Source organism: Lotus japonicus, chromosome 3, assembly GCF_012489685.1.
Source record: "Lotus japonicus ecotype B-129 chromosome 3, LjGifu_v1.2".
Classification (NCBI taxonomy): domain Eukaryota; kingdom Viridiplantae; phylum Streptophyta; class Magnoliopsida; order Fabales; family Fabaceae; genus Lotus; species Lotus japonicus.
The window spans coordinates 15,042,113-15,164,008 of NC_080043.1; the positions used below are offsets into that span (position 1 = coordinate 15,042,113).

Genomic DNA, 121,896 nt, shown 5'->3' on the forward strand with positions numbered 1-121,896 from the left:
TCTCAAGAGGAACAAATGTGTAATGATGAAAAAACAATGAAGACTCGGACACAACAACAATGCTTGATGACAAAACAACAAAGCTCTTAAAGAAGATCAACGTGAAGAATGAGAATGACTAAAAAAATACAAGAAGCGTCAAACTACAAAGAGAAAAGCAAATTGAAGCACTCAAAACCAACTCAACAAATGTTTTAATATGGCATCGTCTAATGGCATCGCCTATACTACTATGGTCTCATCCTACTAGTCTAAGATGCAATTGATTACGGTTTGGATTGTCTAGAAGCCTCATCGTGTCACAACTACAATGATCCAAAAAGAAAGAGAAAGATGATCAGTGAAGAGACATGGGATAAAGTCTTATAAGATTGTAACGTATAAGTTACTTGAAAATATTTAATCCATTGCCACAACCACCTCCTCTACCACCACTACTTTCTACCACTACTACCACTGTCATCATCACTGCCACTACCACCTCCATCATTACCACCACCCTCCACCAAACATACGATTGTACTAATTTATATGATATGATAAGTTATACAATGTATTACCAAACGATGTATAATACTCCCTTCATTTCTAATTATAAGGCCCCTTAGAGAAACTTCAATGTTCTTTTATATAAGACCCCAACTTTATTTTAGAAACACTTATTAATCTTTTCCATATATACCCTTGCATTTATTAAACTCTTGTAATTTCAAAGTTGTGATTATTACTAGTAACTAATTCTCTTTAAAACTACCCAATACATTAATTAAGGTGGATGTAGAATATTGTATAAACTTCTTAAAAGCCAATACATTATTAATCTCACTACTTATTTTCTTAACATGAAATTGTCTCAATGAGGGCTTATAATTAGGTTGATGGCGTGTATTAAAATTTTATTAGGTGATCATATCCTAACCTCACGCCTAATACTACCAGACCTTACACTATACAACATATGAAACGGAATATTCTTAGGGCTCGTTTGGTATGACGTGTTAGAGATTATAGTATAAGCTTATACAATACATTATAAACTTATTCATTGTTGATGTTAATATTGTATTCTATAAGTTTATCTATCAATTCACTCTTATACATTAAAAGGATGAATTATTAATCCACCCTATATATAAGGCTTGATAAGAGTGTAATGTATATATAAGTTACATGAAAATATTTATCCACCACCACCCTCCACCATCGCCAGATTAAAAAAAAGACCTACACCATTGCCACCACCGCCTCCATCGCCACCACTAACGCCGCCTCCACCACTGCCACCACCATTGTTTCCGCCAGCACCATTACACTTTGCCACCAATCCCATCATCACCAACACCACTACTGTCGCAGCCAACCCGAACCACCACCGCCCTACATCACTGCCACCACCTCTCTCCATTGATGCCACCACTGCAATCGCCACAACCACCGCCCTCCATCTTCACCACCATCACCACGACCGTTGCTGCCACCTAAGCTGCCACCAACATCTTTGCCACTACTATCCTTATTTTTATACTATATCTATCATTACTTAATATTTCCAAAAACTTATAAGTATATTAATTTGAACGAATTGAAGTGCATGACCAAACACTATATCATATTAAGTTTTTATCAGATCTCATACTATCAGATCTAATACCATCATGTTTTATACTATCAGACTTTATACTATATAATATACAAAACGAGTCTTTAGACTAAGTAGTCAGTTAGTTAGTTCGTTAGCATGCGATTGTTGGTTAGAGCAAGTCATTAACAGTTACATTAACTAGTTTCATATACAGAGAATAATTAATTGAACTAATCAGAAATTCAATACAGACCATTCCTCAAGCAAACTTGCTCTCATGCATTTTCTCTTGAGTTGGCTCTCTTATGCTGCAAAGAATAAGTACCAATGCACCCACAAGAAAAATAAATTCACACAATGCCGAAACGAAAAGATTACAAAAAATGAATGAACGTCCAAAACATGTACATGTATAATACCCTCCACCGGTATGAAAATTATATTCCTTCTTCTTTAATCGTGTCTGCAGGACTTGTTCTTCGTCCCCATGATAGTTTACAGCAAATGGAAATGGAAGATAAAGCAGTGCATAGAAAGTGCTGTCATCTACATTAAGCACGATGAGACCACTCCACTTTCAGAAATCCATTTACAGTGTGGGATAGCTTCATGCCTGTCGTAATGGTGCCGGCAACGTCCCACTGGATATGACACATAACAACTTCTTATTCATATGACTGATGAACCTCTTATGGAAAGGATATAATATTTTTTCAAATGCGTGAGGGTGTTTGGGATTGGATTGTTTCGGCTTTAACGTAAAATAAAATTCAAGCTGATCAAATTTAGTTTGTTTAATTTATTTTGAAACATAGTTTATTTAATTAATTTTACTCAATTTTAATTTTTTTTTAATAAATTTAAATTAACCCCATCCGATTAAAGTCAAAATAACTTGGTTAGGGCCATTGAAAATTGCTATATAAAATTTCTATATTTATTTTTTACCTGCATATATTATTATATTTTATGTGTACAATTTTGAATTTTATGTTAACATAAGTAAAAAAGAGTCATACGTTCTTCAATTATTTTATATAGTAGTTGATTTTATTTTGATGTTGAAATAATATAATAGTTGATCGAATAAAATTGTTCTGAACTAATGAATATATACTCATACTTTCTGGCTCTCACGTTGTTGGTCATTGTTTTGACTGATCATTAAGTCATAAAGCCTAATAACATCTCATATGACCCAACGAATTTGCATTTAAGCAACTGTAATGAGGGCGGATTGGATGATGAGTTAACAAATAAACATATTATCTTAACCAGAGTTTAAGTGGCCGCACGACGATCGAGATATAGCGAGTAAAGTAAGGTGGCTCAGAGCTAACTGTGCGCTCAGAAGCACCTTTATAAGGACATCTCTTGGACCTGCAGATGCAACAACAACACACCCTGAGTCTAAAAGTACAGGTGTGGTCATTCATTTCCGCAAATCCTAAATTTTTCTAAGACTCTGAGATTCTCTCATTGTTCTCTCACTGACTTGAGCATTTGAGTGTCTTCAGCAGATACCACACGTCGTGGCCCAACAATTCCATCGTGCACCTAACGCCACTCTAGGATGTGCTCCGCCGGAGAGACTAAAGGGAAATTCCAACTCTTGCACTAGGAAGAATAGTCATCTCGGCCGCATATGGCCATCGCGACACATATATGTAAGCGATCACTTTAACTCGACCTCAGTTTGGCATGCAAAATTTACAGCTTCAAACAACAATACACCTCAAACATTTAGCACTCCATTGCTATAAATACAGGTTTAATCACTTTGTAACAAATATAACTCATTTTCTCACGTATTTTCCTCTCCTTGCTTCGCTTGGACATTCAAAACACCATTGTGGTTGTCGCCTAGCACCAACACATCTAGAATCTGAGGTAGTTTCTACTAGGGTTGTCCAAGGTGAATCGGCCCGAACCAGACCCACCAAAAGAGCTTTGAAATCGGGTCGGTCGGGCCGAAAAACAGTTTTAGGGTGAAAAACAATTTCAGGTGCTTTGAACCGGTCGGTTTCAGTTTGAGTTCCAGACCAACCGAACCAGTTTTTCTCAACAAAAAAAAAGTCTAGCCCAGGGCCAATCTGCACTCAGCCCCAGTGACCGTGGTAATATGGTCGTCTAATACAACGGTTAACATTAAGAACCATGGTAATAGTTCACATCTTTAACTGTGGTAATAGGCATCCATTATTAATTTTTATTGATTTCCTCTATTCCACGGTTCAACCACGAACAGTGGTAATAGATCTTTGTTTTTTTCTTCTCTGCTCATAATGCAGAACAACAATTCCTTAACAAAATTCCTATTTGTAATTAGTTGATTGTTTTTAAATTGAAACAACCATAGTAAGGAATGCAACCTAGTTCAAAACCGTTAAAAGCTACTATTCTAAATTACAGATCAAATACAACCAAAATACACTTAACATAATCAAAAAATAAATAAATAAAAAGAGCTAATAATGTTATGATGATACAAATTCATAATAGGCTAAATCTACCAAATTAATATCCATATAGATATGAAGCCTACTCATCCTCCTCCTTCTCCAAGGAGCTTCTTTAACTTCATTCAATTAATTTTGATTGTACAACTCGAATTGACAATCAGAGAAATACTAATACTGTAGAATAATAAAAATAACATAAGTTAGAACTAGATTAGCAAACACGAATGAATTAAGGACAAAAGATATACCTAAATTAAAGGGATAAAGGAAATTGATGAACTAGGCACACTCTTGAAATTGGTAATCAATAAATTTAGCCAATACCTTAAAGAAAAGACGACACATGACATGTAACCAAAAAATATAATTGAAATAAAAAGTAATCCGCAAGTGTATGTTTGGAAACATAGGTAGAACAATTCTCATGGATTGAACTGGTTAAAACCAATGGATATTTCATATTTGCATTGGAGCCAACTTGTATTCAAATTTCAAAGAGAAAGAGAAAAAAACATTATAGCACATCACTAAGTGAGTTCCTAATTGACAGAAGGTAAATAGAACTATAAAATGCATTGAGTTCTTATATTTTACTAATTAGAAAATGTATAGTGAAACAAAAGTATAGCCTACAAAACAAAAAAAATTGTGAATTATATATTTGTGATCGTTACTTATGTGTTATGTCTTCCAATAACTCAGACAAGCAAAGCGTGAGTATATAATAATCCAAGAGCTCAAGGACCCAAGCCATGGAAAGCTGCACACATCACTGCTACTAAATCACTTGGATCTTAAAAAATGACGTCGTGGAACTATAAGAAAACAGGTTATTAGATGCATGAATTTGTCTCAAGTATCTTCCAAAAAGAAATGCTCAAGTTCCTTCCTAAAGAGAGATGCACTAAAATTGACCATTGAATAGCTACATGCAGGATAAAGAGTTCTTTAAATCTGCATTTTGCACCATGAATTTCATCCTAAAGAGTTCTTTTTGTGCAAATCATTTGGGTTCAACGAATTCTTACATACATTTCTCTTTTTAATTTCAATAATACTGAACTGAACACACATTTGATCATCCAGCTAGCTCATAACATGGAACAAGCAACATATTAATTTAAATCCAAATATTCATATGTTCATTGAAACCAGCAAATTCAATAGACCAACATATGATTGCGTTCTCATTTCCTCTGTTTCTTTCCGCATGGTTGGAAATTCTTCACAATCATTTTCCTCTATTTAAGTATAATAGGGATATGAGAACCCTCTGTTTAATCATTTTCCTCTGTTTAATTCCCTCTATTTAGTACTTCCCAGTCATTTTCCTCTACTAAGGTTTGTTAAAAATAATCCTCTGTTGAGTATTTTTTTTCCGATGGTTTGGAATTTTTTGTTACTTTTTATTTTCTCTTCCCCAATAACTCGCATGTATAACTCAGGGCCAGTCCAACACTAAATGACGCATAAAGTCATTTTCTTTTTTGTATATCGGAAAAATAATTTGCACCCGCCAGAGATTAATCACTGGACCTCCCCCACCCAACCTACATGTCCCCTAGCTCTTATCACTTGAGCTTAAAGCCAATTTTAAAGTGAAGCATTTTTTAGTTAGTATTAATGCTTAATTTTTGGGGGCCTTTTTTACTTAGTAAAAAAATAGTTTTTGAGGTTTTTTTCCTTAGTAAAAACTAAATTTTGTGAGGCCTAAATCCCTTGCTTCGGTGGCTTTATCCTTAGGCTGGCATGACTCATGAGTATTTTCTTCCTCTCTAACTTGCATGTTTGTACCTAAAGATATGCCATAATTAAGCTCGACACAACATTGGAGAATAACAAAACCATCTCGGTGTGGCTAACATTACTGAGATCCTACATATCGTTCAAGCTAGCCACATTTCATATGAACACAGCAAGCTAAGGGTTATCTTTTGATAATTTGTGTTTTTATTAAGATACATTTGGCTTCCCAGAATGGATTTCATTGATCTGTCTAAATATAAAACGGATTGTACAAATGATCTGTGTGTCTGGTGAGTTAATAAATTTTTTGGTGGGTGTATGAACAAATAATGATCTGTCTAAATATATATTTTGAGAAGGAGAAACTAGTACACTACATTCTGTTTTATATATTTTCTTTTTGTTGCTTACAAAGTTCCAAATGGGTACCGGAAAATTCTGCATAACTTTGGTTGAGCCTAGTCCTTAAACAGCTAAATTATAGGTTCTGTTTTACAAGTTACGTACATATTCTTATATAGATCTATTTGACAATTTCAAACACTCCTATTTAACAGCTAACAATCTATTTTTTCCCGTCAAAAAAAATCTATTTATACTTCGATTTCATCTCCCAACAGCTAACATTCCAATTTCTGATTGATGATGCCTCTGGGGTCTCTACCCCAAGGATTGTGTAGTTTTCTTGGGCTTTAAGCCCTCCACATTATCAAAAAAAAAAAAAACATTCCAATTGATTCTCTCTCCCCTCTCACACTTTCCCAGAATATTATTAGCATTGAGGGAGTGAAAGAGAGAGAGGGATCAAACCAAAAATTCATCAATGAATTTACCACCGACGTATCACACCGGAAACAGAGGCAACGCGGCTTCATAATGTGCACGTGCCTAATTTTCACAACCTTCTTTCCACGTCGTGATGACCTTAGTGATACACCCCCAGCCCACCTCTTCAACGTGACCTTCTGTACCGGGAACCCCAATAACCCCCTTTGGTAATGTCACCCTCAAGCTCATGCTTCACTAATCAGTGAACCAGACCTGGGGAACTACTGTTCTAGGAAACCCTAAGTATGGACGACCAGCGTGGCAGTAGGACGGTTGCCTAACAAGACGATCACCGCCATTATTGGGGGACGGTTACCTAACAGGACGATCACCCCCGTCCCCTTACCTCCACTGGAGCTGACAACCGGACCTACCCTGCAGTACAAGATAACAGTCGGTCCCACTACGTAGGGGTTGACCTAGGCCAACCACCCTAGGGAGCTAGTGGTTGGGCATGTATCACAAGGTACCCTGGGCCTTTAGATTACTGCTTTGCGGAAGTGATAGCAGAGAATCTAACGGTCGTGGATGAACCAAGTACTAGCCATGCATGACGTAGCATGACTTTAACCCTAGTTCCTCCACGAGTATATAAGGAGGACTTCTCCTCCTTGTTAAGGTAACGTATTCTCTTCAACTCTTCGTCATAAACCCTTCACCCTCCATTACTGACTTAGGCATCAGAGTCCCTTGCAGGAGCCCCTCCCTGGAACGTCCAGCTCGAAGGCTCACCACCTCCCCTCTCCACTCTCCTACCCCTTGTCACCGGGTAGTTTGATCGCTCCCTGATCACTTTCCTATCAGTGGCGAATTTCAACACGACGCTGATTCTTTGCGGTGAGTATGGTGCCGAATTTCGAGATAGATAAGAAGGACAAGATGCAGATTGATGTGAGAGTGTCGTCACGATCACTATGTTGATGTTCCAATTGCCGGTTAGCATCGGCGTCGTGCTAAACTTCGCCACCGATAGGAAGGTCACGTTGAAGAGGGGGGCTGGGGGTGTATCGCTAAGGTCATCACGACAATGGAAACAAAGAAGGTTGTGAGAATTAGGTATGTGCACATTATGATGACGTCTTTGCGGTGAGTCTGGTGCCGAATTTCGAGATGGATAAGAAGGAGAAGATGCAGATTGATGTGAGAGTGTCGCCAAACGCGGCGAACAGCGTGTCGTTTCATAAACGGGACATGGATTTGATGGCCAAGGAGCGAGAAAGTAGGTCCTTCATGTTTTGGTTGAGGGTGGATTCTAGTTCGGTGTTTAAGTCTAGCTTGTTTTTCATTGGAAACACGTTGTTGCTTGTGGTTTGTGAAAGGTTGAAGGTCGTGTTTTAAAATAACACTAGGTCTGGCACGTTGGATAACGGGGGCAAGCCCGTTAACTGCCAATTTTTTTTTCTTTCTTTATGGGTTCTACTTCATCACTTTTTTATCCTCCAGTGATTATGTAAATTGGTTTTTTTTTGTGCATTCAGATTCTCACAATCTTTTGTGTGCAAATGCTATCCTTAGTCTACCAAATATCAAAAGAGGGCTTGTGCCTTTGTAACAATATCATTTGCCAACTGTGCTAGAGATAGAGATAGAGCTAGAAGATGCTTACCTAAGATGACTTCAAAATGAAGGACGGTAACGGCACGGCGGTGCGACAGAGAATGGTAGCAACGGAGGACGACAACTTCGACATAGAACGACGACTTCAACGAAAGCAATCCCTAGGGTGAGGTATAAAATTGTGATATTTATCTAAAAAAATGTTGCAGTGGAGGTTTGAACACAAGACCTTGAGAAAATGTGAAGAAATATTAACCACTACACCATCATGCTATTTCTTGATACATCAGAAAACTACACCATCATGCAATTTAATGTTTTGAAACCTCTTGTATTATTTATATATTAACTTTATATTATATTGGACTATTTTATAATTTTTTAATATACACCGAATCAAGCATTTAAACCAGTGATCCAGTGGTCAAACCAGTGACCCAATGATTAAATACCCTGACCAAATTGATCACCGAACTGATTTTAATAACACTGCTTGAGAGGATCCCACCCATATATAGATAGGGGACATATATAGGGATATATAGAGAGAGAGGGATAATTAGCTCCACCTCCAACTTTTTTTTTTTGGTCGAAGTTTCCTAATATATTGAAAGATAGAAAGGGCCAGGCCCATACAAATAGCTAGAAAAGCAGCCCCGGATTACACTATAAGAGATACACAAACAAGATGAAGATACGGGTCCTAGCAGAATAGTAGAAGAAACATACAAGTGGTCAAATAAATATGACACCTACTAACCACTAATAGCTTTAAAGCTCACAAAAAACAAAAGGAGGAAAGACAGAGTATCTGCTCCCAAAGAGAGATCGAATCTAGACAGTTTGTCTCCCACTAGCAGAGAGGGGACAATAATTCAATTGTAACCATTCTCCCAAGCTCTCATAGCGTCATGGGCCAGAGCTCTTCTTACTGAAGGTGGAGGTTGGAGTAGCCAGTTGGGGGGCAGAAGCCTTCTTTTACAGAGGTCAACAATATTATGGGCCATCTCGTTGCACCGCCTGGGGGTCCAGCTAAAGCTCATGAATTGGAGATTCTTGGTCAGTTCCTTGATGTCCATAAGAATATTGTAGATGATCCCAATTCTCTTTTTTCCTTTGCATGCCTCAATCAACATCTGATTGTCTGATTCAAAAATCACATGTGTCCATTGAAGGTTGTGGGTAAGGAGGGCTGCTTCACGGAGAGCTAAGGCTTCTACAACCAGAGGGGAGGAAGCATTGATGCATTTTGCAGTCCCAGAGAGAGGCTGTCCTTGATCATCCCTTGCGATAACTGCAATACTCTGGCTCTGTCCCTCACGATCCCACCCTGCATCTGTGTTAATTTTGATTGTATCATGTTGGGGGGGCTTCCAGAAGGTGCTTCTCTGTTCTCTGATTCTTTCACTGTTGAGGTTCAAAATACTCTGTTCTTCATCCTTTTTCATGCTCTGGTACTCTGCGTGGAAGGTTTGTGCCTTACTCAGAGTGGTCATGGGGTTAAGTTGTGTCCCTTGGTAAATCCACTCGTTCCTTCCTTTCCATATGTACCAGAGGATGGCACTTAGGTGGGAGAGAGTCTGCTGCATAAGATCTGGACTATCTTGGATGGGGATAAGCTTTCCCAGTAGCCAAGCATCAAAACGTGATGTACAATCAATACCAGGATCCCATTGCAATTGCGAACCAAACCAAATTGGTCTGGTCCAAGGGCAAGTGAGGAAGGCGTGTTCAGTGGACTCTGGCTCTAGAAGGCAGATTGGGCAGAGGGGGTTGTGAGCGATCTTTCTTTGATAGAGATTTCCCTTTAGAGGGAGGGCATTATGACACATCTTCCACATAAACATCTTGACCTTCTGAGCCGTGTTGATATTCCATATCCAGTTCCAGAATTCCTTTGGCAAAGAGAAGGATGAGGAGGGTCCCTGGGAGTTGTGTAGTAATTCTCCTCTAGCTCTATGATAACCTGTCTTGATTGTATAAGACCCATTGCTAGAGAAGGGCCAAAAAAGCCTATCACTGCCTTGCATAATGCTCAAAGGCGTTTGTAGGATGTCTCTCACCACCTCGTCTGGGAACAGGGTCTAAATTCTTTGGAGGTTCCAGCAGCTTGACGAGTTATCTATTAATTCCTCCACTTTATCAAACGAATTGTTCTGGTAAGGTTTGAGAGATGTACCTGAGGATACCCAGTTGTGGTTCCATATGCTTGCAGCCCTCCCATTTCCTACTGACCATCTCATATTCCTTAGCAGGAAGTCCCTTCCCTGTAGGATACTGGACCAAATCCATGATGACTTCTTCTTGTGTTGCACTTCCAGGAACTCAGAGTTGGGGAAGTAGACAACCTTAAGGATTTTCCCCCATAGTGAATCGGGTTCTTCATATAATCTCCAGGCCTGTTTACCCAAATAGGATATGTTTTGAGGTGAGAATTCCCTGAACCCGAGGCCACCCTAACACTTACTGGTAGTAATTTTTGCCCAGCTACGCCAGTGAATGTCTCGCTCCTTGGCCTGGCTCTTCCACCAAAATTTAGCAACCGCAGAATTAAGGGTTTTACAAAAGCTTTTAGGAAACAAAACCACAGCCATGGCATAGGAAGGGATGGTTTGGATGACTGCTTTGATGAGAATTTCCTTGCCGGCTTGGTTTAGGTAAGATTCCTTCCAACCTTCCATTTTACCTTTAACTTTGTCTAGGATCCATTCCAACTTCCAAGGCTTTTGTTTTAGACCTCCCCCAAATGGATGGAAGGCCTAGGTATTTTCCAGGATCATTCCAGTGGCTCATGTCGAGTGCCCTGCCAAGTTGATCCTTTACTAGTTGAGTGGTGCCCTTGCTGCAAGTGAATCCTGATTTTCCGTTGTTGATGCGCTGCCCGGAAGATTTGGAGAAGGAATTTCCATCTCCAGCTTTAAGTGGATTGCTTAGAGCCATGTGTTTTTTTATATGGGCTGTTTTGTCTCTTCTTTTTGCAGAATCTGGTTAGACCTCAATTATTCGCTGCTGGATTTTTTGTTGGTAAAGTGGGCTGAGCATGGACTTTGATGGCTTATTGCTACTATTTTCTAGTGATGTGCTGGAGTGCTGGCTTGAGAAGGAACTTCATCCACACAACCAATTTGTGTTTGTCACGTGATGGAGGGAATGGCTACATTTTAAGAGATTTTGTGTTTCTGCATGAGGAGGGAGTATAAGTATTTGGGAGTAAAGCTCTAATTTGTTTATCTCTTTGGGTTTATATAGTCTTCCTTGGAATTACCTCTTGTCTATAGAAAAGGGTACTCTTTTTTCTTCTTTAGGTTTTCACAATGAGGTTTTTCTTAGGAATGTTTTAATGAGGCCTTTTTTCTAAAGACTTATTCCAAGGGGGTTGGGTCAACATGGGTAGTAGGTGGATCATTGTAAATGTATATGATTTTACACTTTTTTCTTTTATTATTTCTTACTTGTATTGGGTTGAAGTACCCCTTATACTTCTATTCAATATAATTTTTATTGCCTATAAAAAAATAGAGAGAGAGAGAGAGGGATTCTCTTGGCTTGCATCATGATTGTACTAGGAGGAACGATTCATAATGTCTTTGTATCGAAAAGAAAAAAAGATATACTTTTATTAATCTATTGAATATCGCTCAATGCTCTCATTTACCTCACAATCATTGCAATATATGGCCATCTCGGAAACAATCTAGCTATCTTCTCGATCTCTTCAAAATCAAGAAATATTCAATTAAAATGAACCTCTACTTCACTATTATTCTTATGTCCTCTTACATCTCACATATATACACTCCGATCCTTTTAATTGAAAGATCACCCAATATGAAATAAGCTTTATTAGCAGCAATATTCTCTACATTTCTATTTAATTTGAAATAGAAAGAAACGAATATGAAAAAAACAAGTCTTATAACTGTCAGCCGTAGTAGAGATACCTTAAGAAACTAAAATTAAAGCTGGAAAAGATGGACGAAGTTGGAACTCTAGAAAATGGCATGTTTAATCATAATCAGATTAAATGAAAATAGAAACAATAAAAAATATGTATTGGGTTAGATTGCAGGAGTGTAGGCCATTTTAGATGCATTAAAGTAATAGAGGTGTGTTGTATCCTTTTTTGGTTTGGATCTGAATCTTTACATTGACATTCAATTGGGGTAAAGCGTGCTTACTTTGCTATCATTTCTTGGAGGTGGAAAGAGAAACAATTCGGTGTAAAGCAAATTAATTAATGTCGTTATATATTGGAGGTGAAATATACAGGATGGTGCACAATTAATGGCTTCCCCTATTAATAAACGGATTTGTTTAACTACATGTATTTTTCCCCCTATCTAGAGACACAGGCTAAGAATAGTTTCTTACAGAGAATTTAGTAGAGTATTGGTCTTTCCTAGGGTTGCTAATGCGTTAGTTTCAGAGAGTTCCTGAATCCAAATCAATTAAACAATGTCGAGTTGAGTTGGATCAGATTTCTTATTATTGGATACAACTCGCACCAAACCAAATTGATGAGGTTGAAGACTTGAAGTTGGATCATTTTGGCTTGGTAAGAACGTAATTCATATATTAAAAAAATGATGAATTTGTTGGCTCTGTTTTAGCCTAAATCATTCCATAAATGTAAAGCCATAAAATATGAATCCTCAATCCACAAAATCTGCTACACCATGAAAATGAAAATTAATGAAAATGAAATGTGAGTTTGTAATGCTCCCAAACTAAATGAAAAACAACTGCGACATAGGAATTCACTTTGTTAATTGGTTATGAGAACCTCATTAACGGAGGTGCTACGACGTGAGGTAATGCGACACATCAAGTTAAAAATGTACGTATAATCCTTTCATATTTCTGAGTTAATATGAGAAATCATACCTTAATACAATTTTATTAAATCAGACCAGAAAAAAAAAATCCTTGAAAAGCAAAGAGAGTATAATACACGAAATGGGTGTGCATTTTGATGGAAGCATTAATTATGTTACTTGCACTCATGTCCCTTAATGAACACCCAAAGCAATGCTATTATGAACAAAATAGTTTTGATTAAACCATGCTTTAGACAAATGAAAAAAATGCCATCTACTTTACCATACCCCTCATAATGCCATTCCTTCTTTTAATCCATTTAAAACCCACTCCCTCCAAAGCCCCTTTCACCATGTCAAAGAATAACACAAGCTAGCACACAATAATGCCCAACCATAATGCTATGCATCACAACAACACTACTGTTGAAGATCACCATGATGCTCTGATATACCAAACCTACCCGTGTGGTTACTACGTCCAAAGCCCCTCCACACTCTCCCATGCCAACAGCGCCGCCACTGACATACGCAGCAACATCCAAAACGATGCCGGATCCACATTCCACTCCCCAGTCCGATCCGAGACTCACCCGTTAAACCCGGCCCACGAAGATGACCCTTCCCGTTTTGCTCTCTGCCGATACTCTTCCTCTAGGGGCTCCAGTCACTCCTTCTTACACCACAAGAAGATCTCCTACGACGGCACTGATGCCACCGAGAATGGTGACATCAACCGTCCGGTGATAGTAGACGGTTGTGGTGGTGATGAGGACAATGATAATGATGAGGAAGATGATGAAAAGTTATTTTTTGACTATTACTATGGGAATGGAAAAGGAGGGTGGAAGAGGTACTTCTCTTATAGTTACGCTGATTCATGTGGTTGGATTTGTTTGCAAATGAGTTGGAGACTTATGGTGAGTTTTGGAATTGCATTGTTGGTGTTCTACATTGCTACAAAACCTCCGCCACCCAATTTCTCCCTTGAGGTAAGTACTCTAGCTAGCTAGCTATAACATTCTATGATCATTCAATTCGAATATAACTTTGAACGAGAAATAGCGTGATTAACTCCGGGTGGGGCATCTCACTTTTTTTTTTATAAGCCAAATAAAATTAATGAGGAGCAAGGTGTCTCAACCCAATATAAAGAAATCGTAAAGAAAAAGAAATTATGTAATGGAAGAACATAGGGCATGCCATCCCACTTCTTTGTGTCATGCATGAGTTAATTATCGCAAAAACTGATTTGATAAATGAAACATCAATAATTATATTTCTAATAACCCTCACATAAAATCTTACTTAAACTTGAAGTGTAGATAATGCACATCTTTACCTACTATATATGTGCTAAAATTCAACATTATATTAGAAGAATTGAACAAGAGGTCATTAGGTCAAGCTCTATATTACTTAATCATAGAGACTCTCACACCTGTGCTTGTATGCCATTTTTCTTCCCTAGTGTAGTAATGATGGTCGCAGGTTGTTATATAGGCGCAATCATTGTGGAAAACTAGATATGGGTTTATCTGTTTAACTTTTTTTGCTATAACTTCATCATGCTTCTATCTTACATTTAATTATAAATTCAGATATGTCATGATAAAGTCATTTATCTGTGTGGCCCATAATTCATTCTTTCTTGGAAGAATTTCCTTCAACTATTGATTTATGTATGTTAAAAAAAGAGTTACTTTATAAAATATAGAATTATTATAAAAATAAGGCAAAAATTATGAATTTTTTTAACTCATTTTTATTAATAAATATGTGTTTACTTTATAAATTTGCAGATCTCAAAGATTCCAGAATTTAAACTAGGGGAAGGGGTGGATAGAACTGGTGTGACAACAAAGATCCTGACCTGCAATTGTTCCATGAATTTAATCATAGAGAATAAATCCAGGTTCTTTGGTCTTCACATTCGTCCTCCCTTAATGGACATGAAATTTTCCGTCTTACCCTTTGCATCTTCAAATGTAAGTGACCTTAATACCTACCTTATTCATATACTTTTTTAAATGCCTTACATTTGTGAACTAAATTAAATTCAATATTGCAGGGGCCTAAACTCTATGCAGAAAGTGGCTTAACAATCTTTACATTGCAACTAGGAGTGAAGAATAAGCCAATGTATGGCGCAGGAAGAAGCATGCAGGATATGCTAGATTCTGGAAAAGGATTACCAATAGCTATAAGAGTAATCCTGAGCTCTAGTTTTGAAGTGGTCCCTAATCTTATAAAGCCCAGGTTCCATCACCGAGTTGAATGTATAGTGGTTCTCAAGAAGGATTATGATAGAAAGCATCGAACCCAAGCATTTAATAGCACCTGCAAAGTAACTTCTTAGTTAAAGGTGGCTTCAAAGTTCTTAATTATACAAGGTGAAGAAGTGACATAAACAAGAGGAAGTTTAAGAAATGAGAAGTTTCGGTTGTATCATCTGCTTCAAACCTTCAAGTAAAAGCTTGAAGAGCTTTCCTATGTAATTTTTTTTGAAAGATATTTTATTTTATGAGAATTCAAATAAGATTTAATTTGGAAGCTACCGTAAAAAAAAAGATTTGGAAGCTTTGTACTGTCCATTGGGGCGTGCACCATAGGTAGGAAGTGAGTGTCAAGGAAGTAAATGAACATGATGTTCATCGCATGAGTAGAGAATTTGTTTTCATTAGCCCAGCCCAAACAAAAAACTCAAGGTCTGTTATCATTAGTAACTGCGAAAGTGGGCCTGGAGGGGGAAACAGTGGACTGATATCCTACAAAGAAAGTGAACGGTAAAGTGAGGAAATAATAAGGAGCCGAGCACTAAATATTTTTATGAGCAGAAAAAAAAGAGGGTGGAAAAGTAAAAAGGGAGCTAGGAAGAAAAGGTACAATGGTGATGATTTAACTAACTAGATCCAGAATTCAGTGAGATAGGAAGGGTTGGATGAAGAGGAGGATGATCTAGTTCATCACGAAAATAAAGTGATGAGAGAGGAGGGCAGTTTCGAAGAGAATGTTGTGGTAAGAGACCAAAGAATTTGGAGCTTAAGGGAATCGTTGGGGATGTTCTTCAACGGGTAGGATGAAGAAGCAATTAACGAGCTGACATTGCAACTCTTGGGGTACTGAACCTGATACGTGAGAGGCATGTCAAAAAGTGGATATCGTAGAATAATGTCAGGGATTTGGACGTAGCAAAAAGAGAAGAGTATTATGAAATTTTGTCAAATATTTGTGCACTACCCTGGAAATGAAATTTTTTTTGGGGGGGGGGGACAAGACCTACAAGATGTCGTGGTCAAGGTTTCAAGCACATAGCGAGATCATCTTCCTTCAACATCTTAGATTTCATCGTTGATCTTGGAGTTGACGTTGCAACAGATTCATCTTCTCCTTCATCTTCATCTTGTTCTACTACGGAGCAAGCATCATTTGTGAAGGCAGAAGATATAAATTCTATCATGCACTCTTCGACTCCTTCCCTTGCATCCAGGGACTGATGTACCTTATACGGTATGGGGTCAAGTGCCCCCACAAACTTTTTGATATTTCCTGAATACTATGTTGTTTGTATTATTTGTCTTATAAAAATTTTATTTTCTTACTACTATATGTATTATTTGTCACACTACTTATTTATATATATGTGTGTATGTATATTGCTCTCACAACTCAAATTTTCTAGATTCGTCACTGCTTGCATCCTCTAAAGAAACATGTCTCCTGAGAATATTCTTGATGATTTGTCTCTTTCATTCTTTGCCAATATAAAAGCCAAATCTCTTGCATGGAAACCGGCGATCGGTCCTTTCACTTTTAATTTAGAACTTTTGGGTCTTCTTCAATTTCTACATCTTCACTGATTTTGCGCGCACTATCCAATTGCACATAGATCCTTCACATACATCTCGACCTCTGCCGCTCATTGTCTCCATTGTTCGCGCCTGTATCCGCCAAATGTTGCAGTCACTTAAACATGCGTGAGCCTTTTAATTTGTTGTGGTCGTTCAACTTTTTCCATCGTTGTGCCGCTTGTTTCCATTGTTGTTCGCACGAACGTCTCTGTCTGACGCACACTCGTCATAGCTAGAGGTAACAATTTCAAACAAAGAAAAACCAATTTCTATCAAACAAAATCATTGGTTCAAGGAATAATCTTTGCTTGGACTAAGGATTTTTTATTTTAATTGGGTAAATGATTTGATAATTATATTTGATCGTGGAGGATCATATCGTAGTGTTTTCTTAAGAATAAACAAGTTCTTCTCTTTTTATATGGGTTGAAACCCCTCTGTATTTCCTTTAATTTATCTTTAGTTTTCAAAAAAAAAATCAACCCAATATTAATACAAATTACAAATTTCTCGTATCCTTTCCATTATTTTACTATCATTTATTTTTGGGTCTTTTACTTACGTTTCAGTCTTTATCACTTTGCCTTATTTGCTTATAAGCATATATCACTTTACCTTAGCTTTTTAACTCATTTTTTCTGGTTTAATTTATCCTTTGTATGTAGTTGATTATATTGAGTTAAAACTACCACTTATACTTCATTCTCAATAAAAGTTTTGGCTTATAAAAAACCTTATTTATTTACATATTTCTATAACCGTTTTCCTTACACCTTAATTGTTTCCAAGTTGTTCACCTTTCATTTTTTAATAGTGGCTAACTAAGAGCTCTTCAAAGAACATAATCTCTTTCTCAAGAAATATCTTTGATTAGAAAATCGTTACGTTGGTTTAACTCATCCCGACTAATCCCTAATTAATTTATTTGTGTTGGCACCCAAAAATGCGTAACAGCTAGAAACTAATTGAGTCGTCTCGCATGCCAGTGTGGCAAACTAGCCGAGAAAAGTTTTGGCCGAAGAAAGCAAGCGATCGATTAAAGGAAGCAAGGATCGGCTAAATGTTTGAACTTTGACAAAATTGAGGAAAGGTACATAAGCCTCAAGCCCATGAAATAAATATTTTCAAGAGGTTCTAGAAGACCTGCACGTGCAGAAAATTACCCCGTGGTTCATCCCTTGAAAATTGGAAAAGCGGCTAAAGCTTGAAGATCCAGCCGAAGCAAGGAGCTCGGCTTAACCAAAACCTTTTAGGCTGATCAGAGCAAATAACTTCCAACATCACCACAAAGTGTAATTATCCCAGGAAACGCGTGTAGTGGCTGAAGTTGTTAACCGATGTAGGTTGGCCGAATTTGCCTCTATAAATAGAAGAAGGGTCATGACTTGTAAAACACATAACTCATCAATCAATTAAACTGCAAATTTTCCACATTTACCTTTCTTTTACTTTTCAATGTCATTACATTCCGGCCTTTAAGTTTCATTTACAGTTTTTCTAACCATTTACCTTTCAAGCATTTTATTTATTCAGCTTTATGCACTTTATTTTCAATCGATTTAAGCTTTTTCTTTATCCACTTTCATCTAGCCTTTGTTAGTAGTCACCCAGCTGGTACAAATTATTCAACAGCGAACTTTAAGAATTTTTTAGAATGTCCTAGGAACCTGCATTGAGGAACAAAGTCTCTTCCTCAAGCAATCGCTTGATTAGGGAATTATTATGTTAGTTTCCCAGCAAACCTAGACAGTTACTTAATCCCTAAAAAACTGTCTGTCAACCAACAATTTGAACCAAAAATAAGTAATTAATCTTCTAATAGCTCACTAACTATATATAATTTATGATTGATTTTCCTTATTTACAGTTTCCTTTGTAAACAAAAGGAGAAATATAACCAGAGATAGTCAGATACGGTTAAGAGAGAAAGTAAGAGAGATATCGATGTTAATGAACTTCAAAGTCGTTGATACTTATTGTCATGTGTTTACATCTTGTACATCTATATTTCCTAGCACTAAAGAACAACTTACAACTCCACATTATTCCTTGTGTTATACAAATGCTACATACAATTTCAACTACTAAAACATTATTCTGCTCTTTTGACATTCTAAATTATCACTATTCACATTTCTCTTGACGATAGGAACTTCAATTGATTATTTGCAACAACCTATTCCCGAAAAAATGACAAGCTGAAGTGCTTCACAAGGGCACAAACAATGTATGAAAATCCCAGGCCACCCTATACACATACTGCAATTTTCATTGCAGAACTAAAACTTACAATTGTTTTACAAATTTTGTAAACAAGAAAGGAAACAATGAGTATAACAACAAGATATAACAAGCAAAAGGGTTTTGTCCTTTGTTTATAATGGAAAGAATGGGTGCCCAAAATTCCCTAAAGTGTGGTTTGGGTCATAAGGGCATGTGTGTATGTATATGAAAGGGAATTTTAATTTGAAAAGAAAAAGGTTTAAACTTGGAAATCAAGGGAAGGAAAAAAGGACATGTCTTGCATCAAACCCTCCAAGTCCCATTCCCCCATTCTTAAGTTTTCCCCTGCTTGCCCATTATGATTTCCAAACCCAAACAAGTCCTCTACTACTATGTTGGAGTTTTGAATCTGATCATCAGTGTTATTGAAGCAACTATTATTGAAGTGGTTGTTGTTGTTATGACTTTTCACATTACTATTATTATTAATTGGGACTTCAATATTATTATTGCTTCGACTAATCTCTAGTGGAGGAAGGGAAAAGTCACTCTCTAACCCCATTTTACCATAATCACAATGAAGTCCATCACCATCATCATCACCAACCATGCCAAATTGTGTGAAGCATGCAGCAGACATTAAGTCAGGGAAACCGGTGGGTGCACTGGTCATGGCGAAAAAGGGATCAAAGTGTTGATGATCAGGTAGAACCATGGAAGGTGGCATATTGCGCATGGATTGCATGGATGATGATGATGTGGATGAGGATGAATCCATGCACATTGTCATGAGGTCATGTTGCTCATTCATATTAGGCATGATAATGTTGTTGTTGCCCCCAGAAACATGATCTCTGGGTTCAGATGAGTCACTGTTGTTTGGTGATGGGGTGGACAAGTTGTTGTTGATCTTGAATCTCTTCTTCAGAGTGGAGTTCCAGAAATTCTTGATCTCATTGTCTGTGCGACCAGGGAGACGTGCAGCAATCTGAGACCATCTGAGATTTTCAAATGGAAATGATTAGAAGAGAAAACAAAATGTCAATAACATCAAAAATATGTTAAGTTCCACTGTACCATCCAACTCTTGACTCAAAATCTTAAGTTAATAAGGTTTTGTGTTATTCACACTTCACTTTGTTACAATACATGGAGAAAAATATGGTTTACAAAGTTATAAGAGTTTCTCTTTAAATTAATTTTAACACATAAAGACTATGTTCTATATAATATATACTAAATGTTAGTAATTAAGATATAATTCATATGTGGACTAGAATATTAACATGGTTCATCATAGAATTGTCCTTTACACTTATTTTATTCTTTGACATTATTGACCAATTTGGAATTTCGTCACCCACACTTGAATTTTAAGCACATTCAACAGATCAATTATGGCATGACATGAACAATGTCCATTGTACAACTAATAATTGAAATATATAAACTAAAGTAATGACGAAAAAGACAACAATGCCCTTGCTGAGATTTTATCAGTCTTGATTCTTGAATATATTGGGTTTGTGTCTACCAGTGCTGTCCTCGATCAATTAAGAAAAGCTGTATATGACATGAATGCATCCATTTGATGGAAGAAGAGGCTCTAATATTTAACAATTGAGATATTAGCAAAGATTTGCAGTGCTTGCAATTATAGTTATTAATCAATAATGGGTTAGGTCATCCTTAAGTAGGAAGCTATAGTCCTTGATAGCTAGCTCAAAAACCCTGACAAACTTCAAGGCTACGTCATTTTATACTTACGCTTCCTCTTGGTGGCCTGGTCTAAACCCTATTTTCAAAGATAAAACATGCCAAATTATTCTATATATCTGCCAATCTCAGAATTTAAAATTAGAAGTTCTCAAAATTATCATTGAATAGTTCTCCCTGCATAATTTATTTTGGACTAGACTAAATATTCTGTAACTGAATTGCAAAAGTGAACTTTTTTTTATAAGCCAAAAGAGTTCTATTAAAAGAATTGCAAAAGTGAACTTGTAGCTGGAGAATCACTGAATCAAGTGTTAAGACTTAAGATAGATTTAGAAATAATTTTAAAATGTTTCAAGGTTGAACTTGTTATTCAGCTCGTTTGCATGTGAACTGAAAAGCATTTATTAGAATTTATTCCATGTCTTTTTTTAGTAGATAAATTCTAATAAGTGTTATCATATTGTGTGAACTATAGCAATGGGAGGAAGAAGGTACCTGTTTCCAAGAATGGAGTGTAAATGAACGATGAGATCTTCCTCCTGTGGCGAAAATGCGCCGCGCTTGAGATCAGGTCTCAAGTAATTAATCCAACGGAGACGACAGCTTTTACCACATCTCTGAAGACCAGCATTCCTAGCAATGTCACTCCAGCACCCTTGTCCCTTAGTTATCATGTACCTCAGAAGCTTTTCATCTTCCTCAGGTGACCATAACCCCTTCCTAAGCTTGCTCTTAACAACATTGTTGTTATTGCTACTGTTGTTGTTGTTGTTCATAACTCTGTCTTTTGCCATGACCAGATCAGGTTTCCTCATTTGTTTCAATTTCAGAACTATATATGAAATTGAAACCTATGAGGCTGGCCTAGCTTTCTTCTTTTAAGTGGGTTGGGTTGTGATAGAGATCTACTATATATGAGAAAGCTATATAGCTAACTAGGTGATGAATGATGTTTTTGAGAGGCACACACACAAGGCAAATGGTAATCATGATACTCATGGTTTTGGGGTTTGCTTAAAATATGAATATGCAATTTACAGAGAGAGAAGAGGGATTGTGTTTGTTGGTTGATAGGTAGAGTGGAAAACGGATTGGAGGGGGACCGAGAGGGATGGTTGGTCTTCTTGTCTTTGACTCAATTCTTGTCTTTTTCGATGCATTTTACTTCACTCACAAGGTAATCATCATATATCTTTTATTCTATGGAACAGAAATTATATATTTTGCTTCCACTTCACATAATATATACTCTCTTTCTCACTATTGGTTTTAAACTTCAAATTCACGTGTGTTGAGACTAGAGAGAGAGCCTATGTAACCTATTGAAATTAATTTTTTGTTTGGGATCACATCCACCGTTAACAGCAGTGACTAATTTTTTTGTTGCGAGTGCTCAAACAAAGTAAAAAACGGTCGGCTACAAAATGTGTTTTATTCTTGTGAGCGAAGATATCTACAAATGGCCTAACATCATGGTTAAAAGATGAAGTGAGCAACTAATATATCACATATTGTGATTGCATATGTATTTTAATTTAATGGCAAAGGTGCGGCACGCTTGACAGTTGTCTGTTAATTTTCAAATTCTTTTTTAGTTGTGTGAAGATTACATTTTTGCATGAGTTTCATTAGGGGGGCTTAACCACTTATTGGCATACTTCTGAAGCAAACAATGTACACCCCCAACAAAGCAATGCCCTTTTTTTTTCTGTTCATGCCATAATTTTTTAGTTGCTATATATGCATTGGAGATTAAGGCTCTCATTTTGTAAAGATGAAAATGACATATGAGATTTTAATTGAGTTTAATGGATATGCACTGACAGTGTAAAATAGTTTTACACAGTCATCCAATTGAATTCCGCCAAATCAGAAAATATATTATTCTTTTAATTAAAATTAAAGTCAAATGTAATTATCTCTCCTATGTGGCATGCTTTGATTGGATGACTGTGTAAAACTATTTTACACTGTCAGTGCATATCCATTAAACTCATTTTAATTATTACTTTGAGCAGTAAAGTACATACAAAAATTACTTTTAATCTGCTAATTTACTTTAACCTGCAGATTTTACTTCTTAATGGCCATAATTGCAATTAGTTGTCAAAAGTTAGTTGCAAGTTGCAACACAAAAGATAACATGAATAGGATTAACTATATCAATTAGAAGAGGTTACCCTTATCTACTGCAGATTGAAATCTTCAGCCCAAAATCTTTACGTCTCATTCTTTATTTCGCTAATAAAATTTTAACATGTCAATTAAAAACCATCATGTAAGTTCTAAGGGTTCGCAGTCTTTGTTAATTAATGGAACAATCAATTGAAACACCAGATCGAAAATCTTGATCTATCTACTGCTTACCATAAAAAATGAAAAGGTGAAAGATTACTGTGGACTCTGGAGTTCCAGTGCAATATTAAGATAACTTAAATGTATGGTTAAACTTTGGGGTTTCTTACTTCATGCTCCATAGCTGATAGGGACTTCTGCTTGCCATTGAAGGACTATACGTGTACATATTATCCATAGTATAACTACCAGACCACGTCTCTCTTCCTACCCCTTTATTTTATCTCAAAGATTTTATTTCTGTTTTTGCCAATCTAATTTCAGATTTTTGTGTTACTATACCAAGGACTCTTAATATGCATGATAAACCAGTGAACATTTGGTTTTGTACAACATACCACCAGAACCTCTCTTTAAAAGAAAGTATCGATCTATTATAGGCTTACTGCTCTTGTGGTACATTGACATTGTTTTCTTTTTTAAAATCACCTCACCCTTTACAACATACCAACTATTCTAGATTCAAGAATTTAATCACAGTTATGGTTTTTCATTTCTCTCCTCATGGGTTTGATATGTAGGGATCTAACTCAAGAGTTTTTCGTGCACACTCAGTCTGTGTTGTCAACTGAGCTAACACTTGTTGGTATATTAACAAGTTTTTGCCAAATAAAAATTCTGACCTGAAAATTAAACCAAAAGTAACAATAAATCCATTTCATAAGATTTTTCAACTGTGCAGACAAAACTATGGGCAAATTATATGATCCAGTCTTTTTCTTCCTAGCTGTCAAAGTATATCTCTCTGATTGATTCCCTTTCCATTACCTAATTTCCCTACATGAGACATGTCAATTATGTTTTACAAAAAAAAATTCATAAAGCTAAAATATCAGTCCCTGTCCAATTGAAGATCAGATACACATGGGAGAGTCTTTGTCAATTCCTATTACAAGGGCAATTTAGTTATTCAATCCCCCAACTTCTGTCCTGACAGAGACTTCCACAATGTTCTGATAAAAAGTGAAGCAGAAACCTCTCAATCTACTCAAATGTTTCTAAAGCATCAATTTTCCTATCTAGAGGTGTCATATAAAGAAGAGGAAAGAAACCAATATGAATCCCCTTAATGCTTATGAGGGTATCCCAAGCAACATTCAGCTTTGTTACAAAGACAAGAAAAAACAACTCATATGGAGATTATGTGTTACACCTTGTACTAAATAGGAAATAGGAAGAATCTGTTACTAGAATGAAGAGGCCTGAAAAGCTATTGTACTTTAGAAAACAAAATCACGAGCTAAAAAGTATAAAGTACTCAGAAAGAAGAAACATGGAAGTACAAGGTTGAAGATCACCTGTTTTAATTCAGAGTAAAAAGGACAAAAAGATACATAATGTTCCTTTAGTCCCTTGATATCTTTTAGGTTTCAAAAATGATTTGTAAACACATCGACGGTGTCAAACACCCAAACACTCCTGGTTTGTATGTGGCGGTTTCTTACTCCCACAAACTAGAGGTGTTTTGGTATCTAACACTTTTGATGTGTTCATCAATCATTATTTGTAGATTTATGGATTGAATCGTCACCAAATAATTAAAACATTAATGATACACTAAACCCACCATTTCTCGACATATATGAGGACATATGTGTTTAGCGGCTGTCTAAATGCGAAGAGCGGAAAATAAAAAGACATACGGGAGTTTTTAAACCTTCACAAAATAAATACCTCAATTTTATGGCGGACAATATAGTGTCAGTAACCGCTAGATTCATTTTCTAAAACACTGCAGATTTGTGGAGGTCACTAAATGTGTGTGACAAATATTTTTTTACACTTCATGTTTAGTGGCACTCAGAAACTACAACTAAATGTGTATGTGGGTTGTATGCCGGAAATCCCAAGTATGTACACTAAATATTATGTAATTAAAATATCGCATAGAAAAAGTGATTCATTACTAATTTCAGCCTCCACCATTTCGCCATTCCTCTTGTAAAAAAAAAAATTTCAGTTGATGCATGTAAACTTCCCTTCTCTTTTTAGTTTGAAGGTTCCAATTGAAGAGAACTTAAAAGTTATAACATAGCACCGAAAAGACCCGTAATTTTTTCTTATATTATGTCATAGCAACTTATTTTCATAAGTTTCCCCATTTTCCTTCACACTCAAGATAAAATAGTTCGATACTCAAGATTTAGGTGGTAAAATTCCATGGACTATAATTCAGTAATCTAATGATCTTTTCTCTCTTTCTCTCTTCCTATTTCTTTTCTAAAGCTATCATTGGTATCAAAGCACCACCGATCTAGGTGCTTTTATATCACACAGAAAACCAATGGAAGCCCTAGCAAAAACTATGGAAAGAATTATCGAAACAATTGATCGATTCTTGGAGGAGAATCACAGAAAAATGGATGATTATCGTAGAAAATGCGCTTCTAAAAAGTAGCAGTATGAGACAACGCAAGCAGCAGCAGCGGAGGCAGAATGAGCTGCAACGGAGGCAGAACTACCAAGTGCCGAGTTCAATTTCTGCCCTAGCTTCCCAGTAACTACCGAGTTCCGAGTTCCCTCATTGTACAAGCACAATTCCTTTAGTTTGATTTTTATTATGACAACCATTCACAGCATGCAATTATGAATTTCGTTTTAAATTTTAATTGAAACAAAATTTCTAATGTGACGGAATTCAATTGGATGACTGTGTACATTTAATCATTTATTTCATGTCCAGATGTTTAAAAATATGATACTTAATCTTTGGTAAACAAGGTGATATTTTTGTAATAATGAAAGAGAAAAAAATCTCAAACTATACAGACCCTAAAGTCAAAGAGCATGTGGTAAACAAACTAGAACAGAACAAAATAGAGCAGCTGAATTCTGATATGTTTGGTGTATACTAAAAACAAAACAAACAAGATATAAGGTAGGAAAAAGAATACATTTTTTTGGTGAAAGAAAATAGAACATAACAAGTCAGACTATTCATTCTATCTACATACCAATAACTGAATCTTCATTGATCGTAACTGAATTGTCTCTTATGCATGCAGGTCTAACCATGCTAAATTTGTGAAAATAGATTATTGAATAATTTTTCACTTGGAATGAAAAATGTTTGCAGTTATTTAACTTAAGTACTCACTTTTGCTATAATCTTTTTTCTCAAAGAATGATCAAATTCGGCACTAGGTACAAAATATTTCTATATCCCCCAGCATGTGGGAGAGGGAATGTAATAACTTTTTAAACTAAAGTTATCACTTTTGCTATAAGTTCAATCATCATCAGAACTAACCTTTTGGAACTAATATTTTATGTCCCATACCAAAGAAGAATTTTCAGCATTTGTTGCATACTGCAGTTCAGGTGACACTCCCTCGGACATCCTATGTGATGACAACATTGACCTCAGAACTGCCAGCAACTGCCGATGACGCGATTGCTTCCGCCTCAGTACTTGTACGAAAGCATGTAACCCGAGCCATTCCACTTCTTCCTTCTCCAACTTGAGAATTGGCCGGATACCGGATTGACGATGCACAGATCGTATCCTTTTCTTAATCAGCCGGTACATGTATCTGGCAGTTGATCGTGAAAGAAAACATGTTTGACTAATGGTTGTAATGCCCAGAGTCTTAGAGCCCGTTAATTTATTATTGGAAAGTATGAAAATGGGAAAATAGCACATGTCGAGGCACTTGGGATGTGTTATTTTCCCATTTTTTCATACTTTCTAGCAGTAAATCAAACAGACTCTTAGTAATCAGAAAGAAACACATAATCATTTGATACATATAGCATTGGTTCATTGAGAAAAGTCAATCAAATCAACAATATACTAGAACTGATTCAACTGCATGAATCTTGTATCCGTACCTCAGAGAACTCTGAATAATTTCTGAACAAAATCTTTTGTCAAATTTGCAGACGAATGATAGGTCACAAATGTAACAATGAAACTTCATTGCAGATATCAAAAAAATTTGATAAATGTTCAGTCTAACAACAGCATCTGAATTGATATTCGAATCGAAGAATATTGGATGGCACTTGGGTCTTAGAAAGAGTCGCAGCTTCTCCTTCAGATGAATGCCTGGTTTACCTTGCCAGCAAACAGTAAGCGTTGAGCTTAAATGGTTATTCAAGTACCTGTTCAGCATAGTTAACTAATCATTAGAGAACAAAAACAGATTCACATGGTGCATAATACTTAACTCTAAAATAGCCTTCAGAGTAGTAAATCAGATTGAGATGACATGACAACATTAAATGTTAAGTTCCATTTATCACTACATTGAACCTGTTTATACATTTTCATAACAAAATCCTGAAAATATCGTCAAACTCCACAGACAACAATCAACAAATACAGGAGAAATGTGTCTTCTGAACATGCTCATAACAGTTAAACACATTATATTCTAATAGGATAAATAAATAAAAAATTAAATCAAGATTAACCTTGTGTAGTCAGCCAGAATTTCCAAAGTGGAGCAATTGATGAGAAGGCCACTCCATCGAACAAATGAAGTAGCGCCATCTTTGCCCGCATAAACCCGGTTCATTGCGGAACCAGACATCTGTTCTATATCAAAGTTTGCACCAAACTTCGTCTCATTCATGTAGCAATTGTAACCACGAAATCCTCTTTGCACCCGGGAGAAAAAGCTAGCTGCCTGCTTCTTTGAGGTAGATATAAAAAGAAAATCATCAACAAATCGCATTAGCAGGTAACCAGGCGATGAGAATTTGCCATCGCGATTGGTCTGCGCATTATCCTCCTCGCAACTTCGAGATTCAAGTGTTTTTTCAAGGAATGGAAATATCACATGGCTCTCCAAATGTCCATAAAAGAAAGAGCAAAGCAAAGATGACAAAACCCCTCCTTGGGGAATACCAACACCTTGCAAGTAAAATTTTCCATCAAACCGTAACACATTGTGCTTCATGTGCTCTGTAAGATTTGAAAACAATTCTTCCTTTTTCACACGCTGCCTCCGCTCCTAGGACATAATAAAAGATAAATTGAGCTTAGAATTGGAGTTTTTTTTCACTATAACTGTTTAATTCTAAATAATCATCTAGTTAGAGAATTTACCCCAATATCTTCTTAGAAAGTAAAGCACGGATAAAATATTGTAGCTTGAGTGACATTCATAGTTAGGAAATTAAGCAGGTTTACCCCCTTAGATATATCAACTATATTCTTCCAATGATGTTACTTGTTAAAACTTTCAGGGTTTTAACCCATGAACATGTGCAAGTTGTCATTACAACACTAGACTCTTAACTACCCTTTTTAAAACATACCTCCAAGCAGCTCAGATTTTAGACCTGCTCCATATTTTGGAAACATATGTACATAGAAGAAGGATGAAGCTCCAACAATGTTACCAAGAATTAGAATTTCTTGGGGCTGGTGTTGTTTATTTCATGTATAAGGGTTTGCTACTTGTATCAAGCATAAAAAAGTTAGAGGATATCAGGGTTAATCGTACCATATATGAGGTTAGGAATCAACAAAAGAAAGTGAATGGAAATTATCAATGTCAATAGGAGTTAATATGAATTGAACTAGTGAAGTATCCGCAACAAAACTTTCTAGGCAAAAAGGCACCAAAACGTATACCACTACCAGGCCTAGATGAGGCATAAGGCATACTAAGGAAAAATAGTGCTTTTATTTTAATTCTTTCTATCAATCTTCTGGGTTCCCAACATAATGCATCACTAAATGGTGACACTTGAACAATGTTAACAAAATATACAAGGATACTTCAAATCCAAAACTGGATTTCTAAAAGGTCTCTGTCACGGCCTGGGCCAACGAAACTTGAATTCATTGAATTAAACTAACAAAAAAAAAAACAAAACTTCAGATTGAAAGAGGTGGCATAGTGTTTTAGTCAGCTAAAATCTGGGTACAAAGATATAATCATCAAAATTTCAATTGAGATACATTACATGTTACCCACTCAATGGAAAATACAAATTTCAAACAATATAGGTCATAGATAGGACAAGAAATATCATAATTGGCAGTACAAGGCACTTAGATTTGAATAGCTAAACATACTACAAGACATAATAAAACAAAACTGAGGATGATAGAGGGTGCAAAAGATACTTTCTCATATGCCAATTAGAAAAAAAAAAGAGAAATGATACCTGATTAACAAAGACACCGTGCTGGGAATGAAAGGAAGCAAAAGGAGTGAATTGTGAATAGTTTTCATCCCACATTGTAAATTTCTGTTGAACCCACAAAGATTTCTTCGTGCAAATAATTTGATCATACTGTTTAATAATAAAACATTCATTTTTCGGAAGAACATCTTTCATAATTTCAAGGAGCTTGTCCTGGTCAACAGAATCAAAGGCTTTTAGTACATCAGATGTGACAATGAATAAACCAGAAGTAGATGCCAATCCCTTCTGGCTAACCAAAAATGGGCATAGTTTCCGATAGACATCATTGTAGTCAAATACTGAAGAACCTAGCTTCTGAGGCTCCTTGAACTGAATGCTTTTAAGAACCGTGTGGGCATCCCGTAAAACAGAATTCACAGGTTGAAAATTTTCAAACTTGATTTCCCGCTGTCCCGATTTCCTTTTTGTTCTACGATGCTTAAGTCTCACAGTGGACACGGGCAATGGGAATATGGATGAACGTTTTAAATTTGCTACCATCCTCACTCCATTTTCTTTTGGTTGAAGTCTGAGCTTTGAAAATCCAAATGGTCTATCTTTAATAATTTCACGTACAGCCACATCATCCAGGTAACTGTATTTCCAGTAGCCGAAGCAAGCAATAGTGCTTTTAGTCAACTTTTCCCAAACTGATTTCCGATAGTAGTAAATATCTTGTTTCCCATGCTCACTTTCAGTAACATAAAAGTTTGCTTGCACCAAAGGCACAACCAAACATGAGAAATACCAGAAGATCCACTTCTCCAGAAGCTTACGTTTGACAACATGAACAGTATCATTCCAACTTCTGAATTCTTTATGAAGAACTTTATTATGTTCTTCTAAATACTTCAGAATCCAAGAATTTCGACTACTCAAGAAATATTTATTAGATAGGAACGGAAACCTTGACATTTTCAGTTCATGCATACATAATTTCAAAGGGAATTTCTCAAATCTCCGTAAGTGTATGAACTTGGAAATATTTCTCCTCATTATTCTCCAATTAGGAGGCGTACCTAATAATTCAGAAGGAAGTAAACTTCTAGAAACAGCCCATATGAAAGATACCACTTGACTTTTTGAACAGTATGACTTAACTGCCTCACGCTGTGAATATATTGCTTCCATGGTATCTGCACAAAGTTTATTACCAAACTCCTGAGATGTCTTGTGCACATTTGACCCTGATGCATTGTCCTGTAGTAAGAATTTATCTTTGATAAGGACCACATATTTATTTGAAGATGAATAAGTAATTGAATTATATTTCGTAGGAAAAAATAAAATTCTTTAAACTATGTATGTGTCCAATAATCACCCTGAACGTAAAATGTACATATGCACTTTAAAAGAGAATTCTAGGTATCGCTTATTATAACCTCATCAATGTAGTAGAAACTTTTTGAACCAGCCAATTGTGAAAACTTAATATAATAAAGGAAAGAAAATACCTTAAGTTTGGAGCTAGACTTTCCAATTTTATGTTGATCCAATGATGGAACAGCACAATGCTTATCCAAGAACTTTTCATGCTTGCAAGACTGTGTCCTAGGAATGACATCCTTAAACCACTTAAGTAGGGAATGATACCTACAAAAAGCATTGCAAAAATTACAAGTTGCAAGAAATATAGGCTTTATCATTGAATTTGAATGTGAACACTTACAAAAGCTTATTATCTGTCTTAGAGAATTGAGCTGTTTCATGAATTCGACTAATAAGAATTTGGATAATTTTGGGCTTGTTTGTTAATTCCTCCAAGGCTCCAACTGCTTCTAGACCAAGTCCATACATATTTCATTTCATTTTATATTCAAGGAACCACATCAGGAATTCATCAGAATTTCATAGAAATAATCATGTGACAACATTTCTCTTTTTCATTTCTTCCCTGACTAGGGTAATTCAGGAGTTACAGTAGGCAGTAATCAAGAACCCTCTAAAACCTTATTTTTTTCAGAAACCCTTCGAATGAAGTAATAAATAATTAAATATTCAACTTCCAGGTACTAGATACTCCTTTCACATGAACCACTGGTTTTCAAATCCCTCTAAAAGGAACCTCAAAGCAAAGTGAAGAACAATTGTGGGGAAATTTTACACGATTACATCAGTCTTGCAACATAAGTCCAAATTCCAAAGCAGAAAGATGACTGGGGAGACTGCAAAGCAAAAGGCACTTCACATGCACTCGGAGCACAAAATACGGGGCATAAACTGGGGACCTTGTAAGTAATTAACTCAAAGTGTCGTAAAAATTCATACCCACGAATGCACTATAATAAAAAGGGCCTGAGTGAACTTACAAGCATGCAGAGTCAATTAGACATGAACCACAGTTGTGGGAACATGGCACTGACTGAGTAATAGCATTTACATCTGAGAAGCCAAAAATATGGCTAATGAGATTCTTCGAGCAAGCCAAATTTGGCCTTAAGGAATATAAAATATCTGAAGATAATTCGTGAAGGAAATCTATATGCACTTTAACATAGCAGAAGGAGAAACAGACCTTTATAATATTATAATACTGTCTCTCAAGAATGTGAAGAAGTGCAAGTGATTCTGGAAGAGCTCCTAAAACTTCTCTTGTGCTTGAAAACATGAAGAGTATTTCCATAGAAAGCACCAAAGATGGGAATAAAAAAAAGTATCGCATTTCAAGGAGGGACACGACGACACATACACAATGACAAATTAAAAACTCTTTGGTGGATACGTTTCTTTGGAAGCACTGAGAGTGAAGACTCCAAGTTATAAAAGATGGATTGCCTTTTGATATCAGTCCTCCTAGGAACAGCTGAGGGAGATTGCAAGATTGAACAGCAAGAGCATTGCCCCAACTTCTGCAACTAAACAACATATAAAGGATATGTGATTATAAGACAAAATTGTATCTGCAAGACAATTTATGCCCACTGAAACAAAATTGAAAAGGTATAAATTGCAGCTGATAAAAATTGACATGAACCCTACACTTTCCTCTTGTACTTCAGCATTAGTATTTTTGGGTAACATAACTTACCATCAACATGACAGTATGCCACTACCACTACTCCTCCCCCTTTATCACAAACACATTTCATAACTTCAAAAAAAATGTTATTCTTTTTATTGTAGAGAAAATAATATCTAAAAATGATAATTATCTCTGTTGTGACTGGGTAGTTTTCTTGCTTCTCTGTGAGCTCTGCACATGAGATCTTAAAGGGTGTTTCTAGGGCATCCTTGCAAAAGGATTGAGTAGATCTTTTCAGTTGATGCCTTTTCCTCTTCCCTTTTCTGATGTCACTTTGTAAGATTGGGAAGATCATTATCCAGTTTTGAATTACTTTCTATCTAAATGGATTTCCTTTATAAAAAACAAACAAAACAAAATGCAGCACCTAATTACGCCAGTCATAGATAATTTTAACTTTCTAGACATTTATTGCATGTTTATGTCTTGCAAGTTACTTGGAGCTACTGGCTTCAACCAGATGCTACAATACATTCCAAATTCTGGATCTTGAGAATCACTATTTCAATAACAAGCCCCACTTAGCTGGAGAGGAACTGATTCCATGAGGTGGAGACATGTTGTTAATGTTGCAAATGGTAACAGCAAGCAGGCAAATATGCATTATTCTAACATTTTATAACAACATTACGTGATTCAATTGACAATTAACATATTAAAACAAAAAGTATAAAGGGAGAAAAAATGTGATCAAATATAATGGAAATAGATGAGATAGTATAAATTATAATACAAAATTACAATAACATGTCTCTAGTGATTTAAATTTTTGTATATGTCTACATTATATCACTTGGCTGTAATTTGAAAATACCTGTATGGTTAAAACAATTATTAACTAATATAATTCCACAGTGCATTAAACTACAGTGAAACAACAGCTTATCAATTTCGTTCACAACTATCAATTAGTATGAAGGCTATCAAATCAAACGCTAAGTAGTATTTAGAAATGATGATAGTTAAAGTTAATAAATGAGTAGATCAAATGATGAATACAACTTAAATGTTTGATACAGAAAAGCATCTTATATGTACGAAAATTTCAAGACAAAAGTTTGTAAGTGGCTTTCACAAAATTTCACAGAAATAATTTATTACCTTTTCATGATAGCTTAAGCTGGTGTTGTGATGCTTTAAACAAGCATGCAAGCAATCTGTATTTGTAGGAAGCAAATTGCAATGTGTATTGGCACTGTTTTCCTCAGAGGTTATCTGCTTCTTCTTTTTGCGTCTAAGCCTCTGCCAACAAAATGGCCTAGAATGCTTTCCGAGCCTGGTAACACAATTCAAGTCTGGCTTTCCATTTTGTGTTGACGTAGGAGCTTCAGAGACACTGACATCATAACAACTGCTCTCTTGATGCATGTTCAGTTGCATTGAAGGCTTGCCTCTAAATCCAAGATTACTTGTAAGGCCAACAACAGGAGCATTGGTACTATAAGAAACATGGCACTTTTGTTTTTTCACTGTTGCATCATCAACATGAGTTCTTTTTCTCTTTTGCACACCTGTTGCAAACAGAACCATTATTCAGAAGGATGTTCTGTATTCTTCATAAGTAATGTTGCTCACACACTCATGACACATAATTTGTTAGGAAAGAAACCACAAAACAGCCATAACATTAAAAAAGAATAAGAGGAGAAACATGAAGAAGAAAATGATTCAAGGCTCAGTGATTCATGAGTTTATCCAGTTACTAATGTACAATGGATATGGTAAACAACTTGCCTTTAAACTAATAATTTAAGTGACTAGACATGTAATTTTAATCAATGATTATACTATTAACCAAGTGTTTGAAATTACAACAAATTGAACATAGGAATACAAGTCTAAATGAACAACAAAACCGTACAAGCTTTAAGAAACAAGATGAATTTAAACATGCTGGATGCATATACTTAATAGCAATAACAAAAACCATAGAGAGGGGGTGTGAAGCACATATGCTTCTCCTTCTTTACGTGTTGATGTGTCAGACATAACTGACACTTCTATGACATGTGTCGAACACTTCTCATTAGGAGACTGATATTAAAATTGTTTTTTATTGGGTTGGATACAAGCCACATAAAATTGGGATACATCTTAGAAACTTAACCGGCCAAGCTCGCAACTAAAAATATATATTGTCCTCTGATATCCTATTTTTTAGACATTACTTGAGGAAGTGTGTCTGTGACAGTTTCATCTCTCACCCTCCATTGTATTTTAACTTATATTTTGATTTACATTCTATTGCATTGCAAAAAATAATCTATGGTTATTGGTTAATAACATCTGCAGTTGGAAACCAAACTGCAGAGAATTGTGATCCGTCAAGTGCCTAGGTTTGCATCTTTGGCTACAGATAGTATGTTCACTGAAATCACAATATGTAGACAGACACTTTTTATTACCGCGGTCATGAAGCGAACGATGCTGACAGTCAAACTCTGATGAACTCTTGAGCATATCAAAGCATCGACGATTGATCGGAGGACCTCCAACCTGGTGGTGTTTCCTTTGGGGAGCTGGCAAGAATATTGACGTATTCTTCAGTAGGTAAACCATAAAATCATCTCCAACCTGCAGGGATGCAAAAAAGAAAATTTTCCAAATTTTGGTAAAAAATAAATAAAAAAATAAAATAGCTTCAAATAAAGAAATTATTATTAAGAAAAACTTAACATCACATACCCTACTTAACAGAAGGCACCAAGATGCACTGGATAAAAGCTCCACAATAGGGCTTGAACATTTACTCTGCAAATAAACAACATTGTGAAATCAACAAATTAAGACGCACACATGTACCTATAGACATGCTGGGATGCATAAAATAGTTGAGAGACTGAGGAACAAAGAGATAAAAAATATAGATGTACGTATAACCAGTAACCGCCCTCTAAAATGAAAACATAGAGTAAATCAAATTAGTGTTTTAATAAGAATTTATTACTCTAACATCATTTCATCCTTAGATCATCAACGGACTAAAAGGAACTCTCAATTCGCAGGTTATTTAACAAATTATATGTCAAACTCGAAACTCATTAGTCAACTAAAGTCAGTGAAGTGAATTAGTGTGCACGATAAATAAATCCGGAATATCCGTGAATCACATCACAGAGTAATGGGAAGCTGGAGATTGTAAACACTTTGACATCCTTACCTATCAATTCAAAAAAGACAGGCTAATAATGATATAACAGTACGCAGTCTCACAGCATTTAAGGGTTCATAAACTTAGTCAAATATTTCAGGATCAACAGGTCAAGAAATAATAAAACAAATCACTCTAGGATTCTAGGGAGAACTTAATGAAACCCTGCTGCATCACAACCTCTACAAGTATCTAACGCAACATTAATACTCTGTTGAATGTAGGTGAAAATGAAAGGAAAGAATAAAGCGGAAAGAATATAGCAGAGAATGAAGTGATTATAAAATTGTTTGGATTAAAAAAAAAGAGAATGAAAAAAGTGAAAATAATGTTTGCACAATTACTATTTTACCCTTTTAAAATAAATTTTCAAAAATAATTTGTAATTCACGTTTAAAATTTTAAAGCATACTAAATTAAGGTATTTAAAATTAATTTTTAAATTTTTTTTAGTTTTTAAATATTTATTTAATCTTTAAGTTTTACTCAATGATATTGATTAAAATTTAAAAACAGGCTGTGGAAATAATTTCAATTTTATTCATCAGTACAAAAAAAGAGTACCAACAGAATAGCAAATCATTGGTTTTGGTCCCTCGACAATATTTTCTCTGAAATATATCCTAAATTTTGGAAGTACATGTTTGAGTCCCAAAGAGGGACTAAAACCAAAATTCAAGGATTGAAAATTACTAAAGAAGTAGTCCTTCAAAATAATTTTTTCTTTAGGTATTGATCCTCCCAGGACCATGGGTATTTTCATAAATTGGAGATATATTTAAAATAAACATTTTTAGACCAAAATCAATATTTCCTTATTTTGTAGGGACCAAAAACATATAACCCTAAATAAAATGAAAAAAACTACTTCCCACCAGACTTTAATAGGAAAACTAGAATGTGAGGGTGAGATAGTATGAAATCTCTTATATACCCTTCAATAATGCATATTGAATATGATTTTAATATTCTTAAATTAAATTAATTTTACATCTTAAAATGAAAATAATAATAATGTATCCTTAATTAATTAGTAATGATATATTATTATTAAATATTAATAATGAGATGTGAATCTGTGAAGATTTATATGTGAAGGATAAAAAAAGCAATTATCTATCACATTCATTTTCATTACTTTCATTTCACTTTCTTTTTCTCTCAATCCAAACTACTTAAAAATTGGCCCATTTTTCTCTTATATTCTTTTATTTCATTTTCACAGCTGCATTCAAACAAAGCATAAAAATAATCCCTCCCCCCCTCCCCTCATTTCCTGTCTACAAAACAATAATAGATTCCTTCTTCCATCACTTTTCCCTTGCACCCATTATCATTCCTTCTATTTTCGTTAGAAACAAATACAGCATAAGAATACCCTTATAACTGAAAAAAAGCATCTGAAACAACTGGAGAACAAAAAGAAGTACTAACACAACACAAATAAAAAGCTGTATAGCACTAAACGGAGAAAAGAAGAGAAGCAGCTTCTTACATTATCATAATAACCAGCGCACAACACATTAGACTTGGCTGCACCTTTTTGATACAACATTTCAATGGTGCTCTTTACAACCTGAAAATCAAAATCATAAATTCCTAAAGTATAACTACATACAGTATTCAACAATAAAACCAATCCCCAATACTGAAGGAAAATAGAACTTCTATAATTCTACAAATCAATGAACTACTTCAAACACATATCTTAAGCAAAAAGGAACTCTTGCCAAAGGAAGTTTTCATTAAATCTCCAAATATATAAATAAACAAAACCCTTATTAGAAAGCATCAGAAATGATAAAGTGTTTCATCTTTCTAATAAATTAAAAAATATAAAAAACAAAAAAATTGAATAAAGGTAAATGGTCAAATTGTTAAAAGGCTCTTTCATCTTCTACAAGCTCCTTGTATAAACAAAAAAGATTATTCTATTCTAGGGAGATAAATTTATTTAAAAGCTTTGTCACACACACTCTTTTCTTTTAGTTTCTAATGTATCCACATCCTTCATGAGACTAATCTCCTCAAGGTTAGGAGATCACGGGTACGCCTCTCTCGCTTTATACACACCGCCCAGGGATCAAACTCTGGACTAGATGCTTAAGGAGCCGAAACCTTGTTGGTATGTCAAACACACACTCTCCTAGTATTTGATAGCAGGTGTGATAAACAAACCTCCAAAAATACTTCATTCCAAATAGTTCATTCCAGAATCTTTTTTTCCAAAAAAAAATCACTTTTTTCCATAACGTGAAAACGTGCAAGTTTCAAAACACATTATAAACACATCTCTTAAAATGCGAAATGGGAATCAAAAAAGGGGAAAAAGGTACTTTTTTTTCCAAACAATACCTCAATTTGGGGGCAAAGAAACTGAGCAATGAAAAACCGAACAGGAGGAGCATTTTCCGAAACGACGACGTAGCACTTGGTGAGCAGTTTGCGGTAATCGGCGGGATCATCAGGTCTGATAAGGAAGGCTCTGGCATCGGCGGCGCAGCCAAGGCAGCGACGGCGGTTGCAGAAGCAAAGCTCCGGCGAAGGACGAGGAGAAGGGAGCAGGGAAATGATGGTGTCGAAGAGGGTTCGTGCTCGATCCCGGAACAAGCGGTGGAGCACGGCGGGAGCTTGAGATTTGCGTTTCCGATGATGCATTTTTTCCCCCGGGAAAGGTAGAGGAAGAAGAAGAAGAGGGGATTTTTTTCAAACTAGAGTGGAGTGGAGTCTTCAAAGTGGACAGTTTTTGTTTTATGGATGAACCGCCAGCACTTGCCCAATGGGTAAAAGGGTGACATTTATTAAATTGACTTTGAACTTCTGGAACAAATTGTAAAATCTTGTAGCTGAATGATAGTTCAAGTGGTAAGAGCTACGAGACATTTGGGTTGGGTTGGATTGGGTGGGGAGGTTCAAGGATCCATCATTGGCGGGTGCAATTTAACTTTTCGATGTAGTAAAAAAAAATCTAAAATCCTTATAAAAACTTGATTTCGGCCAAACTTTTTACTCACTATTTCACTTGTCATGAGACTAAAACTCTCGAGACTCAAAGACCATGTTAACTGGAGAGACATTTTTTAACAAATTATTTTTCATATACACCACTCAAAGATCAAATCATGAAATAAATGCTAAAGAAACTCAATTATCTAGTTATTAGTTATTAGTGGCGGAGACAAGTTTTTTTTTTTTATCTAGGGGACCAACTTTAAGTATAGCATATAAAGAAAGTTAAGTATCAATGATACATATATGGGAAGGGAGAGAGATTCACTTATATTAATAACTTTTAGCTAAGTTACCAAACATGTTGAGTAATGTATATGTGAAAGAGTGAGTATAGCAGCATTAAGTCGATTCTTCCTACTGCCACCATCTTCTGCTGTAAGGACACACCACGACAATTGCGACGAATGTTCGGCACAACTATTGTAACTTCATTAGAGTCCACCTCAGCCACTCTGCCCATACCCTCCTCCAACCTCGCCATCACAATTGTCACCGGCATCCTCAACGTGATTGGAGTGGAGAGGACTCAGAGACCGAAGGGTATATAGAATTGAAATCAGTGTTAAAAAATTGGCTTAATCCTCAAATTGGTCCTTGTCTTTGTCTCGCTGTCTGAACTAGGTCTCTCACCGGAAAAATTTGTGCAAAAGATCCTCTTTTTTATAAATCGTTTGGAGCAAGTCCTCGCCGGAGCCCGGGGCTCCGGCGAGTGATGAAGTGTCACGCTGACTGTGTCAATAGTGCCTACGTGGAATTTAAAAAAAATTAAAATAACATATATGACATTTTAATTTAATTAACAAAAATAATTTGAAGTTTTCCGATGGAACGAAAAAAAACAAAAATAATTTGACCCAATTTCCCCAATGCTCCACGATCTGATTATTTTTCCCCAATTCCCCAACGCTCCACGATATGAATTTTGACACAAAACATCAATTTCCCCAATTTCCCCATCTGCTTCCTCTCCTCCTCCTCCTCCATCTTCTTCTTCTTCATCTTCTCCTTTCATAAACCCTTTCAACATCACCATCACAAAGAACCCTAATTCTATTTCCTTTCATCCCAAAAGAAGAAAAAACCCACGCCCAGATTTTCCAGATTTCACAAAGAGAACGATTCAAGAGTTACTGTAAACACCATTTGGGATTAATTGAAGTTACTGAAGGTGGTGGGTGTGGTTCTAGGGCTCTCGAACGAGATTCTTGGCCACCACCACCACTTATGGGTCTCAATCTTCTGGGTTTCTTCTTCCATGGCCACCGCCGCCACCACCACTCACGGCTTGGCCACCACCACCCCTCCCGAAAGCACGATGGGTCTTCTCTCGAACTAGGACAGAGCAGATCGATGGAGATCTGAGTTGGGGATCTCCTCCGAGCCCATCACCATCGCACGCACTGCTTCTACCAATGTTATTTGGCTGGTTATGCTCATTTGAGATTGTTAGGTTTTAGAGATGAAAATGATGAAACATATGCTCTGAAATTGGGGTTCTGTTCAGGTTCTTTCTTTGGTTGATTTTCTGAATTTTGAAGAATATGTATGGGAATCTGGAATGTTATTTGGCGTTTGATTTTTAAGATTGAGTTGTTAGTAAAAATTTTAAGATTGAGGTTCTAGATCTTGGTTTTTTAATTTGGGTATTGAAAAAATGAGATGAAGATGATGGGATGGAGAAGATGAAGATGTTGGTGAGATGATAAAGATAATGAAGAAGGAGATGATATTTTGATTTTCTGGAAATAGAAAAAAAATTATGATGTGTAATTGAATTTAATTTAGTTTGGGTTTTTGATTTAATTTATTTTTCTTAATTAAATTTAATTTTCTGATGTGTAATTTTCTTTTTTATTTTTTAAATCCATGTCACCTCATTTAGCCCGGTCAGCGTTCCACTTCATCACTCGCGGAGCTCCGCGCTCCGGCGAGGACTTACTCCAAACGATTTACAAAAAAGAGGATCTTTTGCACAAATTTTTCCGGTGAGGAACTTAGATCAGACGGCAAGACAAAGACAGGGACTAATTTGAGGATTAAGCCTAAAAAATTTATTTTTTTTATATTTGGTTTGTCATTGATTTATAAAACATTGGTTGAATAGTACATTGATATTTCCTTGAAGGACCATCTTGTGATCAATGGATATCGGAAATCACATGGTAGAGGCAATATACACATACAAATTTTTAGCAGTAAAAATATAGCATTTACTATTAAAAGTTGTAATTGTTCGCTATTAGAAAACACTAGTATCCGAACCCGTGCGTCGCACGGATGAAATAATATGGAAAAAGAAATTAAAATGAAGTTAAGAGCAATAAATAAAGTTTTTTATATGGTCTTTTTGTTTTAACCGAGTCGAGTTACATTTAGGTATGTTTTGGTTATGTTTACTTTTTACTTTGGTTTTAGAGAAGACACTGTCATACACAGAATCATGTGTGTATTATATTCATAGGTATAATCTTGCATCCGTTGATCATCATGAGTTAAAAACAAAGTAATAAAATATAAGATAAATTTCATCCAAATTGACGTAACGTTGAAATCTGAAATAACCCACATCTAAAATAGTATTTTAATTAGAGATATAATGAACCAAATTACATAACAAATAGATTTGGAAAGATCCTTAAAATGTGAAAATCACTTGAACTGGAAAATTCATTATAAAATAAATAATAGCAATGTAAAAATGCCTTTGATTTTTTTTTTTTTTGATGAAGTGACATTTTTTCTTTTTCTTTTTCATAAGTCTTCACCTGCAAAGAATGAGACACCATAAAAATTACATCACTAACTGGTTAGGACTAAAACTATTTATTTAAGAGAAAAAAAAATATATTACTAAAATAATAACATATTTGTAGTCAGATGACAGATTAGTGCATATTTAAGTAGCTTGAAATTTCATGTATGTAGTGATAAACAATTGTATTCCCACACGTAATAGCTTAAGCATCATATGAACATATAATATCATAACATTTGACTAATATGATTCCAAAATAGGATGAAAGCAATATGCACTTCAAATAAATTATCAGAATCAATAGTAGAAATCATCTAACAGCTTTTAAGTAAAACTATTATTACCAACACAGTTATTTGTCGGGCTGAAAGACTCCATGAGTATTTTGCCACACAATATCTCTTGCAAACCTTCAATCATAATATTCAACAACAAAAATAAAAGGAATCACACAATTGAATTGGAATCTCATCATTCAAGTACCAAATAGAAATAGCAACATATTATATGATATATTGAAAGTACAAAGTAATTTCAATTGACTAAAAATATTAGATAAAGAACAAACCTCAAATATTTTCAAAGACCTCCCTGTAGACAACATTTGTTGCTGAAGTGGTAATTTTTCCTTCATCATCCAGTATTAGGATTCTTAACACTTTTCTACTTTTGACTCTTGATACTGCTACGTAGAACTGACCATGAGTGAATACTGGTCTAGGAAGGTATGGCTCAAAGACTGCCCTTGACTCTTGTTGATGGTCATTGCGTAACAAACAGCCAATGGAAACTGTCGTCTTTCAAATTTGAATGGAAGACCAGAGTCTTGGGGAATCAAACTCATTCTACCAATGTAAATTTTTTGCCAGAATTTGTTCCAGTTACAACAGTCGCACCGATCACATTTGGGCACAAATCCTCTATTAAAAGTCTAGTTCCATTACATAATCCAGAGGATTGGTCTAAGTTTCTTAGAAGCATGACAAGCACCCATTTCTTTAACACAAATTTGTGATTTGGAATTCCATAACATTTTACTTCATGTAGAAACTCCGGGGTTAACCATGAAACTTCAACATCGTTGTCCTCATAAGATCTGCAAGTAGAATCACAACTCAGATATTCTTTTCTTCCCCTTCAATGCAAGATAAAATATATTGATTGACTTTTTCAACTGATTCTAATGTGAGGGCTAATATAGCTCTTTCTTGATAAAAGGTTGGATCTGTAAGATGAGAAACCATATCTGGATAAAAAAACTGTATAAGTTGGAGCAACGGTTCAGATGGATCAGTAATAAAAATATCATGAGGAACATCAATAAGCATTTTGCCGTCATCATTGGGTGTTGATTCACCGTTTCCCAATTTAAGAATCTACTCAGAAAATTATTTGACATCATCATTATCTTGATGTCCATTTGTATTGAGTAACCTCATATTTTTTGTCAAGGAAAGAACTTTGCAGTTTTCCCATAAATATGAAGAATTTACAGTTGCTGTAACTATATCTTGTCTAGACCCCTTTTGAATAACATGGAGTATTTGTTTGAAATCCCCTCCTAATACAACTACCTTACCTCCAAACGGTTTATTGGCATTTGCTCGATTCTCAGATGACATTATATCCTTGAGTGTCCTATCAAGAGCTTCAAAGCAAAATATGTTCAACATAGGCGCTTCATCCCATATGATCAAAGAAGATTGCTGCAACAACTTAGCCTTCAAGCTACCCTTGCTAACTTTACAGGTTAAGGTTTCATTGATATTAAGGGGAATTGAGAATCTTGAATGTGCCGTTTTGCCCCCGGGAATCTTGAATGTGTCGTTCTGCCTACCGTTGATGCAATTCCACTTGAGGCGACATTCAATACAATTTTACCAATTGCTCGTAGGCCAGCTGATAAAGTCTTCCAGATGTAAGTTTTTCTCGTTCCTCCATAGCCGTAGACAAAGTAAAAAATACCTGAATATTTGGTTACTGCACCCATGATTTCATCATGCACCTTTTCTTTGTTCATCAGTTAAGGATGACACCAGGTTTGCATGCATGTCTTGCATTTCTTCACTATTGTATGTCATCTCATCCACACCAAATTTATTCTGGTAGTGTTCCACCCCAGATAAGTCATAATTTGAGAAGCATGTAAAATCTGCCAAAGACTTCCCATTAGATTGCAAAATGTTGTCAATTTTTAGAAGACATTGTTTCTTCAGTTATGTTTCTTCAATTATCAAATCTGCAAAAAAAAAAGTATTATGCATATTAATACACATTAGAAGAATTTTTAATATAGTTAGCATGTTATCTGGTCTATCAAGGGACATGCGTAATGAGTATTCAATGCCTTCAGCCAATAACTGCCAAGTACTTTCCCATACATGGTCTGGCCTGCTCATAGAATTTGTTATGATCAAGGAAACAAATAACCCTCTTAACTGGTTACCTGATCCAAGCTCACTGGCCTCTCTGATAGCACCAATGTACTGTTTATCGTCAGACAACAACCCAAGAGCATAACATGCTTTTTGGTAAGTACTGTGAATTTCCCCTTTTACGGTCCTTATGCTCTCAAAGCTAATGCATCCTCTTTGAACAGCCAATAACATCCTCATGTAATATAATTCTCCGGTACCTGGTGGAATATATGTTAGTCTTCTAATTGAGTATCCTTGTTTCCTCAACTCCCATATTATGAACTTTTCATTATACACAAATTTACTTGGAAACTCAGAGTAGGTCAAATCCACGCCAAAAACATTGTGGTATAGTCCTTTTTTATCCAGTACATCCGTAATGTCTTCATGATCTCCAAAAAGAACGGATTGTTGATTCTCAAGGTGGAATTTTAATCCTTTTACCGGAGGCCACCTGAGATGAATGTCAAATGCAAAAGAAATAATTAGTAATTTTATGAGGCCATCAAAGATAACCTATGTAAAGTTGAATACAATACTACAATTAAAAGTAACCATGAAAGTATAAGTAGAATCAAAGACTTATTAGGTCTGCGTGTTTTGATGAAATAATCACCTTTCATGGATCTCAAACTTAAAAGTTCTCCAAACTGCTTCACACGGTGAAAGGTAGCGACAATCATAGTACTGCTCTATTTCGTCAACAACACGTTTATTTCCAGATGATTCAGCAGTTGTTGTAATCTCAGCAGTGACCCTGTCTGATCCTTTGTTAACATATTTGAACAGATACTTGATGGAATTTGACTTGTTGCAATACTCGACATTAATATGCGCATGATACCTCATTAGCAATTTTGGGTTATAAGGTACAACATTCCTGCTATCAAGTTCAATTCCATTCTTCAGAACTTTAATGCCAGACTGTCTTCTACGATAATGTGGATACCCATTGTCATCAATAGTTGTAGAATTCTGGAATTTCTTTGGGAAGTACTTAGTACACTTCCCATTCTTCATGCATGCACATGTTGGATTAGCTTTACCACATGGTCCATGCATTATTTAGGTGGAAACAACATCATACAATTTGGGGCATAATTGTGGATCTGGCAATTCTGCTGATATCTTTTTGTCAATATCATGATGTGAGGTAAGCTTGCTTTCACCATGTAACCATAATAGTATATGAGCATGCGGAAGACCTCGCTTCTGGAACTCAATTGTGTACATTCCTATTTTAATCAAGGAAATTATTTTGTAGGTGTTAGTAGCATAAATACTTGAAATAGATATAGCTAAAATTAACTAACATAATTGTAAGTTAATGAAACTTGTAAGTAATCTGACCTGCATCAACTTCTCCAAAAATATTTTCCTTCTTAAGATCTGCAATGAGATTATCAACCTTCATCTTGAACACTCGACATACTATATATGGTCGCTCATCTGGTTTTAGGTTTATGGAACACACAAAATCTGCGATTTCTTTCCAATTAGAATTGCAAGTGATTGTAATAAAAAGGTATGGAATGTAGGATCACGCGCTTACCACTACGCCAAAACCAATTGGTGTTAGTGAGGGCGCAACGTTATTTCTTGTTTTGGCGTAGTGGTAAGCGCGTGATCCTACAAGTGGTATCAGAGCCAGGTCCCGTGTTCGAATCCCACGGAAGGCATGCTGTGCAGCTAGTTTGGCTGGCAGGTGCTGGGGGGGGATTGTTGGGTCCAGGTGGGCCAGCATCCTGCCTGCAGGTAGCATTCGAAACGGGGCGCTGTCTGCTACGCTATAAGAAATAACGTTGCGCCCTCACTAACACCAATTGGTTTTGGCGTAGTGGTAAGCGCGTGATCCTACATGGAAAGCCCATCTTCTTACATATCGCCATAGCATCCTGGCAATTATTGAACATATCAATACTTAGGTTGATTAGTTGAGAATATGGAATGAATGAGAATCCAAACATCGGGATGTTTGTTTCCTTAATCACAACAGCTGTAGTTTTTTCTTGGAAGTTTAGACGACAAGAGTGATATGTTGATTTGTACTTTCCGATAATACCCGAAACAACTAAACCACTAAATTGGTAGACCACACCTTCCATGAGTTTGTCATTAAAGATCTCAATGACAGTCAAGCCTTTTATTGATGCTTGTATTTTAGAACTCTGTAAATTATAAAAAAAAATATGCTGAAATATTTGAAAATTTTTCAAGAAAAAAATTGTAAAGTTCGTAAATATACCTGATGATCCATCAATACCATGTCAATACTACCTATGTCTGATGGATTGTCAAAGGAAGGTAGAGTCCATAGACGTAATATCCTTGCAGCGAAGGAACTTGTTGCTTTTGAAAGACAAACATCTGATATGAGGTCTGTCATGGCTGAGGGGAAGTAGAGATAGTTGTTTGAGAATTTTTGAGATGGAGAACGTGAATTCTGAAATGTGTGATAATGATTTTTTTTATAATGAAGTTTTTATTTTTAAATTATTTTAAATTTTGTATTTTAAATTTGCCTCTTTTTTTATGAGTTAAAGATGATGAATATAAGATCAGGTGCATTGTTAACCTCAAGTACTTCTACTTGATTAAATCTAAACTAATCCACGAATTTAGAGTTAGTTAAAAAATCAAAATTCAATTCTGAGTTTTTAAAGCATTGATATGTGACCAGGTGCCAGGATGTTTCAAGTTTCTTTTTCACCTTAAATTGTGGGATTTTTAATTCAAAATATAATATTATATTATCAGAATTTTTATTCAAAATTCAAAACTTTTGACTACCGAAGTTAAAAAAATCATTCGAAATTTTTTTAGCTGGTTGTTACGTTTGTTTTTTCTTTTCTTTTATATTTTGAATTTCAAATAGTATATAGGTTTATTAGATGAATATTATGAAGCTTGACTATATAATATTTCATGAGTTTTAATAGCTTGACACATGTCCCTACAATTGTGGAAGTTGTAGATTGTTGACACCTAAGCTTTCAATGACTCTCAAACTATATATTATTAGATTAGATTACGATGAGACTATGAGAGGATGCTTCAAGTTTTTTTTTTCCACGTTAGTATATATTCTAGAATATTGTAATGAAGTTTTTTGTAATGAAGTTTTTATTTTTAAATTTTGTATTTTAAATTTGCCTCTTTTAACCTCAAATACTTCCACTTGACTAAATCTAAACTAATCCACAAATTCAGTGTTAGTTAAAAAATCAAAATCCAATTCGGAGTTTTTAAAGCATTGACAGGTGCGAGGATGCTTCAAGTTTCTTTTTCACCTTAAACGGTGGGATTTTTAATTCAAAATATAATATTATATTATTATATTTCTTATTCAAAATTCAAAACTTTTGACCACCGAAGTTAAAAAAATCATTCGAATTTTTTTTAGCTGGTTGTTACGTTTGTTTTTTCTTTTCTTTTATATTTTGTATTTTAAATTGTATATTGTATATAGGTTTATTATATGAAGATTAAGAAGCTTGACTATATAATATTTCATGAGTTTTAATAACTTGACACATGTCCCTATTATTGTGGAAGTAGTAGATTGTTGACACCTAAGCTTTCAATAACTCCCAAACTATATATTATTAGATTATACAATTTTTTTCACTCTAAACACTCTTAAATATCTTCCACTTTGTATGAATAAATAAAAAATCATTCAACTATTTTATCAAGTGCTTGAAATTGAGGAGAAAATGATTGCCTTGAATGTTAATTTCATTTTGATAAATTATTCCATTGCTAAAATATAGTAAAAATCAACATAACCATGACTAATTTCATACTCATAAACAATATAAAAGACATAAAATAAAAATATCAAAACTTGAAATCTAATACATTGTCACGGACCAACGGTTCAATGGAAAAAGTAAAATGTAGATAAAAGAAGTTAACTTTTTAGTGGCACTAAAGGTAAAATTGTCAAGCTATGGGGGCATATTTGAACTTTGAAGAGTGCGGGGCAAGATAATATTTTATAATATATAGTATAGTATTGTATGAAGCAAAAGTAAAAATGATGTGGGGGCACTTGACCCACCTTCTCTTAACGTGGGTCCGTCCCTAGGTATAGTTGACAGGTGTAGTCTATGGTTGAATTGAACCTTGATAGTAGGAACCATTTAAACTATGTCATAAAATGGTATGATTTGAGAACATTGTGACTCCTCATGTAGGGATATATTTGAGCTATTGTAACCCTACATGAAATGGTAGGCTCCTACCAACTTTCTCTATTAATATGTGACTTGAGTCGCATGATAAATGATGATGATATTCTATTATCTTAAATGTCATCAAAGTTGATAAAGAAGGGGAAGAAAATTATATCCTTCCTACTAACAGAACCAAGAAAGCCAAATAGAACAAGAAGACTTCCAACATCAAGTCAAGAGACAATGGATACAAATATCATCATCATCCCAGAAATGTGTAAGACCAAGTTATATGCTGTAAAAGTTCAAGAGGATGCGGATCGAACATTGAATCATCAGTTTCAGATTCTTACATCAATGGTACAAGGATATGGAAGCATGAAAGAATAAAGAATTGCTACAATGATAAAGAATGATTTCAATCTTAAAAAAAAATAGTTTTGCTTTATGAGGACAGCATAACATAGAAAACAAATGAAAGAATGAATCTATAATCACTTTGCACCAGGTTCAGCTTGACAGTGTGCAAGGCTTTAAGAACCAAAACATGTCCAAGGTCTTTGTTTCTCTTTCATCAATTACTGCAATGCTTCTGCAGTTGTATGAAGGTGATGACTCCTTTGCGATTTCCTTGTTTGGCTCAACCTCTTTAAGTATTCCTTTCTCCTGCACGATAAGGCTCATCAGTACTTCTTGAGTAATACTCCTCAAATGTGAAACACTTGGATTTAAAATTTAACATTTTAACAAAGCCTGTGTCTTAAGCACATTAGGGCCTGGAAGAAATTTGTAAAAGCCTAAGAGTTAGTAAAGCCTAAAATGTGATATTGTTTCATTCAAGATGAACTGCATTTGATTGGCAGAAGTAAATCAAAGTCATTTAAAAGTATACTATAATGTAAGGAGTGCATTTCAAAAGGTAAAGTACGGATTTCAGACACAATCACTTCATGCATGTTAGGATTGCGGTTGAGGATATATCTATCTGCAAAAAAAAAACCTAAAACCTCATCGAGTAGAGTTTTAAATTGCGGTTGAGGTTGCGGTTATGCTGCGGAAAAATGCAGTTTCACGCAGCCACATTGTGGAAAAGTGCGGTTTCACGCAGCCACATTGTGGTCGCAATGCCGTTGCAGGCACTCAAAATCCCTTCACATAGCGGACTACAATTTAAAAGCCTGCCATCAAGTATATCTTACATCATTCTATCTATAGACTATCAATTGTGTGAGTCCCGACTAAGAGAGAAACTGAGAGCCTCATAATGATTATTATACCCTACTAAATTTCCACATGTTGATTATGTTTTTCTCTCTTGATATGGAACAATTACCTGAATCAAGATTGATATGTATTCTATCAACGAACTTCTGCATTACCTGATTATGGTATACTCTGAAATAATATAGTCTAATGTTACCGTTGTCTTGTCAGTCAACTATTGGGTCTAGTAACGTACCATTAGCCGGGATTTCAAAGTCGTTGAAGGAGTAGTTTTATTGAGTCCATGAGCAGCAGAGAAGCACTGAGGAGAGGGAGGATTTACTCGAATTTGTTGTAAGTTCTCCTCCCTCTTGTTTTTTATACACTCCAGGTCAAGAGTTATAGGCCTGTTTTCTGCCTCGTCAGGTCTTCTGCAGATAAGAGTAATGCACATTTGATTAGATCAGAAATGCTAGAATGTGATAACATTCAAATTGAACAACGGTTTTAAATCACAGAACTATAGATATTGTAAGGTTGTTCAATAATTGCAAAATTCTTATCATTTAACTGGATGAAAGCGGCTAGGCCATAGGAAAAAGGTGTTCCTATTCCAATTTTTCTATGTGAATCTCTACTTTATTTGCATTTTTCCATTGCGTTTCAGATGTCTTCTCTTTCTTCTTCTCAAATCATCAATGCAAGGTTTAGTAAATTATTTAGTAAGGCTGTCTAATACCCCAGAAAAAATATTTCAGCACTGTTTTGTGTACTAAGGATCACATTACTGAAATCTCCATCTAATATTTAAAATTCGAATAGGGACAATGGATTTTACACTACAGTTACCAACTATAAAAAGAAAGGCATAGGTTCTGAGGGAGAGTATTCTTACTTCTTCCTCTGCTGCTTCACTTCAACCAGTGGCTTCCTTTCTTTCTCTCTTATATCAGACTTTCCCAAAGGTTGAAAAGGACATAATGGAGTCTTCTCCTGCACAACGCTTTCACTCCCTGTGGTGCTCAAATTTTCAGCATCTTCTCTCTCTCTGGCTCTCAGGGTCAATTTCTTCAGCTCATTATAGAATTCTGTGATGTGATTCAGAATAGGCCGCGGGGCAAACAAATTCTTCGTGGAGAGAACTGATCTCAACGGAGGCACCTTACTGTCCTCGATTGCATCATCAAATAGCTTCCTCTTCTCTTCACTTGACTTGATTGCAGCCTTCATGGTCTTGGTCTTGGTGGGTTGAATTGAAGGAGTACACATATTCGGGTCTTGGTTTTCGCTATCTAGGTTGAATCTGAAGTTATCATCAGGAGGAGAAGCCGATGATAAGGCCGGCACCCTTCTCTTGATTCTCCCATCTCTGTACCAAAAATTTCAACCTCAGTACACATATAAATGACTAAACTTCAATCTCTTAGCAGAACCTTGAAATGCATGGAAACAGAAATGGTATACTATTGCTTACAAGTAGTACCTTCTATTTTGGTCACCAAATGGAGAATTTTCCAAACCATAAGCTGGACTTTTAGACTTCTAGAGAAGGATAAAAAGAGTTAATCAGTGAACAGTGAACACAAACATGCAAAGTAGGGTTTTGAGTTTTGACTTTTGAAGCTCAAGATTGAGTCTTTATGTGTTAGGAAGACACCCAAATGACCCAATATAGAGAATCTCAATTTTCTGACAAATTCTCAGCTGCAAACATCAAATTGAACAAAAGGGTATCTGAAAAAGAGGGCAAGAATGGAAAACCTTGAAAGGACTTGGTGATCTGAGAAAATCTTCTGCTGTCTTGGGATGTTTACAATCTGCAACAACAACAACAAGAAAAACCAACAATAAGCAACAGATTAACAAAGAAAGAGTGAGAATCAGGAATTGGGAAAAGGAAGAATGAGGTTAGGTTACCAGGTTTGCAGAACCAGGCTTCATCATCTTTGTCGTGGTCAGGGGACAAGAAGTCAACCCATTTGGGTGCGTTGATGTGCTCGTAGAGTTCGTCTTCCACGAAATTCCACTCCACTCTCTTCCAATCGATTTTCGCGGGTTCCATTGATGATCATTCACACCAGAGAGAGAGAGAGAGAGAGTGAAATGGGCGTGGTGGGTAAGAGAGAGAGAGTGAGTGAGCGGGTGTGGGATAGTTGTGAAGGGTGCAAATGTGACCGTTACTGGGTTGGAGGGGGTGAACGTTACCCTTTGACCGTTGGACATCTCTTTAATGCATCCATGATCCATCATAAAAATAATCTAATTTATAATAATAATAATAATAAAATGTTCTCCCTAACATGCACCACACCACTTATTTTGACCGGTTATAACAAGTTAATACATTTTTTTATAAAAAAATATCATTAAAAAATTATCACTATATTAATTTTTTTTTTAAAGATGCCTTGACCTGTTATAGCAGGTTAAAGCAAGTGGTGTATTTTTACACCACTTAAAAAGTAGTGCATATTATGGGTCACAATAATAAAATCCTTAATTTAATGAATCTAATGAGTTTTGATACACACGCTTGTCTTATCACTTATTTCACTTTTCTTTCTTCTTATATGATATATGTGGATGTGAATTAGAAGCGTGATAATTTATTTTCAATCTAATTATAAGTGTTTTTTCTTTAATCAGAAAGATAAATTACACCATCTATTGATTGATCCTTAGATTTCTCCAACTCATATGTCTCGTAATTCTTACCAATTGAGCTATCAATAATTAATATAGTGCTTTGATCTCTTTAATTTTTTTTAGTTAATTTAATTTTATGTAAAACTTATTTACGCTATTAATGTATAACTTGATTCACAAAAATAAAAGTAATAATACAATGTGTCAAAATGTGATGTATTGCCAATCATAGAAATGTCTTATATTTTGTGAAGATATTTTCCCATATCTTCTCTTCATTCCAATTTATAAATCAAACATTTGTCCTTGAAACTTGAATGATAACTCAAGCGGTAAGAGTTAGGGAACATATGAATTGAGTGGGGAAAGTCAATGGATCAATCTTTACGTGCAATTTATCTTTTTGATGTAATAAAAAATTTATTAAATAAAACAAACATTTTATTCCAACTTTAAATATTTATGTAAAATATATCAAATATTTCCTAATATAATAATAATAATAATAATATTAAATAATAAATTAATTAATAAAGCTGAAATAATACGAAGAAGAAAAAGAATTTTGAGGGAGTTAAACAACTGCGGAGATGTTGACTATGGGTTCTGATTTGTGGCCATAACCCTCTACTGAAAGTTTCAAAGGGTATTGTGGTGATAGCGATGAGGCTACCGAGTGTTTAAAGGGGGGGGAGGCTCTGTTGAAAAATAGTTAACTATCGTATAATAAAAAAAATTGTCCTCTCTTCAGCTAGTGGAAACCAACTGCAGAGGCAGCATATCATCGATTGTCTCATTTCATTACAAAAGTAAGTTGAGCTAGTTGTCAACCATTGTGATCGATCGAAACAGAGCATTCTTCTCAACTCGTCAATGATTGGTGAAGAGCAAGGTGTGACTTGTGAGAGCACAACAATGGGGTCACAAAAGAAAACGTAAGGAATTTGGAACATAATGAGACATGTCTTATCTCTATTCTCAAGAGGCACGTCGAGATCAGTCTTCAGTTCAGGGTCACTTCTATAATTGGAACTTCATTTAATTGGTTCAATTTGTTCACCCAAATTTCAAATATACCACAAGATTCCTTACGAAGATTTCTTAAGAAGTCACATTATCTACACTCAACTGTGGTTCAAAGTTCAAACACACTAATGCAGCTTTTAGTCTCACATCAAAATATCAAATGAGACGTTATATCTAATTCTATAAATGTCTCACCTATTTCAATCTAATTAAGGCATATGAAGAGTGAGGTAAACATAATGTCAACTAGAGAAAATTTCCACATGCATAACCCTCCCAACCCTCACATTTGAGTAGCAAGAAAAACTACGGATACCTTATCATACAGGTATAATTAAAGAACAAGGATCATTCCAGTTCCTTTTCACCAACAAGAATCATCATGAAATCAAATTCATCGGCATTTATTATGGAGATAAGACAATCAGGACCAATATAAGTGATATATTTTAATCTCAAACAAAAAATGTAATTCTAAGTGACAGTTGCTTATCCTGCCACTCCAATAAATCATACCTTTGAAGTGAATCTTTCAGCCAAAATAAACGGGTCTTAGGGACAGAGTCCCCCTGAGTGAACTTATTAAACAAAATTTGCTGAAGCAATTAGTCTAACTCTCAGAAAATGATTTTCATCGCCATCTAAAACAATAAAATGACTCAGAAGCTAAAACACTTAAGCGCCACCAGATCCATATTTCTTGCCGAACACAATGACCTGCAACTTGTCGTAACCAGCAAGCACACCAGCACCAGCAACAGCACGGAGGATGTTAGCACCAGCTCCCTTAAACAGCGACTTGGCTCCCTCATTCTTGAGGATTTGTTGGAATGCATCCAAGGAGCTCTTGTACTTGACAGCTTCACCAGATGTCATCATCATTCTTCTCCTAACGGTGTCAATGGGGTATGATGCAAGACCTGCACCATTGGTGATGAGCCATCCAAGCCCAAAGCTTGCAAAGAAACTATCCTGCAATGACCAAATGAGAAAGGGAAATGTCAATAAGGCTTAAATTTATCAACAGAAATCCATCTATCACAGTGAATGTCAATAAGGCTTGAATGTTATTGAAAGGTTTAGTGAACTAAAAACTTAATCACAGTCAACACAAATCTGAAGAACCTTTCAAGTTTTTTGCTTCAAAACACCAGGCATTAACATGATTAAAAAGACACATTGGCAAAATCACAACCAAAAAAATTAGCAAAAATGAATATCTCATATAAATGGGGGCAGAAACAAACCTGCAATTTTCCAGTAAGGAGTACTGGTTTCAGGGAATCATACATTCCAAAGTAGAGACCACGATACACAATGATTCCAACACAGGAGATGTTGAACCCACGGTAAAGCCCAGCAACACCATCAGATGCCAATGTCTTCCTGTAGACATCAACAAGACCATTGAATTGCCTTTCTCCACCTTTCTTTGCAGCCTTTGCATCGTTAGCAAGACGGGTACGGGCATAGTCAAGAGAGTAAACAAACAAGAGGGATGAGGCACCGGCAGCACCTCCAGAAGCCAAGTTGCCAGCAAACCATTTCCAGTAACCATCCCTGTCCTTCTTGAAGTTGAAAAGCCTCTTGAAGTAGTCCTTGAATGCAAAGTTCAGAGCCTGGTGGAATTTGAAAAGAAAAATTAGCATCCAATAATAAATAAACCACAACAGTGCAAGGATTAAGGTAGTAAAAATCAAAATTTACACAAAACCAACCTGAGTGGGGAAATAACGGATGACATTTGCAGTGTTACCTCTCCATAGGGCAACGATACCCTCATCCTTTGTGGTTCTAGCAAAACAATCACCAATACCCTTGTAGGGCTCGGATAGCCTGCCAGTCTTAATCATCTCATCCTGGTTCTGGATCAAAAGCTTAACCCTCTCGATGGGAGCAGCAGCAGTTTTGGAGACAGCAGCAGAAACACCACCCATGAGAAAGTCAATAAAGAAATGGCTTTTCTCAGCTGGAGCTCCGACAAAGACAGGGGAGGCAGTTGCAGCAGCTGCAGATAAATCAACAGAGGCTCTGCAAGAGGGCATCACCGGGTACTGCAATCCAGCATTTGAGTAGTTCCCGAATGAGCGCCTTTGGTAGAGGGCAGGATGACGGTAAGCACCATCATAACTCTTGATACCAGATGACAGACCAAACTGAGAGTGGAGCTTCCCAGTAGCCTTCTCCACGATTGTAGGGTGCTGAACCTGATCAACCATGGTGCCTTTCCTAAAGAACACAACAAGTAAACAATGTCAAATAAACATCATAAATTTCGCAAATCCAATCATAACAACATTCATATAGGAATTCACAACCACCAAAAAAGTACAACTAATAACCAACATACCATCAATATAAATCAAGCAAAACCCTAAAATTTAATCTGACTTCCCAAAATGCTAACAAAAGGAAAAAAAAACAAAAAACAGGACAACATCAATCCACACATGAGACAAGATGCTGCCAAGCAAATCAAAATCAAAGACAGGCAATCAAGGGAAAAATCAGATCTAAAAAATTAACATAATTGTAAATAACAACATTGCTTCTTCATACATACCACAATTATTTGTGATACAAATATTCAGCTACCCAAGTATACTTTTGAACATGTATAATCAGTAAATCGCAAACCAGCAAGAAAAAATCAAATAAAACCAAAATTCTGAACCACCCTTTAACGCCATAAAGCTTTTAAAAACAGTAATAATACAGAGTGATGAATATCGAAGCTTTTCAAAAGAAAAACAGCAAAAAATACAACGATTACACAGAACAATTGGGAAAAGAAGAGAGAAACACGAAGAACAAGTAAGATCTAAAAACAAGTGACCAATATAAACCAAAAAATTTCATTCTGTTAAAAAGTTGAACCAAAGATTCGTTGATTGATAAAGGAAGGAACATTTTTTTTGTGAGAATCAAATCAAAAACATATTCAGCTTACAGATGAAGCCAATCTGGATCAGATCACAGAATAACAAACAGACACAGATCTACAATTTCCGCGGATTAAACAATGAAAAAAAAAAAAAAACATCGGATCAAACAGTAAACAACAGTACAGACCAAACAAAATCGAAACAGAACTGAAATTGAAGACAGATAGCATCGTACAGCGTAAAATGAGAAGAGAGCGAATCGAAGAGAAAAAAGAGAGTGTTACAAAATTTTGAGATCTGAGAAGGTTGAAATGGAGATAGGTTAGCGTTGATTTTACCTTTTTCGGAATCAAAAAGAAAGGGTGGGCTGGGCGTGAAGGAAGGAGAGGAACACGAGGAGATATGAACGGAGTTGAGGTGTGCTGCGTGCTTTGAACGGAGTGAGATTGGAGGTGGTTTTATATGTGACTGCAGTCTCAAGGGGTTGTTGGGTTGCAATTTGCATGTGGGTACCACGATTCTACTAGGCCACTCAAAATGGGCTCGTATTCTCGGCTCAACCCATCTTATGGGAATTTGATTCACAAATAGAATTCATATTTTATTTTAAGTGTGTTTTTTTTTTATTAATAAAAATATAGGGTTAAAGGTTAATGATCAAATTAGTCTCTGATTTATAAGTGATTTTGATATTAGTCACTCATCCGAAAAATGACGTTTAGTAGCGGTCACTTTTATAATTACTGACTGATTTTTATTGTCACAAACTCGCTTATAAAATTAAAAACTCATTTTACCATTAACCCAAAATATAGTTAACTAGTATTGATTATGCGTCATGCACTCATGGAATAAGAGTACTTTGTCGCCATACATCAAGTTTTTTCATATTTCCTCTCTTTTTTTCTTTTTTGAATACGTATATCACTTATTTAAGTTTTTTTTGTATTCCTAGTTACATTCTAATTCCCTTTTTTTTGTATTTTGTTATGCTTTGAATCAATATACTAATAACATTTTAATCTTCCAGATGTATATACGAAAACATAAAATACAAATTTTTTGAGTTAATTTTCAAATCAATCCTTTAAAACTATTTGATATCAACTTTTTATGACATATTTGATATCATTTTGAACATAAGATATTACATTCAATTTTTTTTATTTTGTTATATAAAAAATAACAATAACCATTAAAAAAATATTTTTCCAGCATATATCTTAATGGAAGAAAAGTCACAATTAACTTTTATTAATTATTTTAATGTCATTAAAAACCATTAAATGTCCGATTAATACAGTAGTTATTTTTGAAAAAAAAACACAATTGACTTTTGTTAATTATTTTAATGTCATTAATAGCTATTAAATGAAATATAAATACATTAAATTTTTTCAAAAATTTGGAATTATTTAATATTTAAATTACTAAAAAATCAAAAAATATAAATATAACATCATCTACCTAATAATTATAGTATGAGAGAGAAAGCTTATGAAGAAATACATATATAGAATGAGATGACGACTCTTGTCGGAGTTGCCACTTTTTGATTTCGAAAATAGTATGTAGTATAGGATTGGAAGTTTGTAACGCGGGATAAATCACAAGGTGTGGGAGTGCATGAGTGACTTTAACACAGCTTTGTTAGGAAAGGTAGTGTGGCAGTTGATGTATAGTCTGATTAAGCTTTGGGTGCAAGCTTTTCAGCACAAATACATGTAGAACTCCTTCGTCCTCAGTGTATTGAGGAGGTCTAATGTATCATCTATTTCGAGAGGAATATTGAAGGCCGGAGAAAAACTTCAAGATGGGTTTCGTTTCAGGTTGGGTTCTGAGGGGTCATCGGTTTGGTATAGCGATCGGACAAGTCTAGGGAATTTGGCTTAGCAGCTATTGTGTAACGCCCCAATTTCTCAACTGAGGAATCACATTAAGTAACCTAACAAAGTCTAAGGACTATTCTGCAATCCCTAAAATCCAAGGGTATTTTTTTTTTGACAATGAAAAGACTAAATACCATAGGGTTGGAAACGTTACATAACTTTATTTAAATAACCTGTTTCCCGACATAATAATATACATCACATAGAGTAGTTCACAACACCATAAACGGGGTTCCAAAATAAGTACGCTCACTTAGACAAGTGGCGAAAATAAGGTTTAAACAGCAGAGTTTTCAGATGGAGGAAGAAACTCAGACATAGTCCACCAAAAAGGGAGAAGCAACTGCTTCATCCACCTTTACTCGACCACCCACAGTCACGGTCTCCAACTCGAACAGCTAAGCTTCAGCGGAAGGCTCTCCATCGCCTAATAGCGTTAAGCGCCCAAACAACAAGTAGCAAATAGAAAGGGTTAACTCCATGCAATTACCACATAATAAAGAAAAAAGCATGTTATTCAAATCTAATACATGCCATGGTAAGTAAGCTACCAATTTAACTCAGGATAGATGACAACTCATCCTATCGATCATGAAATTGAATCATATATTTAATAGAATTAAACATATCAGCAAAATCAACGATATGGTTTTAAAACAGATACCAACAATCCTCAACAATATCACGACAAATCAGATAACAATAATCCTCAACAATATAACATCAAATCAGGTATCGACAATCCTCAACAATATCACGACAAATCAGATAACAATAATCCTCAACAATATAACATCAAATCAGGTATCGACAAACCTCAACAATATCAATCAAACAATAACGTCTCGCAAGACGGGACAATCACGCGGGACAAACCCACCTCATCACCACTTTAGCGTCTCAAAGGACGGGACAATCACGCGGGACAAACACGCGGGACAAACCCACCTCATCGCCACTTTATAACGTCTCGACAGACGGGACAATCCCGTGGGACAAACCCACCTCATCGCCACTTTAGCGTCTCAAAAGACGGGACAATCGTGTGGGACAAATCCACCTCATTGCCACTTTATAACGCCTCAAAAGACGGGACAATCCCGTGGGACAAACCCACCTCATCGCCACTTCAAGCAAACCAAAACATCTCATCCAACTCAGTGGTCACTCAAGCAACAATCTCAAATTCAATAATCAAATCAACATAATCACATGTTATTCATATTATCAACAAACATACGTCTCATTGAAATGCATACTAACCCCACCTCACTATTTCAACATAACAACAATCAAGGTATCAACAATAACCATGTCTTATCCACTAGAAAGCAGTAATGACAGAAACCAGTAAACGACCGAAGCCTCTCAGAAAATGGAGACACACGTCTCAATAAGTTCACTCGGCCGAAGCCTCCAGAAAACATTTTTCCAGTTCAGCATAATAATCATAATCCAATGCCAATCAATATAAACATCTTCATCTCAAACGCAGACAGTGCGATAAAAGCAGGCAAGACTCAAAGACGCTCTAAAACTGAGTTACCCTTACCTTCGTGAGTAGAAGTTGCGCATGGAAATTGCGAACCTAGAACAAGGAAACACAATCGTCAACACAAGCCCTACTAGAAACAACACTATCTAATAACACTAATCGAAACCGGAAAGAAAGCTTTTAAAGCTTCAGAGTTCACATTTAAGCACGAATGGACAACGAAGACTTCGTTCGCTAAAACGAGCATAACTCGAGCTACATAACTCGGAATGACACGAAACCAACGCCAAAATTTCGACAATTGAAAGAGCTACGCTATAGCTCAGGTCATAGAGACCCAAAAATTATTTTTGGACACGGTACCCTAACAAACAGGTTTCTGCCACTCACAAAAATAGGGTTTCCGAACTTTTTCTTCGATCTAATTTAATTCCTAGGTATTCTTAGGCGATATCTAGGCCAGGGAAACTCTCAGAAAAATTATCGGATCGAAAACTAGAACAGGGGTATTTTGGTCAAGATTTTTAGCTCGGAAACTCAATATCATAATTTCGAAAAATAAATTGGATGAGGTCGATACTAACGACGATTATGACGACTAATCCTACTGACGCTAAGCTCAGTCGAGAGTTTTTGACTCAAAAAGTGGAACCTCAGCATAAAATGGGTATTTTGAGCAGAATTGAAGTTCTGCGGTGATTCGACGAGATTCGGCGAAATGTAATCCGCTAAACATGCTCTTGGGCATGCAGGGAATAAGTTTAGACAGAGAAATCAAGTTATTTGGACAGTTTTACAAAAAGCTCAAAACTTTGAGCACAGAAAGACATAGAGAAAAGCGACAGAATTTACGATCAGAGGTAAGGAAAAGCATCAGTACCTCGAGGCCTACGCGTAGCAACGAACAGAGCGACGATCAGACAAGAATCGGTGAAAATCTTTTTCCCCTCCTTCCTCCTTGAAGCTCACGGCCGTGTGTGTGTGTTGGTGGTGATGTTTTTGTTTTTTTTTTCATTTTTCAAGCTATTTATAGAAAATGGAAAACGCGGGAAAAAGAATATTTCGCGATTCCAATTTTTCCTGCACATTCCTCCGTGAATTCTAAGATAGGTTATGGCGACAGAATTCCAGAACTCAAAACATGTTTGTCAGAATCAAAGCAAACGATCCAAAGTCGGTGTAAATCTATTTTACCCGAAAAACTACTTTTTGCAGTTGATGTCGGATGAGAAAACTTATTTCTGAAGAAAGATTAGAAACATCGAAAGAAATGGGTGTAAGCGTGTGGAATCTTCGTTTGAAGCTCCGAATAGAAAAAGTCTTCATCAACAGTTTACTTTAAGGTTCTTGAGCTATCAGAGATTCATTTTCGGCAACTTCCGAGAATCGAAATCGATCGTTCATACAGTCCAGGGTTTCTTGTCGAAACACTCGTCGTGGAAAGGAATAAGAGGAGTTCTTATATTCCTCTGAATATTTTTGAATCCGTTTCTACAATGCTTTAAGAGCAAATTAGCCTTTTACTAACGTTTTCGCCCTAAGGCGGAAGTGAATAAAACTCGTGCTATAACCTATAGCGACTATAAAATTATTCTTAGTCATTCCCTGAACTTTCTTTCTCATAATACTAATCCAAACATCAAACATAAGTCAAGTTCCTCTCACGCTTACACAGAATCCTATGCGTGAGGTGGAAATTAATTAATTTATTTTAATTCTAAAATCCTGGGTCTTACATATTGTTTGTGCATGTTTCCGATACAGAGTTGTGCTTGAGGGACCTCGTTGAGGATGGGCAATGGAAGTCAAATAGGCTCTACACAGTGCTTCCCGATAATGTGGTGGGTCAGTTCTTCTTGTTGCCCCCTCGGGTGGTGACTAACAGTGAGGATCTTTGGACCTGGAGTGGTTCAGAAGCAGGCCGGTACAAAGTTAGGGATGGCTATTCGTGGCTCAGGGATCAAGTCTTGATCCAGAACGGTGAGTTTGATAGGAGATGGGTCTGGAAATTAGATGTTCCTGAAAAAGTCTGTATGTTTGTGTCGCTTGCTCTCCATAGTGCTCTTCCGATTAATCAGAATCGATTCCAATGTCTGATGGCTATCTTTGAGGCTTGCTCGTGTTGTTCGGCAGTGAGGGAGGATGGTATTCATTACTTGAGGGATTGCCCTCATTCTCGTGAATTATGGCGGGGGGGGGGGGAACTTGGGGCGTGGAATTGGCCAAATTTATGGAATCTTGAGTTGTACGAGTGGATCAAGTTGCATGCTCGCGACGGTCATGTGGTGAAATTTATGGCTGGGCTTTGGGGCGTGTGGAAATAAAGATGCAACATGATCTTGGACCAACACCCTTGGGTAACACATGCATCATGGAATAAGCTTAAGAACCCATGCTTAGTGGAGGAGGTTCGTGCTCTATCACGTGTTTGGCATCCCCCACCGGTGAACTTAATTAAGCTAAACGTTGACGAGAGCTTTCGTGAGATTGTTGGGAATGGGGTGGTTTGCTCTGTGAACGGTGCTAGGAATTGGTTAGGGGGTTTTATGGTGTATGGGGTGAGTGGTTCTTTGTTCCTTGCAGAAGTTGAAGCCTTGAAGGGGGTCTTTGGTTAGCCTAGAATCGCGGTTGTCAGGAAGTGATGTGTGAGACCGATTGTTCAGACTTGGTTGCAAATTTGGGGGACGTCAACAAGATTCGTTTTCATAGCCAAGCTCGTGTGCTTAAGGATATTCGTGAGCATGGAAGGTCACGCTCACTTGGATCCAGCGTGAAGGGAACGCGTCGGCAGATTGGCTTGCCCGACCAGGAGCTCTTTTTCCTCCGCCAGGTGTTAGAATAGTGAATTCTTCTGTTGTTGAAGGATTCGTTAGGGTCCCTTAGTTGTGTTTTTGCTTTGTTGTTGTTGTTAACATTCCAAAGAAGAAAAAAACTTGAAAATGACACAGTAACAAGAAATAACATAAGGGAGGAAATTGAACCAAACGAAACCCATAGTATTAGTGCCCCAGCGCGGAGGACCAATATACCCATGAGAATTGTACATTTCGTAAAATATATTTATCAGTTTCTGTAAAATGTAGAAAAATGGGTGGTCAATGGCCAATAATAGAATGGGATTATATTTCCATATAAGGGGAGTTGGTGAAAGAATTGTCATCATTCCCGTCCTTCTTCGTCAACCAATGACAATGGCTTTTCAAATTCAATCTTGGTGTGTGAACTGAAGGAGATTTAGAAGAATAAAGGAGAACACACACACCGTCGAGTGTGTAAACTGAATAATAAAATAAGGGTACTAGGTGTCATCTTCAAAACATGAGAGGTACTTTGTGCAATATTTGCAAACCTAAGGGAAGTCTGAATTAAAAAAAAGCATGTACTACATTTTACACTTTTTTAAGGAAAAAAATACTGGAGGATTGTTGTTCTAATTTGTTTAAGAAAATACTTTTCCTTCAGAATTATTTGTATAGTATCATTGCAATTGAAATGAGAGAAAACCTGAAGTAGAACCAATAAATAATATTAACTCAAAGATTTTTCTCTATAATAAACTATAACAAGCTTGCTTCTTAAATTGTAAGAAATATTACTAGCCATTATACAAAAGGTGCTACCGGTGCATTTCACCAAGTGAAATTATGATTATGCTAGTATATTCACCAGAAAGCAAACAAAGACTATCAGTTGTATAAGCCCCCAAAGGACTCTGGGAAGTTTCTGTAAGTAATTATTACAAAAATCCATACATTTGCTGAACCCTTTCCCAAGGCTCTTGGTGTAATATCACCCAGCAAAAAATCCAGTATACAATTAACTGGCCTATGTTTAACATCTCAGTAATGCTAACAGGAAAACTTTTACATGTAAATTTGAAATCCGCCAGCCAGAAAAATGCTTTTTAAAGTGCACTGTGGCCATACTAACCATCAATCCATACTTCTTCTAATAAGCTTTAAAAATTAGAGCTTATTGGAGATTATAGCCTTGTACAAGCATATAATGTCTATCTATCACTTAACAAATGCACATTATTATTACAACAACTGAATGCACAGCGCAGCAGCTTTTTCTTTCTGGCACCTCTGAAATCGATTAAACAAAATAAATCAGTGTTAGTAACAGTTAGAATATACTTCGAAGACATCTTGTAATACCATAAGTATAATAGATCAGAACATGAACATCTACAATTATCTCAAATAGTTTCAATGTTCTTTATATCTTGTATCATTTTCTTATTTAATTAGGATTATGAGTGTTGAATTAGCATAAATAAAGTTTAGTGCTTTGTAATTTGCATTACATCTTTCACAATATTATTAATATAGTTTTATTGGGTGATATGCCTAATAGAGACAAAATCTTCATCAGCTCTGGAAGGAGTTTTTCAGCTCGTCAGGAACACAATAGAAGTTCAGTTCAGCATACCATCCACAGACGGAGGGCAAAGCTCGGATCATGAATCACACAACAGAAACCTACTTAAGATGCTTTGTGAAAGGTAAGCCAAAGCAGTAGCTGAAGTGGTTGACATGGCAGAGTTTTGGTTCAATTCTTCACATGATCCTCTATTATGAGTCCATTTCAGGCATTCTATGGAAGAGAGCCCCTTCCCATCATCAAAATACCAACAAAGCAGAGTATAGTAGTGGATAAATTGATGATGCCATGAGATGCCATATTGGAAGAGTTTAAGTTATATTCTTACAAAAAGACAAACAAAATATGATCCAAGCAAGTAAGGACGATAAAGATAGCAATTTCAGATGGCAGAATTGGTGTGTTTGAAGGCCCAGCCATTTAGTTTCAAATCCTTGGCTAAATGAGTGAATGAAAAATTTAGTCACCATTTCTATGATCTTTATGCAGTTAAGAGGGAGGGAGCAGTATTAGCATATCGATAGGAGCTTCCTCCTAATGTAAGAGTCTGTTTGGTTTCTGATAGAACCAGGGAAAGAACAAGATAGAAAATCTGTTATTATTGAAGTAAACCCCAGGTTGTTCGAGAGAACCTGGACTCTCCTATTCCCAATTTACATAAATGATCCAAAGGATAGCTAAACCCTCTTAACACACTTACTAATAGGCTAACCTTTCACTAACTAACAAACTAACTCTTCTAGCTAACTTAAGGGGATGCGGTTACCTATCAATACTCCGCCCCCGAAGATTCACCTTGTACTCAAGGTGAGGCGAAGGAGTCTATACAAGCTTTAAAAAATGAAAAAAGGGAGGGAAATACAAAACAAGATTGCCCGCATAGAACCAATGATAGAACCCTGATATTATTGAGAGATGAAATGTACAAGATTGCTGAGATGTTTGAGAGTCTAAGCCACTCACCCTAAGTCCCAAACACCAAATGATCCAAAGGATAGCTAAACCTTCTTAACACTTTCATTAATAGGCTAGCCTTCCACAAACTAACTAATTCTTCTAACTAACCTCAGGGGATGCGGTTACTTATTAGTTTCCCATGTATGCTAGCTTAAGAGGGCAGTATCAGTTGACATTCCATGCCTACAAATCTATAGATTCTTTACTGAAAAATGGGAATTGCAGGCTGTTCCCTAGTGAGGTGTTGCCTACCCAAAAACTACTTGATGGCTCCCAGAAAGTCCACAAAAAGAGGAGTAATCTCCTTGCCTATGAGAACACTTAGGAGAATTATGACGATATTTCATGATTTCCACCTTCAGGCAAGGCGGAGTTGATTGCGGGTGTTGATACGCCATTAACACATGTATTGCAGAAAGAAAGAAAAAGATGATAGGCCCAACAGTGAAGGCCTGAGTTTATGAGAGGAAAAAGAAATATGACAAAAAGGGGCGGGCGGTAGAAAATTCTATTAGAAGAGAGTGAAAAAACATAATTGAATGGGGGACAGTGGGTATAAGGAGACTCAGGGACAAGGGGAAGTAACATTACCTAAGAGAGAGGAGAGGGGGAATATGTAAAAAGATTGGTGAAGGCTTTAGCAGGGCCGACTCCACTATACTAGTGACAGTCTCATTTTTTTCTTTTGCACTCTGTTTGAGAGAACTTCCCCCTTCTGTAAAGGGCTTTGCTTATTTCTCAGTTGAAGAGTATTCACTATTCATACTTTTTCAGTTCCTAGGATATTATTTTTTTCATGGTGGGATCAGGGGTACCAAATATCAATTATTTTATACACAAACAATCTCAACTAAAGTGAGAACATAATATGTGTGTATGTGTGCATACATGATAGAGAATTAAATAAAAGCAAGAATCAACTTCAGCTACTAAACAGATTTGATAATAAATCTAAAATCATAGCCAACAGAACTTATGTAAGAAAACTATGGTGCCTATTGCATATGGTTTGCTGAGAAAACACCTACCATAGAAACAAGAAGAGAAGCTTGACTTGCAATATAAAAATAACTTGAGACATTGAGGCAGGCTATTTTATGCAAGTATCCTGCAGAGATAAAACAATAGAAGCTATTAAAAGTTAAAACCAATAGGGATTACAAAAATTGGAGGCACTGGGCTTAACAAAAGTTCTATTCAAACAGCAGCCAATACTTAAAAGTAAATAAGCAGGCATTTAGAAAACTGAAATAATTAGGCACATGTTCCCCAATATTAGACTATGAATTCATTTTCTCTTTCTATGATCATTCAAGAGTCCATAAGCTTTTTTATATCCAAAATTCTTTCCTTTTAAGTCCTGAAACGAATGCTTAAATTGGCCCCAAAGAAACGGTGCTTTCTTCTAATTAAATAATAACAAAATACTATCCAATCCTTTCTTCTTCTCTCCATTCCTTCTATTCACTTCATCAAATTCAGGTGAGGTTAAAAATAAAAAATTAAGTCCATATTAAAAAGTCAAAACATGTATTCAGCACATACACTATAACATATTACTTTAGTTGGTATAACAACTGGAGAGTCTCATTAAGGTAGGGGTTAACCTATTAGTTATTTCTTTATCTTTGCTATAAACTGTAAAACAATTTGATCCAAGGTTCTGAAATTGTTCAACATAAAAAATATCAATTTTAAGGGAATGGCAAACACTCTACTTGATACTTGAAAGACAATAATCCCTTAAAAGAAGTAAAGGAGGGAAAAAACGTGCCCGCCAAACTCCCTTTGGATATCTCATGGACTTGGAGGGGGGAGGGGGGCATGTCCTCTCATGTGAAAATTTTCGCATAACAAGATCGCGTAAAATATTTATATCTATCTTCATTAGCATGGCGTGAGGCCCTATAAATTTTGCAGAACTCTGAAGAGAGAGAGAGAGAGAGAATCTAACACGAGAAGACCATTCCCAACTAGGAACATAAAATTCCTGAAACCCAAGCACCATAATCAAGCAAAGCATACCAGAGACAAAGAAACAGTATCATACATAGAACCATGTACAAAAGCCATCCCCAATTTAGGTAAAAGGACAGAGAAGTCTGAAACTTACATCAGAATGTATGAACATCACCTTTATCTTAAATGCATGTTAGCAAGGAAATCCGACAACCTGATAGCACCATGCATTAAGTTAGTGAAATTAGAAAGGTCAAACAGAACAAGGCCAAAGATAAGTACCATGAAAAGGCATAGACCAACCTGATCTCTTTGGCAATTACAGTATCGCCATCTGCTGCTCCAAGATGTCTCAAAACTACCTGCTCAAGACGGCCATCTCGATATGCATGCTGTAATCCAAGAGAAAACATTTAGGCTCCAGCCAATTATATAAGCATTAATCAAGCATAATTTTCAACACAGTTAAAAGCCTTAAACGATCTAGGCATCATAATTTAACATTAGGAAGGGGAATAGAAATTGTATGCCTGCAAATCTAAACATACTTGGATACCAACAAGAAGTTAGAATTATTTATAGCCATTAACTTCAGTTTTGTAATATTAATTTTATAGAAAAATTCAAGTCATGGGGATAATTAAAATTGACTCATAGCAAACAAAATCTAGTAAAGCCGTTGGTCTCTACATCAAAGATAATTTACTATGTCATGAAGTACCAAAGCATAGAAAAATAAAAATTTCACATACACATGAGAAGAAAAGATAATCATAGTGTTAGCAAGCACAAAGTAAAATGGCCCACATGGGACGAGCAGGGGGAGCATAGAACTAGTTATATTCAGGTATTTACCTTGTAGAAACAACTAGTTCCAAAAGGGCAATTCCCATCCCCAAAGTCAAAATGCTTGCAGTCAATTGACCTACAGATGGCATTAAACCATTATCAAATAATATCAGAAAAAACTATAGACATTCACTCGGCTGAGATAATTTTTTCCTTATCATGAAATATATTATAAGTGCATATGGCTCAGCATCAGCTGCCCCTGCACATGCAAACTAATATGGAGAAGGGGGAAAGAAATGGATATTAAGTACTAGTAACATCACCCATCATAAATTATGGTGACCTCAAATTAAAACACGGCAGGTCAACATAAAGACATAAAAAGATTTGTAAGTGATAAAGAAATTACTTGAGCTTTGCCTTGTAGGTATCAACAATTTCCTGTTTCTCTTCACTTGTAGAGTACCAAATAACACTTGGAACAACAAAGTAAGATAGCTTGCGACAGATAGGACAAGCCCTCAATGTGCCATTAACGTCCATCCCCAATGTTGGGTTACTATTACGCCAATTCCTAATACAGGATATGCAGAATGGATGATCACATTCAGATAGCAGCCCAAACTTACGTTCAGCTGCTGTAGGCTTTGAAAGAACACGCTCCAGGCATACACTGCATTCAATTTCTTGACTCCGTTTCAATGCCTCAAGATGCTTTTGCTTATCTTCACAACTCTTGATATGTTCTTCTCTTTCCTCAGGTCGGAAAGGATGCAAGCAATGCTTCCCACAAGTGGGACATAGATCCCCATGAATATGAGGACACTTTTCCCCTCTTGGACAGTTGCCAACAGCAGCAAATGAGCATATTGAAAGCTCAGAAGGTAAAGTAGTTATAGGTTGGCCAACATCAACATCATCTTCCCCTAATAAATCATGATAATTAGATTCTTGGTTCCAGGCTGGTTTACTGGTGTGAATGTAAGGACTCTTAGAAAGAGAAGACTCCGCAGCTGCAGCAACACCATTTGATGAAATTCTTGGATTACCAAACACAAAAGAACCAGAAACAAGGGGCTGGTGTTCGACTACTGAAGAACTTGGAGCAGAGGACTGTGCTTGAGAAGCTTTGACATGATCATATCTGCATCGACTACCATAAGCACAGACTCCTTTCTGATAATATGTGCATATCTGTCACGACAAGACAAGAAGCAAAAAATGATCAGAGAAATGTAGTTCAATAACTAGTGGGATCTCCAGCAAAGAAGAGTTTATATCACCAACATTGTTTGGAGGATCTTTCCAGTCATGCGAAAATTCACAATGCTCCCCTTTCAGACATGCTCCATGAGCAAAGAACTTACAGAGAACCCTATTACACAGATTAGAATAGTCAGCAAGCCACATAGAAAAGACAGAACAATTAACAGGAAAATAAAACGGCCCACACAAAACCTGTCCTAAGTACCAAAAACCAATTTCTCCAATTAAAAGCCTAACCACATTTTCACAAATGAAAGCACAAGGATAATTCCAAATGAATTCATAGTGAGAAGGTGGAATCATCATGAATAAGATAGCAACATCAAATTCCACTCCCTGCCTAAAAAATTCTAGAGGTCAAGTGTCAACTATAACTATCATGAACAACACAGTTAAATCAAATTTCACAAGCCTGACCACAGAACTCAATATTGACATAACACCCTGCAACAGTTTCGAATGATACGCTAAAAATTAAGTTTCCGCCGCATTCAATCCCTTTCATGACATAACATGTCTTTCAAATTATACATCAAAAATCATAACCTGATTGAGTTCCCAATCCCACCTAAACAAGATATATCATAACGATTAACCAAAGTCAATATAAAACAAAAGGGTAAACAAAAAAAGGGCCAAAATTCTATCTTTCAACTTCCAATCCAAATTTTTCTGAATTCTGATCAATGAAAAAGACACACCAGATGAAACAATAAAACAAAAAATCTAGTTCAAAGATCAACCAAGCAAAGATTATAAGCACTAACACGAACAACAATCAAAGCACCCCATGCAAATCATCAATGACCCAGATGGAAAAAAACAATCAAATGAACACAAAAATTGTCATAATCAATCTATCTCACCTCTTAGACATGATGCCGTTGAATCAATCAAGCAAAAAAATGGTGTGATGAAGAAGATGAAAACCCTAAACCTCCACGAGATTGTTGTTGGTTGTTTATGATCGAGAAAAGAGGGGGCGATGAAGAAACGAAGGAACCTAGCACGTGGGGTTGTGCAGGTGCAGCCACTGTCTCAAAAATCATGAGAAACCACGAACGAACGTTGTTGTTCAATCTTTTTGTATTTGTATGAATGAACAAAAAATCATGTTCCTTAGCTTTGTCATGTGATCACGTGTCCAAATTTGATAGGTAGTATAGAATAGATAAGGAAAATTTTATTACTAAACTCTTGTCATAAAATATTTTTTACACTCATTTTCTTTTATGCAATTTTTCTTTGATTAAATAGTGTAAAAGTGGTTCCATCAAATAAAAAAAATAGTATAAAAGTGGTTAATGTGCATTTTATTAAGGAATTTCGCCTAGACTTGTCCGGATTTAATCGTAAAAAATAATACATTTGTGGCCAGGGACATCATTATCGTATTCCGAACCAGATTAGTCACGTGATGCCCCCTTTCTTCGTGGGGACGGGTGGCCAAAGAAAAAAAAATAGTAACTTGTTTTTATTTTGATGATTTATACTTTATAGTGAGTTTGTTTTAGATTAAAAAAAATAAGTTTTAGCTCCCTAAATGCATATTAGTAGAGATTTAAAAAATACATAAGCTAACTTGTGTTTGGTTAAATTAATAAAATTAAAAATTAGTTAAAAAATGATTCTTTTTCCTATTTGGATACAATAATTTATAACCGTTTTTTATGTACAAAAGTATGATAATGAACCTAAAATAACCTTCTAAATAAACATGTTCGTACTAGGTGGTTATTGTACATATTATATTGAGAATATCTCTATAATAGCTGAAATTAGGAGCAGATATTTAGTTAGGATTTAATCTTTTGTTTTAAAATATTGTTCAGATTTATTTTCAAATTAGGATAAGTTTAAGATAATATTAGTTATTTCTAAAATCAAGATTATATTTATCACTTGATTTTATGAATCAATTTTTATTTTACATCACTTTATGAGCAGATTTGGTATCTTTCTGTCATGTATTTATTTGCTTTATGTATAAAGCACACAATCATCAATAAAATTATCTCCTTCAAATAACAAATTTTTGTCTACATTCATACCTAAAAAAACCCAATATAGTGGTATCAAAGCTCTTATCCTTAAGGGACCTGTGAGTCAAAAGTAAACATAGTGGAAGGAGATGCATACACGGTGAGTCAACTACCATTCTTTGATGGTGAGGAGTATGAGTTATGAGCTGCAAGAAATGATTACTCATCTTGAAGGTCCAGATCTTTGGGAAGCGTTAGAATAAGATTATGATGTTCCTGAAATACCTGAAAATCCTACGATGGCTTAGATGAAGAATCCCAAATAGAAGAAGACAAAAAAGGCTAAGGCCAAAATTTGTTTCTTTTCTTCTGTGACCAAGATCATATTCACATGAATAATGAATTTGAAATCCGGCAAAGAAATTTGGGGATATCTAAAAGGAGAATATCAAAGTTCTTAAAGAACTAAAGACATGCAAGTGCTCAACCTGGGCAGGGGATTCAAGATGCAGAACATGAAAGAACGAAACCATCAAGGGCTGTGCTAACATATTGTTAAGCATAGCAAATAAAGTGCGACTTGGTAGAGAACTTTCTGATGAAAGAATAGTGTAGAAAATTCTTGTAACTATACTTGAAAAATGTGAGTCAGAGATATTAGCGTTATAGGAGTCAAAAGACATGTCAACCATCACCTTGGGAGAATTAATTAATGCTTTACTAGCACAGGAGCAGAGGAGAACCATGAGATAAGAAGAGGTGGTGGTACAAGGTATGTATCGTATCAAAGCACAAAATCCAAGAAGTGGCAAAAACAGTAAGGTGAGATTTTTCCTTCTTGTTCTCATTGCAAAAAGACTTACCATCCTCAAACACGATGTTTTTGGATACCAAACATTAAGTGCAGGAAGTATGGCAATATAGAACATGTAGAGAAAGTTTGCAAGTCTTAATGAGAGGAGGCTAAGGTGACCATTGAGGAACAAGAAGATGATGAACTACTTCATGTGACAACATCTCAAGCAATTCATTATTGATAGATAGTGGTTGTACAAACCACATGACCAATGACAAATCCATTGTTTCCAAAGTAAAAATTGGGAATGGTGATTTCATTCCATTCAAGGGAATAAGGTTTTCTCAATGTGGCACAAATTGTAGAAAAATGTTTCAAAATCATATTTGAAGATAACATGTGTTTGATAAAAGATGCAAAAGGTAGCGACATGTTCAAGGTGAAGATGAAAGCCAAATGTTATCCTTTAAATTTGGCAGCGAAAGATCTTTATTTCTTGTCAGTGGAAGCCGAATATTCCACTGCCAAGTCTTTTACACTCAATCATGTTAGTGGTTCAAATTCCATTGTTGGCTCGAATGATATTGCAAAACCTGAAGTTCATGCCATAGTTTCAGACAATGATCACGAGCATGACCACCGTGATGAGGAACTCAAACTCAAGATCATCAAGCAGGTGGAATATTATTTCAGTGATGAAAATGTGCCTATTGATAAGTACTTGCTGAGTTTCGTCAAGAAGAACAAAGAAGGTTTTATTCCTATATCAATAATTGCTTCTTTTAGAAGAATGAAGAATCTCACTTAAGATCATTCTCATTCATTTATTGTTTCTACACTGAAGGAGTCTTCACTACTTGTAATCAGTGATGATGGGAGAAATGTTAAACGACTCAATGCATTTAATGAAATCAAAGACCACAAGTTATATATTGTTTTGGTAGAGAATTTGCCTCAAGATTGTTCAAATGAAACTAGTCAGAAAATATTTTATGAAGTTGGAAACATAAAGTGGATAACAAATCATGATCGTCTTCTACAACCCCCTAACATTTTCATGGTAAGGTTTTTAATGAGACAGTTTTCAAAGACATACTAGAGAATGTTACTCTTTTTCCTTCACTATGTATTTATCCTTCAAGGTTTTTTCTAATAAGGTTTTAACGAGACACATTCTTAAGGGATGTTCATTCAAGGAGAGTGTTATGAATTGGATGCCCATCACAGTTAGGACCTTGGGCTATGGGCCAGACCCGTGTGTATTGATCTTTACACTCTTACTCTAATGTTATAATAAAAGAGAGGTTGCACCAACCAGCTCATCCTCATTTACAATATTTGCCTATGTTGCTCTCTTTTCTCTTGCTTTTTCATTATTCATAACAATAAGTACTTAATCATAAGTTTTTTTAAAAGAACTTTTGAAAAATATCAAAAATAGCTTATAAATAAGTATAAATTCTTATTCATGAGAAAATTGGATACACTTATCAAGATTAACTAAAATAATTATAGGTAGGTCGTAAGCTAAATCAAACACTTTACTACTAAAATATTATGAATACCTTTAAGACATTTACATAAATTGTAATCATTTCATCTCAATGATTTAATAATATTTGATTATAAATAAATGAATAAAAATTGTTAATAATATTGGTAAAACTCACTGCAGAACCGACCGCAACCCATGCAAGGGCACATGTATCTTATAGGGGTGTAATTGTACCAAGTTAGTTTAAGTTTAGGATGTTTGGAACTCTGAACCAATTAAATGAGTTTGGGTTCATTCAATTTATTTTATTTTACTTCTAGACTAAAACCAAACCAACCCAACGTTGAATAGGTTGGTTCAGGCTAAATCAAATAATATCATTTTAGAATTTGAACAAATTTTATTTTAGAAACACATAAAAACAGAGTTACAAAGGGCTTGCAAAAGCTCGTGAATGGAGTAGTTGGTTGATCTCATAGGGATGACTCCAGACCCATCATTGTTTGAGTGCATTTAAAAAGAAAGCAAGACAGGAAGTAAAAGTAAAAGGCGCAATTGTAAACCCTACATATATAATGGGTTGGACTCCTCACTCTTGAGTAAATAAAATGATGGTGATCGGACGCAATGGAAAAATCCGAACTGATCCAATGATCCAATCCACCAAAATGCGTTTGGTTCAAGTTGCATTCATCAAGTCCACGGGTTGGACCATACCCGCTTACACCCATGGTCCCTTGTTAAACTGCAAAACACACCCTCAAGCAAAAGCTCCTCCAATATCATGATTAAAGTAAACAAAACGGCATAAGATCGCAAATAAAGGCTTATTAACAAATTCACAAACTCTTGCAAAACAAAACAAAAAATCACAAACTCGAATAAGAATCTAGGAGTTCCTGATCAATATTTTCCAAAAAAAATTAAAGATAGGTGCCATAATGCCAAAGGAAACTACAGAAACTAGATAAAGCTGAGCATCATAATGAACCAAGTCAAGACCTAGAAGAAGTGTTCATCGCTCTCGTCGTCATCATCATCATCATCATCTTCTTCTTCTTCTTCCATATTAGAATGCATCATCATTGAAAACAAGGCTGCCTCCATAGGATTGAATTCTTCATTTTCAAAATCTTCATGTCCAAAATCATCCACACCAGAAGCCATTGCCTCTGAGAAAGCGGCCATCTGAAAAAAATTATACTCATCTTCCTCATCAGAATTGTAAAGACCCATACTTTGTGATAAAGCCATCATTTCACAAGCATCCATTTCATCAAAGAACTCCGAGTCCCTCATGATGGAATAATATTCTTCAGGTTGTAAATCAACTTCATTTAGCATATCCAACACATCATACATATCATAATTGTTTGGCCTATGTCGAGGTGGTGGCTTCCTATGTATGTCTGTGTATGAGCCTTGCTTCACTGTATGCTGAAAGTAACAAATATCAAATTCATTAAAAGGGAACCAAATCTAAACTACCTCAAAAACTAACAATAAAAGGATGCAAAATCTACATGTACCCGAAATGTGAATGGTCTTTTCTATTCATTTTATATATTTTAGTCTGTTAAGATATAGTTCAAACATACCAACATAGCCACTATGGCTTCGTTTTGTTTTTATATCTAATTTCATGTTCTGTAAGTAAATTGAAGCTTTAGAAAAAAATACTCTCAAATCCTTTGCATTATATCATTTATTACACATGTCCGTTCAGGTACTAAACAAAGGTGCCCATCATTAGAATCGAACTCCACCAATCCTCATTCTAAATACATAGGAACTTTTGGAATCAACAAACCACAAATTCAGAGCAGGTTTGACACCTATTCACAGGGTATTACTTTTTCAAATCCCACTAATACTCTTAATCATAAATTGTACACAGAATCAAAAACAGTGGTCCATTACTATGTAATAAGAAACTAAAAAGGTAATGCATATTAGCAATAATATGTTAAGGGGAAACTTACTTCAAATTTCAACATTCTACAATGGCATTTACCAGAAGTAACAACCATAGTTAAAGCATATTGTTTTGATTTAAATGAATGGTAGTTTTAATCAATCCACAGCCCAAATGCAAGCTCCAGAGAGGGGAAACAAACAAATTTACAAGACTCAATAAGAAAATAAAATTAGTGATGTATTGCAATCCAGATGGGTAGTCAGCCGACATAATTTCAACTGACCCAAGACTTGACTTTGGAGACAATATGAATTGGGCATGGCAATAGACATGAATTTCACAATAAGAAATTATCTAACATACAAACAAATTAATAATTAATAAATACTCATTGAAGGCGAGGCATGTTGGAAAGCTTTATCGCTAAAAAAAATGCTATTCACATTTGTAAACATCCCTGATAATCAAACTGGCCAAAGGACAACACAAAAGAAAGGAAAAGACAGAAGAAGAAGGTAACTTGAGTACCTTGTAGAAACATCTAGCCCCAAATGGACAGTTCCCATTTCCAAAGTTAAAATGCTTGCAATCAACCGATCTGAAAAATAGATAACAGGGAAACTAAATTCAAATGCAACAACATACATTAATACAAATAAGTCACTTTTCTCATTAATCATCAGATTGTCAATTAATTAATTGAACTTAGCATAAAATTTGCTCCTTAACATGTATGTGTGAAGGGTGAACACAATATATATGAAATTTTAAAAATTGTTTTCAGAAATGTTTTTAATTCAAAAAAATGAGAAGGGAATCAAACAAGCTCCAAGTAACAAACAAATTTCAGGTAAGTGAAGGGGAAAAGTAAGTAGTTAAAGAAATTACTTGCACTTTCCCTTGTAGTTGTCAATAATTTCCTGTTTCTCTTCCTTTGTAGAGAACCAAATAGCACTTGGAATGACAAAATAAGATAGTTTGCGGCAAACAGGGCAGGTTCTCACTGTATTAGCATTATTATTGATGTCCATTCCAGAGGCTGAGGCACTATTACGCCAGTTGCGGATACATGATAAACAGAAAGCATGATCACATTCCGGAAGCAGCCCAAACTTACATTCAGACTGTTTGGGTTTGGAAAGAACACGCTCCAGACAAACATTGCATTCTACTTCTTTGCTCAAATCCTGAAGGTATTTTTCCTTTTTCTCACAAGTCCTCAAATGATTTTTTTTCCCCTCTCGATCAGTAGGATGCAAGCAATATTTTTCACAGTATGAACATTGATTTCCATGAATGAGAGGACACTTATCTCTTGAGGGGCAGTCTGCAGCAGCAAATGGACAAAAGATATGTACAGATGGCGTAGCAGTAGCAGTACGAGTACTGGATTCACCAACATCACCATGACCCAGAGATTCCTGATGCTTATGTTGTAAACTCTGTGCACGCTTGTCATATGAAGACAAATTTGCTGCCTTCCGAACCGAGCTTGATGTTCCTCTCGTAGTATGAGCTGCAGCAGAATCTGAAACAAGAGATTGGCGCCTATCTGCTGAAGACGATGCTTGAGATGCTTTGACATGCTTAAATCTGCATTGACTACCATAGGTGCAAGATCCTTTTTGATAATAAGCGCAAATCTGTTTTCCAAATAAGAAAAAATAAAAAAGTATGAATAAAAATATAGATTAATTGGCCGGTAAAACTGTATGAATTATGAAAATCAGAATTAGAGTTACATCAACTGGAGTATCGTTTCTCTGATGAGAATAATCACATTGCTCCCCTTTCAAACACCTTCCACGGGCATAGAACTTGCAGATTCCCCTAAGACAAATCATAGAATTAAAATCATACATAAATTACAAAAACTAGTAATCACTATTCAGTCAAGAAATTGTATTCATAAGTTCAATGGAAAAAAGCAAGAAAACACAAGTACATCACACAAATCAAAACCCTCACATTTGCAAACAATGAAGCATACCCACATACAAAATTTCAGAGTCATTTCATTTCACATGAATCATTCAAAATTCTCACTCCCACAGTCCCAGAAAAATAGCTGATCATATTGAATCAAATGCATGTTTGTGTTTCAACACATACCAAACATCATATGCATGTTTGTGTTTCAACACATACCAAACAATAATCAATCAATACCTCACAAAAAAAAAACGAAACCCCATTTTTCTTTTCTTCGTTTATTCTCATTTTCGGTTCCAAAATTACAGAATCCAAGTGAATCACTACAAAAAAAACGCGAAAACGAATGCCCCTGTAACGAGATCGAAGAATTATACATAGGATTGAACGAAGAATTGAAAATTTACCTGTTGAACATGGCAGGCAGGGAGAGATTTGAGGAATTGTGAAGAACAATGAAGAGAGAAGAAGGGTTGAAGGTTCAAAACCTAAGCGCGGCGCATTTGAAACAGGGTACGAGGTTTCATTGGCGGTCGGGAAAATACTCTGATTCCGCTCTCTCTCTCATTTTTATGAAAAAAACAAAATGTAACGCTTTTATTTCCTTTGTGGTCTGTTTGTTTCAAGACAATTTGGAAGGAAGGAAGTTAGTGGGCAAGAAAATAAGTGGAAAATGGTATGTTAAGATGTTTGGATGAGACATGAAAATGGAAATGGAAGGAAAATGAAGGGTGAATTTTTTTTGGAAAGGGAAAGAAAATCAGGCGTCAATGCAATAATTGTATTGACATTGCTACCCTTTTCGTACATTGCTTGATAATATTTGTGACTAATTTTGTGGCCTTTATAATAAAAATGATTTTAAATGTAAATTATATTACAATTTTTTTATAAAATGTGTAACTTTTTTTATAATTAAAATGTGTAATATAATAATAATAACTTTTAAGATAAAATTATATAATACTGTTAAAAATATAATATATATCATAAGTTTATAATATCATAAAAAGAGTAATATAGTAATTATGCAAACATCCCTCTCACTTTTCCTTTAACTCTTCATTCTTTTTCATTCAATATAAACAACTTAAAAATCACCTCATTTTTCTCATATATTCCTTTATCATATACTAGTATTTATACTCGTGCGATGCACGGGGATATTCATTTTTAGTTATGCATATATTTTTTCTAAATTTAGTTTTTTTTTTAAAGAAAATGTATGGATTAAAAGAAAAAAAGTATTTTAGATAGAAAAAATCATAAATTTGCAAGTTTTTCTCTCTGTAATGAATGTTTTTAGGTGTTAAATTTTTTTGTGTGTCTTGTCGTTGGTGATTTTTATATAATTACTTAATAATTGTTACAAAGAGTTGAGGCAATATATATTTTTGAGCTAACAAAACAAAAAGACACATGAATAGGATAAGTAGAGAACAAAAAGAGTTTGTTCAAAAAAAAAAGAGAACAAAAAGAGTTAGTAGAAAATTAGTACTTGGAGGGGAGGGTATATCAAAACAAATTATTCATTTATTAACTATATTTTAAATTCTTCTTTTCAAAATTGAGTGAAAAGCCGCTGCCTATGGCAAACTCAAACTTTAAATTGCAAGCTAAAGCAAGGAGAATAGAGGAAGCACTTCTAAATACCAAATTCATATTAATTTATGCTATAGTACCCGTAAAATCATTATGTTAGTTTTTATGCGGATGGAATTCAAAGGCTGTAAAGATAGGAGAAGCCACAACCACCTCCCTAAAGTGTAAATCAAATTAGAATAATGTACCCAAAAAAAGTCAAGCATAAGAAGTAAGACAAATAATTAGAATCTAAACTACAATTTTTTTATCAATGGCCAGACTGAGGGCTCATTTATGTAAATCGTAGCAAAGCACCAGCCTTCATAAGATTCAATTAAAGAATCCAAACAAATTATAAGGTTTGCATTGAACTCATTAAAAAATGATTGTGCCTATAAAAATCAGCAAGCTTGTCTCTCTGCCAGTATCATATATACCAATCATTTATGCGTCCTAAGAAGGAAATCCTTTGGATGTTCCCGGCAAATATATTTCACAGCACAAAATACTGGCACAAACCCAATTGTTGAATGCAAAGACACCCATCAAAGCCACATTAAGCTCTTAAAGTTACAAACTCATTGTAGCGAATTTTATGATTTTGGGAGCTGCCCTTGAGGATGCTGTTGGGAAGCATGCATGTTTGGCGGCGTGTTGTAGTGAACAAAAGTATGAGAGAAGAGAAAATTCATCTTCAAAGAACCTAGAAAATTCGTTGGAAGGAAGAGTTGCAGTGTCAAATAACATGAAAAATCAAGCTTGTCAGTAAAATAGGGATAAAACAACCACATCATTTCAATTTTAAGCAATTATTGTTTTAATTATGCATTTTTATAAAAAAAAATTGTTGGAACTACAGGAAACCTAAGATAGATACTCATTCATAGCTATTCATCTTCAGCTATTCTAATTATCTAATAAACTAATGGTTACATAAAACTAAATTCACCTCTCATCTGTTACAAACTAACAACTTTTAATGTCTCACATCCGTTACAAAATAATCAGTTCTAATGTTTCTCCACACTTTACAAATTAGTCACTTTTAATATCCCTCATATGTTACAAATTAATAACTTTTAATGTCTCTCACCTATTACAAATTAATCACTTTTAATGTTTCTTCATCATCTATAGTTTGGTTCAACAACCAACAATGCATAAACAACCAATGGTTACAAAATAATCACTTCTATCTACTATCTATATATTATTTATGAGACTCATTTATAACTATTCATCTTCAGCTCTTCTAATTATCTAATTAACTAATGGTTACATAAAACTAAATTCACCTCTCATTTGTTACAAATTAACAACTTTTAATGTCTCACATCTGTTACAAAATAATCAGTTCTAATGTTTCTCCACACTTTACAAATTAGTCACTTTTAATATCTCTCATATGTTACAAATTGATAACTTCTAATGTCTCTCACCCGTTACAAATTAATCACTTTTAATGTTTCTTCATCATCTATAGTTTGGTTCAACAAAAGCTCAACCAACAATGCATAAACAACCAATGGATGAGACTCATTCATAGCTATTCATCTTCAGCTCTTCTAATTATCTAATTAACTAATGGTTACATAAAACTAAATTCACCCCACATCTGGTACAAAATAACAACTTTTAATGTCTCACATCCGTTTCAAATTCATCCATTTAACCTTACCAGACGTCTTAGATCAAGTTGCTAGAGCCTAGAGAGCTATCTATGATCAACAGAACAAACACATATTGTATTAGAGGCTATCTATGCTTTATCTCTAGCCAATGTGAGACTTCTGACATACCCGCTCACGTCCAGGATTGAATAACCTGGAACGTGGGATCAACAACAACAGGTGACCCAATTACGAGAGGTCTCCACATCAAACAACAAATGGATCTAGGATAGACTCTAATACCATATTAGAGGCTATCTATGCTCTATCTCTAGCCAATGTGAGATTTCTAACATATTGAAAATAGTGAAAAAATAGAAAAGATAGAGGAATTAGAAGACTACCCATGCAATGCTCTAATTTTCCGAAAGTCCCCTCTGATGGAGCAAGGATTCTCCTTTCACCATCCATAGCAATTGTCAATTCCCTCTCGACTGTGATTCTCTTCAGAATTAGTTCTCCAAATCATTCTATTTATAGTCCAACCGTAGCAAACCTCTTCTGTAAACAAAAAGTTGAATATGAGTTAGGAGAAATTGAAGTAGAAAAAAATAGGAATCAAATTTTTTTCCCAAGGCAAGCAATTTAGCATAAGCAAAATCAACTTGCAGAGTTATTCATCTTTAAACCCTTTTTTCTGGGAAAAATAAATATTTGAACTTCCTTCAGTCTTAAATTTCCAGCACTCAAAAAACATAGCCTAAGTAGCAAATGTGTCTACCCTGTAAATTTGAAGCGCTTGATAACGTACCAATTTGATAACGTCTTGTCATATCCACACATTGAAGCTTTTCATTTCTTGGAAAAAGTAAGCAGCAAAATTATTCTTTTATTGGAAAAATTATATTGACGTTCTAAAAAGCAATACACGAAACTTAACTGAAGTGGGTTTCCTTTAGTCAATGCAGTTCTTTTCAGTAGAGTCTAGGTCACTGAACCATCAAACGTAAAGCTTGAGCCATTTAGTGAGATCCTCCATCTACTCTAATTTATTCTGCGAAATCAACTCTAGAATAAGCTTTACATACAACATTATTAATAATTAAATTAAGAATGACCCATGTGAGACAAAGACAAAACCACCTTATAATCAAATGGACTAAAATGAAATAAAAAAGTAGAGCCTTCACATGAACATAATAAAATGAAAAAAAAAAAGAGACATGTTCTGATTTACTATGGCAAAAGTTATGCTATATGTGAGGTTAAATTGAATTGGACTTGTCTTGATGATAGTGTATTACTGAGGTGCTGCCTATGAGATGAGTGGAGGCTTTGCTTTTTCCCTTGGGCTATTATTGGATAAAGCAGCTTCGCTATTGGAAGGATATATTATGCACTTTGGACATATTTTAAAGGATTCTGGTCTTATGGTAATGAGGAATCGCTGGTCTACCTTAGTTTTTGATCTAGTTCATCTAAATCATCTTTGAAGCCAAGTGATGTATTGTTAGGACTTCACTTGTTTGTCCTATGTACTTTCTTTTTTCTTTAGCTGTTGTTATGTCTCCTTTAGCTTTTGATTTCCTTGTACTGTTTGCTACTTCCATGAGAGTATTGCTCTCATGATGCTCATTTTAATAAATCTTTGCTTTGTCGAAAAAAAATGAGGAGTATCAGGTGAGTCATTAAGAAATATTTATGAAATTAAATTCAGAACTACACAACTATAGTGTGACCTATTTTCATTAAGCAGTTAATGCAAATAAAAAGTTTATTGATATAGTTGCTTTTAAACATCAAACAATGCATGAACTATGCAGAAAGGAAAGATGGCTAGGAAACTGAAGTGGCAGTTCCTCATAGTTAGTGGAATTAATGATTGGTCAACTCTAAAGCAAGTGGATAAAGACCTCATTCTAAGAACTGCAGCATGAGTACTCAGTCTCACTATAATGTTTGAGATAAGAAAATTGACACATATTATTCAGGATATACTTTAATTCACACACACACACACACACATATATAACAACAATATACTTTAGTTGAAACCAATGGAGCTCTTTCACCAAGTATCTTCATATTTGGAAGGCAACTGAAATCAGAAGCAATCAAAGACATCTTTGGTAGAACCTCGTGGAGAACCTCAAGTAATTTTTGGGAAAAATTGACATATGATAAATGCAAAAAAGTGAAGAAAAAAAAAAACATTTTCACATCAGTCTTGAGGCAACCGGTTGGAAACCAAAACCTGTGTGATTTTGGGTGACCTTTAGACTAAATGCTCTTGAGTGCAGATACTATAGTGGCTTGAGTTTTTCTAGTCTCATCCAACTAATGTAGAATGAAACTAAATTGGGAAGAAAGGAAAAGTTCCTAATAATAAGTGCAACTACATAAGTGCAAAATGCTCAATTGATTTAAACATTAAAAAGATACCATTAATCAAGAGTATCCTGAAGCTTTACGTAGCCGAGAATCCATACCCAAGCCAATGACATTAGAACCATAGCTTCATGATTTTCAGCCTTGTGCAAGTCTCCATGAACATCCTGCAAAAAGGTAAAATTGCAATTTAGAGTGAGAAGGTGACAAACAATAGCAAAGAGGAAACCTCAACCTTGATAACATTGAAGGAAAAAGCAAATATAGGGGTAAAGAAAAAATCAAGTGGAATAAGGTGGTTAATTAGTTGTTAGTTGTCTATCTGTAAAGATGCTACAGGAGCATTTCCTATTGCGGAAAATAAACATATTCTTGAGATGGTTCTACCATCACACCCTGCAGCACCTCAGCTTATTGAAGAAGATAGGGTAAATTGTACAATTAGGAAAAATGGAGGTTTCTGCCTATGATATTGAAGCTAGAGCAGTTTCCAGAGAAAATGGTTTCGTAACATACCATATTGGCTGCAAGTTGAATCGATGTAACATCACTTTATGCTATATATCAAATGCCAAATTATGTGGGGACATGCTGAGTAAAAGTCATAGTCAATTGCTAGGTTAAATGGAAAGAGAAAAAATGATTGATTCATTCATCGTGGTATCTAAATAAAATAAAAACAAAACAAAACAAACTGCCTTTAATATACAATGAAAGTTTAATCAAGTTATACCTCTGAGGCCAGCCATTGTTGTCCCATAAGTTTTATACAAAACACACAAATTAGGAACTCTAACCTGCAGGATCCCAAGCTTTTCGGAGCAAGTACTCTCTGCAGTACAATAAAAAATATCAGCAAAGTCCACACACATCTTAGCAATCAAAAATTATGAAATCTGCACGTTGGAGAAGTCATTCATTACCTTGAATATTTTCAGTAGCATGTTACGACAACTCAAAAATAAAACGGAATCACCAAGATATTGAAATATCAATGAACAATTTAAAAATAAATGACTGGCAGGGTATAACAGTGAAGCAGATAAGACTCAGAAATGTCGTGAAGGGTTACCAAATTAAAGAAAATCCGAACTACAATACAAATAGCTCTCGTTGAACGTAGAACTCAAACCGAAGAATGCCACCACCTGAGAATAAAATAAGAAGAAGAACCGGTGGGAAAATCAGAACGAAGAATCAAATTGCAGAAAGAAAGCATAAAAACAAAGGTGCTTACCCGTAATATGATGAAGGAGAACACAAAAGGAAAAGGTGGAATGGTGAACGAAAAGGAAAAAGACGACGCCTTTAGAAGAGGTGGGAGAACAGAAACGAAAGGAAGCCATAAAGGGGTGGAACTTGGAAGACCGAAAACGAAAGGGAGACATGAAGGGGAAAAGGGGAAAACGGAACGTTCAAACTTCAAACACAGCGAGGAGTTCTGAAGTTGAAAAGGAAAAAATCAAATGGCTAAGATTGAATGCTACGGACGGCCAGGATTAGATCTCTAACTAATTATATGGAGATTTACTGAATTGTCCATGGAACAAACTTACCCTTAAGGCTGCCAAAACTCTTCCTTTATATAGTTTATAGATAGATAGATAGATAGATAGATTCTTTCCTCTTATATTTTTTTCCTCTCATTTTCCACTCATAGATCCAAACAGAGAATTAAGGAAATATTAATCTTTTTTGAAACTAAGAAAATAATAATCATTGCTTAATTAAGATATTTTCATATTCTATTTCATTTTTTAACAATATAACGCTTTTATTTTTATTTTTCGGTTGCATGAATCATTCACGCCCGATTTAAAATCGCAATTTTTTTTTCGGTGAATGCAACTGCGTTAAATACTTGATAGGAAAGATGGAATGTTATCATTTATAATAGTCCTACTCGACTCGAAATTGCAAAAGTAATCTCATATAGGTCATTCTCATTCGGCTATGGTAATCAACCACATGATTCCCTTCAGTGGTATCAGAGCCATGCTTGCAAAACGTGTTTTGGATTTTATGTGTGTGTGCTGCATCTAGTAATGGGAGATGAGATGGTTGGTCCCCGGTTATCACAATTATAATTGGGGTTTTAAAAGAAGATTCCATGCTAGCGAGTGGGTGGAAAGAACATGTGATGTGCAAGGTGGGAAATGGCACAAATATCTGGTTTTAGCTTGAATTGTGGGTTGATACTAAACCTCTGTACCAGAAATTCCCATGGATCTTAGCCATGAGCACAAATAAAAATGCTTGGATTGCTAATATGGGATTGTTCGTGAGAGGGAAATGGCTATGGGACCTTAACTTCAGAAGACAATTCTTAATTTGATTGGGAGTTACACATATATGCTGCCTTTAAGGAGGCAATAAACACAATTTATCCAGCAGAACACGAGTGTGAGTGTGTGACTCCCTGATTTGGTGCTTAAATCAGAATGGTTTTTTCTCAATCAAAGTGTTGTGCATTTGGGCAGAAAAACAACTGGTCCATGATCCATATTTTCATCATCTCTGAGCAAGCCAAAAAGGTGGTTCCTCCTGAGGTTAACCTACTATTTTTGCAAGCCTACCATGATAAACTAGCATCGAAACATAACCTTATAAAGTGGGGAGTGATTGAGCCACATAATGGGAAGTGCGTGCTATGCGGTGGTCAGGAGGAATCAAGCGATCACTTATTTCTGCTGTGTGCAAAGATCAAGGATTATGGTATAGAATTATAAACATGGAAGGTTGTTTTTTGGCAATGTCTAACTCCCTGCAATCCTTGGCGCAGGAATGGTCATTACTGGCTGCAAAAACATATAAAAAAATTTGGGATTTAATCTCGTTTTCTCTAGTTTGGTTACTGTGGACAGCGAGGTATGCAATTATATTTAAAAGGCAAGGAGAACGAACAATACATACTTTAGTCTTTATGAAAACAGAAATTTGAAGAAAAACAAGCATGCTCTTAGTCAAAAGCTTTTGAACTAAGTTTTTAAAACTTTAAATTAAAAAAATTGAGAAAATAATAACATAATAGAGTGTGTCCGTGTATGTTGGTAGTGTGGCTAGCTCTAAGTGGGATGAGTGACTTAGAGCTAAAAAGCCTTAACTAAATAATGTGTTATATAAAAATTAGGGCAATGCCACAAGAGGCAATATGACTCTGCTTAATGTTATTCAACTTATTTGTTCTTATTCAACATGTATATATAATGTGTATCTTTAATTTAACACATTTTTATTGTTTATGGGTGTGGACTTTTTAGCACTTTCCCAAAAATGCCTTTTACTACCGTATCTCAACAATATTGTAATAATTGTCTGGAATTTGATATTATTGACTATTATGCATGTACTCTCATTTATTCCCTTGAAAAATGATAGAACCATTGCAGTCGGTAAAGCCACGTTCCTCATTTAAAACCATAGTGCAATTTCACTCGACTCTAAAAGCCATACAACCATACAACCAGACAACACCGAGGACGGACCCATAGGTGAGCTCTAGGCACATCCGGCTCAACTAGCCGGAATGACCTGGTCTAAGCACAAATCACCCCGATGAGACTGACATAGTGTCTAATTGACCTAGAAAATGGCCGAGATAAATAGTTAAGCACGACGACTCCAAGCCAATCATGCACTCAGAAGCCTAAGAGCTTCTCGCACACCTGGAAAGAGTAAAATACGTGCACACTTGGAGTTTTTTTTTTCTTTTTGTTGATGTAGTTTTTGGTGAATTTTTTAAAATCTTTGTTGATAATGATTTGTAATACTTTTTAATAAAAATGATGATTTTTCACATTCAGTTTTTTTCCTCCCTATTTTCACTTGGATTTTGGTATTGAATGACATAGAAACAATCATTATTTTATTTAAGATTCCACTTTTGATAGTTGCAAAGCTAAGGAACATATGAGCTTTTAATAAAATCTCGTGTCATATTAGTCAACTCCAATGATGAAATCTTGTTAAGTCTAAATCTTATTTTAAAATATCAGTAGTTTTAGTTCCCCATTTGCACCTGCATTATTTTTTTTACATAGCTCAACGGCCTCAACCTTGTGTTTTACTCATTAATTCATTGTTTCTATTTGAATATACCATGTTGGGTAAGTAATATACAAAGGAGAAAAAAAGTGGAAATGAAAAAAAAAACACGTCAGTATCCACAACAAAGATAACAAATTTTTTATTATGATTTCTTTATAGTGATACGAAAATAAAAGTTATGACAAAAATAAAGAAAATAAACAGCAGGAGCTAGCCTTTAGTGTTGTTGCTACTCCGCCGCCGGGTTTGGCTCCGCTCCTCCTTGCGGATGCAGTAGGCACTTCTTTTATTAGGCGTTAGTTTTTCCTGTTTTCTGTGTTTGTTTTGGTTTCTCTTTGGTTGCTTTGTATAAAAAAAAAAGGCGTATAAAATTGAGTGATGATAATGATTATATGTGATCTTTATTTAATATTTTTTTGTCATAAATAAAATGGGCCGAACCTATAACTATAACGCCATTCACTTTCTCACCCAACATCATTGTTATATTCTCGAAAGCCAATTCTTACTGGAAGTTAGTTTTTGTAAAACTATTCATTTCAAAAAAAAGAAATTGTAAAACTATTATTGATAGTGTGGTGAGAGAAATGGTTGGTGAGAAAAACCAAAAAGAAAACTAGATCAAGATGGGCTGTTTATTTTTCCTTTTTACAACATTCAATTAAATGGTGTGTTTTGATTTTTGTAGGGCTGGCCCAACTAATTTTGAGAGAATTTATTTTGGGATTTGGTTATATCACCCATGTCATTTTTTTTTGAACATACTCATGTCATTATTGAAGCCTCATAACAACATTTCATTTTCCTAACCAATTTATTTACCTCTTCCTAAATAATAAAAATTCGATATTTGTATCAACTATTAAGCACATGTTAAACCATTGATAACATATTAGTTACCAATTGTGCACGGATACCTATATTTTGGAATGTGTTTTAAATTAAAGTTCTCTCTAATCTTGAATTGAAATTACTTGAAAATTAACTTTAGCTTATGTGTGATTGTTAAATAATTTCCACTTCTTATCAATGTGATAATTAAAGTCCTTGACAACATAGGAGTAAAATAATTTGAGCCCTTTGTATCTTTCCTAAACATATGGACATGGCATAAATACATAAATATGATAAGACAACTCATTTTAAGTTAGTATTTAAAAAGTCATTTAGTTTATATGTAGACTCTCTGTACACATTCGAATATACGGCACAACAATACATGGTGATGGGATAATCACACGAAAACTCAATTCACTATGGCTTCTTTATAGTAACCTACTGTTTGGAATGTCACTTTTGGATGCTTACACGGACACTTAGTATACTACAACTTCTCTGTAGTAACCTGCCGTGGAAATGCCACTTCTTCTGGTCAACTTTATGTCGAACCTACACAGTTGATGAAACCTATACGGTTTCGAAGTATCAGTGGTCGCCTTAGTCTGGCAAAGATAACCCACCTGGTTTCAAATACCTCGTGATCCCTTCTCATCATCATGCATATGCCATGCAAATCACACCTCATCTCATATCTCATGCAAGTCATAGGCAATCATTCAACATCATCATATCAATGTCATTGCACACATGACATAACATATAGCAAAAATCATAACATATAAAGCATCTCATAACATAACATATATCTTATAATCAACAACCAAACAACACGACAATATCATATCATACCATACGATGCAACATCTCAACAACAACATCATAGTCACCATGCAATAAACAAGCATAGAAGCATCGCATCATTCAAGAAAACAAATCGCGCATTCATCCATATAGACTTTCTAGAACCGAAGTGTCATCACACCACTCCAATCAAGCATATATAGCATAACATAAATTCAAACAAGACACACAACATACGTCACAAGTACATGAATCTAAGACCGAAGTGTCCTCACCTTGCCCGTTGATCAGGTCCTAGTCCTTTAAGAACTTTGCTAATCAAACCTTAATAAAAGTAACCAAGTTACTAAGCAATATTGTAAGGATACACTAGAGAAAGGAATTACATGTATGGAAAATATCCACTCAACTCTTACTAATTAGATTTAAGTCCCTTAAAACTCATAAATTAAAGAAAGTTCCCTTAACTTCTTGATAGTTACAAAACAACCATTATATTTCTTAATAATCACACAAAGATCCCTACTTTTCCAAAAACGCTCCGAAAACTATTAATTCCATTCATGATGAAAATTCCCCAATAAATGTTATAGTTGACTTTAATCTTTATATAAACATACACATAAATGACTTGTATTTATGATATTTTTCAATTGCTGACGTATCGTGGCGACGTCAGAACTGAAGACAAATACATCGACATTCATGAATATAGTTGAATTAAATAGACTTGTTTTTCTCTCGAACCTTCTTTGCAGTACTATATAATACTTCAAATACCTCAATCTTCATACCACAAGTCAAGATTCTTACTTTTCTTCACATATCACCCTAAAATCTCAATCTCAATCTCATCCATGGAGGACTTGAACCAAATTGTTATGATGTCTCATGCCGCGAACTCCAGCAAGAACGAACTCGAACCAAACAAGGAGGAAGTGACGACACACACCGCCACTGGTGACATCGACATCGCACCACATGGTGCCAAAGTCGAGGTTGCACTGAAACTCGTGACTGGAGAAGCGTCTGAGGCGACAGGTTCTGGACATGTGGTGAAAAGGGGGAGGGGGAGGCCTCGAAAGTACAAAGTTAACGAGAGCCAACTGACTGTAGTGACGGCGCAGCCACCGGTATTCGCCATTCAACCTTATGGCGGAGGTGAAAATGTTAAGCGAAGCAGGGGACGCCCTCGGGGTTCTACGAAGCCACAAATTCCGACTTCCATTAGTAAGATTCTTTCTATTTGATCTATTGGTTTGTTTTCATTTGCATTAAATTTTTCATATTCTTTCTTTCTTTTTTCTGGGTGATTACTGCATTTTTGAAGATTGTCATGTTTACATAGAAATATTTTGTGTCCTTTTTTATAGATTTTCTTTTTTTTTCACATAATTTTTTTTATTTTAGTTGTATAAAATAATTATTTTGGATATTTTTTTAAAAAGAAGGAACAAATATATGTATTTTTATACTAATTAAGGTTATTTCTTTTATTTTCTCTTTCATCTATCATAACAGTGTTTTTGAGATAATCATATTATTTTTTGAAAATAATTTTATTTTCTATTTTTTTATAAATAATTACTTTTTTAAGTAGCACAAACAAAGCCCTTAAAAGTTTTAAAAATGAATTTTTTTATTAAAAAAATTTAGAAAAAGAGAAACATACTATTAATCTCAATTGGACATTTTTTTCCTGTTTATACAAAATGATTATGTTTAGATGTTTTAGGTCTTGCCTAAACTATTGAGGGAATATATTTTTGGGTTTGATCCACAAGCGATGTGTTGACTGAATTTGTATTAAATATTTATAACAACAACCTACCATTCTGTTTTTCTCTTTTTTTTTTTTGCTAATTCATTTAGTTTGTAGTTGAAATTGGGTATTTTTATAACTATTTTTCATATGACTAACTCCTTTTAACTTATTCATTACAAATTATAGACACTTTTTTTTTTTACTTTTATGCAATGCCTTTGTGATTTCGAATAAATGAGATTTTCTTTTCAAATGCCCAGTAGATGAATGTTGAAAATGTTACGTAATTTTAGATCCATAAATTCTTATCAATTAATAAGATACTTAAAACCAAACACAACATAAAAGTGATAAAAACAAAAGTGTTTATCTTTACTTGTTTATCCTAAAAAGTCGTGTCATGGTTAAGCTTGTGATCAGTTTTAGTTTTGAAGTAAAAAATAATAAGTTAGAAATAATCAATTACAAAATAAAAAAAATAATAGGCTTAAAATAATAATAGCAAGATTAACATAAATATCAAATTACAAAAGAAAAAAATAATAAGCTTGTGATTTAATATAGTTTTGAAATAAAATAAATATAATAATATCACAATAGTTCATGACACTCACTACTTAAAATATTTTAAAATAAAGATAAATTAAATAAAAATTAAAGAGTAAACACTAAATCGAATATCACAATGTGAAGTAACAATATACATAAGAGAGCTTAATCAATGTGAATTCTATATATTCTGAAAATAGAAAATATTTTTACATTTTTATTGAAAGTAAAAATAAAAATATTACAAATTGATTTAATTTGTTGACTTTTTATTCGAAAGCAGAATATATATTAATGAGTAAAATGTGAAAGATATACAATCCATCCCAAAATTTGTTGACTTTATTCACCCCTATATAGTTAATGACATTCCTCGTTATTTAATAACATTAAATCAAGTTAATTAACATAAAATCGCATCACATGTTGTTATATATTAAATGAGGCTTTATATTAAATCAATGTGAAGTAAATTTTTTTAAATAGTTATTAATTTAAAAAACATAGATCAATAAAAATAATTATTACTTTTCTTAATTACTATACACAATAATCATGTTTTTTCAGTCAGCACTTTAAATTTTTATATCTAATAAAATACTCATATTTAGATACTTGTTTATCATTTTATGTTTATAGTAATGCTTTAACAGAACAAATAGATAGAATAATATGCATTGACAATGTAAATATTTTTTACATTGTCAAAAAAATTATATTTTAAAGATATGACAATAAATTAAAAAAAAAACTTCATTATTTCAAATACAAACTTAGTAGTTAGCTTAAATAACACTTCTAGTTAGTGAAAATGGTGGGATTCTCAAGACTTCATATTGTTAAATGACTAGGGTAGGATTTTTATATGTTTTTTCCTCATGCTTAAAGCTCTATTTTTTTCTCATCCTTGAGCTCTTTGGTTGGTTTTTGGTGTATTTAGGTTTCTCTTGTAAATCTTGGTAGACTGTTGGGTTTTCCTTTTGTTTGTGTTTTTCTTTTGATAGGGCTGCTACTCAATGGTTGGTGGTTATCTTTTTGTTGTATTAATCACCCTCCTTTCTTTTTCGCTTTTAGCTTTGTTCCCAAAGCTTGTGCTTAATACATATTTATGCCTTCTAATTTTTTTTTGCATGGGGGTTTGTTGCAGTGTTAGCTGGTCGAGGTTTCACATCTCATGTGGTGGATGTGAACACTGGGGAGGTAATACGAAACTCATAAGAAAAATTTTCAAATTTAAACTTTTACTTTGTTTTACTGTTATTTCCATGTAGAGTTATAATTTTTTATGATTTTCAGGATGTGATGAGCAAGATAACACCATTTTATCAGGCAGGTCCTCTGTCAGTTAGTCTACTTTTTGCTCATGGTCATGTTTCAAGTGTTGCCTTTCTCCAACCTGATTCTAATAACCTATTGAGATATGAGGTACAATACAATTGTGGAAACAATCTTGTGCGTAATAATATTAACTTAAATTCTTCACTACCACATGATATCTCAAATTTGGTTAATGATAGAGAATTAGAATGGTAAAGAAAAATCCGAGGAGTGAAAACATATTATATATAGTATATAGTATGCACTAAAAAAACAGTACCCTTGGTTGTATAGATCAAAATGTAGTGAATATACTCCCACTACTAGAGGTGTCAAAATAGGCTGAGCTCGAAGGGATGACCTTAGGAACCCGAGTTAAAGTGTGGAATGTGCTAGTAAAGTTCAAGAATAGTATATTTTTCATAATCAGTTTGCATATTTATGTGGTGGAGAAATGATTGTTTTATTCTAAATTAACTTTTTAAAATTACTTTTAAGTTACCATTTCAGAAACAAATTGTCTGCTGCCTTATTTAACCCTTAAATGGTAAGTTGGGCTAACAATGTAGCAGCTCATTTAAAGTTAGCTCAACCAAATTTAACCCAAAAATGCGTTGGACCACTACAAACTCGCCTAAATGGGCCACAACAGCACAAGCCACTACATCATTTCATGGACACAAAACCTTAACCTTTTTATACAATGGCCCTATCCATTTATTCTTCGAATTGGCTTCCTTTTATTTTCTTATCATTTTCTTTAATTAATGTTCAACTCTGAAGGAACCTAAATTTTGCATGTCATGTATAGACCTGCTAAAAAAATTGTATGTATTTGTATTGAAATTTTATTTTTATATTTCATCTTGCTGCATACAGGGCTACTTTCAAATTATATCATTAAATGGATCATGCACCTATTCTACTGAAGTTGGTGGTCCTCTTACAAAAACCTTCAAGTTCGCGATTTCATTGCTTAAACCCGATGGAGAGATGTTTGGAGGGAACATTACAAGCTCCTTGATAGCCGCTGGCCCTGTTCGCGTAAGAATTTTTTGACATCCATATAAGATTGAAGTGAATCTAGTTTATGTGTGTTAACTTTTTTACTCTATATGTATCCTTTGATTTCATTGAAGGAATTAAAGTTTTTGAGTCTTGAAGCACCACTTAGTTTCAAAACATATTTGATAGATGAATCAATCAATTAGTAAAAAATTAAATATTAGAATAGTTAATAAATACACATGAACTTATGTATAACCTTTATACTTTGCTTTGGAATTTGTTGTACTCTGATGATTGATAGCCTTGGAGGAACATTCCAATGATTAACTTTTGAAGACCTTTAAGTATGTATTTAAAATTTCACTTATAGTTGACTTAAAATATAAAATTAATTATCGGAAAATATGTCGTGAGTTGGGTGTAAAAGTGAATTCTGACTAATCCAAGCATATCATTAGTATCACATTGTTTATGTATGCATACAAACAATGAGACATCCCATATGAGTCATATCATAGGTAAGCACTTATATTCATCATACCCTAACAACAATTTTTATACTCTAAAATAGTATAATCAAATGTTTATTTGCATTAAGTTACTTTTTCTCAAACATAGAATGATTGTTAATTCCTTGCATGTATAGTGGACATGGAAATTGAATTTAGTTTGAAGTACTATATCTTAATTATTATTCACCATTATGTTGCATCATTGAATGGCAATTTTTAAATTAACTTTAGACTCTTTTTTTTCATCAGCTTATATTGGCAACTTTCAAGCAAAACATAAGCAATCATATGAAGAGAAGGCAGTCATGTGGATCATCTACTGCTTCAAACATCCCAGGTAACCCAGATTCTGCAAGAGGAGATCTGCATAAAGTTCCTAGGATGACAAAAGGGGAGATCATCTGTCCTACACCAATATCAGCAGTGTTGCCAACATCATCAACTGATGGCATAACTGAGACTCCACCTCTTTCTTAGACAAGAGATGAAGTGCCATAACATGACATCCATGGAGATAATAACATGTATTATGAATCTGTTTGCGGTGTTGTCCTTGAATGTGAACTCGTACAGCCTGATGGAGAACAAAAGTGACCATTTGCGGATGTCGTTGGTGTCAGTGCTCCTTAGATGTCGAAATCTTTATTGTCCCTCTCATGCGTTCAATTTTGGAGAACAAATTTATTTTTTCTTTTTTAAGTTTACAATGACATTTTTTCTATTGCAAGTCTTTAAAAGGATAATGTTTTTGTATGAGTTTATAAGGTTGTCGCGAATAATTATTTCGTTTAAGAAAAATATTTTATGTTTTATTAGTGATCGTAAGATTGTTATATTAAAATTTGAGTTCAAATTTCAACAAAGGAAGAACTAGTTACATTCATTTTTTTTTTTTTTTTTTTTTTTTTTTTTTCTGAAAACGAGTTCAAGAAAGTAAAAATTAATACATAGAGTAAAGAATAGTTTCGGCAAAAAAAGAGAGATTAAATATACTTGTTTTTCTCTCGAACCTTTTCTACAGTACTATATGATACTTCAAACACCTCAATCTTCATAACCACTGCAAGCCCACTTTTCTTCTGCACTCACAAGCCAAGATTCTTACTTTTCTTCACACATCACCCTAAAATCCCAATCTCAATCTCATCCATGGAGGGCTTGAACTAAATTGTTATGATGTCTCATGTCCAAACTCCACCAAGAACGAACTCGAACCAAACAAGAGGAAGTGACGGCACACACCTCCACTGGTGACAACGACATTGCACCACATAGTGCCAAAGTCAAGGTTGAATGGAAACTCATGGTTGGAGAAGCGTCTGAGACAACAAGTTTGGAACATGTGGTGAAAACGGGGAGGGGGGCCTCAGAAGCATAAGCTTAACTAGAGACAGCTGACTTCGATGATGGCGCAATTGCCGGTATTCAGCATTCAACCTTATGGCAGAGGTGAATGTGTTAAGTGAAGTAGGGGACACGCTCGTTGGAAGCCACTAATTCCAACTTCCATGAGTAAGTTTCTAACTATTAGTTTTATTGGTTAGTTTGAATTTCGTTGAATTTTTTTCTTCTTTTTTCTTGGTGGTTACTGCATTTTTTAAGTTTGTCATTCTTTTTTTTTAGAAGATAAATGATTATATATTGATATCCACCAAAAACCCCTAAGGACATCACCCTTAGGGAGCGAGGATAACCCCAAAAATAACGAGGCACCTCAACAAACAAAAGAAAACCCCTCTAAGCCAAAATACCCCTAACCAGGATCTACGAACAAAGGCAAACTAGCCAAGAGCACGAGCCAAAGAGAAACCCCTTAAATTACACAAAACCCGCCCGAGATGTACATACATAAATTAAGTCTTAAAATGTTCCTCATAAACCTTTTCCAACCCTTGAATGGCCTCTACGTCGCTTCCCTCAAACTCTAGCCCCAAGGGTTTTCCCAGAAGCCACGTATTTTTCAAACGCGTGAAGTAAGGTCCACCACTAGCAGGAATAGAGGTCGACAACATCAAGGGCAAAGAGGCGCAAGCATCCTCAAAGTCATCCCGCACCAACTCCCAGATCGGGGTCGAGCAATGGTTCTCTGGCAAGAAGGAGGGACCTTTTTAGGACGCTCGCGCTAACGGGGTTGCTGAACTAGCTCATCAACAGAAGTTCCCTCCTCAAGCACTGAACCAGCGTCTTCCACCCTTCCCAACAGAAGAAGCCGAGGGAAGAGGAGACACTGGCAGAGCCAGTTGACCCACCTAAAGCGGAGAAGCTTCATTTGCAACTGCACCAGACCAAGGGGTGACCAATCCAAAAGATTTGATGTTCTCCAAGAGCACATACCCACACCTCAAAACCGTAGGACACATATTCAAGAGAGGGATAGTCCTCGTAACAACCAAACTCCTTATACCCAAAGTCACCAACAGAAGAGAGGGAACAACAACAAGTTATAGCAAAGATCAAAGGAGAGGTTCCGGTTCCACTTCCAAGTCGAGGGACCGTGGAGAAGGAAAGAAAGGCCATTCTCCCACAACCCCCTTAAGCCTAAAAAAGATGCAACATAGTGAACACCACCCTGCAATACCTCCGCACCCATCGCCTCAGCAACAGTTAAACCATCTTTGGACCACTGCTCCTTCCGAGCCGAACCCAGAACCAAACAACCATCGACGTCGCCATCTCTCCCTTCTACTTCTCTCGCTTCACCAGCCAAACCAAAACTGAAACCTGAAATCTATGGAAAAAGGAACATATCCGAAACTCTCAAAACCTCTTCAAACGAACACCCAACACCATCGTGCATCCTTAACTCATCCTTAGAAAAAGAAGACAAGCCGGTATCCTTCCTACATCCCATGACAACATCTCGCCTGGAAAAAAAAGATGGGTGAGGATTACTAACCTTCCATTGATTCACAAAAGTAAAGAGTCGCTTTCCCTGTTCAGAAACAGTCTGAGACCCCAAACCAGAAGTGCACGAAATTGAATTGCCTACCTGAGGGAGCCTGGCAATGGAAACCGATATAGAAGCACTCCCCAACTTAAGCCCATCAAGACCTTGAATCGCCTTCAGCGCCTGTTCTCTAAAACCATATTGTACGAAGGCAAATCAAAAAATTCTTCCAATCTTTCTTTAACGTTGGATAAAGAGGTTGGTAACCTCGCCAAACTTCAAGCAGATAGCGCGGAGATGAAGATAACCGACCTTCTCTTCGATTCCATCGATGAACACCGAAAATCACTTCCTCCCTCAGTCGTGGCTTCCACCCGCTCCACATCTGCTTCACCGTCTAGCTCTCCGCCTTCTGCCTCGCCATCCACGTTGCCTCGCCGCGAGCCGCCCTCGAGCCCTTTTGATTCACCGCCGTCGTCCCTGAATCGCCTGACCTAGAAACCCTAGCAGAGGGGTTCAAACGCATATTCAGATATCTGACTTAAAATTTGTCCTGTTTACTTTGAAATATTGTGTTCCTTCTTTATAGAGTGTTTTTTTTCACATGAAAAAAATAATTTTAGTTGTCTAAAATAATTATTTTTGAGGGTTTTTTTAATAAAATAAAAAACAAGAGTGGATATATGTTTTATCACACAAATTAAAGTTATTTTTTATTTTCTCTTTCATCTATCATAACAATTTTTTTTTTTGGTACATCGGAAAATAAACAGACAAGAAACAAAAACTACAAAGCTAACAAATCTCTAGCCAGAATCGGCTGAAGCTCTTGAGGAGGGCTCTCAAGACAAGTCAGGGGGCAAAGGAGGCTAACTCCAAGTCCTGCAAGGCAATCAGCTGCTGCATTCGCCTCTCTAGGGACGTAAGCAAGAGTAACAGTCCAATCCCGATCCAGGAGAAGACGAATATCCAGGAGCTCAGGCGCCAAGGCATGAAACTGATACCGATCATTCTCCAAAGCTTCCACAATATCCAAACAATCAACTTCGCAAGTAGCTCTCCTAACATTGGCATTCCACAACAGTGTTAGACCATGCTTTAGAGCTGCAATCTCCGCCCGAAGAGCATCTCCTCCGAGGCTACCTGCATAGAAACCAGATATCCAAGCACCATGGGCATCCCGAACAATGCCACCCATTCCCATTCGATCATCATCATGCTTAAACGCCCCATCTGAGTTCATTTTGTACTCACCGGAAACAGGGGGAGCCCAACGGACTGGAGCATCGTCGACCATGGACTACGATAGACCTCTCGTGAGTAATAGATCATAGTCCCTGTGCTCCGTAATAATCCAATTCACAGTGCTTACCACTGTCCAATCGTTATCACCTAGGACTTCATTATTCCTCCATCTCCATATACCCCATATTGCTGTCAAAAACAGAGAAGCATGAGGACCTTGAGCTTGCGATTTTACCCAGGCTTGGGCATTACTCACGAAGAAGCCTGGCCACCCAAGAGCATTAAGCCGAACCCATACATCACGCACAATTCTACAGTCCCTGAGGCAATGCAAGATGTCCTCGAATTGATGTTGACAGCGCGGGCAAGCAGGGGAATTTGCAAGCTTGCATCTGAACCGAAAGCTATTGACTTGGATCGCACCCTGCATGATAAACCAGACAAAGACCCGAATTTTTTCCGGAACCCGAATTTTCCAAATCCATTTCCAGGAATCGGGTGTAGAGGGGGGGAGCTGGGAAGAAGACTCAAGAAGCCAGGAGTATGCAGCAGCAGCAGTAAACACACCTTGTCTCCCCTTCTTCCACGTCCAATGATCATGGAGTCTATCATCCACCAGGGGAGTGATGTCGTGCAGCTTCTGCAGAATCAAAGAAGGGACAACAATATACAAACTAGTCGTGACCCAATCCCCTCCAATCACCAAATCTCTAAGAGACACGTGGATTTCATGAATATCCACATAAGGGATGTGATTTGCCAAGTTTCCATGACCACTCCAATCATGGTACCAAAAAGAGGACTCACCGTTCCCCAACTTGAAACCAAACCCGTCCTTTAATTCATCTCTAGCACGCAACACCCCTTTCCAAAGGGTAGAAGAACTAGGCTTGGCCGAGACTTCCAACAAAGAATGGTCTTTTATGTACTTATGGGTAAGCACTTGGACCCATAGTTTATCAGATTGTTGTAACAAGTTCCACACTAGTTTGCCAAGCAGGGAGGTATTTGCAAGCGCTGCGTCTCTAATCCCAAGTCCTCCGACATGCCTGGGCTGAGTAACAATCTCCCACTTAACTCGATGCCACCCACGGCTAGCAGCGGAGTTAGACCAAATAAAGTTTCGAGCCGCTCTATCAATCGAATGGATTGTCTTCCTGGGGAGCCAGACCGCTTGCATATAGTAAGTGAGAATTGCTGTGATAACAGACCTAGCAAGACAAATTTTTCCTGCTGTGTTGAGAATGCGACTCTTCCAGCCTGCTAATCTCCTCTCAATTTTGTCCACAAGAAAATCAAAATCACCATGAGATACTCTGCCACTGATCATTGGAAAACCTAATTACTTGCCCAGGTTCCGAACAATTCTGATGGGACAAACAACTGCAATATCTCGACGGGTACTTTGGGGAACCCCTTTAGAGCACAAAGCCTTTGATTTCGCAGCACTAACTTTCAAACCTGATGCCGAGCCAAAGTCCTCCAAAATTTCAGCAACCATCTCAACTTGTGATCTAGAGGCCTTGCAAAAAAGAAGCACGTCATCTGCAAAGAAAATATGAGAGAGAGGAGGACCACCTCTAGAAAGAGATATTGGATGCCACAAACTCGCATCCACTGCATTCTGAATACGAACTGAAAGCTTCTCCATGCACATAACAAAAAGGTAGGGAGACAACGGATCCCCTTGGCGGAGACCCCGAACAGGGCTAAACCAAGGGAGCCTAGAACCATTCCAAAGGAGAGCAAGCCTGGATGAAGACACACAGCTCATGATAAGGCGAATAATGAGGTCTGGAAACCCAAATTCCCTAAGAGTTTCCTCCAAGAACCCCCAAGAAAGCTTGTCATAAGCTTTTTCCAAATCAATTTTGAAAGCCATAGAGCCGTTTCTTGCTTTAGAGTGATCAAGGAAGTGAATTGCCTCCTGAGCCAAGATAGCATTGTCAGTGGTCCCCCGCCCCGGAATAAAGCTAGACTAGAGGGGGCCAATAAACTGATCCAAGTAAGGGCGGATACGAAGGACCAGCACCTTCGTGATTATTTTATAAACAACGTTACACAGACTAATGGGTCGAAACTCCTTCATCTGACTAGGAACATCAACTTTGGGGATCAAAACAATCAAAGTTTCAGCTAGTGAAGGATCGATAGTACCTGTACTAAACGCATCACTGACCACCCTCCAAACATCCTCCCCAACAATATCCCAATACTGTTTGAAGAACGCAGGTTGAAAGCCATCAGGCCCTGGGGCTTTGAACGACTTCATGGACATAAGAGCTCTTTTTACCTCCTCAATGGTGACAGGCTCAAGAAGATCCAGTCGGCAATCCTCAGGAATAGACAGAAAGTTCAGCACCTGAAAGTGGTCAAGCAAAGTATCCCCCCAGAGCAAAACAAATCCATGAAAAAATCCCGGGCCTGTCTCTGAAGCACACCCTCGTCTAAGCTCCAAGAGCCATCCATCAACTGAAGTCTATGAATTTTATTTCTCTTCCTACGGATAACTGTTTGTGTGTGGAAAAAAGCAGTGTTACGATCACCAAATCTAACCCACTGCTCTCGGGACTTCTGGTACCAAAGAAGCTCCTCATTCCGCAAGATATCTCGGTACTCCGCCTGAAGCTGAGCCTCAAGCTGGACTAGACTAGAAGTCACCCGAACATCAAGTTCTCTCTGGACTCCTCGAAGCCGGCCCTCCACATGCCTCCTCCGTTGGAAGATATTTCCAAAGGTGTGCTTATTAAAGGAGATCGAGTCAGTTTGGACACGGTAGAGCTTATCACGCAGTATTCCCCCCGGGCTCCTCCAAGCATTGCTAACAATAGATCGGTAGCCATCATGATTAGCCCAAGCTGCAAGGTAACAGAATGGCCTCTCAACAGGACCCTCTCCAGGAACATTGCATCTAACTATAATAGGGTTGTGGTTAGAATGCATCCTTGTTTGAACCTCTACATAAGCCTCAGGAAAAGCAAGTCTCCAGTCACTATCAGCAAAGGCCCGGTCCAATCTCTTAGACATACGAAGGATTCCCCTTTCCTTCCGATGCCAAGTGAACTGACCCCCCTTCGCCTCAAGGTCAATCAAATCACAATTATCCAGAGCAGAAGCAAAACGGAGAGCTCTCCCAGGAAGGAAAGCACCTCCCCTCACCTCCGAAGGGTAAAGAATCTCATTAAAATCGCCTACTGCAAGCCAAGGTCTTGAAACACTACCTCGAAGATAAGATAAATGCTCCCAAAGGGCCTCTCTCTGCATAGCCACGGGACTAGCATACACTGCCGAGCAAGTCCAGACATAAGCACCAACAGCAATATCAAAGGTGAGCATTTGAGAGAAAGAGTTGAAAGTTAGTGGATGGAAGTTAAAAGTAATTAGGTTTTCCAATGATCAGTGGCAGAGTATCTCATGGTGATTTTGATTTTCTTGTGGACAAAATTGAGAGGAGATTAGCAGGCTGGAAGAGTCGCCTTCATGTTGAAAAAGGTCTCAAATCATATGAAAAAGGTCTCAACTCTTTCACGTTGAAAAAGGTCTCAACTTGAAAGAGGTCTCAACTTGAAAAAAGTCTCAACTTGAAAAAGGTCTCAACTCTTTCAAGTAGTTAGGTCTCAACTTTCAACTCTTTCATGTTGAAAAAGGTCTCAAATCATATTATTTTTTTCTCAAATCTTTCTTTCATACCCTGCCTTGTAGTTAGTTAAAAAATATGGAAAATCCAATTACTTTCAAAAAATAATATGATTAGCTAATCATATTATTTTTAGTTAAATAATACTCTGCCACTGATCATTGGAAAACCTAAGTACTTGAAAGTAATTGGATTTTCCATATTTTTTAACCTAATCATTACAAATTATACACACTTTTTTTTTTTACTTTTATGTAATGTTTTTGTGCTTTCAAATAAATGAGATTTTATTTTGAAATGCCTTGTAGATGGAAGTTGAAAATGTTACGTAATTTTAATTCCATAAATTCTTATCAATTAATAAGTTGAAATGGAAAAAAGTCTGGCTACACCAAGAAAAAGTGGAGATAGAGAACCCTTTGAGGGGTTGTTCCTCAAAATACCTCTTCTTCATATGACACTTGTTATGTCTCTGTAGTATCACATGTTCATCTAGAGGAGAGGATAATCTTGATAGCATAATGCGACTCTCCTCTGTAGCCATGACTATTTAGCTTAGTTGAAAAATCTGATAAAAATTGCAATGCCGCTAATGTTAACCTATTTGGAAATTTGACTATGAACTGAATCATCAATTTTTTTAAATAAGCTAAAATTGACCGCCACACGAAGTAATGAAAAAGGGTTAAACTATATAGAAGCAAAAACAATACTATTGGAGGAATGTTTTTCAATTCTTTTAGATCTATTTTTTATAGAAGAATAATTTCTTGGAGGATGTAATCATGCAACATTTATATATTGTATTGTTTGCTGGTGAATAGTATAACTAGAAAATTGGCATTGCCTCATTTTATTTTCGTTCTTAAGGTTTTGTTAGATTTTCCTCAATGGTTTTCGACTAGGTGATGCGCCTCGGTGGCTTTGGCGAGGTTTTCACGACATGAGTTGGCCAAGCAAAGTGTTCTAAGCTCGGCAGTGGCAGAGGGAGCTACTGCCACTGTTGGAGAAGAGGAGGCTTGGGTTGCCTTGGATTTGTCTGAAGATGAAGACTTGATGCTCACTGGACTTGTCAGAAGCTGCCCGATGGACCACGACGCTACTCCCTTGGTTCTTTTTCCTGAAATTTCAAACTGAGTTTTTCCTGTTGCATCTACTAACCTTTAACCATATGTTGTTTCCCAATTTCCCTCTTTGGGCACTGTCTTTGAGGTTGTGCAGGTGCATGATGTTTTTGTTGAGTTGCCTGAACAACGTGCTGCTGTGAAAAATTCCTAAGGCTAGGGGCACAAAGAAGGCAGTGGCGGCAGGTAGCAAGAAGCAGGGTCTTTTAGAGAATGACATTGGTCCTACGCCACCAGACGTTGGAGCCTCGATGGTGTCAGGGAGAGAGCTGATGGTGTTGCTTGAGGAGCTCTCTAAGCCTTTTGGCATCATGACGCGTGCCCACAGTGCTATTCTGATGGGGAAACGCCTGGGTATGCAGTATGACTGCTAAGATGAATATGCCCTCTTCGACATAGCAACTCAGATCCGTGCACGCAACAATGATCCTTAGTTTTGTTTGAGGGTGGTTCTCGATTTTGCCTAGAGTTGAGGTCTTGGGTTTTTAGGGTCTTAGGGGTTTTTTTGGGTATCTTGTAGGCCTTTGGTGGTTTTCTTTGGGCGTTGTGTATAGGCGGTATAAGCTTTTAGGGGGACTTTTTCCCTGCGTTCTTTTGGGTTGGTTGCTTTTTATTTTGGTTCGTTGTTGTTGCTTGATTTTGTTACTTTTTGACCCTTTATGAGCGTACATCCATGTCTATTTCCTCATCCTCATTCAATCAATACAATTTCTATTTTCAAAAAAAAAACATTTCTTACAGATCCAACCTTGATAGAGAGTTTCTCTCAAGATGTTTTCGTCACTTATTTCTTTCCTCCATTGTATCATAGTGCCCAACAATAATGTGTTATCGTCCATCCTTTCTACACAACATGATTCCATATTCATTTTCTACAATCCTTCATCTCAGCCCCATTCATCATTTTACCTACCAGTCTACCACACCCTAATTATACTTCTGACCAACCATACAAAAATGAATGTTGACTGAATAGTATAAATGAAATCATTCTTAGGAATAATATAACAGAAATAGGCATAAAAAGATAGAGTCGTGTTCCTAAGCTTCTATCTTTATTATGCCAATCTCATTTGTTTAAAAAAAAACACAATTATTATAAAAACATGCATAAAATGATAGATTTAATATAAAGGTCGACTCTCAAAACACCCATATTTTTATTAGATTGGAAACAAGTTTTTACTTTTTTTTTTGTTTTTTTTGTAAAAAATGGTAGATCAGAGGAAAATCACCTTTGGACTATAAATATGGCTCAATGACATGTTAGAGAGATTAGCAAATATCGGTCCTCGGGTAGGAGCGCCAGAAGATATACATGAGTAGGATTGCCCACCAACTGCAATTTTACTGGACACATAGGTTTTGAATCTTCAACCTATGGGAAAATGAGGGCTAAACTCAGAACCTATGGCCAGTTGTGTTTAGTCAAGTTGAAAAAACACATTTTCACTTAACATAAGGCCCGCCCCTATGGCACAGATCACATCATGAGAAATTTGAATGACATAAGGCTGACTCCTTTACAAAGGCCTCAAAGGTGCGGGGGTTGGACTAACCCCTCCTTCCACCGGTTTACTTAAGTGCAATGTTGATGGGGCTTCAAAGGGCAATCCGAGACCAACCTTAGCAAGGCAGTCCCACATGCCCACGAGCTTCTCGCGGAATATGGCGCAAACGAGTATCCCCGCTTTGAAACACTAGTATAAAAAACCCGTTATATTTGCGGAATGCGACGCAAACAAATCTCCCATTCTTTTATGTTATTTTTTCATCCCAATAGACACTACACTAGTGTAAAAAAACCCATCATTTAATTTTAAAACCTTCCCAACACACACACGACACCCCACGGTCTTGTAAGGCATACTAACCGACCCAGTCTGAGAGAGACTGTATATTAGGTTGTGTTTTCTGCTATATATATACATTCCATTACCATTCCGTCACTTTCCTGAGAAAATCTGATTTTCTTTCTGATTTTCCCACGCCAGATTTCAACAATTAGGGTTTCGATTGATCACACGGGATTTTGCCAGAGACAGAGATTTTTCTGTTAGGGTTTTTTCTCGCTCGGAATTGGTGATGGGGAGTGTCGATCGAGATGATGATGCAAGGACGTTCAAGGTGAACTTCAGCACCGATGGAGTTGCGAAGCTGATGGAGTGTGTCAAGGAGAAGCTCAAGGAATTCATGGGGGATTACACCGATGACATTCTAGTGGTACGGCCTAAACCGCCACTGTTTACGAATGAATGAATGAATGCTGTGTGTTTCTAGGTTGTTGGATTGGGTTTTTTGAGAGTAAAATCTGGGCTTGGTTGCAAAATTGTGATTGCCATTTACTGATTAGTGAAGTGTTATTCGGAGTATTGTTTTTGGTATGAGTTGTATGATTAAATGAGGAATTTTTGTAGAAAAACCCCTAGAAATTGTGGCTAGAATGATTAGGGTTTTTGATCGGACGCGTATTTTGGAGTATAGATTAATGTGGAGAGGGGATAATCAAGAAAAATGTTTTTTTTTTCTTAAACTTTTTTCACAAAGTGAAGGCCACTTGTGGTATTACTATTAACACTGAAGGGTATTACATGTACTGTGTATGGAAATGCATTGCTGGTTATGATGATTACTAATTGCTGTTGACATGTGAGTTCATGGCCCTGCTGGTTGATAGGTGGAACCTTTGATGCAGATGTCATATTTGTATGGCTTAGGCAGTAGATATTATTTTGTAGATGTATGTGCGTGTACAATGAGCTTCTTGCAATTATGCTATAAAATGGGTGACATTAAAACATACCATATACATTCCCTTTCTTACAATTATAGATAACTTTTGTGTATTTGTCTTAGAGATAGACTCACGAATGAGTACAGATTGGTCATTATGCAACCTATATTAAGAGGGAATAAAGGGAGTTGATTTTGGCCCCCCCAACACAGCAAATAGCACCCTTCTTTTATGTAGTAATTTCCCTTAATGCCCAGTTACATTATATACCGGGTTCTTAGAACCTCGTACACGTTGAGCATTTATGTTTCGGGATGTAAAACCCGGTACATTGAAATACATAAATGCTTTCGGGTTCTAATTCCCAGAAGGTAGTATTAAAACTTTGTTCCGGAAACTAATATTCCCGGAATATTGAAATGAAGTTTCCGGGTTTGTAAAAAGCTGGCAGTACAATTCCCATTGTATGAGTTCCGGGTGTAATAATTCCGTCAACAGAGCCAAAAAATTCCGGGAATTCGTCGGTTTGCACCTGGAGTTTTTACCTTCCGGGTTTTAGAGGAATGGGGTGAGTGCGTGAGGAGAGGTAGAAGATGAAGAGGGAGTTAGTGAGTAAGGAGAGGTAGAAGATGAAGAGAAGAAGTGAGTGAGTGAAGCGAGGGAGTGAGTGGTGAAGGAGATAATAAGATGGGTGTGGTGCGGTGGGGGGGGGGTGAGGAGAGTGAGATTGGGGGGGGGTGGGGTTTGTTGTGGGTAGGATAGGAAAAACAACTCCGGGGATTGAAAGTTATCATGAATAAACAGACTATTTTCATGAATGAAAACACTTCTTAGGTGATTGGGTCATGTCATTGTCAGGAAAATGCAACCGACCCTCCAATGAGAAAAGCAGATCCAATGGAAGAAGACCAGACCCTAAAATGTTTGAGGAACCATTTTAAAAGACTTTGTTAGGATTTATTTAAAGTTGCTTAATACAGTCCAATGGCATCATTTGGTTCATCTAGCCAACTGTACGTACTGAGACAATGCTTGATTGTTTTTGTTATTGTTGCATTGATGCGGACTTGCTGTACATTCAGTTATGGTGTATAATTTTGAATTGTAGATCTTCTTTGTTTATGTCTTAAGAATTTCTTCATTATCTGTAAACCACTTGTTACTGTGCATGTTAGTTGCATGCGGTTATGTAACCTCTGTCTCTCTCCTCTTTTTGAAAAAAATTAATAGTAAATATGCCGTGTTTGGAGGAATTTACCCGTGAATACAGGCAACTGCTATGAGCTATTAAAATTTTTGTATGTTGAATTTGACTTTATTGAGTGAACTGAAGTTTACCTTATGCATTGACAGGAATATGTTATTGTGTTATTGAGGAATGGTAAGCGCAAAGACCAAGCTAGGAATGAGTTGAATGTTTTTTTGGGGGATGACAGTGACTCTTTTGTATCCTGGTAATTTCAGTTTTAGTCTTTCTTTTACTCTTTGATGGATATTTTGAGGTTAATTTAATTGCATGTAATTTAGTCTTTACACTCGTAATTCTATTTTCTAATTCATATGCATATTGTGTTAACAGGCTGTGGGATCATTTGGATTTGAATTTAGGTTTATATGTAAAACCTGAAGAATTGCAGGTTGAAGATCCTAAGGTTATATCAGAAGTCCAAGCTGGGGGGGATGTTTTTCAGCATTCAAATTCACAGTCAGAAAGAGGAAAATCTAATAAGTTACCTAGAAGTCGGCGTAATAGAGATTGGAAAGGACTGGTGAGTAGAGAAGCTGAACCACATTCTATTCAAAGTTCTGAGGTTGACAACCCTCATTTAAAGGGGAATGCCCCGCCTAAACTCAATCGTGATCCAAGGTCATTATCTCCCAAACCTCTTGTTCAGAGAAAAAGAGGCCGAGCTGATGAACAACAGAGGACAAAGGTTTGAAAACTGCTGATATTTGCCTGATGTAATGTTTACACTGACATTCTATTAAACTAAGTTCTTTTTAATGGCGTTTCAAAAATAATTATGATCTTATTATGCTAGTTAATATAAGTGAGGGTGGGTATATATACAATTGAAGAGTGGAGTAGTAGTTGCTTTAATTATCTTATTTTCACTAATTGTCAACACTCATGCTTGCCTTTTCATAAATTAATTATTAATTATGTTAGTGAAATATGTACAAGAGAAATGTATTAATTGCATCAATCTGAGGCCTTATATTTTATCTGTGCTTATTTATCTTAGATGGATTCTATTCTCTGTTTCCATAACTTGAGAAAATAAATGCTATCCGCAACACAGTTTGCTTGTTGTCTTCTTATTTTCCTCTCCATTTTTGCATGTTGTTTCTCAATAGAATCTTCTGAACATCTAATTGAGTATTTTCGACAGAGGGATGTTGTATCACATGCTGCTCCTCGACGGCTGCTTCAATTTGCAGTTCGAGATGCAGTGGCTACTTCAAGGACAACCAATCCGAGCACGTCAGTGGAGCCTTCCTTAAAACGTCTTCGTTCTGTAGTTTCTACATCCTCTGGTGATTCATCTTTGACGGAACACCCTCAGCGTTTGCAACCTGCTTCCCGGGTGTCAAATCCAATGGCTTCAGTGCTTAAGGCTGTAGCAGAAGCTGCAGAAGATGTGATGAAGTCCAAATCCTCAGGAAGTGTATTTAATAGACTTGGTTCTGGTAGGAATTCATCAGTCGATAAGAGCCAACTTGAAGATAATTTCCAACATCAGGAGCAAAATCAATCATTGTATCTTCAAAGATCTGGTTACAATGGGCAGCGTCCTGCAAACACAACCATAATGGAACATGAAACAGGAGCTCATTCTGATTCTGCTTCAGATAATGAAGGGTTTCATGATGTAGACGTCATGGGTCATAGGGTGACAGAAATTTCTCAGTTTAGCTCCTCTGGTGGAAATGCTGATGATAGTTTGCGTCTGAAACGGAACCGAGAACAGGAGAAACCTGTTGCTGCACGTGCTTCTCATAAAATAGTGAATATTTCTGTTAATGTAAATACTTGGAAGCCACCACAGTATCAGGAACCGAGCCAGGTTGCACAATTAGCTGGTCATAAAGCCTCCGATCATGAAACAGGAGCTCACAGATCTGGCATGCAACTGATGGAGGATAATACCAACACTTCGAAAGTTAGCAACGGGAATGTGAGTTCTTCATTTATACATACGTATCTGAGAGACTAGTTTTCTGTTTAAAATTAGTGAAATATAAATATTTTGCCCCAGTGAAATATAGCTCTTTCTCAACTTTGTTTCCTTAGTTTTTCTTTATATTACATATCTCCTTTGATGTTTGGTTTTTATTGAAAAGACTACAAAGTTCTGTTAAATCAATCAGAACATAAGGGGTGTGCACACTCTGGCCTTACTTTTAACTCCCTTCAAATTTGTTTATTTATCACTTAACCTCTTCGAATTTTATGTTTATGTGTCTGGAGGTTCTGTTTTGTTTGACTGAGCTTAAGTGGTTCAAACTTCAGAGAAGTAAGTTGTGAGAGGATTATACTTAAGGGGATAAAGTTTATTGTACCTGATACTATAACTAATATCACATGCTCGAGTGTTTAGCCATAGATTGTTGACATTTATATTATGGCATTTAACAGGCAAATCCTTCTCCAGATGTTCAGAAAGAGTCTAGCAAGTCACAGTTATGTATTTCTGGTAAGTTTTAAATCTTCAGTGGGAATTTTTTTTCTGAGCCACATGTGAAGATTATTTTGCTGGTCATTTAAATAAATATTTTTATTGAATGGCTTGTCACATGAGCTACACATTTTGCTATGTTCTTTTTTCTCTCTACTTTTATATTTTAATATTATAACATACCACATGAAGATTTAGGAGATTAATCAGGTCTCGAACTGATTGCATCTTTTATGTATTCCCAGGTTCTAGTCTTGCTGGTCGTCCTTTGGAAGACGTTGAATCCAGAACCATTTTTGTTAGCAATGTAAATAACTCTTACTCTGTTATTTTTTTGGGGGGGGGGGGGTGAAGGCTTAGAATTTGTTTGATTTCTGAAGTTGGATTATATACAGGTTCATTTTGCTGCTACCAAAGATGGCCTGTCTCGACATTTTAATAAATTTGGGGAAGTGTTGAAAGTGATTATAGTTACTGATGCTGCAACCGGGCAGCCAAAAGGGTAAGATGTTTCAGAATTTTGTTTTGCTCATTATATATCCAGTTTATTTTGGTGGAACTTAATATTGGCTTATATTTACTTGAGCAGAGCAGCTTATGTTGAGTTCATGCGAAAAGAAGCAGCAGATAATGCATTATCTCTAGATGGCACTTCTTTCATGTCCCGGATTCTCAAGGTATTGATCACAGCTTGGCACTTTAGTTATCTAGAGGTTCCCCCCCCCCCCCCCCCCCTAATTTTTGTTTTTTTTCTGGTATTTTCTCCGTTAATCTCTTTTCTGAAATTCTTTTTCATTTTGAAGAATGTCAATTTCTCTAGTCACTATTAATAATTTTGTGAGTGTGTTGGCATATCCATAATTAAAGAGGTGCTTTGTCTCGCTTAGTTAGTTGTAATTTCCAGTCATTGTGTTAGGAACCCAATTGCAAGGTATGTGACTTGAGTCCCACATTGAAAGTATGGGATTCTAATGCGGGGTTTATAAGGCCTTGGGCTCTCCAACTACAACAGCTAGCTTTTGTGGTGTGGTTCTCCCAAGGCTTTTATCACATTGTCAGGAAAATGTCAACTTTGTCATCTTGATACGAAAATATCTTGATAATTGTACAACCCAACCAATACAGAGAAAAGGAAAACAAACTGTGATGTGTTTTTAAGCTGAAATATTCTGATGAATGAGATCCAAAGGTGCAAGATAAACAGTCTGGACTTTGGAGCCTGTTTGAATTGCATTTGAAACAAAAGTAGAAGTCCTTTAATGGGATTGCATTCAACATAGAGCTTTCACGTTTATTGCCTCATTTACTGTGTGTTTCCTTTTTTTATAGCCTTGAAAACTGTGATAACTTTAAAAAAGTGGTCTCTGACCACCCTATTAGTCCTCTCCCAATAACTACTTTCCACTCTTTTTTCCTACCATCTCTCCTTAGTAGAAGAACTAATTCAGGTTGTCAAACAGTTAAAAACTAATTGGCTGGCTAATTACCTCCTACACCCAAAAAACAACTTTGCCTTGTCCTCAACATGGAGCTTTCACGTTTATTGCCTCTTTTACTGTGTTAACGCCATTTTCTCTAGGCTGCTTCAAGCCCAAAACTGGTTTTTGTTCTAAAGTTCAGGCAAGGTCTCTTCTTAAACCTTTACCTTGAGGACAAGGTGAATGTTCAGCGGGGGAGGAGTATTGATAGGTAGCCCCTTTCACGTTTATTGCCTCATTTACTGTGTTAAGGCCATTTTCTCTAGGCTGCCTCAAGCCCAAAACTGGTTTTTGTTCTAAAGTTCAGGCAAGGTCTCTTCTTAAACCTTTACCTTGAGGACAAGGTGAATGTTCAGCGGGGGAGTATTGATAGGTAGCCCCTTTCTCGGTTAATTAGGTAGTTAGTAGATAGTTGAAGGGAGTTAATTAGTTAGATAGTGGGATAGACTGATAGAGAATATTATAAACAAGAGAGTTAGAGATGATGATCATCTTTGGGGATCATTTCTAATTGGGAAATGGGAAAGGGGCCGAGACTCTGGAATACTGTGCAACCGCTATAGTTTCATTTGACATTCTTGAATAATATTAGCTCTGTTCTTCCTTTTGGCTGGGTCCGATCAACATGTGCCCCTCGTAAAGCACCTGAAGTAAAGACTCCAAACACCTGTTTATCAACCTCTCTTTGCATGCCATTTTAGGGTGGGATATTGAGCTAATCTTGAGTTTAGTTCCAGATTGTTCAGAAGATTCTCTGACCACAACTGACCACATCCTGTTTTAATTGTTGCATTTTGAGGTCAATATCCTGCTCTTTTTCTAAGTGCTCTCATTCTTAATTATTAATGAATATGAGAGATGGCAGTGTAAGTTTTCCATTACAATACATCTGCCTGTCCATGTTTTGAGGATCCCGCTGAACGGGCTTTGCTTCTCGTTTTATAGTTTCTTCTTCTGTGGTTCCTTCCAACATGACCCAAAGATGCTCGATCTTGAAAGGATGTTCAAATTTACATCTTATTGTTCATATTTTGAGGATCATGCTGAGCGGGCTTTCCTCCCGTTTTAGAATTTCTTCTTCTGCGGTACCCTCCAACATGGCCCGAAGATGCTGGATTTTGAAAAAATGTTCAAATTTAAATTTCTCATTCACACCCAAAGCCTAACTTTTCTTTCTTGGTATTCTTCTTTATTGTTGGAAACTCTTCCCCTTGTCACCTTTCTCCGTTGCTGCCTTTAGTCCCACTGGAACTCTCCGCACAGCTAGGCAGTGTTCGATCCTACCTTAGCAGTCGCCATGCCATCCCTGTGCCTTTAACTTTAAATTGACTATTACCTTCACTTAAGTAGCTTTTTGAAATGGAATTGCTCCTGCTGTAATTCTTGATTGGCTATTTCCTCCCCCTTACCCTTTTTGGATCACCCAATTTTTTCTCACGTATCAAGCAATATGCATCAGCTTCAATAAGGACTAGGGTGAGTGAAACTTAAGTTCTCTCTCCTCTCACCTTTGTTGTTCGTCATGGCCCAGTGTGAATCTCGAACTGCTCTCTGTACTCTTGCGCTGAGCCTAACCAAATCTCATGTGGATTCTGGAATGCACCTAATGATTGTGTTCCTGAACATGGAACAAGAGATACTCATGGTGCAAGACGCCCACCACTGAAACGAATATAGTGCACACCCTTCCATTGCCACCATAGCTGCAATCATGTGGTCTTCCTTGGATACCCCATCAATTAGAAATACCACAATGCAATTCAATTCAATTCAATTCACCCAGCCTTATGAGTCATTGCCCTTGAAAACTGGAATTTCAATCTTCCTCCTGTTTTGATATTCTCTTTCCATTTGTCCTCTGATTGTGTTCTCTTGATCTAAATTGAAGCTGTGACTTCTCCCTGCCGTGTCTGACTACATCTCCTCGATTCTGGTCGAAATCTCCTGCATGTTGCTTCGTTGCTTCTGATATGTTTGCATCCATTGACTCCTGGGTCGATAGCAGTGTATGATTTACTAGTATATGTGTGTGTCGTATGTCTGTTGTCTGTGTGCATGCGTGCGTGTTATAAACAGACCTTCAAAAAAAATTATTGATAAATGCACATCTTATGAGCCTGCTATCATATAATATAGCATGTCATAAATTTTTGAAGATTTTAAGATAAAAACAAGGTTTGAGAACTATTAGTTATGCAATTTACTATCTATTGCAGGTTGTGATGAAAAGTGCTGCACATCAAGAATCAACTCCAACCATGGGATGGCCACGCATTCTTAGGGGATCTCCATTTTCTACTGCTAGGTTTTCCCGAGTTCCCTTTCCAAGAGGTATTCCTGGTGCTTTTAGACCTCGGCCTCCATTAAAAGTGGGTGCTAGGAGTATGCAATGGAAGCGGGATGCTCAGGGTAGTCCATCTGACAATGGTTCAGCCTTGACTACTGGCAATATTGGTATGCCTTCTCCTTCTGCTCGTGGACTCACCTATGTTAGAACAGAATCTAAGCCAGAAGGCAGTTCAGGTACCACGTAATTCAATCTTATCATTGTAGCAGACTAAGGTGGCCTGAGGTTCATTTCTGGTGGCATAAATGGTAAAAAAAATTGATTCATGGAGACACCTGCTGGAATTTCTTCTGTACATGGAGGATATTTGAATGCATGTAGGTTGTACATGACGTTTAATAAATGCCTATTCTTCGTCTTCAATTGAAGCTACAGAAAGGGAAGACAGTGATTTTGTTGGAATGAAAGGCGAGAAGAATGTAATGGAAATATCTGGGAATTATCCATACAGCTTAAGTGTGTGTGGGCAAGGTGGACATTGCAATTTGCATGGTATTTTTGTTTCGGCTGAGTCTATCTACTTTATGGTTGGAAGTGTTACTGGTAAAAGATTAATAGAGAATTGGATAAAAAGGGTAAAGTTGAGCTTTGTTATAGACTGCGTCATTTATTTCATTAATGTAATTAAATTTTTATTCTTTCTATAATGTTACAATTTCGAACTTACAGTTGATGATACTTTTGTAATTTTCTTACATGTCTATTCAGAATAATTTATCATTTCATCTGGTAGCTACTCTGCAGTTAAACAACAATACAAATTTTTTAGGGAAAAATCCATTTGAATACACGTTGCTCGTGGCCTGCTATACAGTTTGGGCATAGTTTTTTTCCCCAGTTTCAGTTAAGTAAAACGAAGTAATTGGTATTTTGTGTGGATAAAATTCTGGTCAATAGAAGATTGTTTTCATAAGGTTAAGGTTCACTTGTAGTGTCCTGTCTTCGATGCTTCACTCATAAAGTTGCTCACTGTGATTCAGCTGTTTGAGGACTATTGGATATATTACTAAATTAATTAATTAAGTAGATTGAGTGGTTGATTCAATTTTAGAGATGCATTTACAGTTATCTCTTTCTCTCCCTCTCTTCTGTTATCTTCTTCCTCTTGCTCAGCATTTTGAGTTCTCAAAGCAGCCGCAGAATTTATGGGTCCTTCCACCATTGCATTTACTGTCTCTTACATTGTGGTTGTTGAAAACAACAAGGCTAAAATGCACTTTTGGCCCCTGATGTTTCAAGTTTGTGCAAATTCTGCCCCTACTCTATTTTTGTCGATGTTTCTACCCCTCATGTTTTCAAACAATGCATCGTCTACCCCTCATGTTTTCAAACAGTGCATCGTCTACCCCTCCGTCAGGGGTAGACGGTGCACTGTTTGAAAACATGAGGGGTAGAAACATCGACAAAAATAGATAGGGGCAGAATTTGCACAAACTTGAAACATCAGGGGCCAAAAATGCTTTTTAGCCAAACAACAATGATATATACACAACTCATTTCTTATACACTTCATTTTCACATATTTTTATTTCTATCTGAAAATACTAAGAACATCTCCATTGTGGCTTGCTTATATGGGTTGTTTAACATTATTCTTGTGGAGCTAAAATGTCACATAGGATATATGTAACTTATTTTAACTGATGCATATTTTGTCCCTAGCGTAGTTTCTGATTTTATTTTTGGTTATATCACAATAACCCATATTTTTATAATTTTTTTATTTCCACCTAGGCTTGATTTAAATTAAATATTAGTGCAATTTAATTTAATTAATATTTTAAAAAATCATAAAATTAACACAGTAAATTAAAATAAAAATTATTTAATTTTTAAAAACAGAAAACAGTTTTAAAAACTGTAATAAAACAAAGTATTTGAATTTGCCTTATGTTAGGGAATTACCTAATTTTTTGGTGTAAAACATGTGTTCCCCTTCGGAAATAATGAGTCGGGAACATCCATATCATTGTCAGGCTAACTCTCTTGACGAGATTTTTTTTCCATCCATAAGACTCGAATCCGAGACTTTGCTTAAGAGGAATCAAGTATGTACCACTTGAACCAATCATTCGTTAGTAAGAAATTGCCTATTTGAACATATTTAAGTCTTTTTTTATTTTAATAAATTTAAGGTTTATTTTCTCACGTGACAAACAAATTTTTTTTTGAATTTGAGTAAAAGAGGTTTTATAATGATCACTCTATTTATTATAAATATTTTATTTTATATTTCTATAAACAAGCTACCTACCGCTTTGAGCAAGGCCATTCAGCTTTTGGGGGTGAAATTCAGCTTTTCCAGATTACCTCAAACACATCAACAACACAACATCATAAGGTCAGTCTCTCATGTTTCTGCCACCGATCCACCACTATCTTGTTGTCGGAAATCATTATCCTTTCGGTTTTTCAATTTTTGTTCCTCAATTGATGCGAAGCAATAGAGAATTTGTTGGAATTCGATTCAGAATTAGGGTTTGTAATTTGGGATCGTTTTCCATTAGGAGGAGTTTTAGCCGATTTGATTCCTTGTTTTTCGAATATTTTCTGTCAATTTTTCATGATCGATCCATCAATAGCATCATATCAAGTCCTTGATATTGAGGAATTATTTGGCCATAATTGTGGACTTGATGTGGCCGCAAAGACCTCAAAATCCATGTTATGGCGGCCACAATCGCGGTTGCGGACCATGATTTAAAACCTTTATATGGTTGTGTTTATTGTCAATGATATCAGGTTGGCATTGAATTTAGACTGTCATTTAGTTTGGGTCCTATATTCTCTTTTTGGTCTTAACCAAGGCATTCCCACAGCCGAGGCTTTGAGATCACATTTGAAGTGGGTTGGCCTCTCCCAACAAATCATTCTCCATACACACGGCCCAGAGACACACAATTATTTGTCTTTAAATTTTAGATTTAGATTTTACCATGTACTAAAAAATAGCATATTCAAGTTTAATCTACTGCTTCATCTAAAAAGCTTTGAAGTTTGCTTGTCAAACAGTTTGTTGCTGTAAACTACATAGTTTGGCTGTTAGCTAATGGACAAGGGGGTGCCACCTGCCATCTTCGCAAATGATGGTTCATTTATGGAAAGGTTCAAGCAACTTCAACAAGAGCAGGGAAAGGGGAAGAATGTCAACATCAAGGATTCTAAACCAATTAAAGTTATATCAGGGTCTTTGTCTTCTAATCCTTCCATTAGTAAAATGTCAGTGGACTTGAAGGCAAGTGATGCACATAAAACACCCCAAGCTGGTTCCAGTGGCAAGCTAGCTTTCAGTTTAAAACAAAAGTCTAAGCTGGTGCCACCACCTGTTAAGTTAAGTGCTGATGAGGATGAAGAAGAAACAGATGTTGCGGATGTTCCAAATGATGCACCACAGAAACGGCAAAAGTTAGGCCAGGAGAAGGGCACTGAGAAGTCATCAAGACAAGTTGATGTTGGTAATTGCTTCTTAAACTTTTTGGTTTCTATTGATAGATTGCCTGTGGTTGGTAGTCCTGCTGAATGCTGGGTTCTCATTAGAATTATCAATTATGAAGTAGTAAGGTAAATAATTATTTCATATTTAGCATTTGACTTGTTGTGCCAAGCCTTTCTATGTCATGCTTATTTTTTCATTAAGATCTTACTGTATCCTTGTTATTTCTTGAGTAATTTATTTAGTTCATTTAGGCATGCTCTATATCTTCTAGCTGTATCTCATTATGATCATGATTATTTGTGTTAATATGTCATAGTTTCTAACCTACCTTCTAATTCACTTCCCTTCTCGACATCTCTCTTGTTGATTTGTTGGAAGTCCAAATATATCTGTTGTCACTTGTTACTTTTCATTAGATATAAAAATTATACATGAGTCTTTTCCTAACAACTTCAGCTTTTGGGAGAGATAGGCCTTGGCATGATATTAGAGTCTCTGAATCAATTGATCAGGGATTCAGTTATTCCAGTTTTTAATAAAGTTCAATTTCAGCTCGTAATGGGGTAGGCCTTTATACTGTCTGTGCTTCAAACTCAAAGGGCTCTTGGATGAGTGAGTGTGTTAGTATCCTAAGCATTATGGGCCTTCATTTTGGAGAGTTGGTCCTGGACTCTTCTGTCACTGTTTCCCATCTCAATTTTTTTGAATTCTATATCTTTTTTTTCCTTTAGTAAGAATGCGGTGTTGTTTGTATCTTTAATGATTTTATGAAAAATTTGTCTCTAAATTTTCCTTTAATGAGGTCCAAGAGCATGATGAAGGAATGGAGGAAGTACTCTACTTCCTATTTCTAAAAGTAAAGGTGATATATAGTTGTACTGCGAAACTTTGGGAGAGAGTAATTGAAGAGAGAGTAAGACTAGATTCCCATATCTCAATGAACCAATTCGATTTTAAGCTGGGATGATCAACTATGGAAATGGAAGCTGTATATTCGATACAAAAGCTCATGGATAGATATTGGCATAACAAAAGAACTTACTTATGGTTCTATTGATTTGGAAACGACATATGATGAAGTACTTAGAAAGGTTTTGTAGAAGGTTCTAGGGAAGAAGTTAGAGTTCCTTACATTCATGTAATAAAAGATATGCATGAGGGGGTCACAGCTAGTGTGAGGACACGAGGAGAGTAAACGATTTTCCATATAATTAGAGGTGTGGTGTGCACCAAGGGTCAACTCTAAGCCCTTATCTTTATACTTCGTTCTAGACGTGCTTATTGAAGAAATCCGAGAGCAGTACCACAGTTCATGCTGTTTGCAAATAATATTTGTCTTAGTTGGAGATTTGAGAGTGGAAATAAATGAAATTTCAGAGAGGTTTCCAACATGATTAGTGATCACGATAGAAAAGCACCACTCAAACTTAAAAGATAATTCTACCGCATAGCTATAGGACTTAAATTCTGTATGGTGAATACTAGGCGATAAAAAGATAACAAGAAATAAACTTACTCTAGCAAAGATGAGAATGTTAAGATGGTTGAGTGGTTACAAAAAGTTTGATGGGATTAGAGATTTAATTCTCAGAGAAAAACTTTCCTGTTGTAGAAAAAATGATAGTCTCGTCTTTAGTTGGTTTGAGCTTGTATGGTGAAGAACTGGAAGGAGGGTTGATCAGATGTAAGAATTCCACTAGTTAGGGTTAGAGGGGGATCTAGGAAAACTATAGTCCAAGTCATCAAGAGAGATTTATAATGTACATGTAAACTTAATGTACGGAAAAGTATTAGGGCTAGACCTAGCTGACCCCACCTAGTGGGAAAAGGTTTAGATGATGATGATTAAATTTTCTGTTTCAGTGTGGTTTATCTTTTCCACTTGGGATTGGAAGGAAGGAGGAGATAAGTGCAAGACAATCGAAAATAAACTCAGCCCTTTCATTTATAGTCATACTTTGGGTCACATAGAGGAAGTGTATGAGTCGGAAGAAAGGTGCAAACTTGGGTTGTTTGTGAAACTTGTTCAAAAATTTCCCCTTACAGAATTTAGGTGAACGAAGATGCCTTTATAGGCATACTATTGCAATTACTCTACCCCTGCCCCCTTTTTTTTCCGCATGAAAGGGTCATCCTCTGCATTAAACGCAGTTTCATTATTGAAGGGGGCATCTCGGTATATACCTTCTTTGCTCATTAAAGTCACTTGCAGCAAAGAGGAGAAAAATGTCTTGAATATTTCTGTCTCATGAATGCAGCTTATTCCTCAAGTACCTATCAAGAATGGTGTATTGGCAAGCCTGCTACAAGACTAATTTGCATTCCCTTGTTCATGCTCTCGGTATTAATCAGTTTTATAAGTGATATGCAGTACCTCCTTCTCCAAGTGATCCTACAGTGAAGAAAGTAGCTGACAAACTGGCAAGTTTTGTGGCTAGAAATGGAAGGCGATTTGAGGATGTCACACGTTCAAAAAATCCTGGGGATACACCTTTCAAGTTAGTATAGGGTGAACTTTTAATCCTTTAAAATTGATGTTGATGATGCTTCCTACTTTATGATTATCTTTGATCATGTTTTAACTTGCAGGTTTTTATTTGATGAGAGATGTGCTGACTACAAGTATTATGAATATCAACTTGCTCAAGAGGAAAAGGCTCATATGCAGTCCCAGGAATCACAGGCGCCTCCTAATGGTTAGTATCTTGATAGACATTGGTCCAGAAATGCAAATATAGAAAATTTATTAACGTGATCTATGTTAGTCCTAGGCCAACGGAAAACCAAATACGAGGAGAAAGAATGAGTACAGAACTGTTTTCCCTAGAAATTCAAGAGTCAGGTCTTTCTCACCCAAAACTATGTGATGAACTAACTGCCCTCACTTACATTCTCTATCTCTGCTACTGCAGTTTGAGGCCTGACTAACACACTTGACAGCTTTAGCTAACATGGTTTAACTAACAAAAGTTGGCTCACTTGGCTCTTTTAATCCTTCCTTATTTTCTAACACATTGCAAACGTATTTCAATATATTTTCATGTTTTTTTAAAAAAGTCATTAAGGTGTCTTAGCTGCTATTTTGGTCAAGAAGTTATAACTGGCTTTTTCATTTGAAGTTTTTGGCCTTTTGAATAGAAATCTTTGGTCATGTTTATTGCTGCTGATGTTAAAATATCTTGCATGTTTGTTTTTCAATTCAATGCTCTTCAGCTCTTGTATTGATAAGTTTTAAAAGAGAAGGCAATTGATTGACCCAGTATGTTTTTACTTTTGCAACTACTCAAACATACATTTGCTCCACTAAAACAAATTGTTGCTTCTGTGTTGGTGAGTTGGAATTCATGCCTGCATATTCCCAACTTCCAAGCACAACTTTAGTTGCCGACGTGAGTGGGTGGGATTTTGTGCAAATAAAAAGTTATCCCCAAAACTAATCATAGTGAATAATATTCCCATTTTAGAGTTTCTTATTTACTTAGACCCCAATACAGACCAGTGTTGATGTGTAAGAATTGTATCTAAAATGGATTTTTATTTCATTGTAAGTTAGAAATCTCATTGCTACCGCAAAATACCATATTTAACCCATACACTAATAGTCCTCTTCTCAGCAGTGAGAGGATGAAAACTAATGTATGAGAATGATAAGAACCATACGACAAAAGTTAGTTCTTCTAGTTGAAGAGCCCAAGGCCTTATAAACCCCAGACCAGAATCTTATTCTTCCAACATGGGAGTATGGGACTGAAGTCTCATACCTTGTAAATGGATTCTAACATCCCATCACGCTCCTCAGAGCCTCACATCGACAGGCTGTGCATTAGCCCTTTGACTCATCACATGAGAACATTGCAATGGTAGTGTCACCTCCAGCGGTGTTTGTTTGTAGAAAAGAGGTGTAAATATCCGATACCAATTGATAAGAACCTTTGGAGAATCATATAACAAAATCAAGCTATTGTTGTTGAAGAGCCCAAGGTCTTATAAACTCCACACCAGAATCTCACACTTCCATCATGGGACTAAGTCTCATGCATTACAATTGGATCTTAACATACACTTGCTGGTTTTCCTTGTGCATTATGAGACTTGTAAGTCATATAGTCCGTCATATTCTCAATCTAATAGAGAGAACAACTATATTACAAGTCATTTTATTGATCTTAATGAAGTAATATATTATTCTCTAAGCAAGCTTGGAGATAAAGATATAGTTTTGAATTCTTTGGAGGTCGTGCAATAAAGATGTGTGACTGCAATGGTTATATAAGTTAAACTGAAATTGGTTCGTCATGCCTGCTCATGTCTTTATTCTGATTTTGCATTTGAACCACGGTTATGTAAGTTACTCTAAAAGCACTAGTCTTGTGATATGTCTCATAGTAGTGGTGCTTCATTCACCAACTAGCCTGTGGATTTGAGAAATCTTGCTCTCTTTGATTTGTGGATATGCCTTCTCTTTTACATCCCATGGTTTATTTTAATTTGGCATTTCATGATGGAATCTCAATATTCAGGGTGTACAAGCACTTCGTCTTCCATACAGACAAATGGTCCTCAAAAATCATCTCAGCAGCGTACAGCCTACCAAATCCCTGCATCTGCTTTATATGAAAGTGGTGGCAATTCAAGGGCTTCTGTATCTTCAATTCAAACATTATCAGCAGGAAGCATTGGTATTTGTCATACACTGTGTTTTTGGTTGTATTAACAATTTCTATGTTTCATCTCCATTTGCCTCTCAATTGAATAAAGTTCAGGATGTACTGAACATGAATCATAAACTTGTTCACTTGCATTGTAATTAGTCCCCGAAGGGGGGAAAAGTCTGAACCACATACTGGACTATTATTACTCTTCTCATTGACTTGGTGTGCGACTTTTGTTGCTTTATGATGTGTGTATTTTCACTGCAGAGGAACCCAGTGTTTCATCAAGTGCTGATTCCTTAGCACTGATGGAGTTCTACATGAAGAAAGCTGCACAGGAAGAAAAGTTTAAACAACCTAAGCAGTCAAAAGATGAGATGCCCCCTCCTGCTTCTCTTCAAGGTTAAAAGTTTGATTGTTAATGGCTTTCTATTGGTCTTAATATACACTTTTCAAATAGTTCCTTTTGTGCACTTCTTTTCATGGCATAATCTTTTGTTTCCTTTCTGGGGACACACATCTCCAGGTAAGAAAGGCCATCACATGGATGATTTCATTCCACCGGAAGAACTTAATAAGTTCTTGGCTAGCTGTAATGATGCTGCAGCACAGAAAGCTGCCCTGGAGGCTGCAGAGAGGGCTAAAATCCAGGCTGATAACGTTGGTCATAAGCTCTTGTCAAAAATGGGTTGGAAAGAAGGTTCTCTTCTTTGTCCCTTTCCCACTCTTATTGTCAAGCCCTTGAGTGTATTTTAAAGATTTGTCTCGAAGTAATCTGCTTCAAGATTTTGTGTTGTCTGAGTACTATATTTTTATTATTGAATTTTATTTTGTAAAACATAAGTTTGATATTACATTTGGATACACTTGGAAAACCAGTGAGCCAGAATCACGGTATAGAAGCAACTTTCCTTAGCTTTGTGGCTGTCCACCGTGATTCTGGCTTCACCGTGTATCCGAACATGCACATTAATGTTTATGATATTTAAATTATTGTTGTTCCGGTGTTAACAATCATGACTTCCAGGTGAGGGTCTGGGCGGCTCTAGGAAGGGCATTTCGGATCCTATCATGGCAGGTAACATTAAGAAGAATAACTTGGGGGTTGGTGCTCACGAACCTGGGGAGGTGACTGCTGAGGATGACATATATGAGCAGTACAAGAAGCGGATGATGCTCGGCTACCGCCACAGACCCAATCCTCTGGTAAGTAATGTGATGGTTCCCTTTTCCGTTTTCTGAATATGTTGGAGTGGCAATGCTTGGGTCAATATAATAACCTGGTTTTCATGTTTTTTGATTGATTTTACAGAACAATCCTCGCAAGGCTTATTATTGAACATCACAGTGGAAGCCCCGGACAACTCTGCTAGGGGTAGTAAACTTTATATCGTTGGATAAATTAGTGTATTGGTTGTGGGATTTTGTGAGATTGTGTGTAGGCTTCACTTGTTTGGGTCTTCTAAACTTCAGACTTGGGGGACGTTTTTTTTATTTGGGTGGGGGGGGGGGGGGGGGGGGGGGTTGTTAAATGTTTAAATTTTATCATTACATTTTTATCTATTAAATAATGTGTTTCTTTATTAATTTTGGTTTTTTTGATATTTTGGAGAAGCTATTTAATATTTATTTCTAGCACGTTAAGTGTTACTATTGGATATAAGCCCAGGCCTTATTCTCCTGCCAAGTGAAATTGCGCAATGGTTTTAAATGAGGAACGTGGCCTTACTGACCAGAATGGTTCTAGCATTTTTCAAGGGAATAAATGAGAGGAAAGAATAGCCAAGAATATAAAATTCCGGACAATTA

The 121,896-nt window shown here is 36.1% G+C and overlaps 11 protein-coding genes across 16 annotated transcripts; 4 read left to right on the forward strand and 7 right to left on the reverse strand.

The window, feature by feature from the left end:
- The first annotated feature begins 13,319 nt into the window (after positions 1-13,319).
- LOC130749425 (uncharacterized) lies at positions 13,320-15,651 on the forward strand. The gene is made up of 3 exons (XM_057602779.1): positions 13,320-13,984; positions 14,795-14,980; positions 15,064-15,651. Exons 1-3 carry the CDS (start codon positions 13,379-13,381, stop codon positions 15,349-15,351), a joined length of 1,080 nt encoding a protein of 359 aa, XP_057458762.1. The 5' UTR covers positions 13,320-13,378; the 3' UTR covers positions 15,352-15,651.
- Positions 15,652-19,039: 3,388 nt separating this feature from the next.
- Positions 19,040-21,759, reverse strand: LOC130749524 (transcription factor MYB83). Its single transcript, XM_057602892.1, has 2 exons — positions 21,281-21,759; positions 19,040-20,064 (listed from the first exon to the last, which is right to left on the reverse strand). The coding sequence occupies exons 1-2, from the start codon at positions 21,598-21,600 to the stop codon at positions 19,326-19,328; spliced, it is 1,059 nt and encodes a 352-aa protein (XP_057458875.1). The 5' UTR covers positions 21,601-21,759; the 3' UTR covers positions 19,040-19,325.
- Positions 21,760-26,111: 4,352 nt separating this feature from the next.
- LOC130747184 (telomerase reverse transcriptase) lies at positions 26,112-38,312 on the reverse strand. The gene is made up of 12 exons (XM_057600036.1): positions 37,813-38,312; positions 36,953-37,033; positions 34,992-35,057; positions 34,712-34,880; positions 33,408-33,817; positions 32,007-32,139; positions 31,594-31,738; positions 30,739-30,877; positions 29,264-30,484; positions 27,557-28,098; positions 26,972-27,244; positions 26,112-26,673 (listed from the first exon to the last, which is right to left on the reverse strand). Exons 1-12 carry the CDS (start codon positions 38,113-38,115, stop codon positions 26,400-26,402), a joined length of 3,756 nt encoding a protein of 1,251 aa, XP_057456019.1. The 5' UTR covers positions 38,116-38,312; the 3' UTR covers positions 26,112-26,399.
- Positions 38,313-42,339: 4,027 nt separating this feature from the next.
- LOC130743658 (uncharacterized) lies at positions 42,340-44,703 on the reverse strand. Its single transcript, XM_057595891.1, has 5 exons — positions 44,258-44,703; positions 43,671-44,095; positions 43,230-43,376; positions 42,718-42,965; positions 42,340-42,600 (listed from the first exon to the last, which is right to left on the reverse strand). Exons 1-5 carry the CDS (start codon positions 44,701-44,703, stop codon positions 42,340-42,342), a joined length of 1,527 nt encoding a protein of 508 aa, XP_057451874.1.
- Positions 44,704-48,107: 3,404 nt separating this feature from the next.
- LOC130749183 (uncharacterized) lies at positions 48,108-51,224 on the reverse strand. Of its 4 annotated transcripts, none has more exons than XM_057602498.1 (6): positions 50,940-51,224; positions 50,784-50,839; positions 50,497-50,564; positions 49,918-50,391; positions 49,279-49,450; positions 48,108-48,485 (listed from the first exon to the last, which is right to left on the reverse strand). In XM_057602498.1, the coding sequence occupies exons 1-6, from the start codon at positions 51,082-51,084 to the stop codon at positions 48,330-48,332; spliced, it is 1,071 nt and encodes a 356-aa protein (XP_057458481.1). In that variant the 5' UTR covers positions 51,085-51,224; the 3' UTR covers positions 48,108-48,329. The 4 variants fall into 4 exon arrangements, with proteins under 4 accessions (XP_057458481.1, XP_057458483.1, XP_057458480.1 ...); XM_057602500.1 differs by having other exon boundaries at positions 50,506-50,564; positions 50,940-51,223; XM_057602497.1 differs by having other exon boundaries at positions 49,279-49,453; positions 50,940-51,222.
- A 1,894-nt stretch (positions 51,225-53,118) lies between these two features.
- LOC130743412 (ADP,ATP carrier protein 1, mitochondrial) lies at positions 53,119-56,088 on the reverse strand. Its single transcript, XM_057595647.1, has 4 exons — positions 55,918-56,088; positions 54,413-54,923; positions 53,942-54,313; positions 53,119-53,666 (listed from the first exon to the last, which is right to left on the reverse strand). Exons 2-4 carry the CDS (start codon positions 54,911-54,913, stop codon positions 53,370-53,372), a joined length of 1,170 nt encoding a protein of 389 aa, XP_057451630.1. The 5' UTR covers positions 54,914-54,923; positions 55,918-56,088; the 3' UTR covers positions 53,119-53,369.
- A 6,548-nt stretch (positions 56,089-62,636) lies between these two features.
- On the reverse strand, positions 62,637-69,399 carry LOC130748119 (putative RING-type E3 ubiquitin transferase C3H69). 2 transcript variants are annotated; one of them, XM_057601266.1, is made up of 8 exons: positions 69,190-69,399; positions 68,345-68,432; positions 67,467-68,251; positions 67,121-67,190; positions 66,569-66,657; positions 66,441-66,479; positions 65,335-65,414; positions 62,637-63,051 (listed from the first exon to the last, which is right to left on the reverse strand). In XM_057601266.1, exons 1-6 carry the CDS (start codon positions 69,198-69,200, stop codon positions 66,443-66,445), a joined length of 1,080 nt encoding a protein of 359 aa, XP_057457249.1. In that variant the 5' UTR covers positions 69,201-69,399; the 3' UTR covers positions 62,637-63,051; positions 65,335-65,414; positions 66,441-66,442. The 2 variants fall into 2 exon arrangements, with proteins under 2 accessions (XP_057457249.1, XP_057457248.1); XM_057601265.1 differs by having other exon boundaries at positions 66,420-66,479; positions 69,190-69,398.
- A 3,979-nt stretch (positions 69,400-73,378) lies between these two features.
- Positions 73,379-77,026, reverse strand: LOC130748848 (E3 ubiquitin-protein ligase makorin-like). Its single transcript, XM_057602092.1, has 5 exons — positions 76,854-77,026; positions 76,257-76,344; positions 75,403-76,157; positions 75,043-75,112; positions 73,379-74,033 (listed from the first exon to the last, which is right to left on the reverse strand). The coding sequence occupies exons 1-5, from the start codon at positions 76,862-76,864 to the stop codon at positions 73,599-73,601; spliced, it is 1,359 nt and encodes a 452-aa protein (XP_057458075.1). The 5' UTR covers positions 76,865-77,026; the 3' UTR covers positions 73,379-73,598.
- Positions 77,027-88,573: 11,547 nt separating this feature from the next.
- LOC130743659 (AT-hook motif nuclear-localized protein 10-like) lies at positions 88,574-93,344 on the forward strand. Its single transcript, XM_057595892.1, has 5 exons — positions 88,574-88,946; positions 91,178-91,230; positions 91,327-91,455; positions 92,227-92,391; positions 93,117-93,344. The coding sequence occupies exons 1-5, from the start codon at positions 88,574-88,576 to the stop codon at positions 93,342-93,344; spliced, it is 948 nt and encodes a 315-aa protein (XP_057451875.1).
- A 10,302-nt stretch (positions 93,345-103,646) lies between these two features.
- LOC130745560 (uncharacterized) lies at positions 103,647-112,722 on the forward strand. The gene is made up of 9 exons (XM_057597876.1): positions 103,647-103,983; positions 105,848-105,948; positions 106,074-106,428; positions 106,888-107,673; positions 108,135-108,192; positions 108,420-108,481; positions 108,570-108,676; positions 108,764-108,851; positions 111,869-112,722. Exons 1-9 carry the CDS (start codon positions 103,846-103,848, stop codon positions 112,184-112,186), a joined length of 2,013 nt encoding a protein of 670 aa, XP_057453859.1. The 5' UTR covers positions 103,647-103,845; the 3' UTR covers positions 112,187-112,722.
- Positions 112,723-114,207: 1,485 nt separating this feature from the next.
- LOC130742654 (SURP and G-patch domain-containing protein 1-like protein) lies at positions 114,208-121,590 on the forward strand. Of its 2 annotated transcripts, none has more exons than XM_057594758.1 (9): positions 114,208-114,340; positions 114,996-115,454; positions 117,807-117,933; positions 118,025-118,131; positions 119,956-120,114; positions 120,355-120,489; positions 120,614-120,787; positions 121,115-121,293; positions 121,400-121,590. In XM_057594758.1, exons 2-9 carry the CDS (start codon positions 115,049-115,051, stop codon positions 121,424-121,426), a joined length of 1,314 nt encoding a protein of 437 aa, XP_057450741.1. In that variant the 5' UTR covers positions 114,208-114,340; positions 114,996-115,048; the 3' UTR covers positions 121,427-121,590. The 2 variants fall into 2 exon arrangements, with proteins under 2 accessions (XP_057450741.1, XP_057450740.1); XM_057594757.1 differs by having other exon boundaries at positions 114,220-114,340; positions 115,012-115,454.
- The last annotated feature ends 306 nt before the right edge of the window (positions 121,591-121,896 follow it).

Bases quoted from the DNA above. Each gene is read 5' to 3' on its own strand.
- LOC130748848 (XM_057602092.1), bottom strand. The intron at 76,158-76,256 runs GTAACTCTAATT...TTTGGAAAACAG, and splicing joins GAAACGATACTCCAGTTGAT to ATTTGCGCTTATTATCAAAA. The intron at 74,034-75,042 runs GTACTCAAGTTA...TGTTACTTTCAG, and splicing joins GGGCTAGATGTTTCTACAAG to CATACAGTGAAGCAAGGCTC.
- LOC130747184 (XM_057600036.1), bottom strand. From the start codon at position 38,115: ATGCATCATCGGAAACGCAAATCTCAAGCTCCCGCCGTGCTCCACCGC. The intron at 37,034-37,812 runs GTATTGTTTGGA...TTTGATTTTCAG, and splicing joins TTCTTTGCCCCCAAATTGAG to GTTGTAAAGAGCACCATTGA. The intron at 31,739-32,006 runs GTATCCACCAAA...AATTATCTTCAG, and splicing joins CTCAGTGCTTCCAAAGAAAC to ATATTTTATATTCCTTAAGG.
- LOC130743659 (XM_057595892.1), top strand. From the start codon at position 88,574: ATGGAGGACTTGAACCAAATTGTTATGATGTCTCATGCCGCGAACTCC. The intron at 91,231-91,326 runs GTAATACGAAAC...TATGATTTTCAG, and splicing joins TGGATGTGAACACTGGGGAG to GATGTGATGAGCAAGATAAC. The intron at 92,392-93,116 runs GTAAGAATTTTT...TTTTTTCATCAG, and splicing joins TAGCCGCTGGCCCTGTTCGC to CTTATATTGGCAACTTTCAA.
- LOC130745560 (XM_057597876.1), top strand. From the start codon at position 103,846: ATGGGGAGTGTCGATCGAGATGATGATGCAAGGACGTTCAAGGTGAAC. The intron at 107,674-108,134 runs GTGAGTTCTTCA...GGCATTTAACAG, and splicing joins CGAAAGTTAGCAACGGGAAT to GCAAATCCTTCTCCAGATGT. The intron at 108,852-111,868 runs GTATTGATCACA...TATCTATTGCAG, and splicing joins TCATGTCCCGGATTCTCAAG to GTTGTGATGAAAAGTGCTGC.
- LOC130749524 (XM_057602892.1), bottom strand. From the start codon at position 21,600: ATGAGGAAACCTGATCTGGTCATGGCAAAAGACAGAGTTATGAACAAC. The intron at 20,065-21,280 runs GTACCTTCTTCC...TGAAAATCTCAG, and splicing joins CACTCCATTCTTGGAAACAG to ATGGTCTCAGATTGCTGCAC.
- LOC130742654 (XM_057594758.1), top strand. From the start codon at position 115,049: ATGGACAAGGGGGTGCCACCTGCCATCTTCGCAAATGATGGTTCATTT. The intron at 115,455-117,806 runs GTAATTGCTTCT...AGTGATATGCAG, and splicing joins ATCAAGACAAGTTGATGTTG to TACCTCCTTCTCCAAGTGAT. The intron at 120,788-121,114 runs GTTCTCTTCTTT...CATGACTTCCAG, and splicing joins AAAAATGGGTTGGAAAGAAG to GTGAGGGTCTGGGCGGCTCT.
- LOC130749425 (XM_057602779.1), top strand. From the start codon at position 13,379: ATGCCCAACCATAATGCTATGCATCACAACAACACTACTGTTGAAGAT. The intron at 13,985-14,794 runs GTAAGTACTCTA...ATAAATTTGCAG, and splicing joins CACCCAATTTCTCCCTTGAG to ATCTCAAAGATTCCAGAATT. The intron at 14,981-15,063 runs GTAAGTGACCTT...TCAATATTGCAG, and splicing joins TACCCTTTGCATCTTCAAAT to GGGCCTAAACTCTATGCAGA.
- LOC130748119 (XM_057601266.1), bottom strand. The intron at 66,658-67,120 runs GTAAATACCTGA...CTTGGATTACAG, and splicing joins GAACTAGTTGTTTCTACAAG to CATGCATATCGAGATGGCCG. The intron at 66,480-66,568 runs GTTGGTCTATGC...TGGTGCTATCAG, and splicing joins GTAATTGCCAAAGAGATCAG to GTTGTCGGATTTCCTTGCTA.
- LOC130743658 (XM_057595891.1), bottom strand. From the start codon at position 44,703: ATGCATGGACCATGTGGTAAAGCTAATCCAACATGTGCATGCATGAAG. The intron at 44,096-44,257 runs GTGATTATTTCA...CATTCATCTCAG, and splicing joins AAGTTTGAGATCCATGAAAG to GTGGCCTCCGGTAAAAGGAT. The intron at 42,966-43,229 runs GTGCATGATGAA...TAACCTGTAAAG, and splicing joins AACTGATGAACAAAGAAAAG to TTAGCAAGGGTAGCTTGAAG.
- LOC130743412 (XM_057595647.1), bottom strand. From the start codon at position 54,913: ATGGTTGATCAGGTTCAGCACCCTACAATCGTGGAGAAGGCTACTGGG. The intron at 54,314-54,412 runs GTTGGTTTTGTG...AAATTCCACCAG, and splicing joins TCCGTTATTTCCCCACTCAG to GCTCTGAACTTTGCATTCAA. The intron at 53,667-53,941 runs GTTTGTTTCTGC...TGGTCATTGCAG, and splicing joins TCCTTACTGGAAAATTGCAG to GATAGTTTCTTTGCAAGCTT.
- LOC130749183 (XM_057602497.1), bottom strand. From the start codon at position 51,084: ATGGAACCCGCGAAAATCGATTGGAAGAGAGTGGAGTGGAATTTCGTG. The intron at 50,392-50,496 runs GTAAGCAATAGT...TTTTTGGTACAG, and splicing joins CAAAATAGAAGGTACTACTT to AGATGGGAGAATCAAGAGAA. The intron at 48,486-49,278 runs GTACGTTACTAG...CTTATCGTGCAG, and splicing joins CTTTGAAATCCCGGCTAATG to GAGAAAGGAATACTTAAAGA.